Source organism: Theobroma cacao, chromosome 10, assembly GCF_053813885.1.
Source record: "Theobroma cacao isolate CCN51 chromosome 10, ASM5381388v1, whole genome shotgun sequence".
Lineage (NCBI taxonomy): Eukaryota > Viridiplantae > Streptophyta > Magnoliopsida > Malvales > Malvaceae > Theobroma > Theobroma cacao.
In genome coordinates this window covers 4,889,736-5,033,914 of record NC_142648.1, presented here as the reverse complement: position 1 = coordinate 5,033,914, position 144,179 = coordinate 4,889,736, and the positions used below count along the sequence as shown (strand labels likewise).

The window sequence follows — 144,179 nt, the reverse complement described above, 5'->3', positions numbered from 1 at the left end:
GCTACGCTCGGATTACAAAACAAAAAAGTTAAAAATGTGAGTACAATTACTTAGTGAGGGATAAAGAGAGGAACAAGCTATATCCAAGAATAAATTTTAAATCCATGCTCATTTACTTGAAACCATGCATGTTTTCCTATACAAATCCATGATGCATTGGGTCCCACCCATTAAAATGCACGTATTTAACCTTAAACTCACTTATTGGTGAGCTTCAGCATTTTGTTGAGCTTGTATCTTAAAAACTAATCCAAAACATATCACTTTGAGACACCAAAAGCGTAAATGAGCAAATTTCCTAAGAAGTCTCGAGGCCTACCTTACTTGTCTCGATACTTTAGTCTCATGTTTAGAGTTTTATGCACATTGTTGTTCAATTTTCTACCCATGCAAGTGCACGAATCGCAAAGATAACATAAAGATGAGTAGAGTGTCGATCTCACAAAGAATTTAATTAATCTTTATTTTTAACTACTAAAATTAACACATCTTAATTTTATCTAAACAATTAAAATTAAAAAGAAAGATTTGAAACTAATAAACTAATAATTAAAACTAATATATCAACAAAATTACTTTTGGTGATTACCAGACCTAATATTATGATATCCCTCGATACTTCATCTGAATATTATCTCTTTCTCTCTCTCTTAACTCAGTTTAATGGATATAATTGCTAACCTAGAGTCCTAAATTATTTACAAGTCTCTGTCGAGTTTCTTATAAAAATACCTCTCTCAATTAATTTACTATATGTCTATGCAAATTAAATTGAAGAAAGATTCATTAAGTTTGTGCTCTAATTTTAGCTACGTATGGCTTATAGGTGTATGTTTACCCTATATGCAAATTAAATCACCTAATCAACTTAGTGTATTTGATCATACACTATTCTATTCAAGGTCTACCTAAATCTCCTTCGTCAAGGTTTAACCAAGGTTCCAATTCAATCTAATTAGTAATCGGGCAATTAGAAGCATTACGAACAGAATAAAATAAACGACTTAAATTCGTAAAACATAAGCAAAAGAGAGATAAATAAATCAGACTACATATTGAGTTTAATTATAATATTACATTAACAATTTAATTCCTTATCAAGTCACACATTATCATCAAAATAAGTTTTAACATTAAAACTTAAACCAAGAAAAACAAAATTAAAGGAACTCCAAGAGTGAAACTCTTGATCTCCAAATCTTCTTGAATCCTTCAGTTTTTTTTAGCTTCAATGAGACTTTTTTTTCAACGATTTTGTGGCGTGAATCTTAGCTGTTAATCTGGTGTCTCCTTCTCTTTTTTTTTTTAAATCCTCCGAAAAGTTATTTTTATAGAGTTTTGAAGTTAGACCAAGTTGGGTGAAGGAAAAAGTCAATTTCAGCTGGGATTTCCTTTTTAGACTATGTGGGTCGCAACTTTGCCCAATTAATTAACAAAAATCATAATTGCTCTAGGACTATTACAGTATGTCAACTTCGATAAGATTTTTGACCATTTTTCATGTTTAACTGGGCAAACTAAGAAACAAAAAGGTTGTATCTTTTTCTCTTATCTTTCTAATGGTTTAAAAATCGCTTCATTTGGAGCTCTGTAGAAAAAGTTATGGTTAAAATATCGAAACATGTGCATTAGAGGTCTGCACCTTGAAATTACTTTTCTTCTTTTACTAAAATTCTTCTTTCATCAAATATCTACAAAAGCAAAACTAAATCAATAACAACCTATCTTAACCATATTAACACCAAATTAAGCATAAAATTAACTATGATTAGATTGACTCACCTAAATTAACTAATTTAAAATAATTAAATAAAACCTACTAATTTCTATGCATTACTACAAAAATTAAGCTAAATTACTATTAAAATTAAGCTCAAATAACTCTATATCATAGAGTTATCACACATCTTATCATTTCAGGGTTGTCCAAACCTTTCCTATACTTGTTTTCTGCATATGTTGTTAGGATAAGCCCTTTAGCCAATTGGGATTAGTTAATGCTTGAATGCAATCATGCAATAATATCATTCATGTTGAATGATTAGAGGTTTTCTTCATCAATAAGGCATTAATTATAATGGATTATAAGTCGAATTGGATGAAGTCTATAAGATTAATAAGCTTTGTAAAGGAATTATAATGAGTTTCAGTTATGAGATTCCTGTGCATCAAAGTATAATCTCTAAATGTTCTTGGCCAATGTATCATTAAGACTATACATCAATGATGCCTAGAGATTGGTACATTCTATATTTCTTACTTGAGAAGTAAGCAACCGATCTCATAGGTTGAAGTATAGAGATGCTTGAAATTATAATGTAGGTGCTTGCCTAAGAGAGCAAGTTCATTGAACATAACCTACCATGAAAGTGCACTTGGTATTTCATAGAAGTGTCTATGCAATACTTCTTATGTGTCATTTGTGTAAATACTTCTTAGACTTGAGACACTAAATTGTTTTATGTGTGAAGTGTTATGCTTTGATTTCATCCCTACAGGTGTACCTATCAAAATTAGCCTGGCCCATTGGGCCGGTCCATTTTTTATCAAAAATGAGATGGGTGGCTAAAAATTTAGGCCCATATTTGAACCGGGCCTAAATGGGCCAGCCCATCAAATCAGTGGGTTGGGGCGAGCCAGCCTTGTCGGCCAAAAAATAAATAATTTTAATAAATTTATATATTTAATTATATAAGATTAATAATTTAATTACCAATAATATTGTTTATTTTATATATTTTAATGTGTTTAACCTATACTTATCAAATTAATAATTTTAATTTATAAATTAAATCATAAAATAATTTTATTATAAAATTATAAAAATAATTTTTTAAAAAAAAAATAAAAAATGGGCTGACCCAACCCAGCCCATGGGAGCAAAGGGTGAGCTGGGTTGAGGTTTTCATGGCCCATATAAAAAATGGGCTAGCCCTGCCCGACCGATATTTTCTTAGCCCACAAGGGCTTGGGCTGGGCTGGGTCGGGCCATCCCATATTTACAACTCGACCTACAGGTGCCTAACCAATGATGCCAAAACAGGATGATGTTGGGTATAGTATGAAAGATGTGAAGGCAAATGAGTGGTATAGATAAGAATCATTACCCCAAGTGATTTAAAAGGACATATCTTATTAGTTCTTGGTTGACATTATCTTATTGAAGTCCTTGACCAAGATGACTTGAAGATTATGATAAGAGTTTCATAAGTCTTTATAAAGCTAATGATCTAACTATAGGAACGAATATGGAGGTTAATAAAAGTAGACATTGTATCCTGCCCTTATCATCTTCGGGATACATGATGAGAGAATGAATTACACTGATAGACTGTACAATGAAAGGTTGTCAAAGAATCTTTTGATTCTCCTAACAATTAGTTGACCATGATGCATTGCTAGATGTCAATCTTCGTCTATGGAATTGAATTAATCGATTAATATTACAATTTAATTCCATTACCAACTTGTTAAGAACCTAATGGGTCACACACAAAAGTTTTATTATGAATTAAATTGTGAGTGCGATGAATTAAATTGGACTTAAATCATACTTTAGGTTTAAACTTCTAAGGACTTAATTAAAATAGTTTAATTAAGTGTAAGGTTAATATTACAAATAGTTATAATATTAGAACCTTAATTGCAAACATGACAAAAGGAAATTAATTTAATTTAAATTTTCAATGGCAAAATTAAAAAGGTTTAATTAAGTGTTGGGCCAATATTATAATGGGTTATAATATTGGGCTCTTGGTTGCAATTATGGGAGTTGTTTAACCTAGGTATAAATATCATCTTTAATTACTTCTCACATACGACTATGAAAACCTAGTTGTCAAAACTAAAAATCTCGAGCTGCCTTTTGTTTTTGAGAAAAATTCTTATGATGAATTTCTCTAGAGTGGTGCGGCTTGTAGTGTGTGTGAAGAAAAGGAAAATTGTTGTCCACTCTACTAGCACATAGAGTACTTAAAAGGTCCTACCTTGTTGAAGGTTAAAATGCAATTGTATGGATATCGTTAGAGACCAAACGCTTGGGTGACTTGGGTTCTTCATCCTTTTGTAGTGTACATCAGCTTGAGTAGAAACAAGAGTAGTATTGTATTTTCTCTCAATCAAGAGGACTTGCCATTGTGATTACAACATCACTAGGCTAGGTAATATTTTTTGATTACTCCTTTTAAATCTTATTTGTATTTAAACAACTAAAGTGATCCATAGGTGGTGGCATTGCATAGTACGTTTAAATTTTTATTTTCTGCTGCATATGATAATTATTATATTTGATTTTAATGCCATTCCAATGGTGGTATCAAAGCCTCCCTTGGGTCGTTTTAATATAAACGATGTCTCATTATATATTGTTGTTGATTCAATGTTTTTGATATTTAAGCTGGTAAGGATTTAAAATTTTTAAAATCTGTTTTGGAGTTGTTTTAATTTTTTGGACAGATTTAATTAGGGAATTTTAAATCTTAATTTTAGATATACTAATATGAGTTTTAGTGTCTTGATTTGGCTAGATTAAGAAGTGCATAAGATGCATAAATTAAATTCACAAAATCATATTCAAGTTTATGATGTTTTGGTGCAATTTAGGGGGCAAAATTCGATTCTGTCAAGCAGTTGTTGTGGTTTGGTTTTCAGTATTAAGAAGGCATCTAATGACTTTGAAAAATTTTGAAAAAATCATGGAAGCAATGTACTTTGAAATCGTTCCAAGAGGGATTGCCGACCAAAGGTGAATGGTGGTGCAATAGCCACAAATCATGGCTGAAACCATTGCTGTTAGCAGTTGTTTCAAGTCATGATTTTGACAAATTTTGGCAACTTAAAATAAGCCTAAATTTGAGCAATTAGTTGCACTTATTTGATGAAATTTTAAATTTTGAAAGAGTTCAAATATTACCAAATTTGAAGTTCAAAAATCAAGGGATTTGATACCTAGGATTTTGAAATTGCCAATACCACCTAAGCAGTTGAAAACATGACTGTGTCAAGTAGACCTAGGTCATGGTTTTTGAATTTTTTGGGTAGTTTATTTGCATCCAAAAATTATGAAAAATTAATATGCAAGGCTCTGTATGTTAGCTAACCATAAAAAAAAATTAACGATTATATTCCCTGATTTGGAGTCATTTTAAAGCATAGAACTATAACTACACCATTACTGCTAGCAGCAGCAAAAAGTCACGGTTTTGGGGTGATTTGACTAATCAATTTGCATCCAAAAATCATGCAAATTTGATATGGAATAGTTCCATATGTTGGCTAACTAGAAAAAGATTTTGCAATTAATATTCCTAAATTTAAGGCCTCATAGATTTTGAATACTTGCCTAAATTGCATCCTTAATTAGTGCAATTTAAATTACAAATTCGCTATTAGAATACTTATGGCAAGGTTCCATAAAAGATGACTTGGACATATTTAAATTAAGGACTTTGATTTCTTAATATAGGATGTCAGGATTTAATTTATGATGCCCATAAATCATGAAATTTGATTCTTGAAGTTATGGGAGTTAATAATATTCAAACACGGATTTGATAATTATGAAAATAGTTTCATAAAGATAGTAAATTCAAATGTTATGAAGTAAGGAATTTGATTCTTTAAATTAAGGATATCTGAAATTATTTGTTGACACTAAAAAATTAAGGAATTTGATTCCTAGAATTATGAAAGTAAAAAATAAATGAAGGCATGAATAAATTTCCTTTAATTAAGGAAGGAAGTTTGAATAAGATACTAAGATTAAATTAAAGATTTTCTTGTCTTAGATTTGATCTAAATTACCCAATAAAGATTAGGTAATAAAAGACATGTGATCTTTAATTAAATTGAATTAGTAAAAGAGTTACCTAAAGTGTTTAGGACAATAAATTAAAAAATCTTAATTTGTAATAAAATTTAATTCTAATCCTAATAAGATTAGGAATGGATAAATTACTAATTTTGATTAGTAATACTTACCATATATGAAAGAAATTTTCATATATAGAATTAAATGGTTACCTGAAAATTTGAAATTGGCGAAGTTAAATGTTGAAAATTGTTGATCTCAAATACCTCAAATAATTATCAATTTGAATGAGACACGTTTTAAATTATATATATTTATATTAATGGATGTATGCGGATAATTATGGACTTAGGCTCAATATGATTGTATTATAGTTGAATGTATATTCTTGGTATTTTTTAAATAGGCCTTGAGTGTCTTACCTTATTTCTTTATCTCAGTTTGTAAAATTCTTTTTTATCTTACTCTCCTCAAATGTAACTCAAGGTTTCTACATTTAAATGTAATTAGAATTAGGATAGATTAGGAATTGAATTTTGAAGAAAATTGACAATGGAGATCCGAGGCGTCAAAGAGAATAAGGAGATTACATGCAGATTTTGAAGATTTTTATATGCAATCCCTTAAGTTTGACTAAGCTAGTTTCCTTTGATAGCTCAAGAAAATTAATATAGTTAAAATCCATAATCATCCAAAGTAGTTTGTATGTGACAGATTTATTTTATGCAATTAATAAATGTTATACACGCCAGGATGAGACCTTAATAAAAACAAATAAAGAAATCCTTCAATAAATATTGAGTCACATGCCGCATATGATTAAGTTGCCTTCCATCATATAGCGAGATAACCTGACCGCTCTTTCAATTAGAGATTTGTTGAGCACACTAAAGGTTACACTTTTACACGAGTATGCTTGAGCTATTGTTGGGTCTTACTCAACTAGTTTTATAAAATCCAGATGCTTAGAAACTTGATTATTATGGAAACTAAAAGCAAAGGTTAGGCAAAACATATATGATATGTTTAGGTAATGTGTTGTCACCTAGTTGATTTAGGAGTTGTATAGAGATACAATAAGTAAGCTTAGCTACCTACCTAATCTACCTATGATGATTTGTTAAGCACACTCAAGGCCATGACTAGATGGATGAGATCTTAACCCACTAAGAGAATCCTAGTAATCTCTCAATGTGATATAAAGGGTTATCATCTTGTTGAAAATAGTGGGAGAACTATTTAAAATTTTAAAACCTTATTTTAAATAATTTATGTATGTTATTTATCAGTTGCTTTTTATATTCAAATATGTTTATATATATTACAAATGACTAAAAATCTGTCACTATGGCATTTGGTCAATGGGCTTGCCAGTGAAGGAAATGTTAGTAGATATAATGTTAGTTTAGCCCCAGCGTATCAGCTTATGCTATTTGGTCAGAATGGTAAGCTATCTCAAGGAAATTGAGTGGTTTTGTCATCTTTGAATAGAAAGCAACTAGTTCTTCACAATAAATCCTTTTTTGTTTTCTCTTTGAAATTTTTCAATAATCTACTTCATCTTGCAATCTTATGGCTGATTTCTTTGTTCAATTTGTATTATAGTACTTTAGGAGTTACTCTATGCATTATTATTATTATGCTTTTATAGTTTGTTGTTTGTTCTCAGAAGCAGCAGATTCCATGTTCTTTGAACAGATTAATTTTGTTCAGATTACCTGAGACTATAATGCTGTTAAGTGCTTTATCTATTGGAAGGAAAGATAGTAGTACTTAATTTGTTTCTGGATGAAATGGTTAGCACATTAGAGGTTCATTTTTGTCGGGTTAAGTTCTAGCTGTTCATGTTTAAATTTAGTTACTATATTGCATTCTGCAGATTGCGAAGTCACTGCCACGGATCTGTTGTTTCTCTGTTCTTAGTGGGGAAGAGATGATGATGTTCATTGACGCTTTTCCAGAAACAGGCATCTAAAACTTCTTTAGCTTAAAGTTGCAGTTGAAACAACTTGACCTCTAATTGGAATCAACCATTCTAAAATTTTCAAATAAACTTATCAAAAGTTATAAATTGTTAGAATCCATTTTGGAAAAAGAACATGTGCATTTTCAAGCTGCTGAAGTTGAGGCAATGTTCTCCCTCCATCCGGTTTTCGATTTGCCGCTCTCCTTTTCCTAACACCGTAAAGTATAGGGACTTTCTTGTTGGTTGAATGATTGTGGTGCTAGCTCTAATAGTTATCCTTTCTGCGACGGACATGAAAGGCATTATTCACTTGGATATATGCTGGATTAGAGCCAGCTGTATTTGCTGCTCTTGTTCCCAATAGTGCTGATAAACCAGTAGCTGAATTGATAGATGAGATTATGGGAGACCATGAGATGCTGGTGAGTTGGTGTTTCCTTGCTGTCTGTAAACCTTTTATAAAGTTTTTATACAATCATACATCGAGCACTGTTACCTTGTTTTTGAGTTTCTTGCAGACTGCACAACAGTCAGGCTCAATAACATGTACAGTACAGCTTAATGGTGGTTGGATGCCATGAAGAAGGGTGGTTCTTAGGGGTTCTTTTTCCATGTGATGCCATGTCACATTTTGCTACTTAATTTAGAACTCAATTGCTCATCTTCACCCCCGATGCAAGTCTCAGTTACAGAAACCACATAGACTTTGCCATCCCTGTTTAATTTTACCCTTAAAGCACGAGCAGGCAAAAATATCCAAGCCATACCACCAAAATTCTTCTAATAAAAGGCAAAATTGCCATCCAGCCGAAGTTTGTATGTCTTCAGCAATTCCAAGTTATGAAGCTTTTATCCTTCTTTGCAACCCTGTTATTTGTTTTATTACTTACAGCCGGTGAAGGTTTCATTCTGTAATTTTATTTTATATGTATAAACTTTTAACAGCTTATAAAGGATAATAAATTAATAGATTTGGTTATGGAGGATATGAAGAGGACAATTGATATTGAAGCTGAGTAGAACCCCAAGGAAACAAGCTTTCATAAATTATAAGTACCATTCAGTCTTAAGTGTTAATTTAACGGTATCATAAAGGCTTAAAGAGAATAAAGGAAAGGGCCTATTGAACTAGCTTTCCCCTCATTGCCTACATTTTACACCAGGCACATGAACAAGAAAAAGCAACCAGCAGGTGCCTTTGTGCTTAACAAGCATGAATAAACTGGAAGGCAAAACCTAAACATACACGAATCAACTTATCAGGCTATTGTACATCATTTCTTAGACTGAAATACTAAAAGCTAAACTCAGGATTGTTAATGAAGATGCTGGTATATGGCTTGTTAATGAAGATGCTGGTACACTACTCGGTCCGTTTGTGAAAGCTCTCCTGAGTGTTGGACCATTGAAGTGACATCATTTTCAGTGTAAATCCTGACTCTATAAAAAGGAACTGGTGAGCAAAACAGATAAATGAATTAGTTTTACAAATCCCAAACCACATTTCCAACATTTAAACAAAATGTCAGCTGAAGTAAAAGAATAAGGCACACCATGTAAACACAAAAATGCATACCAAGCTCATACATTAAAAGAATAAACTCCATAGACATCCACATCATAGTCTCAAGAGCAAAATTAACTTTTTATAGTACCACACTATTGAAGGATACACCAAATGGTGCATGGTGCAGAAAGGAAAAGCACCATGGTAGTTTTCAAGTTGCAGGCCAAAAACAGAAATGCACCTTGCTTTAAACATGAATCACCCATTCCCATTGATAGGAATGCATTTGGTTCATACATGCATTCTGGTTAAATTGCTCTAAAGTCCTCCTTGAGATCATCATCAGAGAGGAGAATTTATCACTCATGCTCAAATGATAAAGCAAAAATAGAGTGCACATAACAACTTCTATCTCTAGTTCTTGATATCCCATCTAAATATCAGTATAAATGTTTAATTCCAACCAACAGAGCTTCAACCTCAAGCTAGTTCTACATGAGCTACCAACATAATTAAAGAACCAAAACTGTTAATAAATAAAATAAAGTTCAAACAAACACGACCCTTACCAAACAAAGCTGAGATAACCATACCATCAATTAGTAACTAGACACGAATCAAAACCACTTCTACTTTCAACATCTTTCAAGCATAAACAGACATAAATAAGACTAACCCCAAAAAACAAAATAAATAAAGAAGACTAAGAAGGATGCCACAAAATCAACCATTTTCTCCTAGTTCATAACCAATTTGTTATCTATGCATCAAATATCACAATAGAGATACAACAATGCACAAATCACCACCATTATTACCATCAGATTCAAGCTCAAATCATACTTCTAAGCAATAATTCGATTGCATATCTTAAACTAGAATTATCTCACATCAGACCTACAAAGCAACTTCATTTCCCTCAGTAAATCACCATTCCCCATCATTCATCACAAAATAACTTACACATAGAAATATCCCACCAGAGATACAATAATGCATATGTGCAATTATTATTACCATCAAATTCAAGATCAAAATCTTCACATATAAAAACAGAACCAACAAAAATATAATATACCTCAAATTCAAATGATTCCAGATTAAATTTGACCCTCAAAAAGCAGCGCCGATTCTCCATTGCTACCATAAAATCACTCTTCCTCATCACTCTCATCACTAAAATAACTAGCTTTTCTTGCCACCTTCTTCTTCTTTTCTTCCACCATCTCCGCTTTCCTCAACCTCTCCTCCGCCGACCCATCCACTACCGACGCCCAATTCTCCTCCTCAAACCCGACTCCACCATCCAATTCCTCATCGGACCAATCCCCATTATCCTCCCTCCTCTCTCCACCGCCACAACCTCTCCGCCCCTTCTTTGACACCGGCCTCTCTCTTGGCCCCAGCTGATTCTTCGGACATTCATATGACAAATGCCCACCAACCCCACATTCATAACATCTCGACTTATCCTTATAAACCCTCTTCCTAATAAACTCCGGGGCTCGTCCGTTATCGACGGCGATGGAAGTGCTTAGGGTTCTGCCATTGAGCACTTTTCCGTGCATGACACGCTCCGCCGATAGCGCATCGTCGCGGGAAACAAACTGGATGAAGGCGACTCCCTTGGAAATTCGGGTGACGCGGTCTTTGAGGACGGTGACGCGGGCGATTTTCCCGAAGGTGGAGAAGAGTGTATGGAGGTCGGAGTTTGTAAGGGAGTAGTCGGTGTTGGAGACGTAAAGGGTTGATTTTGATGGGGCTAGACCGCTGGATCCGCCACCGCCGCCGGTACATTTGGAGATAGTTTGGTTGGGGTTTGAGGGTTTTGAGGAAGATGAGGACGGTGGACCCGCGGCGGAGGAGTAACGGAAATAAAAGGTTTCGTCTTCTTCGCTATCGCTGTTGCTGGTGGATTTTCTTTTCAAAGTCATTTTCTTTAATTTGGAAATTCTAAATTGCAAAGCCGTTTAAGTAGAGAATGCAAAACTGCACTCGCAGCACTTACTTTTGCTAAAAGATCATTTACATCTTAAACTTTCAAAATTGTTTCAATTGTATCCTAAATTTTAAGGTAAAATTGCTTCGTCTTTTAAGTTTTAATCGAAATTTTAACCAAATCTATTAGTTTTCAAATTATACACTTTATTAAAAAAAAATCTTTCGAACACATAAACTTAAGCGTTAGTCAACTATTAATAGTTCTATTAATTTGATGATGTGATGATGTTAAAATAATAATTTTACCTTTTATTAATTTTAAAAATTACTATTATATAATTTTTATTAAATTTTTAATTAAAAAAAAAGGAGCATCGATCAGTGTTCCCCTCGCCAGTGCTCCCCTCTCTTGGGGAGCACTAGTCGATACTCCCCTTCCTTGGGGAGCACTAGTTAGTGCTCTTTTTTTTATTGTTTTTAAAAAATATAATAAATAATTTTTTAAATTAATAAAAAAAAATTTTAATCTTTTCATAACATTTGTTAACGATGTTTATACTTTTGGGGTGGAGTGTTTATTTTTAAAACTAATGAACCCTATTTAGAATTTCTATTAAAACTTAGGGGTTTAAGGCTAGTTTATCCTAAATTTATTATCTTGTTCCATTTTAATCCTTCCATCTAGGGATGTCAATTGGTACCTTGTTACAGGATGTCACGGATATTCAATCTAATTATATAGGGTTACAATATCTTATAATCTGGTTTAAGACAAGTTTGGGTAATAATTTTACTGCCAGTATTAAGTTCGGGTAGGATTCAAATACTAGCCCTTGAGTACTTACTACCCAAACTCGATTATGTTAATACCTAGGTTTACAGGTACTTGTCCCAAACCCTATACCCATTTATATAGTATTTTATTAATATTTATATAATATATAATAGATAATTAAATTAAATATGTAAAATTTTGACGGTGTTTGGATTTTAACTTGTGTAAGGATGAGAAATACCCCATATTTTTACCAATTTATGAATAATTCATTTTGATAGAAATTGATAGATATGTTTTTCAAAAAAAATTGATAGATATATTAATGATATATGATTGTTTGTCAAATTATTAATGTGATGTCCTTAATATATTTAAATTAAAAAATTATTAGATTATTAGTTATGTTTAAATAATATGAATATCTTATTATATTACGAGAAATATAATTACTATAATATATATTCTTAAGATAAACATATTTACTTTCTATTTTGTATTTTATAAAAATTATAACTTATAAAATTATTACTTATAATATATATACATTTCTTACGTAAACTTATCATATATATATATATATATATATGTAAAAGATATTGTGAAATTAAAATAGTTTTACAACTTATTTTTTTTAATTTCATACAATTAAGGATAAATTTATAGAGTTAATTAAATTAATTCATGAAAGTATGATTTTTGATTAACTTATAGTGTCTTTTAATATATATACTTCATATATTGTGTTAATTTATAAGAAATATAATTATTATTATATATATTTTTAATATAAACATATTTACTTTCTATTTTGTGTTAACGTTGCAGATATTATAATTTATAAAATTATTAATTATACATATATATATCTTTATTTACATAAACTTATAATATATATATATATTTAACGAGAGGTTGTGATATTAGAATATAATTATTGTTTGTTTGCTTTTATAAATTTAATTATTAGTGAATGATATTGAATATGGATGTGAATTATAAAATATAATTTAATTATATATTGATATGGGTTTGGATTCGGGTTGGGGTAATGGGTACCCATGAAGAGTTAAATAAAATTTTTTTCGAGTTTTTAAATGGATTCGAGTAATTATTGGGTAGTGGTATGTATTAGGGTTCGAGTTAGGGTAGTAAATTTAAAAAATATCCAGATAGTTATCGGGTTCGAGTACTCTACAACTTAATCGGGTTTGGGTTCAAGTATCTCAAAATTAGCAGATACTTTACCTGTTGACATCCCTATTCCATCAAATTAAAAAAAAAATGAGAAATGCCACATAAGTTGGTATCAATTTCATTAATTTTAAATAAGAAAATTAATTAAAAAGATTGCAATAAAACTATATAATAATGAGAAAATTGACTAAAAAGATTGAAATAAAATTATATTGAGATAAAATTGATATAATTTGAAGATTAGGATCAAAATGATAATATTTTATTTAAAAAATAGTGACCATGATTGCATTTCTCTTAAAAAAGTAAACAAAATACAAAAAAAAATATCATAAAATAAATATATGACTAGTAAGTACTATCAATTTTTTAAACGATTGTTTAAAAAGATATGAATAAAATGGAGATATTAGTGATAAGAGTTTGATGTGGTTTAGGAGTTTTTAAATGGAGATTGATAACTCTATTATATAGAGTTATCTTACTATATTTTGAGTGATAAAATGACCACGTCTTTGAGTTTAGGCAAAGTTTTAAATAGTTTTCTTAGTTTTTTTTCTAATTAGTTAACTCATTATTGAGCTAGTTTACTTCAAGTTACTTTAGTTCATTTGTATGGTAAAAATGCCTATTTTTACCTATGACTGATTTAGCTCATATGTTTTTAAGGTCATTAAAAAAGAAAAGGTCAAGTGACAAGAAATTGCATAAGTTGGCCAAGTACAAACTTCACTGAATATGCAGTGGTATTTTAAACATAACTCAAGCTACAGAAGCCCAATCAACGTGATTTTTAGACATTAGAAAGCTAAAAGGAAGAGCTATAACTTTCATGTTTATCATTTCACCAAGTTCTAATCCAAGCATGGTCAAAATCGCGTTAAAAATAGCCTGACCGCAGCAGCTCTACACTAGGCAGCTTGAAGGAACAAAGCATGAAAACGGCAAGCCCAGCGCTACAACGTTGTCCCAGTCAACTAGAACCCCTCACCAAACAGAACCTCTAACGTTGCAACACCAAGATCTCAGCACTACAAGGTTGTCTAGCCAAGCAACATTGCCTTAGGCAGTGAGCTTGGCACTGTAGCACCAAGCTAAGCAATGTGGACGCTCTGATCAGAAGGTGACTTTTAAAGGTTATAAAAGAAACTTTTTTTTTAGGGAAAGAAGAGGGGGAAGATTTGGAGTAGCTTTTGAGGAAAGAAAGAAAAAGTTAGGGATTTGGTTTACACAAAAAAGGAAAAAAAAGAAGAAAAATGAAGGATTTTCTTCGAAGCTCATCCACATCAACTTACCTTTCTCACACAAGTTCCATCTCTCTCTCTCTCTCTCTCTCTCTTACTTATTGTAGAAAAGAACAATTTTTTGGAAATATTAGGTTTTGTATTAAATATGTTGAACTAAATTTCTATTCCTAGGATTGTGGTTAATCTCTACTTGTAGTTTGGATACTTTAATTTCTTTTTACTCAATATTAATGGGTATTGTGTTGTTTATTTCAAATCAATGTTTATTGCTTTCAATTGTTTGATCAACAATTAGATTGAGTTGGGTTTATAAATGCAATTTGACAAAGGAAATTTAGAATAAATCAAGGATTTGAATAGCATGTAGGGCTGTGCAATCGGTTAATTCGGTTATTGGATATCTAATAACCGAACTAATCAAACTCTTATATAAAACTAACCGAAATCAAACCGAAGTAAATAAATAACTGAACTAACCGAAACCGAACTAATTCGGTTAGTTCGGTTCGGTTACCGAAAACCAAATTTAATAATTTTTTTTGTTTGTATACAAAAACCGAACGTAATAAATAATTTGATGTACAATTGCAAAGGATCCATAACTTAATAAACCGAACTTAAAAAATGACAGGGGCTCCAATTCAGCAGAGATATCCTTCACCAAGAGTCCTGTTACTACAAAATCCATACACAAAATGTATATTAACAATTATCTTTCACATGCATAGAAGCAATGGCAGGAAACATCATGGCATAAAACAACCCAACTGTTTCAAAAATTTCTATGCTCAAAGATGTCTATGCTCTGCATTGACAAACATATCAATGCTAAATGCCAAGAAAATAACATGCTAAGTTTTAAAAATATCTAAGCATCTAACTCAAGCATATAAAACCATAGATAAAAACAGGATGCCTAGAGAGCAACAATTACTATTAGACACTAGATTTAGAAACATCACAATTCACAACTGGCACAAAACACCCATATATGACAAGCAAGTGCCAGCATCGTATATTAACTTCTAATACAAAAATAAAAAAAAATCTATATATTAACTTCTAAGGAATAAAACACAAACAGAAATGAAAAGGTTGGCATTCCTAGAAGCTACAGGAAACTGAATACAGAAATGAAAAGGTTCCCATGTTTCTTTTAGTTCTTCTGAAACTTTTCCACATATGCCTGCAACAAAATAAGTAATGTAAAGGTGTTAGCAAACTATGCATAAAATGAAGTAGCCTAGATTAAATTAATAATAACATTACAAAAGAAATTGTCTATCAACTTCAACCATTGAGATGACACAAGACATTACTAACAAAAATACATAGTAGCAAAAATAGACATTACTAACATTAGCACCAGAAGCACTCATTTCAGAAGTAAGAACCAATATATGCTCCAGCAGCACCCCCATCGTTTCTTATGAATGTCACAAAAATTTTAAATAAATGAATGTCACAACCTTATCCAATTAAAAAAAGTATACGAAAAAAAGAAATCTAAGTGATAGAGCTAAAGTGATTAATTATTATTATTTAGAGTACGTACTAATTATTAATGCACTGTAATTTTTTTTAGTCTGTAATTTTTTAGTGATTAATTATTAATTTTTTTTTCCAATACAAGTGGCCTTTAAAACCGGAAGTAGAAGATAATCGAGGCCTATAGCTAGCTTAAATTAAATGAATAGTATTTGTAGAAACCCAAAAAAACTTACCGATAACTTGATGTGGGAAGGCTCGAAAAGGTGAAGCAAGAATGGCAATGAGTCAGTGACCGGCAATGACATAAGTAGAAACCAGAAAGGGTGAGATCGTGAGAGTGGAGATGGCAATGACCGGCAATCGACAAAAGTAGAAACCAGAAAAGGTGAGACCGTGAGACGATGAGAGTGGAGATGGAAGACTGGAAGTTAAGGGATGACAGTGATAGATCGATAGTCGGTAGAAGCAGAAATAAAAAAAGGTGAGACCGTGTGACGATGAGAGTGGAGATGGAAGATTGAAAGTTAGGGGATAATAGTGATCGGTAATCGGTAGAGGCAGAAATCAAAAAGGGTGAGACCGTGAGAGTGGAGATGGAAGTTAGGGGATGGGCGAACGGCAGTGACCGACAGTCGATAGAAGCAGAAACAAGAAAGGGTGAGACTGTGAGAGACTGAGAATGGAGATGGAAAGGCAGGGGATGGCAGTGACCGACAGTAGGCAGAAACCAAGGGCCAAAAGAATTGGGTATTTAGGTTTAGGAATTTTTTAGAAAAAATTTCCAAAATACCCTTTTTGGGTTCTGTTAATTCGGTTAGTTCTGTTAGCAATTTCTTTAACCAAAACGGAACTTAAATACTTTTATTAACTGAATTAACAAAACCAAATTAACCAAAAAACTGAACTAACCGAACTCAATTCAATTCGATTGGGTTACTCGGTTCGATTCGATTTTGCTCACCCCTAATAGCATGTTTTCACTTCACTTAAAAGCATAGGTGATTTGATTAGTATTTAGGATAGAAATATACCTAAATACCATGTGCAACCAAGATTAGGGTATAAGCTTAGTGAACCTATCTTAATTAATCTACATAGACATATGAAAAATTAGTTAAGATAGGTATTTTTACAATATCTTGATAGAGAATTGTAGAAAAATTTGAACTCTAGGCTAACAACCAACCTATTGATATAAGTATAAGGAATGAAATTAAATCCAAATAAAAAGTAGAGTACTTCCACAGTCCTAGACTCTATTTTACTAAACTTCTAGAAATTCCTTAGCATTAATTCATTAGTTTAGCTTGTTACTTTAATATCAGTTTTAATTAATTTTTAAAATTAGATTTACTTGGATAAGATTAGGGTGTTAAATTTTAGTAATTAGTAAAAGTTTAGATACAATTTCCTATGGAGATGATGCTTACTTACTATTATACTACTTGTGTGACACGTACGCTTGGGTGTGTGTAGAACCAGCAACAAAGATGGAATTCGAATTGAAATAAGGGTGTAACTAAAGGAGTTTAGGAAGTTGAACGGTAGATTTAGAAGTTCATTTAAATTAAAGAATAGAGTTTTATTCTATCTTTACAGCATGCTTGGTTCATTGGAAGGAATAGAATGGAAATAGAATGACCATTCTAAGGGAATAAAATAAGGGAAGAATAACTATTATGTAGATTGGTTCATCGAAATGGAATAAAATAGAATTGTTATTATTACTTATTCCATTGTTTGGTTGGCAGGAATAATTTTAAGAATAGTTAAGGAATAATGGGTAAATGATAAAAATACTCTTTATTAAAATTTAAAGATTTTTTAATTAAAAAACAAAAATACTATGGTGAGAAAAAAATACTCTTTATTAAAATTAAAGAATTTATTTTGTTACAAGATAAAAATTCTAAGTAATAAAATTAAAATAACTTTTACTATAATTAAATAATATTTTCACCAAAACACAAACATATTTTTATTATAATTTAATAATATTTTGTATTAGGAGATAATTGAACCTTTTATTATAATTAAATAATATTTAATATTAAGAGACAAAATATATTCTTCATTAAATTTAAATAATACTAAATAATATTCTTTATTACATTTATTATATTCAAATAATAATATTAAAGAATATTCTTTATAATATTTATTATAGTTAAAAAATATTAATATATTAAATAATATTTAAATATTTTCATTTCCTTTTTTTTATAATGAAATAAAAAATTTTGTGTCTTTTGTGCTTTAAAGAGAGGAGTGAGGAACAGAGAGAGAAAAATAGGCTTAGGATTTTTTTATAAGATAATTTTTTAAATTATAAAAAGGTATATTTATTTAATCAACTTCTTTTCTTATTCTTAATAATTTGGAATAGCCATTACCAAGGAAGACCTTGGTAATGACTATTCAAGCTTCTCTTGGAATAGCTATTCCGAAGAATAACCATTCCCTTGAGCCAAATACAACTTTATCTCAAGAATGAGAATAGGAGAGAAATGACTATTCCATTACCTGCAACCAAGTATTTTAATTTCTGATAACTAGAGTAAAAGTGTCGTGTAGGGAGTTTAGCTCATGACATGTTTGGTTCACGGAATAGAACGGAATGGAATAGAATAGGTATTTTGTGAAAATAGAATAGGATATGAATAGAATAAAAATATTATTATATAGTTTGGTTTACAGAATAAAATAAGATAGAGATTGTTATTATGATTTATTGTAATGTATGGTTGGTAAAAATAATTTTGAAATAATAAGAGTATAATTTATGATTATTTATTTTATTTTATTTTAAATATTAATAATTTATAATTAATTTAAAACATTAATAATTGATCATTTAAATGTTAATATTTTATTTATAATTTAATCTTTAATATTTCAAAATATTAATATTTTATTTATAATTTTAATTTATTATGATTAAAATATTAATAATTTTAATTAATTTTTAAATTTCAAATATTATTTTAAAATATATAATTAAAACGTTATTTTTATTTTATTTTATTTCTTACATATTAATAATTTATAATTAATTTAAAATATTAATAATTGAAAATTTAAATATTAATATTTTATTTATAATTTAAATGTTATTATGATTAAAATATTAATCATTGTAATTAATTTTTAAAATTTAAAATATTATATTTTATATTATATAATTAAAATTATATTATATTATATTTTTAAAATATTAATAATTTTAATTCATTTTTAAAATTTAAAATATTTTTTATGATATATAATCAAAATTTTATTTTTATTTTATTTTAAGTGTTAATAATTTATTCTTAATTTAAAATATTAATAATTGATTATTTATATATTAATATTTTATTTATAATTTAATCATTAACTTTTTAAAATATTAATATTTTATTTATAATTTGAATGTTATTTTGATTAAAATATTAATAATTTTAATTAATTTTTAAATTTAAAATATTATTTTTTTATAATATATAATTAAAAATTAGAGAGAAGGAGAAAGTTAGGGAATGAATGGAGAATGGGAGGAGAGAGAAAAAAGAATATTTTTATATAAATAGGGTTGTAATTTTCCAAACTTGTAATGGGCAGTTTAGTCTTTATCATTTTTTTAAGGCTATTCCTCAACCATGAAATAGCTAACACCATTGGGACATTGGTATTAATTATTCTTTAATTTTAGTTGATTTTGGGGAATAGCCATTCTAGAGAAATGGTATTCCTTAGAGCATTTGACAACCAACAAAAGAATAAATGTTCCTTAGGCCATTCCCCCAACCAAATATGAGGTAAAGGGGATACGATTGAGATGATTAGTTGAGGAGGTTAGGAGAGATGTTGCCAATTGCATTTTCGGATATTGTAGATTCTGACAATGCTACATTTTTGCGAAGCGATTAATCTCAAAGACAACTTGTTATGACAATCAATTGTTCTAGACATCAATGGGACAGATTAAAGGTGGGAATAAAGATAATTCGGACTAGGCTTGACGGTTCAGATAGGCTCATGGCTTATTTAATTCTCTTGTTCGTTTATGGGATAATTTAATGCGACCGACTAAGTGATTTGGGTATAGCATACGTAATCCATATATCCCTAAATCGGGTTTGATTGCACCTAGGGGTTATTAGACCATTTTACTTTATTTGTATAAGTAAAGTACAAAGATTTTAAACTTAATTTTGATGGGAGTGCAAAAAGCCAACTGGGAATGGCGTAGCAGGTGGTTTGATCATGGATGAGAATGGCAATTGGATTGTGGGGTTTACATACACGATCGACATCTCTTTTTCTCTAACAACTGAACTTTGGACTATCTACTAAAGTTTAAGTTTGTGTTGGAATAGAAGTTACAGGAAGATACAGGTTGACTATGATTCTTTGCTAGCTATATAAAAAATTTCCAGCCAAAGTACTACAATGGACCCGAATGCTCATCTTCTTAGAGATATTAAGAAATTACTTTTATTGGATTGGAATTGTTCAATCTCTCACGATCATCGTGGAGCCAATCATCCATTGAATGGCTACACATAATGAAAACCTATCTTTGTGGTTACACATCTTCAAACTTCTACAAGTAGTATTTCAGTTGTTTATTTGCAAACACTTTAGATGTATCATGGATTAGAATGGTGTAGTTAGTTTTGTTTTGTTCTTTCCCCTATTACAAAAAAAAAAATTAACTTTGACAATCAGTAATAAAATTACGTACTTTAAAAAAAAGTACTATCAATTTTTCTCAATAATATTTCCAAATTTGCTCTCATAAAGCTAGGCATGGAGGATTTTTTTAATTTATTACGAGGTGTAATTCAAATGTGAATATATTATTTTAATTAAAATACTAATTTACAAACTATTTTACTAAAATAATTATTCTATTAATTGTGAACTCTATTAATTATTTTTCACATGGAATCTTTTAATTAATTATATTTGGCATAATGTTTTAGGGCTATTTGAATATATTATTTTAATAAAAATACTAATTTACAAATTATTTTACTAAAATAATTATTCTATTAATTGTGAACTTTATTAATTATTTTTCACATGGAATCTTTTAATTAATTACATTTAGATATTATAATTTTTCTAAATAAACTTGTAATTATTATTTTCCCTAAACCTATTATAATAAAAAAAATCTAAAAGTTAACCTCATTAAAAACCTATCTACGAGATTGAAGCCTTCATGGGAATAATTAAGAAGGTGCAGTTAAAATTATAGAATACTCATGCATCATCAAATTAACAAGTTTAATTTGGTAAAAGAAACAAATATCATCAGGACTAATAAGCATTCTTGTATGGAGAAATCTAATTTTAAATGTTACAACTTTCAAAATCCTTGGTTTAAGCAATGATAACATCATCAAATCAATCCAGAAGCAAGGCATATAGTTTTGGCCTTTAATTAGTGCACAAAACTTGAATGTGTATAGAGATTTTGAAGATAAACAAAAGTTGAAGTAGCAACAAATTCAAATGTCCCTTAATTCATGTCTGGCTCTTTCGACTTGACGTACAAGGCCTTGTCCTCAATTTTGACTATCATATTTTTTAGCGGAATCTTTAGCCACTCCTTGTCGACTGCAAGCATTTTGATTTTCATCTTTACACAACCTCTTCCCATTCCTAAGATCAAAGATCACTCACTGCGTTCTTTACACAACCTCTCCAGCTTGACTTTCATCAATCATTATAGCATGTCAGATCAAAGAGATAGAATAACCTTTATTATAGTCATTAGCATTCGAATTTTGAGTAATTTACTTGATGTGTACTATTCTTTTTCATGAAGATTCTACATCTCGATATTAGTCTCTTCCATAAATTTTTGGACACAAAAAAGTTAGATCAAAGAGATAAAATAACTTTTATGCTACAGTAATTAATTATAAATTTTGTATATAAGTTTAAAATCGTAGAAGATAGAATTAATTATAAATTAAACTAAAAGTTGTTTCTGTTACTTTAAACTATCTCAGTATTTGTTTGCTAAGTGCAATGTTTGTTTTTAATCACTTGCGAAGTTAATTAACAGAGATAATCAATTTCTAAAGCAAGAAATTCAGCTCTATTAACTTGATTTGCATGAATTTCACGGCATGAAAGATAACAGAAAGAATATTTTTTATTTTTTAAAGCTTGATTAAAGTAATTTTTTTTTTCACTTTCCTTTTACTATTTGTTTTGTGGTTTCAAAGCAGGGGAAAGAAATAACCAAAACAAGGAAAAAAACTCTAAAGGGAGAGGAAGCAACGAAAGAAGAAAAAAACTCTAAAAAGAGAGGAAATAAAAAAGTGAAGGAAAGAAGGGATGGAAGGGCACAAAAATATGAGATTTTGTTTAAAGGAAATGGTGGTTATTTTAAAGGGAAGTTTGGGGAGTCGGGTGAAAAGAAAAGGAAAAATAAAAAACCATTTCATTAGAATTGAAAAAATATCTCAATCATGTGTGAGGAGTGACTATGAGACACGTACAAGAGTGATATGTTGTTAAAAAGTATAACAGTAAAATACCAAAAAGCAAACAAACACATGTTTTCCATTTAATAGATAGCAAAATACCAAAAAACACCTATTAAAAGATATAAAATGACTATAATATACTCTTTAGGTGAGAATCATATAGTTTAGATTGAAAAAATATCCAAACTATGCGTGAGGAAAGATTGTGAGATACACATAACGTGATATGTTGTTGAAAAGTATAGCAGAAAAATACCAAAAAACAGATAGACATATGTTTTTCATTTAATAGATAGCATAATAGCAAGAAACACGTATTAAAAAATATAAAATGACTATAATAACCGCTGTAGGTGAAAATCATTATAGTTTAGATAACAATAAAGTTAAGAACAAATTGAAATAATTTGAAGATTAGGATCAAATGGTAGTATTGTATTAAAAAAATTAGTGACATTTTAGTTAAGAAAGTACCAAAAAAATCATAAAATAAATATACAACTAGTAAGTATTATCAATTTTTTTCAATAATATTTCCAAATTTTAAAATTTGCTTTTATAATTATAATGCTAGGCATCGATGATTTTTTTTTTTAATTTATTACCTTTTATTTGAGGTGTAATTCACATGTGAATATATTATTTTAATAAAAATACTATTTTTTACGAATTATTTTACTAAAATAATTATTCTATTAATTGTGAACTCTATTAATTATTTTTCCCATGGACTATTTTAATTAATTATATTTGGCATGATATTTTAAAAAATCTTTGAACTATTTAAAAAATTCAAATAATTCTATGTTTTTTTTATTGCATTTAATCAAATTCCTATATTTTTATTTCAGATCAAATAGGTCATTATGATTAATAATTGCCTACTTTTAGAAAAAATGATAAATGTTTGACTAATTATTATTAGTCAAAATATCACTTGCCATTTCTATATCTGACATTAACATGGAAATTAAAAATACTAGGTGAAGGGTGAAAATACTGAGTGACATGTCAATGTACCACATCAACACTATGTGACATCTTTAACTAGGGTTGTCAACAGGTAATGTACCGGTTAATTTTGAGGAACCTAAACTCGAACTTGATTAATAAATGGTGTACCTGAACCCTATAATTACCCAAATATTTTTTAAATTAACTACCCTAACTCGAACCCTAATACATACCAATTATCTGATAATTATTCAAACCCGTTTAAAATCTCGATTATGTAAAAAAATTATTAAAATGCTCTTCATGAGTATCCAATTATCTGAATCCAAATCCGTACCCATATCTATATACAATAATATTTTCATCCATATTCCATATAATTCACTAATAATTGAATTTATAAAAGCATACAAACAATAAAATTTAAATTTAAATAATCAAAAATAAATATTTCAAATATCAACTTAAATAACTAAAAACAAATATCCAAACAACTTAAACAATATTATAAGTTTAATTAACTATATGAGTTTGTCCTTAATTACATAAAATTTAAAAAAATAGTTTTTTTTTTAATAATTGGGGGAGAGAGGATTTGAACCCTGCTCTTTAGGTAAGAGGACTATGTACCAACTAATAAGCCAAATGTTCAGGTGCAAAAAAAAAAATTTTAGGTTCCATAACTATTCTAATCTCACAACTTCTCTTTAGGTATATAGTTTATAAGTTTATATAAACAAAGGTATATATATTATAATTAATAATTTTATAAGTAAATATATTTATATTTAAAGTATATATACTAAAAATATATATAATATTAATTATATTCTTCATAAATTAACACAATATATAAAGTGTATGTATTAAAAGATATTACAAGTTAATTAATAATCATAGTTTCATAAATTAATTTAATTAACATATATGTTTGTCTTTAATTACATAAAAATTAAAAAAAAAACATAATTGGATTCGAGTATCGGGTATCCAAGGGTGGTACCTCAACCTTATCCAAACTCAGTACGGATAGTGAAATTACTACCTAAACTCAATTATAAAATACCCTAACTCTATATAACCAGGTCGGGTACCTACAGATACTTTGTAACAGAGTACCCATTGTCATCCCTCTCTTTAGCTAATAATAATTAGTCATAATAATTTAGACTTGGCAATTTTGGATACGACATGAGAAGGCACGAGTTAAACAGGTTATGAGTTTACCCTTAACGTGTTTCGTGTCTGACACGTTAAGACACAAAAATTTTCGTATCTTAACGTGTCAAACACGACAAACACGTTTATTTAATTGTGTTAGCGTATTTAAACGTGTACACGTAACACATTTATTAACCTGTTAAACATTAATAGTTAAAGACTATTTTAGCCTTATATAAATAATTTTAAATAATTATTTTAAATTTTTTTTTTATTTTATAAAGGATATTAATGTTATTATACATACTCAAGTAACTCAACCCTAATTTTTCACCTTTGGTTATTATTTTGGATGAGGCAACGGCTAATGCACGGCGCACCACGGCACCACCAGTCCACCAAACACCAGTCACCAGATCTTTCTTCTTCACCATATCTTTCTTCTCTTCTTCAATTTCTTTTTCCCTTTTCACTTCAGCAGCTTTAGATTGGGAGTGTTGAGCGGGTTTCTTCAGCAGCTTTAGATTGGGAGTCTTTAGAAAAATGTCGTTTAGTAGTTTTTTAGTTCCTGGGAGTTGCCCCTTGTATATGAATTTTGTTGGTTTTCTGGGTGGACTTTCTTGGAGAGTCAGGGGAGGGATATCATAGGGTGAGGTTGGGGTGGGACGTAAGGTGGACATTCTGGAAGGAGGACCGGGCTATGATGCTGAGTGCAGCTGCGGCTCTCTATCAGGAGCTGCGACTTTTGGTTGTTGAATGGTTTTGGGCATTTGAAATATTGAGATTACATTTACTTTTGGAATGGGCGAGTTTGTTTATGGGATCTGTACAGGGAATGCTTGTTCTTATGCATGCAACGGTCTATTCTATTTTGTTAAAATATTGATGCTTTAGCCATTTTCGGAGTACCCATTTGATGCATTTGAAGTAAATCTTTTTGCTTCTTGTTTTGATCAAGCTTTTGTTTTCAGTTTATTCTTCATCAGTTCATATTTTATTATGTTTAATTTAAATTTAAATAATAAAATTCTATTTAATTGTAAATATTTTTGTTTGATCGTGTTAAACATATTATTAATCGTGTCATGTTGTATATTAACACGTTTAATAAACGTGTTAATCGTGTCATGTTACACTTGTGTTAAACGTATATATATACGTGTTTTAAATTTAAGACATGAATATTAAACATGTCGTGTTCGTGTTTAGCCTTAACGTGTTTCGTGTCTAAACGTATTTGACACGTTAACACGAATTTTTAAGTCTATAACAACCTATTTGATCCAAAATAAAAGTACAAAGGCTTGATTAAAGGTAATAAAAACATAAGAATTTATTTGATTTTTTTTTAAAAGTTTAGAGAGCTTTTTCAGGGTCAAATTATACAATTAGTTTCTGTACTCTATCAAAGTAGTGGATTTAGTCTTTTTATAATAATTTTAAAAATTGAGTCCCTATACGTTTAAAATTGATAATGTCAGTTCAATGTGTTAAAAATTTTCTACTATCTATGTTCATATGGCATTTGATTATGTTGACATGACATTTTTGTACTAATGTGACATTGAATTTAATAATGTGGCATTTTCACAAATGATGCAATAACAGTGCTAACATGACGTGATCAAGCACTGACATAGATATTATAAGTGTGGCTGGAATGATCCAATTTGAGCTAGTGGTTTTAAATGGGATTGGGAAGGAAATGAATAAAACATATGAATAGATTTATGAGATTTAGGGAAAGAGTGCTTTGAGATAGAGAAAAATTGAATTTCTGTACGTAATAATTTAAAGTAATGAAAAGAGTTTTGCGAAATAGATAAAAAAATTTCACATCATCATTAAAACATTATCATAGTCAATGTCAAATTAGCAAAAAAAAAAAAATCATGTCAAAATAAATAACAAAAAATTTTAACACAGTTAACAATTGGACTGACATTGTTAATTTTAAAAATATGGGAACTTAATTTTATATATTATAGTACAAAGACTAATCCATCAATTTACCAGAGTAAAAGGATTAATTGCATAATTGAATTTTTTTTAGATATTATGTCATTTTTTGGTTGAAGTTTGATCAAAAGTAATAAAAAAAATACAACCCTCACTAAAATTGTACCAAAAGAAAGAAAATAATTCTCACAAAAATTTATATTGATTTTAATTCTAATCAAGACTACATGCATGAACAATATATGTAATACCCCTGACAAAAAAAATATTAATAATAGAAAATAAATAAATAAATAACTTTTTGAAAATAGAGTAGATATTTTAGTTGGTGTCAGATTACGTTATCACATTTAAAAGAAAATCCATCAGCCTTACCTTATCATATATATATATATATATATATATATATATATATATATAAACAATCAGTTAATCTTATTATATTTTAAAATAAACGTAATCAATTTTATCTTAATACGTTTAAAAAGAAAAGACTGAAAACTCACGTCAGTTTATTTATCAGACTTAGACGATAGGCAGTCAGAAGAGCTTAGCACTAGGGAAGAAGAAAGATAGAGGAAAGGGAAAAGTATTCAAACGATTGCTGATTAAGGTATGTTAGGGTTGTATTTTCATAGTTTGGACACAAAAGTCCTAAATAATTTACACTTTTTCTTACCTTTTTATTTAAATCCGGTACTTTTTCAATGACTTTCCGGTGGCATGATGGGTACCAATGGAAAGGTCTTGAAAAGATCTTTTCAATGGCTTTTGTAGCATCTCGTTTGGCCTTGTGGTTAGGAAGGTATAAATTTTTGAAGTTAATTAGAAATCTGGTTTTCAACAGTTTTGACAGCCGGACCTTGGGTCACCGGAACTCCATATTCCGGCAATGTTTTTGGTCGTTTCTTTGAGGGCTTTTGTAGTATGAAATTAGGTGTTTAATTTGGCATCAATGGCTCAGTTAGAAGCTTCATGTGTTAAGAGAATTGAAGCCTCAAATTAAGCTCGTTGATACTGAAAATCCAAAAATCTAGGTATTTTTGTGACGATTTTGAGAATTTTGGCTTTCTAAACTTAGGAATTTTGTGTTCTTTTTAATCGAAACAAATTTTGGTGTTGTAGTATGATATGAATACTTCATAATGGTATTGATTTCATCACTGAAAAATTTTCAAGTTAAAAGTTACAAGTGCTCAAAGTAGACCAAATGGCCATCTAGATTCTAAAAATTCCAGAAAATAGAAAATTCTTTTTAATTCTTTTAAAAATTCGATTTTAATTAATATATGATAAATTCTGTTGTAAACTTCATAACTATTGAATATGTGATTTCTACTGTATTTTTTATATCTAAAAGTATATATATTTATATTTTATAAATTTATTTCTTAAATTAGTAAATTTTACTAAAACATCAAAAATTTATGAAAAATTTTAAATATGATTTTTGTGATTGAAATTAGTGTTATCTTATATCAGAAATTAAAATCTTTACTAATTCTATGATTTAAATTTAATTTTTAAATTTTATTTGATCTTTATAAATTTAAATAATAATAATAATAATAATAATAATAATAATAATAATATGTTACTTATTTAATTGAAAATGTTTTTAAATTGCAATAGAGGTTGCTATACACCCTAAGTGTTTAGGATGGTCAATGGAAAGTCACCTTGTAGGATTTGTTTACAAATTCAGTTTTGATTTTTGTATGTATTTCTTGAAATATTAGGCTACTAGGAGGATTTTCTGATTTACTACTTAAAAGTGGAATTGACAAAATCAGGTAAGTGATTGATATCCCTTTGGTGTTTTCACACCCTAAAAATTAGCCTCAATGTGAAATTAAATTTCATATATTATGTATAATATGTTTTATCCTATGATTTGTAAAAATCGGGTTGAGCATGCAAAATATATATATATGATTCTCGTATATTGGATTTTAGAATGTGAATTTTTGCGAAATACGATTTCTGATTTTGAAATATAAATATGATTTTATCTAACATATGCATATATGATTATCTTCGTGATTATATATATATATATATATATATATATATATATATATATATATATAAGTACTTAGTTTGAAATAAATATGCTTTTGATGTGCATGATATGAGTTTTGTGAAAGTGACTATTATCGTTTTGTGAACTTGGGTAATCAGAAAATATATTTTATTTTGTCTCCCTAGTATGACTATGTTATGATCCTGCCAATGGGGGTTAAACGTTGGCCATGTCGACATGTATTATGTGATATGAGACTGATCTCTCAACCGCACCACCAGTTACAGACTAGTGGTACTTGTGATATCTGTTCAGAGCAGCCAATGGTTGCTTCTGACATACTTATGACCCATGCCACTAAGGTTAATTGTGGTTTTTTATAACACATGCCACTGGGGTTAATTGTGATTTCTGTTATGATTATGACCTATGCTATAAGGGTTAAATATGGCCATAGTAAGTTACAGGAGACCATTAAAATCTATAATAATTGTGAAATCATATTTATCCATTATTTTAAAATTTTGGAATTAAGATAGTTTTGTTATTTGAATTAGATTATCCAAAATTCAGTTTTTGATATTTATATGAGAATAAAAGCTTTTAGCCTAAATATTTTATGCATGCTTAATCCGGCTGAAGGGATGTTAGTCACTTGCTGAGCTATTGGACTCACCCTTTCTTTCATTTTTTTCAGGTTGTGATTTGGCCAAACACGTGAGAAACTTCGGGGAGTGATGTTTCATAGGCTAGCATATGGTGTTAGTTTGTTTCAGGATTGTTTAAATATTATGAACCTTTTGCTACCTTAAATTATTTATTCAGGATTTTATCTCAATACCATAAATTTGAGAATTATTATATTTCATAAATATATTTGACCCATTTTAATTAGTTGGGTAAGATATAGGTTTTGAGCCTTGCATGCCTGTAGGGTTTATCTTGCAGGTGTGCAGCGTCTATTATCCCTCGAGTCTAGGGCGTGACAATATATGACAAGATTCTTTATCCCTTACTTATTCTCCATAAACCAAATTTAAGCAAAATCAAATACTTTATGAAATCATCGTTTCCAGTTGGTCCAATGTAGTTTGCCATTCTCACAAATTATAGCCAAATGATGATCAATTTTCAGACATAGAAGTACCCTCTAGTTGCTTCAACATGTATCTCCTTTTTCAACTTTTGAGGAAAAGAAAGGAAAAAGGAATCAATCTTTGACTGGTTTCGGCAGACAAAGCTATGCCCGTTTCCTTGCAATGAAATCAGCAATCATCTTGAAGTCTTCCCTACTCCTTTCGATTGCACTGCTTATACTTCTAAGCTCAGCCACCAAATTCTCCATCACCACTTCACTTCTCTCTCCTTTTCTGCCACCATTGCCCCCTCTCTTTTTGCTAGTAGTTGCAGCAGGGAAACCGATTACCAAAGATATTTTCTTACGGTTACTTTTTAATTGCCACACATTAGATTTGATATTAAGATATTGTAAAAACATATTTCTCCATTACTGATATATGTTTAAATAAACTCAATATGCAACTAATAAGTTGTTATATGTTGTGATTCAATGTAAAGCACGTGAATTTATCATTTTATGTATCATTGATAGAGTTTTTGAATTTCATAAATAAGTTTATAAGATCATTACGTGTCCATTTAGGAATTATAAATTTCTTTAATTATACTCTAATTGAAATATATTATTCTAGAAGGAGATTAGACTTGGGTGATGAAAATATTACAGTTCCATTTTGAGGATTCGTCTCCCATTGGTGCCATGGTTGAAAAGGTTCAGGAAAGGATGATGGTCTTTTCTTGTTTTTGGAAGATTCAACTCTTGAGCCTATCCCGTTCATCAAGTTACCAATTAATTCTAATCCAGATACACCAACCCATTCATCAAAATACCAACTAATTACACAAAAGAAATTATGACCCTAGCATACTGTATTAACTTAAAGCATCTAGTATTGGCTCAAAAAAAAAAAAAAAAACTTGTGGTTGACGTCTCTTGGCCTGAGTATATCAATTTAGGAATTATTTCCTATTCCAAAAGCCTTGGTAGCATTCTTGCATGCATTTTCTAGCAGCCTGGTTCAATGCCTGGAAACTTCTCCAAGCAAAACATCATCTCCCACGGCAGCACACATGCATCATTGAATTCATTTTAGTGGCTTATTGCGTGCTTATATATGAGCTAGCAGCAATGAAGTTCCTCACACTCTTCTTTCTTCTCCATTTTTTGCTACATAGCAAAAACCGTGAAGTACCTAACCATTGTTTTATCGTGCACCATTTTTACCTTCTTCTGACTACTACCTTGTTTCCCTTTATTCATCCCTTTTTTGCTCCCTTTTTGGCTGTTTGATAGGTCCTTTACAATTACTGGGGAAAATTTTCTAGTCCTGAATTTCTTTCTTTTGCTCCTTCGATATTTGCTCTTACTCCATTTTTCTTCCACAGCTAAGTTGAATTCTTCATTTTTTATCTTCCTCAACTTCTGAAGCCGTAAACGCATCTCCCCTTTCTCTACCGTCCTTAGTTAAATCCTTCTCTTTCTCCATCGAATTCTCCTTCGAACCACCTTCATTCACAATCAGTTCTTTCATTTGTTGGTTGTCCAGATCTTTTATTGATCTTGCCGACAGCTTCTCATTACCGTTCCTCAGGTCTTCCTCCAACTCCAAATTCTTCTCTCCCGATGTCCTTTCCATCACTAGTTCACAACCTATGGTCTTCTCTGAGAAGAACAAACTTCTACCTTCCGACGCGCTAACCCACTTACAGAATCTTTCTTGGATCTCATATTGGGCTCAGGAATTAAATCCACCAAGCCTTCCTTCAACAATCCATTGCTCAACCCTCCACCTGATTCATTACCCGAGCCCATTATTCATTACTTTTACCCTAAGCCCAATAGCCTCCTGCACTATTCATTCTTTGGTCCTCAGATCGGCCCACATTGCTTTTGACCCCATCGGTTTTGAGCCCAATACCTTTCACTTCCCGCATTGCATTGTTGTTTCACATGTTAAACGAGATGAAATTGTCGTTGGCAATGTTCCAGCAAAACAAAATCTTTCCATTTATTAATCCGATCATTTAAAATTGAATCTTTTTAGATTTAAATGTTTTCGGATTTTGAATAATTAACTCTTGTAATCAAATCAATAAGATGGGATCGAATAATTAACTTTTCGTATTCAAGTAGATTTAATCACATTTGATTGTCAGCACGGTAAGATCAATGAAGTTTGTGGCTCTCCCTTGCCCATGAAATTATTGAGGACGTAGGAATTCTCTAACAATTATGTCAACAAAACAAACATAAGAGGAGATTGATACAAGGCCCCATTCCAAGCGTTTATCCTTATATATATATATATATACCCATAAACACACAGGAATTAGAGCTACCCCATTAAAAATGAGAGTACCTGAATTATGAGAAAATATATCTTCGAAAGATGTAAAAAAGATAATTGAACAAAATAATTATACAAATTTAAACTTACACACTATATCACAACAATTAGATCAAATAGAACTCTTAGTGGAAAATCACCCCAAAATCACTCAAAATTTACCAACAAAAGAAAACAAAATTGTAACTGAAACTTCAAAATCTTCAAAACCAATATTTACTCCATTTGAAGTACCTAGAAAATATCATCAAGAACAACAAAATCAATTTTTACAAGAAATACAAGATAGATTTGATGCCTTAAAAAGCCAAAATTCAGGAACAATAATTCCAAAAACTCCAACGCAACAATCTCGCACAATTCATGCAATAGAAGAACGAAGCTATTCTGATGAATCAGATAATCAGCAAATTAACAAAATGGTTTGGAAGGAACCTCAAAAATATTATTATCCTAAAATTACAGCTCCATATTTAAATATTGAAGAAAAACCAACATTTCAAAATAAATACAATGCAAATACAATTTATGAATTGAATATAGATGGAATGTCTGAATACAATATTCTTAACACACTCCAACAAATGACAATGGTCTCAAATGTTTACAAAATTCAAAACCAGATTGGTCAAATTTCAGATCATGCTATAGCACATCTCTTGGTTGCTGGATTTACAGACAACTAAAGGGATGGTGGGACAATTATCTTTCAACAAATCAACAACAAGAAATTCTAAAAGCTACTAAAAAGGATAATGATGGCAATTTTATTTTAGATAATCAAGGAAGAGAAATACAAGATGCCGTTGCAACTCTCATCTTTTCAATATCTAAACATTTCATAGGAGATTCTTCTCACCTGAGAGATAAAAATTCAGAATTATTGTCAAATTTAAAATGCAAAAAATTAATTGATTTCAAATGGTATAAATATATGTTTATGACAAGAGTTATGCAAAGATCAGATAATAACCAACTTTTCTGGAAAGAAAAATTCTTAGCTGGACTTTCTACATTATTAGGAGAAAAAGTTAGGAACCAAATAAGAGAAACCTACAAAAGAATAATATCTTATGAAAACCTTACTTATGGTGAACTTATAAGCTTCACTCAAAAAGAAGAATTAAAAATCTGACAAGATTTAAAACTCCAAAGACAATTAAAGAAAGAAAGAAAATTGTGTGCAAAAGAATTAGGATCATTTTGTCAACAATTTGATATCAAAAATAAATTCTCTTCTTCAAAACCTTGTTGCTCTACAAAACCAATAAAACAAAAGAGACACAAAAAGAATCTTCAAGAATATTATCAGAAGCCAAAATATAAAAAATACAAGAAACAAAAACAGAAACAAAACAAGTCTACAAATATAGACAAAACAATAAAACGTTTTACATGTGGAAAAACAGATCATATTTCAAAATATTGTAAAATAAGAAAGAAAATCAACCAACTCCAATTAGGAGAAGAAACTGAAAAAAAAATTAATGAAATACTCTTAGAAACATCAACATCTGAAACTGAAGAAATAATCAATAGCGAATCCTCAGAAGATTTACAAATAGATGGAATCTATACTACATCCCAATCCTCAACAGAAAGTGAAAATCTAATTAATGTCCTAACAAAAGACCAAGAATTCATTATTGAAATCATAGATAAAATACAAGATCCAATATTAAAGAAAGAATATCTTCAAAAATTAAAAGATTCAATAAAAGAAAAATATGATAAAACTGTTTTATGTGAGGAACCCATATATAATATTAAAAATATCATTTTTGACAAATATGAAAAAAAAAAACCAAGAAAAATAACGAAAGAAGAATTAAATTCAGACATAAAAAACATAAAAACAGAAATTTCCAGACTAAGAAAAGAACAACAACAAATTAGACAACAAATTGAATTATTAAAAACTACAGAAAATCAAGATAATCAGACTCTTACAGATTCAGAAACAGAAAATCAAAATACATAAGAATATATGATGGTTCTTACATATATATACACACACACACACACTAACATGGTGCCCATAGCGTAAGTCATAGGAAATATAGATTATATTGTATTGAATTTCAATTTAGTATCTTCAAAAGAGTTTATAGAAAAAGTTATATTGTATTAGTCAACTGTATGAATATATAGTTTTTGTTAATAGAGGAAAAGATAAAACTGGTATTAATTGCAGATAGTGATTTGGTTTCAATCATTAGAAAGCTGGTCCCAGATATATGGTTTTAAAACAATACTTATATAAAAAAGATAGTAATCTTGTTAAACATGCAAAAATATAACCTAAATATATGATTATAAAACAGTACTTATCCAAAAATAATAATAATCCTATCAAATATCTAGTAATTTTTTTTCATTAAATTATGTTGTTCAAACAAAATAATTAATTTTTGTCATTTGCAAGTTTTCATTGTTTGTAAGTTACCTGTAAGATATGTTTTGACTTACAAACTTCAAGTAAAATCATATTTCTTGATTATACTTACATGGAGAAAGAAACAATCAGATTTATGTTAATAGCATATATAACAACAATAGTTTCTTAAGTAAAAGAGACAATAAAATAATTGAAATGGAATTCACAAATAATAAACTACGAAATTGCCTGACTTATTACATGAACAAAATTTGTAGCTCATTTCCTGACTGAGTTTTATTACATGAACAAAACGTGTGTAAACAAAATTGCCTAAAATTTATATCACAAAAATTCACAAATAATAAACTACAAAATCATTGTTATTGTGTAAACAAAATTTTGCAAAAAAATGACATGCAACGAAAACTACAAATCAATTACAATAATACAAAGTATAATTGGCATAGAACTAATATTGTATGCAACTAGTATTGTCAAAAATATATAATAGCTTCTTTTTTATGGAAACAATATTACTGACACTTGGAAAAATGAACAAAAATTATGATAAAACGATTTGTATGAAAATAACAAAGTCAAACCTGTTGTCTTCAAATGGCAGCAGTCTCTTGATGTCCATTGTCAAAAGCTTTCCTCGGTTTATCTTCCTAACCTACTTCTCTAAGAAAAGGATGGGCTTCAATTTGAACTGTAACATCTCATCCTTCTTTGTCTGAATCAAAAAAATGAAGATGAAATTTCCACATAAAGGTTGCAAATAAATGCCCTTGAGCATGGTACTTGCATAACAATCACATATTTCTACTGAAGAAAGGACGAAGGATAGACATGGCACAACGTTGTTGGGGGAGCTTAAAACTGTAAAGAACTTTCACTCAATCCTCAAAACCGGGAGGTTTCCACCATATAATTCAACCCCTAATTCATTCCAATTTGAGTGAAATGAAAGCAACATTGAGCAAAATCAGAAATACAAAGCAACTTATTAATATAAGTTTCATTCTTAAGATACAAGAATAGTTGCAAGAACATAATTTCATTCATTATGAATTTTATACAAGAACAGGAAGTACAATAATCCTCCATCCCACCAACACCAAATTGAAACTTTAGGAAAATATTGAATGAGAAAGAAAAAAGAAGATGATAGAGAAGACAACCTTTTGAACAGAATAAATATTCTAAGTTAGACCCTTTATGATACAAAAATAGCTGCAAGAACATAATTTCAACCATTATGAATTTAATAGAAGAACAGGAGCACAATAACCTTCCATCCCACCAACACCAAATTAAAATTTCAAGAAAAGTTTGAATCTAAAAGAAAAAAACAAGTAAGAAAGAGATGAACACCTTGAGAATAAATTAAATATTCTAAGCTGGAGAATAGGTATAGCCCACATAAAGCTATTATGTCAGTCATTAAAATGTATTTTTAGGATGAAATTACATTTGGGAATGAGAAAAACGATGTATGCTCAAAAACTATCAGTCTCTCACGCCTAATTTGATTTAGATAGAAATTAACAGAAACATAAACTTTTCTTCACAAACTTTATCCCATAAATTATCATATAAGTAAATAGCATTTTCAGCTAATCCAAATTCTTGGTTTGATATGAATAAAGAAACATGATTTCAAAGCAATCGAACAATTCTTCACCATAAATGTAGTTAAACATATCCATAAGAAAAGTCCAAATATTGATTTCACTATCTTTTTTTATTTTCTTAATCAATTTCAATTTAGTGGTGAATTGATACTAATAATTATTTTATACGCAATAAAACAAAGGAGTTAGAAATAAGAAGAAAGTATAATAATATACCAATTTTCTTTGGTGCCAAACACAGTAACCATGACCCTCAATTTCAGGGCTGACCCTTGGGTGAAGCCACCAAAGCAAGGGCTTTAGGCCCCCAATTTGGGGAGGTCTTAATTTTAGAAAAAATTTATAATTTTATAATAATTATAATATAATTAATTATATTAAAAATATATATAAATTAAAAAAATATAAAAGTAAAATATAATTAATAAAATTATTTATTCTTTCACTTTTTTAATTATGTGCCTAATAAATCTCAATTTTTTATTACTTTTTTATTTTTAGAATGCTATTAATTCTCAACTATATTCTCTCATTTTCAATAAACTAACAGTCATATGTATTTAATCATCTCCAACAGCTATTTTTTTCTCATTTATTTCTTTTATTTTCAATTAACTCATTTAATGATTTTCAACAGTTATTTTGTTTCCTATATATAAAACTAATTATTTTTTTTCAATATATAATATTTACTTTTGAAATTTTCCTTTCTCATTTGCTCTTTCTTCATTTAATTTCAATTTTTCTCCAAATAATACACAACAAGTTTGTTCTTTTATTACCTTCATAAAACTGTAAGCCTCATTTGAAAGAATATTGCTTTAATCTTGAATGTTCCTTAAAATATAACAACTATTCTGACATTGATGGTTTCGATTTATTTTCAGAGTTAAAAATTTTAAAAGAAATTATACAAGAAGAAAACAGTCCAATTGACATACTTAATCATATAAGAAGACTCGATTTTTTTTCAAATGCATATATTGTTTTTAGAATAATGTTAATAATTCTAGTAAGTGTTGTTTCAGGAGAAAAAAATTTTTCAGAACTAAAATTAATAAAATCTTATTTAAGATCAACAATGTCTTAAGAAGATTAAATGGATTAGTTATATTATCAATTGAAAAAGAAATATTAGAAAATTTTGATTATAAAAGTTTAATTAAAAATTTTACTTCTCAAAAAGCTAGAAAAATAAAATTTTAATAATTTTTTTAATTTCAATTAAAAAAAACCTCATTTGAATATTTCACTTTACGCTTTTAAATTTATTGGGCCGTCCTTGCTCACTTTAAAACCGAGAAACAACCTGTAAATAGAACTCATTTATCACAAAATTAAAAATAATTACAAGAAATTAAGTAGTAAAAATAAAATGAATTTCAAAATATAAACTTGAACTTGAATTGGGGTTGAGACCTACTCTCACTTGCGTCAAACGAAGAATATACAATACTTATTATGACCTTAGATGAGATTAAAACATGATGTAAATACTTAGTATGGTGCTCGATTTTTAATTTTTCAGCTATAGCCGTTTGTTTTCGATGGAAGATCATATTAATGGCTCAACAAAAAATACACAAAAACGAAAAAAAAATCAAAGAAGAGAATCCAATAGATAATTTTTATGACATTAACAGGAGAAAAAAAAAAGGAAGAAATACAATTCAGATAAAGAAATCATACATGCAAACCCATTTGACCATTTATGAAGTAAAATACAACTCTATAAGAATGGGTACGCACATGCAAATTACAAAAAACAAGCAATTAAACAAATAAAAATACATGTAAAATTATCAAATTCTACAGTAGAAAGTCCCACTCTTTATACCGCCAACATTTCTTAATCCATTAATTTACTGGAGTAAGATAATTACATCCGAGGCTCAGTTTATGTCCATAACTTCAAAATGTTTTGTAAATAAAATTTTTTATTTAAGTTTTTAATTGTTTGTCAAGCAAAAATATTAATAAATTGAATAGAGTAAATATATAATTATTTCCAGATATAAATTTGCAAAAAATGAAAAGGAAAAAGAAGGAAAAGGTATTTGGAAGGCTTAAACCTACAAAGTCGAAGCTAGTGAAACGTTTCTGATAAATGGATCACAGTAAAACCATCTATACTCTATGGGCCTGAAAAAGACAAAACTAAAAGAAAAAAATTGATTAAGAAGTAATAGCTAAATTTTAGGGAAAAATTAAAGAGAAAAACGAATATAATTCTATCATGGCCTCTGTCACTTTTGTGTACCCATCGAACGCAACTTTTTTGGAAGTTTTACAGCAATTTCAACAATGAAACATAATATTTAAGTAAATACTATTAAATCACTGTCGTAACGTGCTTCCGAGAATCCGATCGCCAAACGCGAGTGAAAACTTTAAAAAATTAAGAATCGCCATCAATCTTTTTTTACTAGGTGCGATTGACCACTTATTGACTCGATTCTAATCGACGAAGCCTTAAATTAATTTTAAGTCCGTCGAAGAAAACCTTACACTGGTCTATAATTTTTTAGATCTAGGCTCGGGAGTACGGTTACGCTCGGAGAAGGATTAGTACCCTCGGGACGCCCGTTCCATGAACGGTACCATTTTTAGATTATCCTATTAGGCTTTAATTTTTAATTTCACTATATTTCTTTAGTTATTATTCTCTTATTTTATCTCCTATTTAATCTAAAATAGAATACAAATGGGAGGCAAGATGGGATGCATGGCGTGAGATAAATATGTCGGACGAATAACCTTTTATTGAGGACGTTCTCCCAAATTCGCCCATCATACTGGTGAGATCCGGGATGTTCTCTCACCTAAAGAATTATTCGAGAAATTCGTCTTCTTATATTTGACGAATAAATCCTGTCATCGGGGTCATCGTACGTTTTTTTTAAAAACAATAATTTCATGAATAATGAACCTAATTCGAGTGAAAGCCTTTTATTAAAGATGTTTCCCGAGCCCTCCCATCATACTAGTGGGATCCGGAGAAACTTTTTTACCTAGGAAACTTTTCGAAAAATACCCGCTTCACAAGATCCTCGAGAGATCCCATCATCGAGGTTTAAACTCGAAAACAGAAATATTTATATGCAATGATATGCAACATATATATATACTATGCTAATGCAATTATCTATTTTTTTGTCATTTTTTATTATTTAATTATTATTTTCATTTTATCTCATATTATCATATTTTTTATTTTTTATTCTCCTATATTTTTTTTATATATTCTAAGTTTCTCCTATATATTCCTTGATATTTCTTATCTTATCATTTTTACATAATATTTATTAATCTATACCTTATACCATTAGATATTTAATACTTGATTTTAAATCATTTAGTGTTTTGGGTTTTCCTCATTAATAGTTTTTATTATTTGTCTATTTATTTATTATTATTATTTTTTCATACTTTACATTTTTTATTCTAAGTTACTCTTATATTTTCCTTTTATAATTAGATAAATTGTTTATGATTCCATTTAATGCTTAATTTTAAATTAGTTATTATCTTAGATTTTTTTTATTACTTATTTATTTTTTTCTATTTATTTAATGTCATGTATATTGTATTTTCACAAATTAGTTATTTACTATCTATTCGAATTATTATTATTATTTTTATCATCATTTTTTAATCTATTATTATTTATTTATTATTTTTATCGAGTAATTTTTTATAGTCAAATTCTTTATTCATTAAAAATTTTGGGATCTTGAAATCGAGGCCCTCCCATCGTACTGATGGAGTTTTGATTCGGATTCCGAACTTAAGGAATATAGGCCCGGGATTGCGACTTCTCGCGTTCCAACCGATCATCCCATCATCGATATGTTATACTTGTAGTTAATGTTATGAAATATTATTTTTTTTTATTTTTTTATTATTTGTTTTTATATTTGTAGTAAATATTTTCCTAAGCTTAAGTTTTTTGTAATCCGCACCCTGCCCATCGTACCTCTTTTTTTTTCTTTATTTTTATTTATTAAAATCTTCACGCACATTAAATAATTATTCAAAATGTGTTTTTTTTTTAAATTTTATCAATAATTAACCTAAATAAGAGAAATAGTAGAATCTAACAGCCAGAAATTTCAAACCCAAAAAATTAACTAATAAATATTTGAACAACTTTATGACAACTCAATTTATGAGAACAGAACGTGTAAATAACAAATATTAAACAACAATTAATATTCAAATAAATAAGAGAAATAGTAGAATCTAACAGCCAGAAATTTCAAACCCAAAAAATTAACTAATAAATATTTGAACACCTTTATGACAACTCAATTTATGAGAACAGAACGTGTAAATAACAAATATTAAACAACAATTAATATTCAAATGTCATATCATAAAAACTTATAAATAAAATAATAATATTATATATACAATAGAATGAAACACTCGTAAAAAACTTACATTCATTGTTAAAAGTAAAGAAACAAAACATTTGATTATCATTTAAAAAACTATAACTGTAAAAGGAAAACCACTCCAATAATTTTAAGAATGTCTCTAGATTATAACCTCTAAACTTGAAAGTTGCAAAAAGAAAATCATAGCAAAACATGAAACAATATCTAACCACCAAACAACAAAATCAACTGTTGATAATGAAGAATATAAAACAACAATAAGAAAAAACAACCGGTCAAAAAAAAGACAAACACCACAAAAAAGACAAAGAAAAACCACTAAAGACTATTCCAGAAGCCAAACGTTTCAACTTTTTCTGCTTTATAGGAAAAAACAATATAACCAAGCAGATATGAGGGGAAACCATACAAGAGGAGTGCAAGCAACCGGATATATTGCCAGAAACGGAAATAACCAGACAATAGCCTTACCTGCATCGAAACACGAATCAGAAACAAAAGTCAACCGAATAGACAATCCAACCAATTTGAAATGTAGAAATATTTATTCAATCGTACTTTTTAAAGGTATAAACAAAAGTCATGAGAATATAACGTTATTCTTGCCTAATTTCTCATTTCAGCAAATCCAAACAAAAATATAAATATGAACTTCAAAATACAACTATGAAATAATTACCTAATCACCTCATTAGATCATTCAGTATAAACTAAAAATAATAATAATAATATCAAATTACATATTGAACAAAAAAAAGGACAACAACCGTACCTATATATCTCAAGTATAAAAAATAACAATAGCAAAAATCAAAATTCTGCAATAAAAGTAAAAAAATCAATCAATTTAAAAAAAGTCTACCGAATTCTAAAATTAAATAATTAATGCATTAACAAAATACCCACTAAGTGAAACAACAAAAATTTGATTTATTATGATTTAATTTTTTCTATCTAACTTCTGTTATATGTCAATCCAACCAATTTGAAATGTAAAAAATATTTATTCAATCCTACTTTTCTAAGCTAGAGAAAAGTCCTATCAACACAATTACTAAAAAATGATTTCGTTTATCGATCATTGAATTTTTTTAAGGTAATATCATATAAATTAAACCTAAGAAGTATCCCTCCATCAGAGGGACATTGCTTTTAACCCCTGAAATGGTAGAAAAACTTATAAATCAATCAACGATCATTGATCATTTTTTATGGACAACTATGGTTGATAATGGTAAAATGATTTATAAGCTTTATTACATAGTTGATTGTAATAATTCTTATTTCAATTGAATAGTAGTCTAAGGATGGGGCAAATGTAGGATTAATTGATTGGATATCCACAACCTTAATAAAGTAAGTTAATCATAAGGTAATCAAGGCCAAGTTAAGTCAAAAACCACAAATAAACACCAAAATAAAATAGTGATTTGGAAAGAATAGAATCGAGGGCTTTAATTACTATTTAGTAAAAACAAAAGTGCTTTAACTATTGTTTGTTAGACTTTAAAAACACTTTAATTGAGGTTTCTAACTGAAAGGCCTTTTTGGCAAAGGGCAAGACAATGTGCTTTTGCAGATAAACGATTTTATGATGAAAGCTTTGAAAATTTCAATTAAGCACAGCTGAATCTTTTGAAATAAACATAATCCTTGTATATATTTTCCTAAAAAAAGAGTAAAAATAATCCAAGTTAATTGGTACTCCCCATAGCAGAAAAAAACAAAACTTAACAAAAGACGACCAAGAAGAAAAAGAACTTCAAAATAGGAAACATGAATAGAAATACCTTGATAACCTTAGACTTTTTTCCAAGATTATTGAGAGTTCTTGTCAATGAAACCTTAACCCCCTCTATTTGTGTGCCCATCAATGGTTCGTATTCTATTGGCATAACCTAACATCGTATCTGAATATACATCTGAACACCTAGTAGAAGATGAACAAACCAAATCAAACCATATGTATTATTCAAGGAATGAGACATACCACAGTAATGCATCACACAAAATTATAGACACTACACATATCTTGAACCTGACATTCATAAAATGAACCAAGCACCATTAAAGACAATAAAGAGATAGATTTTATCAACTCTTTATTAAATGCATGGAAGATATGAACACAATCATGAAAAATGTAGCTAATTTTTCAAAGGTGAACAAACAGCAAAGGCAATCTGATGCTTAAAACAAATTTGCAGTGGAGATAATATTTCTTTATCATGGAAATTGAAATAATTGGACAAAGTCAATCTAAGCAAAATTACAACTTACCTATCATACTACTGAGGTGGCAAATTGGGAATGGCAAATAGAGATAAATACCAATGTTTGCATACTAATAAATTATGGGTATTTTGGTATTTGAAATTTAAATGCTAAGAAAGAAAGTTGAAACAAAAAAGGGAATTCCATAAAGAGTCCAATTGATTCACATAGAAACTTCTCAATTTTTCAAAACAGTAATATTAGTGCAATCCACCCAATCTCAAAAGGGCTCATCACAACTACAACCGTACAAAAAGTCAAATACAAAAGAAAGAATTTACATGTATAAAAACTTAAAAAGGGGTCTTGCTTCTTGATCTTCCAAACTCAAGAGAGAAACAAAGGAATGGTAGGATAGAATAGTATAAGTGTCTTTGTCAAAGTCAATAACTTTCTGTATCTTCCAGACACATGCCCATGTGAATGTGATCCCAAAGAAACACAAAAGAAAAAATTTATATAAATCTCTAACATCATTGTCATTCGGTCTTTTTAATCACTTAGAAGCAAAATCCCGAAAGACCTTTATCTCTAAAAACCTCTCATTCGGGTGAAGAGAACCCAAATTGGTTCTTTCGTAAAAAAAAGGTATTGCCCATTATTCTCTACCATACAAAGTGTGTTTCATGTTTTCTTTTTTTTATTGATTTCCTCAACTGTTCTTTTGGAGGAAAAAAAATCCATGTTCTCTTTCTCTGTTTCCAATTCCTATTGAGTTTTATGGGATATGTCACTTGAATTTTGGATAAATGACTTGTCTTCTTTTTTTTTTTTTGGAAAACTAGTACTTTTATTAACCAAGGATCATTGGTGGAAGACAAACTCCCAACATATTATACATTAAAAATTTTCTCAATCCAGGTGGAGGGTACTCAAAAGAAACATAAGAATTTGCTGAATCAAAACCATATTTGGCCATATAGTCCGAAACCATATTGCCCTCACGGTAGATGTGAACAAGATGGACCTCCCATTTGTTCTGCAAAATGCCTTTAATTGCACGTATTAAGTCCATATTCGCGCATGGTATTAATTTGTCCATCAAAACCGCTTGAACTACCATCTTATTGTCAACTTGGACTATCACTTTTTTGAATCTTGACTCCCAAGCCCGACGAAGTCCAAAAAGCATTCCCCACAGTTTAGCTCTATATGTTGAACATTTGCCTAGTTTCGCCACAAAACCAGTTTGCCAATCACCTACCGAATTGCGAATTACTCCCCCTACAGCAGCTTCATCAGTTGATTTCTTGTACGCTCCATCGGTATTTAAGCTTAACCAGCCAGCTTGCGGGGCCCTCCACCTGATCAAAATTTTTTCCTTCGTCCCTCTCTCAACCTGCACCCCATCAAAATCTGCTAGTGCTGTTGTTGTAGCAGTTGCCATACTTCTAACCAAGCTTAAACAGTTCCGTGTTGTAATGGAGATAGCATTAAACACCACACTATTGCGCCATTTCCATAGGTGCCAACATGCCAAACCAAAAACAACAGACCATGGATTCTCACCTAGTAGTGGTTGGTGTTTTTGGAGATTACATATCAGCCATTCCCGCAATGATAAAGTGAAAAACTTGTTATGCTCATGTTGAGGAATAATTCTCACCCATAAAGATGTCACCATCATACAATCCCGTAAAACATGTATCATGATTTGATCTAGGGATGTCAACGGGTACCCTACCCGGTTACACCGGGTTAGGGTACTCCATAAAAGGGTTCGGATAGTGATTTCACTACCCGAATAGGATTATGGTAGGGTTCGGGTACCACCCCTTGGGTACCCGTTACCTGAACCCGATTAATATTTATAAATATTTTTTTATTATTTTAATAATTAAATTAAAAATTTACAATTTCTATCAAATTTACAAGCAATTTTTTTTGGTTAAAAACTAACAAATATATGAAAAGTAAGGTTACTCTAATTATCAATATGATGACATTAATATATTTAAATTAAAAAATTATTAGATTGTTAATTATGTTTAAATAATTTGAATATTATATCATATTATAAAGGAATATAATTACTATTATATATGTACTTTTAATATACATATATTTACTTTTTATTTTGTAATGTTATTGATTATAACATTATGACTTATAAAATTATTAATTATAATATATATACCATTATTTATATAATCTTATAGTATATATACTTAAAGAAAGCTTTTGAGATTAGAATAGTTTTAGAACCTAAATGTTTTTTTTTAATTTCATGAAATTAAGAACAAATCCTTATAATTAATTAAATTAATTCATGAAACTATTATTATTAATTAACCTGTAATGTCTTTTAATATATATAGTTTATATATTGTGTTAATTTATAAGAAATATAATTACTATTTTATATATTAAAATATTTTTTATGTATGCGTGTGTGTATATATATATATATGTACTTTAAATATAAATATATTTACTTTTTATTTTGTATTAACATTGCAAAAATTATAACTCATAAAATTATTAATTACAGTATATATACCTTTGTTTATATAAACTTATAACATATAAATTTAAAAAGAAGTTATGAGATTAAAAAAGTTAATTGGGTAATTGGGTACCCATGAAGAAGATTTTAATAATTTTTTTATTTAATCGGGTATTTAAACGGGTTAGGGTAATTATAGGGTAGTACAAATGTATTAGGGTTAGGGTTAGGGTAGTTAATTTTTAATAAGGTTAGGGTTCGGGTACCTCGAAATTATAGGGTACCCGACTCGTTGACATCCCTAATTTCATCTTTTATTTTACACTGTGGACATAATGAATCTATTGTAAGCCTTCTACACAGCCGTTCTCTATTGGTTAGAAGTCTCCCATGTAAACACTAAAAAAGGAACGTTCTTACTCTTTGTGGACCTTGCCACTTCCAAGCACCTTGCCATACTCCGCTTGGCTTGACATTTATCAATGACGATAACTGTTTCAAGTAATCGTATGCTGATGCTATGGTAAACTGACCTGATGCAAATAATCCCCAGTATGGTTCATCTTGTGCAATAGCTAGCGTGGGAGGCATGAGTTGTAGCACTTGCATCACCATGTCATGCAGAAGACAATGGAATAGCTTGTCATGGTCCCAGTGTCCATTTGGACTCAAAAAGTCTCTCACCACCACTTTATCTAAAGTCGAATGTGCCACTATGTAGGTGATCTTAGCTAGTGTTTTGTCACCTAGCCATTTATTCTTCCAAAAATTCATTGACATGCATCTCTAATTACCCATCTGGTAACAGACATAAACATTGGCCATAATCAACTTACTGCAATCCAAAGGTTAGAAGCTCCATTTCTTTGAATACTTCCTGGTCTTCGAGCAATGTTAATGTTATACTTACCACTCAGAATTCTAGCCCACAATGCCTCATGTCTCTCTCTTAATTGCCACAATAATTTCAAGAGGAATGCCTCATTCATAAGTTTTAACCTTCTTATTCCCATTCTACCCTCATTTTTGGGTCGACACAATTGTTCCCATTTAATAAGGTGAACCTTTCAATGGTTTTCATCACTCCCCCACAGAAAGTTCCTGCACAAGCATTCAATTTTTTGACAAATGCTTAGAGGCATCGGCATTACTTGCATTGTGTAGTTTGGAATAGTCATCAAAACTGATTTTAACAATGTGAGACGTCCTGCAAATGAGAGAGTTGATGCCTTCCAAGAACTAAGTCTCATACAAACTTTGTCAACTAGATAGTTATAGGAGCTCACTCATCTGAGGCCAGACAATAACGGAACCCCAGGATATTTGCGAAGATCATCAGAATATTGAAATCCAAAACAACACATTAAATTATTGATGGTGCCCTTACCCACATTTCTTGAACAATAAAATAAGGACTTTTCCACATTCACCTTTTGTCTTGAGCATGCATAAAACTCTTCAAGGACTCCATTTATCACCTCCATCTGTTCGACTAAAGCCTCTGCAAAGAGTAACAAATCATTAGCAAAAAATAGATGAGTCAGTGGTGGGCATCTGGGGCTTAACATGACTAGTTTCAATGTACCATTTGTAACAGCTGCATTAATCCCATGAGCAAGTCTTTCAATACACAGTACAAACAAATAGGGAGATATCGGATCTCCTTGTCTAATACCTCTCGATTGTTGAAAGGTTGTCGAGTAGGCTCCATTCCATAGAATTCTTGTGTTATTGCATTGCCAACTTCGAGTCAAAATATTCATAATCTTATCTGGAATTCTGGCCTCCACTAACGTGTCATAGATAAAAGCCCAATCAAGCCTATCATATGCCTTTTCCAAATCTATTTTCACCATCATCCATCCTATACGTCCCTGTTTCTTCTCGAATGAATGCATCGCCTCTTGCGCTACAATTATATTATCTACAATTTGTCATCCTGGTATAAAGCTTGCCTATGGTTCTGCCACTAAAAAATTCATCACTAGTTTAAGTCTATTAGTAATAACTTTCATTAACACTTTAAACACAACAAGAAGTAAACTAATGGGGTGAAAATGAGAAATAGTTTCTGGAGTACGCACTTTGAGGATTAAAACTATAAGTGAGCTGCACATATTATCACTAATATCCCCACCCTCCATAACATGCGATACATATTTGACTAGACTCTAACCAACTGTTGCCCATTGAGATTGAAAAAATAAAGTATGTAGTCCATCTAACGTAAAGGCTTTTAAAGGCTTCATTTCAAATAGTGCATCGTACACCTTTTTACTTTCTACTGGTCTCATTAGCCTTAAATAGTCCTCATCACAAAGTGTAAGAAATGCACCTTTGATGGGGTAGGATGGTAGTGGCCCATTATCTTTCGAATACAGCTTCTAAAAAAATGCAATTACTTGTGATTGAAGTGCCGACTGATCATCACACCAATTCTCGTGCTCATCTTTTAGCCTTACAATCTTTAGTTTATTTTTCCATCGAGCCACCCGGACATGAAAATACTTGGTATTTGCATCCCTAGATTTGATCCAATCATTTTTTGCTTTATGCATCCAAAAAGCCACCTCCTGTTTAATAATTTTCATATATTCAATTCTTAGGTTATTTTTCAACTTTCGAAGGTGTGGAGATTGACGATGTCCCAATACTTTGTCAATGCCACCCAAACATATCAACAAGTTCCTTTTTTATTTATGAAAAATATTCCCAAAAACTCTCCTATTCCATTGGCGAGCCCTAGCAGTAAAGTTTGTTATATTTGCAGCTAGATTATCTGAATTGTCCCATGCCTATTGAACAAAACTGCCAAAGTCATCATGAGTTAGCCATGCAGACTGAAAGTGACCGACAAGTGATGGTTGACGATCATAATGGTCATCTAACACTACCAGTAGAGGTCGATGGTAGGATTGCACTTTAGGTAAATGATGAACTACCGCCTCCTGAAACAAAAGCCTCCATCCGACATTACAAATGGCCCTGTCAATCTTTTCTGCCACCAACCCTCTTTGCCTAGTGAATTTTAGTCCCTTGTAACCCAAATCCAATAATTCAAAATTATTAATAAATCGTTGAAATTGGGTACAAGGTTGACTTCCTGTCAGAGATCCTTCTGTCTTCTCGTGCCCAACAAGAAAAACATTAAAATCTTCTATTAGCATCCATGGTGTTTCGATTCCACTAGCAAAAGTAGATAATTCCTCCCATAAACCCCGTATGACTGCTTTGTTGGGACTGCCATATACTACTGAAAAAAGCTAAGTAAATCCCACGGGATATTCAATTGGCATATGAACACACTGACAATGATTGTAAATCACTGAAACTTGAATATCATCCTACCAAAGAATCCAAATCCCTCCAACAAAGCCAATTGCTTCCACCCTATGAGATTTGGCAAATCGTAGACAATTGATTATTCTATCAACCATTCCTCCACTCACTCGAGGTTCCACTAGCACTAAGATTGAAAATTTGTATTGTGTAATCCAATCTTTCATTACTGCAACAAAATCACTATTTCCTGCACCCTGACAATTCCACATAAAAATTTTAGGCTCATAATAATATTATAAAAACAATGACTGATGAGTTAAGAGTTCAAAGAACTCTCATTACTACCCTCCCCCATCTTTCCATTATTCACCGTTTGGATAACCAAGTCTCCCACCATTGACCCAAGGGCCTCTCTGCCACCAGTTTACTTAGCATGTTGTGGGAGTTGATGTTATCGTTCTCTTTGCTTTTGTTTTCTTTTTGAGTGAGATGATCTATGGTCAAACACTGCCCATCTTATCAGGTGGCTTCCCTTCCTTCTTCGCTACATGTATGCCTTTGACTCTCTCAACTACACTTTCTTTTTCAGTTGGTGGTTTACTAGCCTGGTACTAGTGCTACTTTCCATATCTCTCCCACTTAATACAACAACTGAATGTTTCAAAGGGTCAAGTACCCCCTCGTGGACCTCACGGTCTGCTTGTTTCTGTTCGCCACTTGTATCATTTGATATTGTTTGAGTTTTACGAGCCTCAACTACACTTTTATGAATGCTTTTTGCCTCCAGTGATACCCCCTTGGGCTATTCCATCATGGTGCCTGTCGTAGTCTTTTCGTGAACCCTCATGTCCGTTTTCCTAATGGTAATAGTTTCATTCACTGCATTATGCACTTTTCTATCTTTTTCAAGTACCACGTCAATCTCTTGGGTATCCACTTGCGTAGTTGTCTCATCATTGGGCTCATGCTGTAGTATCGTAAATCTAGAGCCATCCTTGACATGGTTGTTTGCCGTTGTTACTGTTGGCATTTTGTTCCTCCCATCATAACCTCTCGGCTTTTTCCTACTAACTAACATCCAAGGGCCATAAGGTGAAGCCTCTTACTACTGTTCATCTGTTTGTCCTCATTCATTTGCACTAGCAAATCGAGAAGTTTCTTTATGCTGGCACTCTTCTTTGACATGCCCATACAGCCCACATGTATAACAAATCCTAAGCAAACCCTTGTATTCAACCTTCTGCATTCTTCCTTTCACGTAGACCAGTGATACTAGTGGCTTTGTTAAATCCAGCTCCACTGCAATTCTTGCAAACTTTCCTCTCTTTTCCGAGCATGAGTTATCAATTTTCAACAGGCGGCCTAAAAGAGATGCCAGTCATCTCAGCACTGATTTGTGGCACAGGTGGAGCGGCATCCCTGGGAATCTGACCCAAGCCACCACAGCAGTAGATCATTTGCACCCTTTACATAATTTGGTGTCCATGGTTGTACAAGCAGGTAGCTACCTTGTATCACCCAAGGACCGTCTAAAAAAGCCTTCAGATAGTCCTCTTCCTTTGAGAATTTCACCAAAAAACAATCATCGTCCAGATCAACCACTGAATATTTACCTTTGAGGTTCCACAATGAGACGATCTTGTCACACAACAATCTGTAGGATATTGATCGCCCCAGCATTTTAACGATAACTGCTTTGCTCCATTGTTTAACAAGCTCCTCATATTTCTTGTCCGAGATTTCAAACACAGGAAACCCGTCAACTATATCTTCCCAAAAAACTCCCATGTTGTCCTCTAGATCATCCTCATTCTCTCCCTCGTTTCTAGAAATATCAGTCTATTCAAGCGCCATATCCTCATCAAAGAACAAGTCGCCCTTTAATAGCAGAGTGTCGCTTTCCAAGTTCATTAATGCATCCCTAAAAGAGGGATTATTGGGCATGATTATCTTTGGCATCTTCCCTAGATCCGTCGCATCCTCCTCCCTTAAACGCACCTTTTTACGAGATTGTCGTCTAGTATATAGAGCGTGGTGTTCTTTTTCAAAAAGTCCTTCGCTGCCATCATGGTCATTTTTTTTTTTTTTTGCTTCATGAATTGTCTTTTTAGTTCATAGTTAATTTTGGGATAATATTTTTTTTATCATGGAAAAAGACAAAATTCACAAAATGCATATGGATGCCAAACCAAGTGGTTAGTGGTTTACGAAGAGGTATCGGCGAAGGAGAGAAAGCCCGACGGGCAGAAGAGAGGCTAACAACAGTTGGGAGATTGATCGTCGAAAGCAAAGATGCCAAAAACAACAAAATGAGAAGAAGACAATAAAGACAGCAAACCAAGGCTAAGAGAGGAGCCGACCTAGTCTGGGAGATAGGGAAAGATAAAGAAAAAAGTCCTTCAAATGCTCAAAACAACACCGTTTTGACATAAAGATGTAAAAAAAATTAATCAATTGCAAATGACATGTGAAGCAATTGACCCAATCAATTATCTTGTTTATTTATATATATATATATATATATATATATATATATATATATATATATATATATAATCTACCTGTAAGTCTATATGTAATATGTAATCTTATAAAAATAAAAAAAAATCAATGGGCTTATTATTAAGTATACACTTGATAATCTGATTATCTACTTATAAAAATAAAATGATAAACTTGTTATTTATGTGTTTTTTGGACTGAAATTTGTTATTTATTATTTCTATATCATTTGTAAATAGATGAACTATCCTATAACTGTTAAAAGAAAATGATACTACCCTTTATAATAAAAAAAAATCTAAAAATTAACTTCCTTAGAAACCTATCTACAAGATTAAAATCAAGGAAGTACAAAAGATAAACCTAACTCCAAAATCAATTGAAGCCTTGATGCGGGAATAATTATGCCTTAGGGGTCATTCACTTGGGTCCTAATCTTATCAATCACAATCAAGGTGTAGTTAAAATAAACATGAAGTGATTATAAAATACAATATTAACGAGCATGCTTATACCAAGTTTAATTTGGTAAAAGAAATAAATGTCATTACAACTAATAAGAATCGTTGTGTAGAGAAATTTAAATATAAAAGTTATAACTTTTAAAATCCTTGTTTTAAGCAATGATAACATCACCAAATCAAGCCATAGTTTTAGCCTTTAATTAGTACACAAAACTTAAACTGAGTAAAGAGATTTTGAAGATAAACAAAAGTTGAAGTAACAACAAATTCAAATGTCTCCATTAATTCATGCCTGGCTTTTTAGAGTTGATGTACAAGGCATTGTCCTCAATTTTGACTACCATATTTTGAAGTGGAATCTTTACCCCCTCGTTGTGAGCTTTAAGCATACATTGAGCTGTAAGCATTTTGGGTTTTTGCTTCTAAAGATGAAGTATTCTCCTACAAATAAAGAGGAAAATAATAATTACAAAATTTTCATCTTGTATGCAATATGTAGACATTAGTTTACCAAGAAAAAAAAAAACTCTTTCCATTCCTACGATCACTCACCCATATTATCAAGATACAACTGTTTTGGACGAGAAGACTTTCCAAGGTTTTAATTGTTCTGCGTCGATACTCTTTCCCTTTGCATTCTTTATGTTTTTTTCGCAACCACCCCAACTCGACCTTCATCAATCATTATGGAATGTCAAATCAAAGAGATTAGATAATTTTTATACTTTAGCATCGAAATTTTGAGTATTTTATTTGAGGTATACTATTCTCTTTATGGAGATTCCGCATCTTTCCATGAATTTTTGGATACAAAAAGTTAGTTCAAAAAGATAAAATAATTTTAAAGCTATCTATAGCATTTGAATGTTGAAAATTTTACTTGATATGTATTAATTTCTTTGCGAGGCCTCTTCATCTCTTCCACTAAATTCTGCATAGAAAAAGTAATATCAAAGAGTTAAAATAACATTTATACTATAGTAATTATGCTATAGTAATTAGAATTGGAACTTTAAGAAATTCACTTTATGTGTCACCTCATGTTTGAGGAGACACACGGCACTCCCCACTTTTGCTCTAGAACAAATCGACGGGAATTACCACATCGGGTACCAAGCATAACTCAGTTGCATCCATAGTTTCGAATCTATCCACTCTTTCGACAGCACAAAGGCGCTCCTCCAACAAATCATTTTTTTTCTTAACATTGTCATTTTCTACTATCTCTAATGAATTTTTCTTCAACCTCTCTTGCTCTTTTAGATCATCTACGTCAGGGACTAGTATTGGTTTAGTAAGATTCATCCCTAAGTTTAATCCAAATTGCCCTTGGACTTGCTGAGGACCTAGTGAAGGTGAAAAGTTGTAGTAAGCATAAGGAAATCCTCCAACCAGTGGTGCCATTTGCGGGTAAACCCTTTGAGATGTCTGCGCATGGGATGGAGCATATCTTGGGAGACAAGGTTGATCGTTTCTCAAATTATCAATGCTTTGGTTGTCTGCTGGGGCTAAATCTCCAACTGCTCTTTTCCCTTTGTTGAAATTCATCATCAGCTCTATCATTTTTGCTAATTGATCTTTCATCTCCTCCTGAGCTTTTTCGATCCTGTCCAATTGACTCCGTTGTTCCTCTTCCATGTTTTTCATTAGTTGACGAGTGTAATGGACACGTTGATCAGTTGGTTCAGGTAGTCGAGCTATTTTTGAAACCTTTGTGTAATCATAAACATGAATTAGATACGTTGTCAGTGCATGAGTGAAATGAGATTAAATGAGCCCATTATCTTTAATAAGTTCATTTTTATCTTGATCTCAATATTCATCTCTTCCTTGAGTCTCTGGACACAAAAAGTTAGATCAAAGAGATGATTATGCTATAGTAATTAGCATTGGCATTAGAACTTTGAAAAATTTACTTTATGTGGATCATTTTCTTCACCGAGCCTCTTGATCTCGACCTTGTTCTCTTTTTTGAGCTTTTGGATAAAAAAAGTCATATTAAAGATATGAAATAACTATTATGCTATAGTAATTAGCGTTGAAACTATGAAAAATTTACTTTATGTCCATCATTTAGTTTGTGAAACCATGTTCTGTTCCTCTAATTTCTGAACATAGATCAAAGAGATGAAATAACTTTTATATTAAGTTAATTAGCATTGGAACTTCGAGAAACTTACTTTATATGTAGCATTTTCTTCAAGAAGCCTTTCGATTTCGACCTTGTTCTTTTCCTCAATTTTCTAAACACAAAAAATCATATTAATGAAATGAAATAACCTTTATGCTATAGTAATTAGCATTGAAACTTTGAGAAATTTACTTTATATGCATCAATTTCTTTACAAAGCTTCTCGATCTTGACCTTATTCTCTTCCTCGAGTTTCTGGATACAAAGAGTTAGATCAAAGAGATGAAATAACCTTTATGGTATAGTAATTAGCATTGGAACCTTGAGAAATTTACTTTATAGGCATCATTTTCTTTACGGAGCCTTTCAATCTCGACGTTTTTCTCTTCCTCGAATTTCTGGACATAAGGAGTCGTATCAAAGATATGAAATAACCACTATGTTATAGTAATTAGCATTGAAACTCTGAGAAATTTACTTTATGCCCATCATTTAATTTGCGAAGCCTATCGATCTCAACTTTGTTCGTTTCCTCTAGTTTCTAGACAAAAAAAGTCAGATCAAAGAGGTAAAATAACTTTTATAATATAGTAATTCGCATTGAAACTTTGAGAAATTTACTTTATGTGCATCATTATCTTTACGAAGCCTTTCGATTTCGATCTTATTTTTTTCCTCAAGTTTCTAGACACAAAAAATTGGATCAAAGAAATGAAATAACCTTTATGTTATAGTAATTAGTATTGAAACTTTGAGAAATTTACTTTATGTGCATCAATTTCTTTACAAAGCCTTTCGATCTTAACCTTATTCTCTTCCTCGAGTTTCTGGATACAAAAAGTTAGATCAAAGAGATGAAATAACCTTTATGCTATAGTAATTAGCATTGGAATTTTGAGAAATTTACGCTATGTGCATTATTTTCTTGATAAAACCTTTCCATCGCCATCTTGATCATTTCCTCGAGCTTTTGGACACAAAAATTCAGATCAACTAGATGAAATAACCTTTATTCTAAGATAATTAGCATTGCAACTTTGAAAAAGTTACTTTCATTGCACTACAAGTGTGGATATATCTTAGGTTCTAAGGGAAAAGGCATGTGGTTGACTTAAAGATTTTATATTCATGCAAATGTAAAGTAAAGTGGGATCATACTTTGGTTTGAGGTTTTGATTGCCTTTTTCAAATTAGTTACTTATAACTACTACTAACATAATAATCTGTACATTCTATGAAAATAAGCTACAAGGTAAGAGCCACATGATCATAATACCCAAATATATTATATAAAAATGGATTATAAGATTAGCAATGGTAACACTTGATGTATACCCAAGCACATTATATGAAAATGGACTATAAGATGAAAAGGGGTTACACCTAACTAATACTTAGGTGGAATGTTTTTGAATTTTATAGGATTTTTAAGACATTTAGCTTAAAATTGGTATTTTTTTGTTTTTTGTTTTCAAATTAAGAGGGGAGGAGAGAGGAATGGACAGTTGAGGGTTAAGGAAAAGGGTGGTTCTGACAAGGGAAAGGAGGATGAAGAGAGAAAATGAAATGGAAAGAAAAGAGAGAGGGAAAGGAGATCTGACCGACGATGCTAATCTAGTTTACCCCTCTCACCAACCTTCAAAAGGGCAATATTTGGCTCTTTATCGACGATTTGGTTCCTAATTAGTGGGTACAATGAGCCATGATAGAAAAATAAAAGGGAAAGAAAAAAAAACTAAAAATAGACAAAGAAAAAAAAAGGTAAAAAATTGAATAATCTGTGATAAAAATAATATACATGATTAAATACAATAAAAAAATATTAACCAAAAAATAAAAAGTAGTTAAATAATACATTTGAAATGCTTAATTATGGTATAATTCGTAGAATCTATATAAATTTTTAAATAAAAAACACATCAATCAATTTAAGATTATTATTAATCCTATAAATTTGTGATTCATATCAATAGTTATGTAATTAAATTGATTTTAAACTTTTATTTTGCTAAAGAAACATAGTAATTTATTTTATTTTTATATTACAAATAAAACATGCATATATGTTTATTTAGAAAGATTATATTTTTATTTAAACGCAATATTTTCTTTGATTGAATGGCTATTCCTTTTTATAATTTAAAAAAATAAGAGAAAAAAGAAAGAAAATAAATGGAATAATGTGTTATACAAAAGTAACATACATGATTAAATAATTATAAAATAAGTTAAATATTTTCCAAAGAAATAAGTTGAATAATGAAATGCTTATTGTGTAATATACTTATCTTTTAAAAATAAAATTAAAGATATCATATAAAAAACATGCTCATTCCTTGTATTAAAAAGGAGAATCAAATACTACAGGCACCCCAACAGATTAAAGAGAGGATTGCAGAATACTTTTACATGATTTACAAGGAAGACCTAAATTTCTTTAAGAAGTAATGGGGAGTGATAAAGGAGAAACTAATGAGCTTTATAGCCAAATTTTTCGAGACAAGCAGTATTGATGGTTACGTCAATGCCACCTTTCTTACCTTAATTCCTAAATGCAACTCCCCAAAAAGCATCAGGGATTACCGTCCAATAAGTCTACTAGGTAGCATTTATAAGATCATAGCTAAAGTTCTTGCTTATAGGCTTAAGTTGGTCATAGGGGAGGTGATTGAAAGGGAGGTAGCTTGTTGACTGTGCACTAATAACAAATGAAGTAATTGATGTTATGAGGAGATATAGGAATGTGGGTTGTTTTGTAAAGTTGATTTTGAAAAGCTTATGAAACAATTAGTTGGGATTTCCAGGATTTTATGTTAGGAAAAACAGGTTTTAGGGGGAAATGGAGGAATTGGGTTAGGTAGTGTATCTCAAAGGCTAGGATTTCAATTCTTGTTAATGGGTTCCTCAATAGACAATTTAAGATTAAAGGGCTTAGACAAGGTTTCCCTCTTTCTCCTTTTCTTGTTTAATTATATCGTGGAGGCCTTTAGTGTTCTAATGAGTGAGGCAGTTAGGTCAGGAATGTGGAAAGGAATTGAAATGAGCAATAGGGTGCTTATAGTTTCTCATTTACAATTTGCCGACAACACAGTCATAATGTGCAAACTTGGATGGGAGTCCATTAGGAATATAAAGAGAATTTTAAGGACTTTTCAGCTGATCTCAAGCCTATGCATTAATTTCCAAAAAAGTTGATTATTTGGGGGTTGAGTCTCGATAAAGGTAGTGTGATGGAATGGGCAAGTAGAATTGGGTGCAAAGTGGGGAAACTTCCTTTTAGGTACTTAAAGTTGCCACTTAGGGCGAAGAAGAATTCTAAGAAAATGTGGAGACCAATAGTGAAGTTTGAGAGTAGATTAGTTGGGTGGAAAATGAGGTTATTGTCTATAGGAGGCCAAGTTACTTTTATTAAATCTGTATTGGCTAGCTTACTAATATTTTACCTATCTATATTTAGAATGCTAGTAAAGATAAGTCAAGAGCTGGAAAAAATTCAATGAAGGTCTTGTAGAGTGGATTTATGGAAGAGAGAAAAATCCATTATGTGGACTTGTGCTCAATTTTCACGTATAAGGAGTTAGGTGGTTTAATGTGGGTTGATCTTCAAACTAAAAACTTAACTTTGCTCAATAAATGGATATGGAGATTTGAGAATGAGAAGGGAAGCCTTTGGAGGAGAACTTTGGTAGATAATGAAAAGGGGGACCACCGAACCTTGCTACTAGATTTAGCCAAAGTTAACATTCTTTCATCTGGAAAAATATTGTCAAAGCCATTAATGTTGAAAGAGAAAGAAGTTCGGTAATTCGAAAGAGGATAGGTCTCATTTTAAGTAAGGAGGATTGGTTGCATTTCTAGAGCGATGAATGGGTTAAGGGTTTCATTCTTAAAAATACCTTTCATAGAATTTATTCTTTTGCAATCAATAAGGTAGGCGAGGAGAAAGGATACAGACAGTGGGTTGGTAATGAGTAGCAATGGAGTGTGGAGTTGAGGCAAAATTTGTTTGGGTAGGAAGAAGAGCAGTGGGGGTAATTGATGTAAGTTACTAATCAGCACCCAGTGGTGGAAAAGTATGAGGATGAGGTGATCTAGAAATGGAGCTCGAGTAAGGAAAAGTTAATTAGCTCATACTGCAGATCCATGGCCTTGAGGAATAGGGCTCTATACGGCTATTTGAAAAGGGTGTGACAAAAAGTAGCTCCAATGAAAGTGGAGATCTTCTATTAGAGAGTCTTGAGAAGCAGAGTAGTAATAAAAGTTGAATTGGTAAAGAGAAACTTATTAAGGTCTGACTCGACAATATGAGTCATATGCAAGGAAATATAAGAGTTGCTAGACCATCTATTCTTCGAATGCATGGAGAGTTGGTGGACTTGAGCCGGTTGGGTTAGTTAGTAAAGCCTTAGTTGGGCGACTCTGATTAATGCACTTCAATTCTTTTTTGATTGGAATGATCTTGTGCACACGGGGTATAGAGAGGTGTGGCGATTGGCTTTTTTCGCGATTGTATGGTTTATTTTGCATATGATAAATGAAATAATTTTTTAGGATAAGATTTAAGATGGTAATCAGTGCCTTGATTTAATTAGGGTAAGGGTTGCATGTTTGGCAATGGCAAAATGGCCAAATGAAGTTCCAAAAATTGAGGAGATGATTAGATGTTTAAAAATTGGTGGGCTTCTTATTTAAAGGGCTAAGGAGAGATGAAAGTCCATTTGGGATCCACCTGTAAAGGTTGGCTTAAGTTTAATGTGGATGAAGCAGCTAGGGAAGACCGAGCCAAGTCAATATTGATGGGGTTTTAAGCAACGAAGAAGGAGGAAGGAGCTGTTAAGGTAATGTTCTCAAAATCCATAAGGGTCTCTAAGGTTAATAAGGTAGAGGTGCTTACTATCAAAAAGGCTTTCAAGTTATTTGTAGCTTCTAAATGGGCAGAGAATCAAGAGTTGATTGTGGAGAGTGAATCAAGCAATACAATTAGCTAGATTATGGGGTCCAAAACCCCAAGGGCGCTCCATGGAGGTCGAGGAGGGAAGATTTCGTCCTGTTAGGGATTAAAAGGAAAGTGAGGGAATGGAAGGTCAAGAAAATTCTTAGGGAAGCTAATGGTGAAGAGTATAAATTTATTTTATAAAATAAGTATAGTTGATAGTTACTTTTGTCTTAATGTTATTGTTGTAAATATGTTACTTTAGTTTAGTCAATTTTACATTTTTGGCCTTTATGTTTTTGCTATATTACAAACTTACCAGCACTATAAATAACTAGTCTTCTCATTTTACTGATGAATGAATTTCCAGATTCTTCACAATCCCAAATCGTGTTCTTTAATTCCATGAATTTCTAGATCTTTCACATGGTATCAGAGCATCGACCTGGGTTTCTTGATCTAATTTTTTAATTTTCTTGCAGATCTAGTTTCTCAATCAATCGATTTTTTAATTTTTCTTGACCTTTATTAGGTTTTCTTGTCCAGATTTGTTTTTCTTGATTATTGTTGTAGATTTGCAAATTTCTTGACTTCATAGAAAAATTTACTTTTCAAGATTTCTTTTGGCATTTCCACCGTAACCAACTCAATGGATTTACTTTCCAATATTTCTATCATGGCCAACTCAGTTGGTTCAGCACATGTGATCTCACCTTTGGACGATCCACATTCTGTTTATTTCGTGCATCATTTAGATCATCATGGCTTAGTTTCTATCACTTTAAAGCTTACTTCAAACAATTATTCAGCATGGAGCAGGTCTTTTAACCTTACCCTGTCCATTCGCAATAAGCTAGGGTTTATTGATGGTACAATTACTCAACCTTTAGTTACTGATAAACTATATATGGCATGGATGCGATGCAATAACCTAATTGTTGCCTGGTTACTTGAGTCTTTAACTCCGTCAATCGTTTCTACTGTCTTTTATGTGAGCAATGCGGTTTAAATCTGAGAAACCCTAAAGCGGAGGTTTTCATTGCCAGATGATGTTAGGATTTGTAATTTGCAACACACGCTCAATGGTATTGCTTAAGGAAATAGATTAGTTGATCTGTATTTTACTGAACTGAATACTGTTTGGGAATAGATTCGTAATTTTCGTCCTTTACCTAAATGTACTGGTGAAGGTTTTTAGGTTATTGTTGATCAGATTTCTAAAGATAATGTGTTTCGATTTTTAAATGGTCTGAATGATTGCTTCTCTGCCTTAAGGTCACAGATCATTATGATGAAACATTTTCCATCTTTGGATGAGGCATATAATCTGGTTCTTAGAGAGGAGAATCAAAGGAATTTTCATATCATGACTCAACCATTGAGTGAGACTGCTACTATGTTTGTTGTTACTGGTGAAAAACCTAAGAGGAAGTCCGACCTTTTATGTTCACACTGTGGACAGAAGGGGCACTAAAATTGTGGACAGAAGGGGCACTTAAAGGAAAAATGTTATCGATCGATTAGTTTTCCTGCAGACTATAAGTTCACTAAGAACAGATCTAGTGCCAGTACTAGAAAAGGCCAATCTTCTTCTACCAATAATATGATTTCTTCGGTTCAAGCCAATGAAGTTGGAGATGAGGCTATCAATGGTCCAATGTCTCAAATTAGTCTCTCTAAGGATCAAATTCACAAACTCATGTCTCCCATCAATGAGCAACCATTAACAACTTATCATGATATTCCTACAACATCAAAATCAACTGAGTAAAACTGCTTTTGTGAATTCAACCATGGCAGGTAAGTTTTCTAATCTTTCTTATTGTCTTTCTAATGTTTCATATTCATATCCCTTTGTGAATAATACTGTTGTTCTAATATGTTCCTTTTATGATACCTGGATACTTAATACTAGTGCTACTGATCATATAGCCTGTAATCTAAAATATTTTATTGCCTATAGGAAAGTTCAAAATAAATTTGTACAATTGCCAAATAAAACCAGTGTTTTGATATATCATATAGGCATTGTAAAATTAGGAAATTTGTTTTTAGATAATGTTTTGTGTGTACCAAGTTTTAAGTTCAATTTGATTTCTGTTAACAAACTAGCAAAATGTCAAAAACAACATTTATTTTTTACAGATTCATACTGCATCATACAGGATCTAACTTCCTGGAAAGTGACTGGGGGTGCTAGAGTGAGGGATGGCTTATATCTCTTACAAAAGGAGTTGGATGCATAATTAATTGCATAATTTCAAAAGGACAGAAATGTTGTTTTTCATTCTATAAATACTTGTACTGGTTTGTCAACTGTTTTTGATTTGTGGCACTTTAGATTAGGGCACATTCCACCCAAGAATATAAAACAAATTCATCAAGATTTTCCTGATGTTTCATGTACAAAAAATTTTCTTTGTGACATATGTCCACTTGCAAAACAAAAAAGGCTTCCTTTTCCAACTCATGTACCTAATGTTACATATGCTTTTGAGCTAATAAATGTTGATATTTGGGGGCCATATGAATTGTCTGCAATTTCAAGACATAGATTTTTTCTTACTGTTGTTGATATATATACTAGGTTTACATGGATTTTTTTTAATGAAACATAAATCAGAAGTTTCCATGATTTTACCCGCATTTTATAATCTGATTTTGAATCAATTCAATGTATCTATTAAACAAATAAGGTCAGATAATGGTTCAGAGTTTAATCTCACTAATTTTTTTAGTTCTAAGGGAATTGTGCACCAACTTTCTTGTGTTGAGACCCCTCAACAAAATGGCATTGTTGAAAGAAAACATCAACATTTACTAGTAGTAGCTAAATCACTCTTATTTCAAGCTAATCTTCCTTTAAAATTTTGAGGTGATGTTGTTTTAGTTGCTGCTCATATCATAAATAGGGTACCCACTCCAATTTTACATAATCAAACACTTTTTGAAAAACTTTTTCATAAACCTCCTTCATATTCATATCTTAAAGTCTTTGGTTCCTTATGTTTTGCTTCAACTTTATCACACAATAGAAAAATATTTGAACTTAGGGCTAGAAAATGCATTTTTAAGGATATCCAGTGGGTATTAAAGGTTGTAAGCTTTATGATGTAGTTACACATAGTGTCTTTATTTCTAGGAATGTTATATTTCATGAATCAATCTTTCCTTTTCAACAACATCAATCTGTCTCGCATTCTGATTCTGAATTTTCTTCTACCCATGTCGATCATTCACCTATTCATCCTTTTGTTGTTCAAGACACATTTCTTGTTGATCACACTATTCCACATGTTTCTATTGATAATCCTGTTGCTCCCATTGATGATAATTCTTCTAATCCTGTTGTTGATAATTAGTCTGGTCCTATTATTGATAATTTTAGTTCTTTAGAAGACAATTCTATTTCTAGTACTAACCTGCCTGATTTGAGTATACCTACAGTTTTACCTGTTGATGAACCTCAATCTTCTAATTCTCCTTCCACCCTTAGAAAAAGCACTAGACAAAGACACCCACTAAAATACCTTGAAGCCTATCATTGTACTCTTCTTTCACAAGCCAATCTTGTTACCAAACATCACATTACTAAATTTTTGACCAGTAATCAACTTTCACCCGATCTTAAAGCTTTTATAGTAGCCTTATCTCATATACCTGAACCCACTTATTATCATCAAGCTGTAAAACATGCTCAATGGAGATAGGCCATGAAATGTGAGTTAGATGCTTTAGAGGCAAATGGGACATGGATAGTAATTCCTTTACCTCCTAACTGTCATGCCATTAGATGTAAATGGGTCTATAAAGCTAAGTTACATGCAAATGGTACTATTGAAAGATATAAAGCACGATTGGTAGCCAAGGGTTATAATCAAAGGGTAGGATTTGATTATCAAGAAACATTCAGTCTCGTGGTAAAACACACTATTGTGCGACTGTTTTTGGCATTGGCAGCCATAAAAGGTTGGTTTCTTACTCAACTTGATATTAATAATGCTTTCTTGAATGGGGATTTAAATGAGACTGTCTTTATGGAGCTGCCACAAGGGTATCATCTTTAGGAGGAGTGTTATACAAGTAGTAAGATGGTGTGTAAGTTGAATAAGTCATTGTATGGACTTAAACAAGAGTCATGGCAGTGGAATTTGAAATTTACTACTTGTTTACTAGCATATGGTTTCCAACAGTATGAAGCTGACTATTCTTTATTTACCAAGAACACTCAAGATGGGGAATTCATTACCTTGTTGGTATATGTAGATGACATTGTGATTGGTAGCACTTTAATGGCTCTCACTAATGAAGTTAAAGACTACTTGAGTTCTAACTTCAAACTTAAGGACTTAGGGAAACTCAAGTATTTTCTTGGATTGGAGGTAGCAAGATCAAGCAAAGGAATTTTTCTTTGTCAAAGAAAATATACTTTTGACCTTTTATTGGAATATGATTTATTGGGGTCTAAACCAGTAACTACGCCAATCGAATATCATCATAAGATGACCAAGGCTACGGATGATGAACAATTAAATGATGGTACTGTGTATACACAGTTGGTTGGAAGACTCTTGTATCTTACATTTACAAGACCAGATATTTCATATGTTGTTCACATACTTTCTCAATTTATGGATAAGCCAAGCGAAGCTCATTTACAAGCAACATTTAGAGTGTTACGATAACTCAAAACAGCACCTGGTCAAGGTATTATATTTTTCATTGATTCTAATACATGTTTACAAGCATATAGTGATAATGATTGGGCTGGTTGCCCAGATACTAAAAGATCAGGGTGTACTGCTTGGGAATTCCTTGATAAGTTGGAAGGCTAAAAAGCAAAGTGTGATAGCAAGGAGTTCAACTGAAGCTGAATATCGAGCAATGGCAGCGACTTGTTGTGAAGCGATTTGGTTGTTGTATTTACTTAAGGATTTCAATGTTGAACATTCATCTGTAGTAAAACTGTTTTGTGATAATCAATCGACACTTCATATGTGTCGGAATCTTATATTTCATGAACGCACGAAACACATCGAGATGGATTGTCATTTCATACGAGAAAAGGTAGCTGCTGGTCTGATTAATCCATCATATATTCTAACAAAATCTCAACTTGCAGATCTCTTCACCAAAGCACTACAAGCTGGTCCATTTCATTCACTATTACGCAAGATGAGTATTTTTAATATACATAATACTCATCCTGAGGGAGAATGAAGACTATAAATTTATTTTATAAAATAAGTATAGTTGATAGTTACTTTTGTCTTAATGTTATTGCTGTAAATATGTTACTTTAATTTAGTTATTTTTACATTTTTTGGCCTTTTATGTGTTTGCTGTATTACAAAGTTACCAGCACTATAAATAGCTGGTCTTCTTACTTTACTGATGAATGAATGTCCAAATTCTTCACAACCCCAAATCGTGTTCTTTAATTCCATGGATTTTCAGATCTTTCACAAATGGGGTAGCAGACGAACTTGATAAGTCAGAGATTCAGAGAAAGGATGATTTCCTCTTGATTTTAGAGTAAGTCTGTTGGTGAAATTCGCATGGTCTAGGTCATGGGACCGATTGGCGATTGGAATGTTTATTCTAATGCTTTTTCTTTTCTGATTGCTTGAGTTCCACTGATTTTTTCATTTTTCGGGGTGATGCCAGGCTTCTGTAAACTTTTCTTTTTTTCTATGCTATTCTTTCATGTTTAGTCTTTTTTTCTGGAATGAACTCTTTGTACAGGTTCGGGCTGATGGGTGGAGGTCGCTCAATGGTGATGTCCGTTCACTGAGAGTTATGGTAAGCAAGAAAAACAAAGAGAAAAAAAATAAGATAAAGAAAAGAAAAGACAAATATAATAATAAAAAATGAGGCAATTTTAGTTTGTGGTGGTAGCCATTTCTCTTCTTTTTCCTCTGTGCCTTTTGTGTGTTCTGTTCTGGATTCTTTATGGGAGGGGATTTTTCATTTTAACAGGGGATGAGTGTGGAGGGACTTTTGTTGGAGACTTCACTTTTGAGTGGATTTTGTTTGGCTGTTTGGGACACTTTTTGTTCTCTGGTCTTTTGTGTGTTTAGTCTTGATTACACCCCCTGATTTGTTATGGGTTCTCCTAAGGCTGCCTTTTTTGAGAGACAACCAAGAGTGAGTGGTTCTTGGTGGTTTTTCTAACCTCTGTCAATAGGAAAAGGGGAAGGGAGTTGTGCCTTGCTTTCACAGCTTGGATTTCTCCTTATGAACTTTCTTGGGGTAGGGTTGGTGAGTCCAAGGGTGTTTTTGTTAGCTAGAGTGATTGACAGGTTTGCGAAGTTGAAATGTACTAAGTGAAAGAAGGAAACGCATTCAGCAAAAAAAAAAAAAAAAGAGTTGCAATAAAAAAAAAAAAAAAGAAAAAAAGAGAGAAAGTAAAATGGAATAAGTAGTCATGTTTTAAGCTCATTTGCATGAACTGGTGGCTTTGACTCAGATGGGATGCCTGGGACACTTTTTGTTCTATGCCATGCTATAGTTTGTCTGTTTGAACCTATTGATTTTTTTGTCTCTGTGTGTATTGGTGGATGCTGACTTGGTGGGGAGAGGGAGGGGGGGGGAATTCTCCAGGGGTGGGGGTGGGGGTGCCTCTTTATGTTTGCTTATCTGAGTGAGGGGGTCGTCTTGTAAGGGTACGGCTGGAAAAGCTCTTGCGGGTAACCATGATGGGAGGTTGTCTTGCACTTGAGGGAGAGGCTTTGTGTGGTTTGGAATTGGAGAAGGTGGTAAAGGATGGGAAGAGTGAAGCCCTGAGATGTTTGTGATCTTTATGTGGGCTTTCTTGGATGTTTCTGCTGTATGGGTGATGGCTGGAGCACTGCTATTCTTTTCCAACAGGGCTGTGCAGCCCAGCTGCTACTGGTGCTTCTCGTATTTGAATCGCTGTTGCTCTGTTGCGTGTTTGGTTTGATCAGGGTGCCCTTGACGTAGGTTGATTTAGGGAGCTTGGAGGGTATGGTTATATTTGCTTGGAAAGGATGTTGCCTTTCTGACCAGTTTCTTGGAGTCGTTTTAGGGTAGCTGGTTTTTTCTGACGTGTTCTGGATGTTAGCATTAAATGCAGGATCATGTTGAACATCGGCTCTTGCTCATTTTTGATCTGTTGTTATTCATGTTTGGATTCTCCTAGGTCGTCTTCTTTGTTTGCATGTTTTTGTTTTGTGAAACTGTTCCATTTTGGTTCTCACTACAAAAAAGGGTTTTGCGTTTGAGATTTATTGATGTATTTCCTTGAGCTTTGTTTTTTTAGCTCGTGTTGGGTAGTGTGTAGAGAGCCTTTTTTTTTTTTTTTTTGTCTTCCGTGAACTAGGGAAGGAAATTGCTTTTAAACTATGTGAAATGATTTACTTGCCTAACTGTATATGCTCTTCTTTTGCATAAATCTAATGCCAATAGAAGTCTTAACAATTGACTTAAAGACTTTGGATGGCATGAAGTCTTAGAGCTAATAAAGTCACCTTTTAAAAAAAAATCATATCAAATCTCAAATAAGATATGAAAAATACTTTAAATATTTCTTTCATTGTTTTCATTTTATATAAACCAAAACAGCTAGAGCCTAGTGGATGCTATGGGGCATGTGAGAGATGGAGTGCCAACAAAATTAAAGAGCTGGAAAAGGAAAACGTTGTGGTATGGGGAAGAGAAGTCCTAATAAAAGTTGTTGCTTGTGCTGTCCTACATACACTATGGCTTGCTTCAAATTTGGAAAGAAGCTTTTTGAGGGAATGAATTCTGGTTGAAAAATTGGTTGAGTTTCTATGCGGCAAAGAGTAATGGAGGTCTGGGTATTAAGGTTTTTGTGCCGTTTAATAAGGCTATTTTGGAAAAGTATTGCTGGAGAATGTTCAGGACCCTGACGCTCTATGTGTAAAGATCCTGAAAGGTATCTGCTGTCCTCATTGTTCTCTATTGTAGGGGCCCAGAGCAGCTTGCTGGGAGGAAGGTATTTGCTGAAAGAAAATATTAATATTTGGCAAGTTTCTAAAGGAGAAGGGGATAGAGTATCAACATGGAATGATGGGCGGTTCCTGGAATTGAAGGGCAAAAACTTCAGCATCCTAGTTTGGCAGTTTCTCAGCTTCCTCAAAATTCTGCTGAGATGATTAGGAAGGACAGACCAAGGGATTTGGTCTCTCATAAATTAGAGCAGTTGATTCTAGACCAAGCAAAGAAGGCTAATGAAGATATTCAAATATGTCAATGGCCTCACAATGAGAAAGGAGCAGGAAATTAGCATCACCAAATCACCACCTTCATCTCATGTTATTGACAACAATGCTTAGGATGAAATTTGACCTCTGAAAGCTTCAACTAAAAATTAAGAATTCTTAACAGAGATTTTGTGATTCAATCTCAACTTGCCATGATATGTGGGAATAGGAAGCTGAAGGATAATCTTTTTTTTTTTTTTTTTTGTGCTGAAGATAAGGAAACAATGGAGCATATGATCCTTTCGTGTGAATGGGCAAGAGAAGTCTAGTTTGAAAGTTGTTTTGGAGTCAGGGTGGGTGGATAGAACAAAAATGTGAAGCTGATATTTAGTGCAAAGGGGAAGAACTAATGGAAGAGAGTTTAGAGAAAAAGTAAAGACTTCTAATATCATTGTTCTTGAAATTGTAAAATTTTATCAAATCTAATCTTAATGGAAGGAAAAGAAAGAGGAGAAGAAGATGATGGAGTTGGAGAGATATAAAAGAAAAAAAGGAAAACTAAACAAGAACAGTTGAGATGAAGTTGGAGAGAGAAAAAAAAGATTTTTTAAAAAATTATTAATATTTAATTTTAAATTCTTAATAAAATTTAATTTTACCGTATTAATGAAGTGTCACATTTTAATGGCTTGACAGTAAGTGTATCAAATATAAATTTATTTATTATTCAAAAAAATCAACTCTAATAAAAGATTATAAAATATTTATTTTGGTATGCAAACAATTTCTTTTTCACGTTTTGTTTTTGTAAATTAAATGCAAGTAACAGAAATTATATATAATCGCACAAAACCAAACTAATTTTAAGATTCTAGTAATTATTTAGCTTTACTAAATTTGGGTTTAAGAATATACTCCCTTAAGTATACTATATTACTAATGAATTATGTTATCGTTATCTAAAGAATCTTCTCAAGTAAGAGTATATACTCTTAAAAAGATAGCATATTAATTTCAAAAACTAATCAGAATCAGAAAGAAAAATACAAGGAGAAAGTTAGGTCATTCTTACCTGTTTCTTTGCCCGATACCCTCTAGATCTGATAGCACTTTTCGACTGTGACAAATCTGTTTTATCCGTGGTTTTCTTGTCAGACTGCTCTTCCATAATGTCTGCTCCAAGACTATTAGTCCCACCTGTAACGACTGAAATTGGCTCCATATTCGTGGCGTGTGCATGTCCTGACAAAATGGAAAACGTTATTATGTATTTATTTCACACTTTGATTGAAAAATGTTTTTCTTTTTAATGTTTAGCTAACCAAACACTAAAAATACTAGGGAAAATTATTTGTCGTGAATCAAATAGAATGAAATTTTAATCCCAAACTTGAAAGCCTGCTTAAAATTTTATGCAAGCCTTCCGTGAAGATTGGTACGGTACTTGGCTGCAAATTACTCTGCCACGTCCAATCCTGTCCTCCAGGATTCTGAATTATCGGCACTACAAGATAGTAAGTGCTAAAATTAGCCAAAATGTTTCACTCAATATATCCTAGTTGGATATAAAATAAGTGATAATAACGTATAGAGCTGGACCAATCAAAAAGTGCTAAACCAAAACATTTCATTAAATCTTAGTTTGATTCAAAATGAAAATACAATAATAAAATCTTGATTACCTTGCAGAGTATTTTGATATAGACTCGCACCTATAAAAGGTAAGAAATTTATTAGATATATGGAATAATTAAAAGAGAATTTTCTGTATTTTGAGCTTGATAATTGGTTTGATGGTAATCGATTAACATCTAAAAAAGAATTAAAATGATGAATTTAATAAGAGAAATACCCTTATTAGTTGGAGATAATTGATGTTCTACTCAAACACCAAGATGAAAGCCCCTCTTCAAGACTTTTAAATTACGCAAAATCCATTTTGTTTCAAAATGCAAATTTTCTCTCTTTGATTGTTTTTCACGAAATTATCCTCATCTCTTGCTTGGCCTTTTTTTTTCCTTTTTTTTTCCCTCTTTTGCATAACCCATTTGTTCTACGTCTTAAATTTTGAACCCAATTTCTTGAGCAGCTATACAATTCAACCCAAACAAATCTTGCTCCTTCCAAATCCTAAACCATCCTCCCAATAGAAAACCAATAATCATCACATCAAGTCTGCTGGCAGGAGACTTAACATTTCATCCACAATTATTGAGAAAAGAAATTCCAAGTTAAGGGTCTAATCTTCACATAAATCTTAAATCTAAATTGTAAGAGGAAAAAGGTGACACAAGGATTTTTCCATCAATCTCAGTATACTCTACCAAAAAAACCAGATGTACTACATTAACAAAGAAATAAGTTAAAATTAAAACAAAGAAGAAAAGGAAAAAAGAATGACCTTGACATTGTCAATGGGTATCAAGAGCCCTAATAAAATGGAAAATGTTATTATGTATTTATTTGACACTTTGATTGGAAAATATTTTCCTATTTAACGTTTAGCTAACCAAATACTAAAAACACTAGGGAAAATCATTTTTCGAGAATCAAAGTTCAAACAGAAGGAAATTTAAAACACAAACTTGAAAACCTGTTTAAAATTTTATGCCTTACCGCCTAATTGAGGGCCTTCTATGAAGATTGGAACAGCATTTGGCGGCAAATTACTCTGCCATGTCCAATCCTGTCCTCTAGGATTCTGAATTATCGGCACTGCAAGATAGTAAGTGTTAAAATTAGCCAAAATATTTCACTCAATATATCTTAATTGGATTCAAAATAAATGATAACAACGTATAGAGCTGGACCAAGCCAAAAGTGTTAAACCAAAACATCCCACTGAATCTTAGTTTGATTCAAAATGAAAATACTATAACAAAACCTTGATTAACTTGTAGAGTATTTTGATATTGACTTGCACCTACAAAAAGGTAAAAAATTTATTCGATATATGGATAATTAAAAGGAAATTTTCTGTATGGTTAGGTTTGATAATTGGTTTAATGGTTATCAATTAATACCTAAAAAAGAATTAAAATGATAAATTCATAAGAGAAATACTCTTATAAGTTGGCAATAACTGATATTCTGCTCAAACACCGAGAGGAAAGCCCCTCTTCGAGCCTTTTAAACTAGGTAAAATCCATTTCGTTTCAAAATGCAGACCAAATAAATTTTTGAAAAAAGATGGGGGAAAATCATCTCTCGTGAATCAAAAGGAGTCCAACCAAACGAAATTGATAACACAAGCTTGAAGCCTTGTTTAAAATTTCACGCCTTACCGCTTGGTTGAACGTCTCCCGTGAAGCTTGACCCATCTCTTTGCTGAAAATTACTCTGCATCATCAAATTCAGTCCTTCAAGATTCTGACCCATTTCTGCCCGGCAAGATAGATCGGAAATCGGCAAAGTCGAGCATTAACCACGGATGACCCAAATAAATACACATAATCATCTCAAGTCTCAAAGTCAACAAAAGTCTAGAAGAAAAATAAAAGATTAGTGTTGCGCAACAGCCGACTATCATTTTCGTCCCTCGTACGACCACGTTTCAACCACGCTCGAAGTAGTGCGAGCCCGTTGCGTACAAACTGGAGAGAGAAAAAAAAAATGAGACAAAAGAAAACATAGGTCGATTCTGCAGCAGAGGTTAACATAACCTCCTTATGTCATGTGGATATCGTAAATTAATCATCCAACTTTGAAAATGTTTGCGACACTGTAACCGTGCAAGTGCATGGTTGGTCACGAATCACGAATAGATTAAAGACCAAAAATCGTTTGTGTTCCGCCTTTTCCTTCTTTGATGCTGATCAATATGATGCTAACTTTAAGACATTAAATAAAAATTCTAACACATTAGAAGCATGCCCTTTAGACATCACAATTAAGCCCGAAGATATTAGAAATCACAAAATCCAAAGCCATTCCTTCTAACCATGTATTAGAAAAAAAGAATATTGAAGAACTAATTAAAAACATTATACAAAAATAATTTTACATAGATATGATTAAGTATCAATGGACAAATCTAACTTACAATTTTAACCGAAGCTCTTTCACAATTACACAAATTTTCAACTATCCCAGTTAGATTTTTCTGGCATTCTTTAAGTCACATTTAAAAACTTTCATATAATTATGTAAAATTTCAACACAATTATTTTGTTTTTAAGGTGATCAAAATCAGAAATCGTTTCTTTGTATAATAAAGTGGTATAAAGATAAATGTACTTATTTATTTAATTTAATAAAATTAAATTTTGTTACTTGATTTTTGGACACAAAATTAAAATAATGTGTACAACCCCTAATATCAGCTGGTATAAAGCAAAGTAGTGTGACACATGATAAAATATGTTCAACGCCGTCGACTTAGTTACATGCCAAAGTTTTCAATTGGCGTAGGGTCACAGCTGTGTCAAAAAACGACAATCAAACTTTAATTTCGCTCTGGTTGCGAACTCAAGTCCCAGCACGCTCGAAGGCTACGCGATTGTTGAGAACAAATCATAATGTCATACCTAAACGGGTGTGGTAATGTCACCTGTCTAGCGACAAGGAAGTCTTTATAGCAGTACTTTTGACATCTGTCCAAGTTTATATGATATGACAATTGGCTTGATTTAATTGGTTTGGGTATTGATTTGGTTAGTGGAAGAAGATTTTAAAACTGTTGGGTTTGGGGATGTTGATTGTAGTTTTTTGGGTTTGTACTTTACATGGGTTGGATAATCAGGCCTGACGAATAAATACTTGTATCTGAACATAAGATTGCTACGTTGTTCATTTTAGAGTAGCTTTTGATGATATATTTGCAAGTTGGATTTGGGTAATGTATTTTACCATGTTTAGACCTTTATGCTACAATAAAACTAAAATAAATTCAAAATAATTTCAATTCAAGCAAAACTACTACCTCACTTAAGAGCACTTTCTAATCAAATTCCGAAACAAACTCAAGCCCAATTCACAGTAAGCAACACTCTTCGCTTCCAAAATGAATAAAGGGCTTAAAAACTAATTCAATGTGGGAACAAAATTTTAAGAAATAGAAAAGGGAAAAAAATAGTTTTTAAAAGGGTTGCATTATTATTACATTCCATAAAGCAAAAGTTTTTACGAGGAAAAGGAATTCAATCAAATTCTTTTTAAACAACACATACACATACTTACCATCGAGTTAAATGTTTAAGGGCTCATAAAATAAAAAATTTAAATAATTTTGTTCACAGTTTTTAAGATCCGAAGCATGTTTACTACCCTAACTTTTTGTTACTATTATGTATGAGGCTTTTGGATTTTTGTTTCACTTGCTATATTGTTAGTACAAGAAACGAAGAAATTTTTGTATTCTTCCACATGTAAATAATAATTTTTAACTTTATTTTTGAAAACAAATAACTGAAAGGGAAATTTTTCTTAGAGTGTAATGGGAAAAAGAGAAAAAAAATAGTATAAAGTGTATTGAATAATGCAAAATTCAATTGCGAATGTAATAAATTCTGTTGTAAGTTTAGGGTGCTATACTTGTAATTTGATTTTGTTAATCCATTACACTCCACAATATTTTTTGCTTGATTACTTGGAAATATTCCCCACAACTGAAAATACTTAAATTTTATTGAATTTATCCCATTTCGACTAACTTGGGTTCCATTCGGTAAATGTTCTTGTTTTTCATTTTTTACTTTTTTAGTAAAAAAATGAATAAAAATAAATAAATAAAAGACAAATAACAAAAGTACCAACTAAACAAAACTTTAGGTAATGTTTGGTATAAGGATTTTGCTCCCACATTCCTTACAATATTAATCTGAAGAAATGATTGAGTGATTAGTCAACAAGTGTATGCAAGACTAGGCACGTGAAACTCACATGCTCAGTATATTTTGAGCATGCGTGCTTCAGTAACTTATGTAATTTTACTTTTACAGTTACAATTAGTTAGAGTTACTCTTCTCTTGTATAAATAAACTTCTGTAATTAGCTGGTATTGTAACGATTTTTCCAAAATAAAATCAGTTTTCCTTTCCACAGAGATTGTTCTTCATCTTTCTCTTCAGCTCTTCGAACATGGTATTAGAGCAGGTTTGAGAAAGGGATTCTTGATTGTTGGATACAATCAGGTTTTGATTCATTCTACTGGTATTTCTTCAGTCATTTAGAATATTTCATATTGATCCATTTTACTAGGATTTTTGTATCATTTTTTTTATTTGTTGAGAAGGAGGATTGAGGATTTGTTTGTGATCGATTCATTTTATTTCAAGGATCTTCATTTGTTAATTCTCATTCTTTGAGTTTCTTGAAATTGAGTTGTTAGCATTTTGATTAATGGCTAGAATTGAGGCAACAATGGTGAACAAATCTTGAAGCCCTAGAATTAGCGATTCACAATTAGAAGATGTTCAATCTCCCTACTGTCACAACCCAAATTTTCGGGCCATGATCGACGCATGGGCCCAATGGGCATAGCCCACTAAGCCCAAGCAAGCCTATTTATGTGACTTCATTCATCGATTTCATCACTCGTTCTTGCAACCGTATTTTATAATTCTTATCAACAAATATTTCAATACTTTTCCATCGAAACCATATGTTCACATTTATGATTCAAAATAATGTCATTCGTGCCATCTCGTAGTGGCAACATTAATCAACATAAACGTCTATTGCTTAAGATATATATATATATATATCTTAACAATTTACATCAAGGTACATATGTTCAACGAAAAGGACTCTAGACTTCCAGTGGAGTGACCATAGTGAAGGTGCAGCTATTGAGATGCCATAGTACCTACCAAGAAGACAAGCATATGTGTGCGACTCAAACTAGGTTCCAACTACCTCTAAATCTGAAAACATGAATTTTAAAAACATGAGTATAAAACTCAGTGAGTGAACATAAGAATGGAACAAGCAATCAATAAAAAGAATTTGGAAATGATGATGCACTTGTTTTGAAAACAATGCGATTTGGTTTAATTTCTTTCTTCAACCCCCTTGTTTTGGACATTGATCAGTGGACTCTTAGTATTGCAAAAACCCATGCTCAATCATGAGGATAAGGGAGTGAAGGAAATTATATCAGAACCTGAGCAAAGTAGCAACGTGACAGCACATTTCTCGCTGCAGTAAAAGGCATTCTCGGTTTGCATACAGTTCAGTTTTTCAAGCCTATCTTCCACTACATGGGTCCAATTGACATGCTTGTTGGGTCATTAGAAAGCTAAGAGGCAGGGCTACGACTTTAGTGTTTATCACTTTACCCAGTTCTGATCGAAAGATAGTCAAAATTACTATCAAAGTGACAGCACTACACCACCACCGAGAGTTTCTAGCGGCAGCGAGAATCCATTTCGCTATAGCCAAATTCCTTGTTGCAATGAACACCAATTTGACAATACTTAGCAACTTTCAAAGTTCAACATGCAAGATTCACATATGCAAAACCATATACCATACTCATGAACTTTGATTTCATAAACATAGATGTATATATATAAATGCATAGATAACACCAATATCAGCATAATCACACCCGGCTCATGTACATCCCCCCACATCGTGCACATGGCCGGCGTCATCATGTGCATCTCCCCACATCGTGCACAATCAGTGCCATCTTGTACATCCCCCCACATCGTGCACACGGGCACTATCATCATCCATCTCCCACACCACCATCATCACCGGCATGTGCATCCCCCCACATCGTGCACACACACGGTTATAGTCATCATACACAATATCAACTATCATGCACAACATATATATATACATATATATATATATATATCATCATAACGAAATGGTGCATGAATCAATAACAATCACATATTACAACATAAAACCATTTAGTAAAAGCTTGTTCCTAAGGCACTTGTTTTAAGATAAAGTTGTATAAAATCATTTAAATGCTTTGTACAAAACAGTCACATTCCCAAAATGATTTTGAAATGCAATTCACTCACTTGACAAAACTAGCACCAATAAGGTCTTAATCCAAGTAGTCCCGAAATACCATTAAAACCTATATTTATCAATAAACCATAACAACCTCAATTAAGTTGTAAATTAAATCTAATAATTCTAATGAATTTACAATAGGCAATCTAACCTCTAACCTAACATTTAACCTAAGTTTCTAGTCTAATTCACAAACCCATTTGGCCAACTACTCCAATTTAAATTTCGTTACCTGGATGAGCTTAGAGGCATGAAAATCAACCAAAAACCTAATCTTTCCAAGAAAAATAATTTGAAGAAATTAGAGAATAAATCTGAAAATATAACCATAAATTCAAAAATTCCAAAACTTGGAAATATATACCTTTCAACCTTGAAAATGAAGATTTGAAGCCAAAAATCCTATTGTTGTTGAAAGTGAAGTAGAAATAGAAAATATAAGAAACAAGGAGAGATTTTTCTCTCTCTCTCATAGGGTTTAGATGTGCTGAAAATTGGGGTTAGAAGCTGCAAATTCAGTGCCCAAGAAGTTAGGAGAAGGAAGGATTAGGAAAAGAAAAGAAATAAAAAGAAAACAAAGAAAAATCACATGAAAAATTGGATTTTCATGGAGGTGGAATGAAAAATGGCATTGGATGGGTGAGGAAGAAGAAAAAGTTGCTGGAAGCTTGAAGAATCTGCTGGAAATTTGAAGAAGTTGCTAGAAACTTGGATATTTATGCCTTATATTTATCCATTTTCTCACGTAATTATCAAAATACCCTTAATAAGGTTATTTTGTCTTCTTCCTATTTTTTGTGCAATCTTTTTACTTTTTGACAATGAGACAAAATCCATAATAGTCTATAAATACTCAGGTTCATGAATACGTAAAAATTTAGATCCGAGATGTAAAATGACCATTTTGCCCCTATCGTGAAAATTATCATTATTTTTAATTTACTTATTTATTTAGCATCATAAACATCATTTATTCATTCCTTAGGCCTATTTAGACCTTAATAGCATAAAAAAAAACCCACTCGTAGGAGCCTACTAAGAAAAATTACCAAATTACCCTTGGTCCGTATTATCGCGTTTACTTCTAGTTACGTGTTTATAAAGGTCGAGATTTCACAAGTTCACTTCTGAATTACCCTTTTAACTCAGTAATCAACCTTAATTGGCATCCATAAACTTTATTAGTCACCGTATCAAAATACAGGGTACTACACCTACTATATACATCATTCTGAAAATCATGCATCAATAGTGATTAACCCCAAACTAACCTCCAACAATTACAATGCATGGAGTAGATCTTTTCTTCTAGTCGTGTCCATAAGAAACAAGACTGGATTTCTTGATGGTACCATTCCTGAACCAAATGTGACTGATCCTTTGTATGGCTCATGGGTTAGATGCAATAATTTGATAGTTGCTTAGCTCTTGGACTCCATTTTCCCACCTATAGCATCAACAGTATTTTACATGGATAATGCTCTAGATATTTGGAAGACTCTCAAGCAGAATTTTTCAAGTCCTGATGATGCACGTGTTTGCAATTTACAATACACATTAAGAAATGTGAATCAAGGTACTAGGAATGTGGACTCCTACTTTGTTGAACTGAAAGGGATTTGGGAAGAACTTAGAAACTTTAGGCCACTGCCACATTGTGAATGTGGCAAATGCAATCCAGCATGCTTTGCTAAGTACTCAAACCAATACCAAAAAGATATGGTATTTAGGTTTCTAAATGGACTCAATGAGTCATTCTCTGCACTGAGGTCTCAAATCATATCAATGGAGCCATTTCCAAAGCTGGACAGAGCATATAGTATGGTTTTAAGGGAAGAATCATAGAGAAGGTTGTTAATTCAGTCCAATCTTGTAATTAAATCTTCAGCCATGATGACCACTACTGATAACAAAAAAAAAAGGAAAGGGAGATTTAGTTTGCAGTCACTGTAACAAAAAGGGTCATACAAACGACAAGTGCTATAGAATCATAGGATTCCCTGATGATTTCAAGTTTACAAAGAATAAAAGGAATTTCAGAAAATCAGTAAACAGTGTTACTACTGCAAGCCATGAAAAAGACCAAGATGAGGAAGTTGTTGGTTCAGATTCAATGTCGCAAACATCTCTCATCAAGCATCAAGTTCAAAAGCTAATGACTCTTCTCAGTGATAGTGGTATAAACAGTGAAGATTGTATTACAAGTTCATCAAATACTTAGCCAACAAAGCCTTCTTTGGTAAATTCAGCTTTTGCAGGTATCATTTCTGGCCTATCTTGTTTCAATACTTCAAATAACCTTCCACTCAATTATAAAAATGTAAATAGGTTCATGTTTAAACAAGATTCTTGGATAATAGACATTGGTGCTATTGATCACATATCATGCTCTTTGTCTAATTTTGTTTCTGCTGTACCAGTCAATGATTATTTTGTTAATCTGCCAAATAAGGCTAGAGCCATTGTTACTCACATAGGAACAGTTAAATTGAACCCTTTGTTGGCTCTTAACAATGTTTTGTGTGTACCATCATTCCACTTTAATTTAGTTTTAGTAACCAAGCTCACCTCTTGTCAAAAATCTTCAGTTTTGTTTACTGATAAGATTTGTGTTATTCAGGATCTCCACTCATGGAAGGTGATTGGAGTTGCTGAAGTATCTTTTGGGTTATACTTCTTACAAGATCATTAAGATGAACATTACCTTTCAAAATTCAGTTTTGACAAACTTGTACACTTTCCATTACAACATGTTGTAAATGCTTGTAAAACAATGCATAAAGAGTTTGATTTGTGGTATTTTAGGTTAGGCCACATACCTTTGAACAAAATAAATGTTCTTCATAAGCAATTTCCTGACATTAGTTGTTCACAAGACTTGATTTGTGATGTATGTCTTTCTGCAAAAATGAAAAAGTTACCTTTTTCTATTCATACTAAAAATACAACATTTCCTTTTAAACTTGTACATGCTGATTTGTGGGGACCTTATGTTGTTCCTACCATCAAAAAGCAACGATATTTCCTAACTTTGGTGGATGATTATTCACGTTTTACATGGATATTCTTGCTGAGAAACAAATCAAATGTGTTGTGCATAATGCCATCATTTTACAAATATGCTAAAAATCAGTTTTCCACTTCCATTAAGTGTTTTAGAACAAATCATGGAGGAGAATTTAATCTCACTGGTTTTTATGAAAAATATGGGATTGTTCATCAAATGTCTTGTGTAGAAGCCTCCTAGCAAAATGGAGTGGTTGAGAGGAAACACCAACATATCCTTGTAGTAGCTAGAGCCCTGATGTTTCAATCTTCATTACCTTTGTCTTTTTGGGGGGAAACAATTCTGACAGCTACTCACATTCTTAACAGAGTACTAACCAAAGTATTACTTGATAAATCACCCTATGAGTTGTTGTATTCCAAAATTCCTTCTTATCAACATCTTAGGGTATTCGGATCATTGTGTTTTGTGTCCACATTAATACAAAATAGGAAAAAGTTTGACAAAAGAGCAGTTAAGTGTGTATTTCTTGGATATCCCAATGGTATTAAAGGGTATAAAGTCTTTGATATTAGTGCCAGGAAGTTTATTTTATCCAGGAACATTGTTTTTCATGAACATATTTTTCCATTTAAGTCACTGCAGCAATCCATAGACCAGTATTCATTTTCACAAACACCTGTTATGCATGAGTTTCAGTTTGATATTTCAGCACTTGACATTGTTAATTGTCCACCAAATCTCATATCTACAGCTGAATTACCCTCTTCTACACCTGAACCGTCAATTAATGCTAATTTTTCACCTAACTCTACTAGTTAAAACACAACATAACCTGTTACTGTCCAAAATAATCTTCCTACCCAAAATGCCCCTACTGTCCCTTCACTTAGAAAAAGTAGCAGACCTAAACATGTACCAAAATATCTGGATGTCTATCAAACCAATTTGCCTTCTACTTCACAATCAGTTACCTCACATCCTATTGCCAATTTCTTGTCCTGCCATTAATTATCCTCTGCCCATAAGACATTTACTACCAGTCTATCACAAATTCATGAACCTAACACATATAATCAGGCTGTTAATTACTCTCACTGGAAAGAAGCTATGCAATGTGAACTAAAAGCTTTAGAGGATAATGCTACATGGAGTGTTATGCAAATGGGTGTTTAAGGTCAAAATGCATGCAGATGGAACTGTGGAAAGGTATAAAGCTAGATTAGTAGCCAAAGGGTATAATCAAGTGGAGGGCTTTGATTATCAAGAGACTTTTAGCCCGATTGCTAAACAAAGTACAGTGAGGGCATTTATAGCAATTGCAGCAGCAAAAGGATTATTTTTGTCACAACTAGACATGAGTAATGCTTTCTTAAATGGAGACTTGGAAGAAATTGTTTACATGGACCTGCTTTAAGGTTATTCAGTGCAGGAGGAGTATCCACCTGATTCCAAGTTGGTATGTAAGTTGCAAAAGTCCATCTATGGTCTCAAACAAGCTTTGAGACAATGGAACTCAAAATTTACACAGTCTTTTGCAGACTATTCTCTCTTCACTATGGTTACAACTAGCAAAGAATTTATTGCGCTGCTAGTTTATGTGGATGACATTGTCATAGCTAGCAATACAACTCAAGCAGCCGATCGAGTCAAGAGATATCTGAGTTCTCAATTTAAATTGAGAGATTTAGGAGCAGTGAAGTACTTTCTTGGACTAAAGATAGCAAGGAGTTCAGAAGGAATTTCGATTTGTCAGAGGAAGTATACATTGGACTTATTGGAGGAATATGGTATGCTTGGGGCAAAGCCTATAACTACCCCTATTGACTACAGTCACAAGTTAAGCAAGTATTCTGACAGCAAAGAAGTTGTTGATTCAACAAGTTACAGGCAATTAGTAGGTAAACTCTTATATTTAACATTCACTAGGCTTGATATCTCTTATGCTATTCAAGTGCTATCACAATTCATGGAAAAACCAAAGCATGATCACTTATCAGCAGCATACAGGGTATTAAAGTATCTTAAGTCAGCTCCTGGTCAGGGAATACTCATGAAATCATATTCAAACTTGGTTATATCTACCTATTCAGATAGTGATTGGGTAGGATGCATTGATACTCGAAGATCAATCATAGGATATTGTGTGTTTTTGGGAGATTCTTTAGTTAGCTGGAAGACCAAAAAGCAAACTGTGATAGCTCGAAGCTCCACAAAGGCTGAGTACAAGTCAATGGCCTCTGTTTGCTGTGAGATCATGTGGTTGAATTACTTATTATCAGATTTTGGCATTAAACAATAATCAACAAAACTTCATTGTGACAACCTTTTTGCAATTCATATTTGTTTTAATCTTGTTTTTCATGAGAGAACAAAGCACATAGAGATGGATTGCCATTTTATTAGAGAAAAAGTGATTGAAAGACTGATTGAGCCAATTCATATATCTACAGAATTGCAGGTTGCTAACATATTGACTAAGGCACTACAACTTAGGCAGTATCATTGGTTGTTGAGCAAGATGAATATTCAAGACATTCATGCTCCACCATGAATATTCATCTTGAGGGGGAGTATTAATCTGAAGAAATGATTGAGTGATTAGTCAACAAGTGTATGCAAGACTAGGCACGTGAAACTCACATGCTTAGTATATTTTGAGCATGCGTGCTTCAGTAACTTATGTAATTTTATTTTTACAGTTACAATTAGTTAGAGTCATTCTTCTCTTATATAAATAGACCTCTGTAGTTAGCTAGTATTGTAATGATTTTCCAGAATAAAATCAATTTTCCTTTCCATAGAGATTGTTTTTCATCTTTCTCTTCAACTCTTCGAACATACAATGCACTCAATTAAAATATATTGTAATGTTTATTTTAAAATAAGTAAACACAATATAAAATTGTAATACAATCACATTACAATCAACGGCTATAATGTGATTTTACTGAAAAAAATCAATATAAAATCTTATATTGCAACTTCCTTTGCCATGTTATGAAATTTGATTTGACATTTTTATCTTTTTTTCATTTGAAAAAAAATACAAAAATCTCTTTTAACATAACTTACTCTTCTTGATTTGATATTTTAAATATTATCAAACAAATAAGGGAAGTCTTGTATGGTAAATTAAAACAATAATTTTTTGATAAATTTAAATATATTAATAATAAATATAATCAAGTATAACAATTACAATTCATATAAGAAAATAGACAAATCAATCAATATAATTCCAAAACTTAATTTTTATCACTTTAAAAATTTAAAAAAATTAGAAATAATTTATATATTTGAAAAAAATCTATAAAATTTCAAAAACATAAAAATAATTATTTCATTTTTAGAAATTCTAAAAAATTTTAAAAAACCCCCCAAAATAATTTTTAATTGTTTAAAAAAATTCTAGAACAATAAAAAATAGAAATAATTTTTCTTTTTAAGAAAATATAAAAGATTAGAAATCCATCAAATTAACAATATATGTAGAATTTTTGGAAAAATAAAAGTTATTCCACAATTTTTAAAGCTATAAAAATTATTTCCTCTCTGTAATTTTTTATAAACTTTTAAAAATAAAAAATATTTCTCTTGCACTTTCATTTTTTTTCAAAAAATCTCTTTTTGGTTTTTTAGTTTTTATTTTTTCAAAAAATAATAATAATAAATATATATTTTAAAATTTTCAAAATTGCTAACAAATAAAAAGTTATTTTCTAATTAATATTAACATGGATTTGCTCAATACTTGGTTATTTGTTGAAAAATTTATTTAAGAGATGATATGATATACAAATTTCAAATAAAAAAACATACAAGTATATTAAATTTGCTTTTTGATATATATGGATAATTTTAAAAATTACCTTTACATTTCTAATAAAGTATTTGTAAACCAAACGCTATAATGTTATCTTTTTCAACATTTTAATCACATTTTTTTTAATATATCAAACGCTATAATATTATTTTACTAACAATTACATTTCATGCAATTATATTTCCTATAATGTAATTGCATTATAAGGTACCAAACGACAAACGTAACCTTAGTGTTGATTGATGATTTACTTTAAAAGAATAACAAAAAAATTGTGGAATTTACATTGCTTTGTGAGCCTTTTTAATAGCTTTTAACATGGTTGACACATGTAATTCTTGAGGAAATATCTATCAATTGTGAAATTTTCACTAATCTCAAATTCAAATTAAAAATATATATGAAATCTATGAAATAAAGAATAATTTTTTAAATAACTTCAACCAATATATTTTTATATTTAAATTAAAAAAGAAATAGTCTAACAAATCACATTATCTTGTCATCTTGGCAAATTAAAGCAATGGTCGAAATCTATATTCAATGACCTAATTATTAGAAATTAACTATGAAATAGGAACTATCCTTAGTATAATTAGTGACAAATTTTTTTACGTGTATTTATGGGAGAAAAACTACAAAGAAATTGTTTGGTAATCATAAAATGATTTGTTGAAGGAAAATTTTTGCTATGTAAAATATTTTAATGAAAAATATAATATTTTATGTTGTATGGATAAATTGTTGAAAATATTTTCTATTATTTGAATTATCTTGTAAAAATTTTTTTTCATCATAACCTATCTTCAATAATTTTCTAACATAACACGATAACAGTATTAACATTCATCAATTATACAATACATCCAAAATATTTTTTTGACCTTAAAAATATTATATGCAAATAATATTTAACCTTTTTTATTTAATTTGTTAAAACAATAAATCATAAATTAAAAATTAAAAAAAGAAAAGGTTTTCACGAGTGAAATACTTATTTCTTATTTTATATAAATTTTTTCTAATTGACCTTAATCGCTTTGCATTATATTAAAGATTATAGTACCTTATCAAAAATAAATATATTATTATGATCCCTAAAAAAATATTGAATAAAAATAATTAATAACACTTAGTTGAAGAAAATAATAATATTTTACTATTTTATTACTTTGTGGAATCAATCTCACAAAATGAAAAGTAATATTTTCTGATAATTTGTAAAATATTTTACATTTTGTAAAATTTTTTCTCTTCCAGATGGAGAAAAAGTTGAACGAAATTGGCCGGAAGAAGGGTAGATTTGCATAATTTAATATAAAGGCATAAAGCCACAAAACTCATTTGCCTTTTGTCTTTATTCGGAACAAGAGAAGAAATCGAAGGGTGTACAAACGTAGCTGCTGGACATCCAAGACACCCAATTATTTAATATTAAGAATAAAACATACAAAATTACTTAAAAATCCTTACCCATAAATTCTTTAGTATATAATTGCTATATTTTACCGAGATTCTTTACCAACAAAATGACATACGCATAAAAAATAGAAAAAAAAATGGCAGAGCTTCATAGATGAGACTTAAGAGAAAGAGAGAACATAAAAAGTAAAAAAGGGAAATCGTAGGAAAAAGAAAACCAAGGGGCGTCTTGACTCTCCAAGTTTGAAGCTTGAATCTTTCTTCTTTTGATAGAGAACCTGAAGATTGTTTTTCTTTTTGGGCATATGTAACTGTTCTTCTAGCGGTTTTTTGGTAAGTGACTTCCCTCTGTTTTTCAAATTATTTGATTACATAGCTCCCTTTAATTGCATAAATCGAAGTCAAAAACAAATTTTGATATCTGGGTTTTTGTTATGATGTAATGTTTTAATGTGGGTACTGATTTAAATGCCTGATCTTTTTTGTTTTGGTTTAATGGGTTGTTTTTGTTTCTTGCTTAATTGAAGAGGCATATGATTTTGAAGAATTTATGCTTGATTTTTTTTTAATTTTTTTTAGGGGTGAAACTGTTTAGGCTAAGCTCAATTTGTGAAGAGGAAAAATTGTTGCTTAAATAAACAAATGGTAAACTATGATATTAAACCCTACAATTCAATCTTTCTAATTTTTATTTTTCTTTTCCAGTTTTTGGACTATCCAGGAAACATTGTGTGGGAATGATTTGGTATAACTTGAAGGTTTACTTGACCGTAGAGAGAGCCGACAGGAACTTAGACCCTTTAGAAAAGGATTTGGCGCTTTCTTGTCAAAATTGAGTTTGCATATTCAGGCATCCAACAATTAGGTCGTAAGTGTTTGTATTCCAAACTCCAACTCAAACAGATGTGTTCAAATCCCTTTCCCAAATTAAAAAAAGAAATTTGCATATTTGGGTTCTAAAGCTTTTAATGGGGTATAGTTTGAATTTTGCCTGTAGAACAGTTCATAGTTCAAAACTTAGAACCACTAGCAGCTATGAATGAGGTGTGTGATGAGTCTTGTTCAAACTTGGGATCGATGTTATTTTAATTGTTTCTGTTTACATCAAGATAGAGGGAGTTAGGAAAATGCAAATTTGGGATGGTATGAGTAAAATTTGGCATTTCCGTTTATAATTGCAAACAATGACAAGTTTGTTAAATTCAAGACTCAGATCAGTTATTTTCTGTTACTTTTTTTTTCCAGATGAAATATATAACTACTGGGATAGATATATGCATTGATAGTTTGTCCTTCAAATGAAAAATGATTTTCCCAGTATTCTGGATTTTCTTTTCTGTTTCTTTTTTTTTTTAAAAAAAAAAAAGGCTCCCCTTTGATATGCATTGCCATTTGTGATTTTTGACAAACCAGTGATGAATTGTCATTCACCTTCAACAAGATGAATGGATTCTCCACTGTGGATGGCTTTGTGGAGATAACTGAATCCCTGGCAGAGATGATCAAGTACGTGGCGAATGAACCCTCCGTGGGTCTTTTCTATGTTCAACAGCACACCCAAAATGCAGTTCCAAATGTAGTTAATCTCAATAATCATGTTGTAGAAAAGTCTCGTGAAGCAACTTTGCACACAGAGGACTTGGAAGATTCTATCACCATGGTGAGGTCGATGAAGGAATGTGGCTTTCCTATTGCTGATGAGATGATTAAGGACATTAGGAATTCTCTAACGATAATGTCAGCAAAACAACAGAAGAGAGGATTGATCCACAGTCCTGCTTCAAGCTTTCAGATGAGAAGAACTAGCTCTTGGGGACCAATGTCTTGGGGTCGTGGCTCTGAAAATGTCCAGCAGGATGGAAGTAATTATTTTTCAACTGTAATCAAGTCAGCAAGGCAAAAGGCAAGCAATTTTAAGTGGCCACAACTTGAGTCCAAGGAACAGATACAGAAGCAGCCCCAGAAGCCACTGTCACATCCTACTCCACCACTATCAGTTGCATCTGCCAGTACTGGTTCATCAATTCCTGATACAGAAGCTGATGAGCTACCCTTATCCTGTCAAATGGCAGATGAAGTCCATGAAGAAGAAGAGGAAGCAACTGAAGATGATGTCAAGCCGTCGCATCACAATTTATCGTTCATGTCCGAAAACTATGATGATTTCAAGGCTGATAAAGAAGCTAAATTAGAACAATGGTTGGAAGGGACTGAAGGCAAAATGGATAAAAGCAAGGGAGACACTGACACAGGTGGGCTTTAACTTGACAGCATTTAGATTGAAGAAGAAGAAGCTTGAGTTGTGTAAATACTGTTGCTTGTTGTAAAAGTATGTCCAGAGAATGGTTATATACATGGTTATATACAAATTAATTGATGGAGCAATTTATTCTTTAATATCAATGATTTGGTGGTATAAATAAAATTAAAATTGCAGTATTCAGTCTTATTGTTCTTTCCAGTTCTCTGAACGTTTTTGACAGTTCCGTCTTCAAACCCTTGAAAGAGCGGTTTAATTAGGCAAGCATCTCTAGTTTTGCTTGCTCTTAATGGCCTCCGACCGCAGGACATAGCAGTTCCCCTCTCTATCGTACTTGGAGACCATTTGGGTCATTCTGCAGTGACGGGGGCTTATGGCTTCGTGCCAAATAACCAGTCCATCAAACCAAGGAAGACACCCACACCCAGTGGCGCCAATGATTGTCCTACTTACTAGACTTGCCTGCATCATGCCTTGAAATGTCCAGCAAAATGGTCAAATCCCAGGGCCGAAGTGCTGTTCAAGGGTGTTTTCCTCCAAATAAGTAACATTAGTGTACCTTCATCTTAAGGAGGAAACACAATAAAACAACAAAAATAAATGGAAGGATAGAGAACACAAGTCAGCAAAAAAAAATTATAGTGATGTTGGAATTGAATGAAAATCTCCAGATGTATTCATCAATGTTCATTACTCCAAGCAAACATCGATAGGAGCTTCTCAAAATATATTTTCAAATCTTATAGACATAGTATTTGCCTCAACTTTCTATACAGCCTGATGTGCAGTTAGCTATTTAAGATAGTGCCTTCAAGGTTGGGGTGTAAGCTTAACCAATACTATTACCCCATCAGGCGGGATAAATAGTTGGCACAAGATGTTGAGATAGATATCAATTAACCCTTGCAAGTCATCTTTAACCAAAGATTTTAAAATGCAGCTAATCATTCTGCAGTCTTGAGGTCATAGAAAGCAGCATCCTCGGATATGGTTTAATGTCACTGACAGCATCGAGAACAGTCCCATCTTCTAGTTGCTAAAGACACTGCTCAGTTTCTCTGATGACGTGAGAATATAAAAGAATCAGTGCCTGTTCTGCTTCTTATGCGGAATCTTACTGAGAAAGCCTCAGTTATGGCAGAACATTTTCTCCATCACATCTGGTCACAACTGGCGTCATGACTATTGGACGGCTTTTGATAGCCAAACTTTGATCACAAGCTTCAGAATTGCTGATGTCAGAGAAGTGATTTCAAAGGCCAAGTTTGGTGCTGCAGCAAGTGGCAGGGATGTCTTCAACAGGGAATGATCAAGTAAAGCATCCCCAGACCGTTGCCACCATCTGGTTCTTGCTCAATATATAGCTAGCTATAGCATTTTAACCTTTCCGGATATAGGCCAAAGGCAAGGACGTCTCCACGGTGCTAGTGATTGAGCCAAAAGTTTAACCAAAATAATACAGTTCCCTACTGGTGGGGGTAGAACTTTTGGTTGCAACTTGTAAGCAACATTCTGAAGAACTCAGAGACAAGATCCATCCATTTAAGAAGGGAATCTGCAGAACATTCTGGCTTAGACAATGTCACTGCACTATAACCTCTCAAGATCTTCAGGATCCATAATGAATTCACCATCACATACCCAGCTCATTGCTTCAACGTCTCACCTAGATTTTGCCCTATTAAAATGGAAGTTTCAATATTCAGATTTTTAAAATATTAACTTATCAAAAAAGACAACTACAGCAACAGACCGACCAAATAAGTAAATTTGGACAGTTCAATAAAGCATAAATCGCATTTATTATCTTGGCTTTTCCATCACAAGTCACTTCAAATCAAGAAGAAACAAGTGGCAAAAACAGTAGTATCCCCATATTTTATACAGAGGAAAACACTCCTGTGAAGTACAGAAAGACAGAAGAAAAAAACAATTAAGACATTTGACACCACAATAGCAACCAACTGACACAAAAACAATTGATGTTACTTTAGAAGTAGGAAATAAAAGAACGAGAATACAACTCGAACAATCAACTGCATGACATGAAAATGAACCCAAAAAAATGAAGCTACGCAAGTAAACTAGAAACCTTCAGATACCTGAAGTAGAGATGTCAGGAGGAGCCTGCTTTATCACTTTTATTTCCTCTGACACGCTGCCATTTACCGCATTCAGAATTGGAGGAGGAATCAACCCTTTAGTGTTGCGCACTATTTTGGCCCTTCTGCGAAAATAAGGAAGAAAGAAGAAAAGAAGATCAGGTAATATTCCTTCATTAATTATAAGGAGATTGTCAACCTATACAAGAATAAAATTGAAACATTTGGCTCTTACCTGATGAATTTTTGCTTCAGGGTGCCTGTTTTCAGCTTTGACATCCCTTTACCAAACCACAGAAATGTTATTTCATGCGTTAAGACAAAAGTAATTTTCATATTTATGGATAAAGGAATCAATAAAAATCTAACAACTCTCACCTGATTTTAGAGCCAAAGGAGTTGAAGAGGGTTTTCGAACGCCCCTCTGTGCTTTTATAGAAGCAATGACGGAATCAGCAGTAGGTCCCAAACCCTTCCTTCCCACCAGCTTAACTCCCAGCTTCTCACACAGGTAGTTCAACCTCATCTCATCACCGCCTCTCACTTCTCTCAGCTCAAGTGCCTGTTGCCTTGATAACAATGTGTAAACATGCAGCTGTTGTTGCTGATTAAAATGTGATTGGAGCTGCTGAAAAAGCACCTTGTTAGAATGTTGCTGATCTGTCTTTGAACCTTCCTGATTCTTCTTTCGGGGCTCACTAAATGTCACCCTCAAAATAGCAGGTGACTTTGGATCAGCATTCCTCCGACCAAAAATAACAGAAAAACTCCCAAATTCTAAATCAGGTTCTCTGAACAAATCCATGAGTAGAGAAGCACAGGAATGGGCATTATTAGATGGACTCCTGTAAATCTTTTTCTTCCCAGTCCGAGTCTTGGCATATTGAGCCATATTTGCAGCTTCCCTTAGCCCAGTAAGAAAAGCTCCATGCATGGTGGCAGGATACCGCCTTGTAGTGGCCTCCCCTGCAAAGAAAAGCCTTCCATCTCCCACACTTTCTGCTAATATATCATAGTCATCCCCAGATGCTCCCACTGCAACATTAGAGTATGAACCTAGGCTGAAGGGATCACCACCCCATCTGGTACAGACAGTTTGGAGGGGCTCCGGGACAGTGATTCCTTGTGGTTCATATATACCTAAATGCAACCATACACAAAGCCTCAGAATAATTTCACATAACCAACAAAAACCTAAATCTTTGGACTTAAGAAATTAATTACTGCCAGTTAACATCATAAACAACAACCAAAACCAACAAAGTTAAAATGCACAAAAAATGTAGTATTAATTAACTTCACTTGATTCAAATACAAAGGACACTCTGCTCTTCCTTTATAGAATATGCACATAAAATCAATGAGAAACTGCCTAGAGTTATTTACTATTCAAGGAAGTTGCCAATAAATTGAGCCACACATGCAACTAATACATAAAATAGATAAAAAAATGCATCATATGTAAACCCTTTCTTCAAAAAATATGCACATAAAACCAAAGAGTTATCTACTATTCAAGGAAGTTGCAATTAAATTGAGCCACGCTTAGAAACAATACATAGAAAAAATTAAAATGCATCATATGTTAAATATATATTTTGTATCTAATGAATGTATTTTGGTATTTCAGACTACAAGATAGATTTCAACTTAGAGAAAGAAAGAAGCAGCAATAAATAAAGCATGTCAACACATGAAATTAAATTTATTACCCTTGAGAATTTGGAGAACCTGGGTTACTGCATCTGTAGGAGGCATAGTCTCAAACCGGTGGGCAGCTTCTCCTGCCACTAAAGCAAGCAAGAGTGGACCGCCAGCAACTGTTGCATAGCTGTAAAATAGAAAAAACTCCCCTCGACGGTTTGGATCTTCAGTAAGATGCCCGAAGGTATCAAGATCTGTACCCCAAAATACGTAAGGAAAAAGCATTCCAACCTTATTCAACAACCCAAATCCCAACCTCTTTATGCCATCAAGCTTCCTCTGAGGCAACTCAGGAATAAACTTGATTGACCCACTCTTCAAAACTCCAAGAGGCACTGTACATAATGCCATATCGCCTTCATACACCTGACTCCCGGCCATAACCTGCACTCCATCACTACCATACCTAATAGTATGCACAGTTTTCTCATACAAAATTGGCACATTTTCTGCCAGAGCCTGAACCAACCTTCCATTCCCTCCAGGCAAGAAACAATGATCCCCTCCCATGTCATATGGATCATCTTGGTCCCAAAATGCAAGCGAAAGCTTTGACACCAATCCAGCATTTGCATATTCCAAATTTGCAAGATGCCAATTAAACAAATTCATCTCCTCTTCAGTCACCGCATCCCTATAAACCTGTCTAAACGTCTCCAACGCTGCCCCAAGTGAAACATCCATTGCGACATCCCCCATTAACTGCCTAAGCCTACTAGCCTTATCCAAAAGCCGATTAAAAGCAGTCTCCACCTTCATATCCATATCCGGATCCACCGGCCTCCCATCCATCCGATAAAGTGGGCATTTATCCCTCACCTTAAAAAGTGAAGCACCCAATTGTTTTGCCACAATCCCTAACGGATTCCCCAACGTACCTGTCAACACACTCCCACCTAAATCTGCAGCTGCACTCACCCTATTCCCTCCTTCCATCTTCTTTGTATAAACCCTCCCACCTGCTCTCTTCCTCCCTTCCAAAACTGTCACCTTAAATCCAAACCTCATTAACTGTCTAGCGGCAGCCAGCCCCGCCAACCCGGCACCAATTATAACCACATTACTTTTACTAGGTTCCGCTGGAATTTTCTCCTTAATTGCTGGGGCAACCCCAAAATTTATATATCCATGTGTAACTAAATAATTATAAGCAGAATCTAAAAGCGGACTACAATGTTTCGGTATAGAATCAACAAACATTTCTTTAGTCACCCAATTGGATATATTTTCGCGCCATTTCGCAATAATGTGATTTCGAATAAGAATATAATTTACCTGCTCGATGCCACCAACGGAGGAAACGACGCCGAAGTCAATTTCTTCCTCGGTGAGAGAATCAGCAGGGAATCCAGCAGACAGAGCGGTAAGAGCCTCTGTCGTTGATTCCTTATTGATCACGATGATCTCGTCGGCGATTTTGGGTGGTGTAACCTGTGTCGTCGCCGTCGATGATGACGGAATCGAATTAAGGTTAGGGTTAGAGTTTGGCAGGTTGGGGTTGAAAGAGCCGTTAGGGAAAGAAAGGACGTGAAATGATGACGTTGAGGCACTACGTTGAGGCCTCCCGCGTCGTCGTTTTTTGGGGACTGGGAAGGAGAGGAGGTGATCAGTGAGATGAGGAGTGGCATTAGGGTTAGAGTTAGGGATTGGGATTGGTGTTGGAGTTGGGATTGGATGGAAATTACGGTTAGGGGTAGGGTTTGGTAAAGGTGGAAGGAGAGTAAAATGGGGAAGAGGGAATTGGGAGAATTGATCAGGGGTTTGATTGGGCGGGTTCATCGAATTTTCGTTCACGGTAATTACTGAGAGAGAGAGAGGTTGGGAAAGGGGTGGTGATGGCGGAGGAAAAGGTAGTGTTTGTTTCCCACGAAAATATTACTAAAACAGTTCGGATAGTTGAGCCACAATTCAAAGAAAATCAAATGTTACAATTAAACAAATAATATTCTTCCTTTCTTTTTCTTTTCTTTTTTCTTCGATACTCATGTAATTTTGTTTAGCTCATATTTCTATGACGTTTGATAAATCGAAAACTTTTAGCATGAAAAATAAGTATCAATTATAATTTTGAAAAAAGTTAAGATATTATTGTAAAAATTGTTTTGATATTTTCCTCAAAATTAAATATTAAACAGTTCTATTTTTTATTTGCTTAAAATATTTCTCATTAATAAAAGTTAAAAATGAATAATAAATAGTCAAAAATGAAAAATGATAAGACTAATGTGATTAACTTTCAAATTTTCCCTTGATAAGATTCATTGAATACATTAATTAGTTTTATTTAATAAAAATTTAAATAAATTTTTATTTTTTTATTATGTTCATTAAAACATTTTATATTTTTATTTTAAATTAATAAATTTTTTTTAATTATGATATATCAAGATGTTACGTTATCATTAATTATGATATTTTAATATATCATGTGATATAAACTATTAAGTGTCATTTTGATTAAGTTTAACTTTTATTAATTTTATTCAAAATGAAAATATAATAATTTATTTGGTTCAAAATAAAATTAAATGAGTATAATAAAAAGTAATAAAAGAATAAGGGATTTTTTTAATTTTTATGAATAGTTGAGAAGCTTTTTTAAGTATCATCCCTCCTAATTTTAAGCTTTTTGAATTTTTTTTATTTATGAATTATATTAAGAAAAATATAATAGATAATTTTTTCTTTATTTATGAAAGTTTTGTTATATTGGAACTTTAAATCACACAAAATAAATAACTCACACAACTCTCTCTCTCTCTCTCTCTTTTATCAAAAAAATTTGAATGCAAAAGGTTTAAAATTTCTTTTTACAAGTCTATTAGAAAAAGGTTAAAACATTAAAAACCAAGTTATTAAGTATGAAATTGAATTTTAAATGTTATGAATGTTTGCTAATCCATCCCAAAATTTCAAAATTCAAAATTTATTGCAAAAAAGTATTTGCAATGAAAAGCCATGACGTAACTTGAATAGTGTGATGTAAATGAGTTAAATGCCCTTGTGAGTTAATTGATTTTGAATAGATTGAGCTCCTCTGACTTATTATTGAGGCACTTGATTATTAAGTCAAAAAATTTTAAAAAAATTTAATATTTAATTCAAGTGACTCATGAATACTAACAAATATCTTAAATGTTTTAATATTATATATAAATAAAATTTATTGAAGTTTTAAATTTAAGTTAAAGTTCAAGTTATATTTTGAACTCAATATTGTAATTGATAATAATTACATCTAATGGTGCATTATTTGAGTAGCTTATTTTTTTTATCAAATTTATAACTATTTTTTGAAATTAAAATGTAAGACACGATTGGCTAAATACTTGGCTCAACTAATGTCTAATACATGAATTTTTTATTTTATTTTATATTTCAACACGAAGGTACCATTTCTCCTTTTTTTATTTAATATTTTTTGGTATATATACCAAATGAGGACAGAGGAGGGTCAAGAGATAGGAGAGAGGGAAAAGAGAAAAAAAATAAAGAAAATGAGAAAAATTAAATAAGAAAAAATAAAAGATATGAAAACTATAGATATAAGAATTAGATAAAAGGCGAAAAGTGAAAAAAAGTGAAAAAAAATATGATTTATTTTAATTATATTTCTTATTCATTATTATTTTTTTAATTATTTAAAAAATTGTAGACACCATATTAATCTATTTAGTTATTTATTTATTTGTATTTTATTTTTTGATCTAATTTTTAATTTTATTTTGATTTGATTCTGAGATTAATGGGTTTATAATCCAAATGGGTTCATAACCTAAATGGGTTCATAACCTAAATGGGTTAAAATCCGATGAGGTAATACTGTTGGGTTGACAAGTCCATGAATTAAACAATAAAAATAGGGTAAAGAAATACAAATAAAGATAATAAAAAAATATAAAAAAGGAAAGCAAATCAAAATAAGAAAATTTGAAAAAAAAAAACAAAAAAGGAAAGGAATAATGAAAGGAAAATGATCAATAAGAAAAGGAAAAAGATCCATAGAATCCTAAAATCTTTCATAAATCTGAAGGTTTTTATACCCAAAAAAAGGAGATAAATAAAATAAAAATAAATCAAATCAAAGACTTACAATTAAATCAAAATTTTAAGAAAATATTTATAAAAACCCAAAAAACGCAATAATAGATAAAAAAAGAAAATTGAGAAACTAACAAAAAGGATGTTCTTGGATTTTTGGGTTTTGAAACTTTTGGATTTAGATTTAGAAATTTCGGTATAGTTTAAAAAAAAACGAGTCTAATTAAAAGAAATATCAGCTTAAAGGGGTTTTGGGATGAATTTTGGTGAGATCCTGACAACATGGAATGGTGGGCGGTGGGGGATGGTGTGGCAGTTGGTGAAACGGAAGGAGATTTTTATAGAGAGGGAGGGAGAGCATCAACACTAGAGAGAAAAAATTGAAAAGAAAGTGGCTTAGGTTTTTCTAAGATAAGATTTTATACCCAAGTTGAAACGACGTAGTTTTGATAACCAGTGAAATGGATCATTTAGGCTTTGGGTTAGTTGTCCTAGGCCACTTAGCCGGCATGCTTCTTGGATTATTGGATTGGTTGGTTGTCCAAACCCATTTTGTTAGGATTCTTGAATTACTTGATTGCAAATTGCATTCTAGGTCCACACTCATTTAATTGTTGGTCTATCTATCAAGTATGAGCTTGAGTCTTCATATTAGTCATTTTATGTATTTATGTTTATGTTTATTTATTTTTTATTATGCTTTTGGTATTAATGAAAAATAAAATATAATAAAAATAAAGTTTTATTTTAGGTCATAATTTAGTTAAGATGAAATTCTTACAACTATAATTAGTAGAATAAAGTTATAAAATAAAAAATAATAAAGGTTTGTAATTATTTAAAAATAATTTTTTTAAAAGTTGCAAGGGGTAATTCTTCTTAAATTTTTCAGAGTAAAAATCATTATGGGATCATAACGGTTTGGGGTAATCCCATAAATATTTTTATCAAAAAATTTTATTTATAAATAATTAATAAGAATATAGACAAATAAAGAATTTAGATTTTGTAAATATAATAATGAATGTTTAATATAAAATAAATAGAAGTCTTTGGATGATGGAATTTCAAGAATGTTATAAGGGATAACTTTCTTGAAAAATTTTAGATGAAACAATTTTTTAAAATTTTACCAAAAGAGTGGGGAATTTAGGAAGAGTTTTCAATATTAAAGGACATTTTATTTGTTTTAAAATGATAATAAATAAGAGAAATAGTTAAGGGAAATAAATTAGGATATCGAAATAAAATTCATTTATTAAGACTAAAAAGAAGACACATAGTTCATTAGGTATTACGAGCATTGGGAGGGTGTTAATCCCTTCTTCACACGTAATTGTACTTTCAAATCTAATTTGTTGTGAAGATCAAAATTATTTTTTTAATGAACCTAATCAAGTTTAGAATCTCATTAAAAAAAATAGATTTAACTAAGTGATCAATTACATCTAAACAAAAAAAATTAATAGTAATTTTATTTATATTAAATGACTGAGTTTCAAGACTCATATGTTATGACAATTTTGATTTGAAATAAATTGAATAAAAAGTCAAAAAATTGATTTATTCAATCAAAATTGTATTTTTTTACTTGCCTTCTTAAAATTTATGACTTCTACCCATAATAAACAAAAAAAATATTTATCTTTTTTTAATTTAAAAGAGTTAGAACTATTGCAAAGCATAAACCCTTTATTAATAATAATAAAAAATCTCATCTGTGTTTAAGTCCGGACTTAAAGTGTGACACCATCAAGTAGACGCCGTATACAACTTGCGCCCTAAGGAAATCCCTCCCTAATTTGTTTTTATCGCAAGTGAAAAGTAAAATAAATAGTAGAGAAAAAAGAACATAATTAATTATCAATTATCAATGAAAATGACGGCTAAAGTTGGCTTTTGGCTAGTTTGCAACCATGAATAGAGCCATCTTGTTAAAAGGTACTAGTATTTTTAGTGTTTACTTGATCTGATTTTTTTAATTTATTTATTTTTTAAAAATAAAAATCAGGTCAAATATAATTTTTAAAAAATAATTTTTTAATAATAAATTTTGAAAAAAAAAGCTTAAAGAAAAACTTTTATGAGGAGCTTTTTCTTCTCTTATTTTAAAAATATAAGAGAATTTTTATTTTTATTTTAAAAATATCATCAACTGTTAAAAATAATTGTAATATTACCTTCTTAAAAAAAATACATTCTATATAATTTTAACAAAAATTATAACTTATAAAAAAAACTTATAAAAAAATTTACCACATAATTTTAATTTAATTTTTAAAGCTATTATTTTTCATAAGAACTTCATAATAGCTTTTAAGCTAGAAAAAAATCAGGCCAAACAGGCTCTTAATGTATATTTTGTTAGCTATTTTGTAATTTTGTTTTTCATTTTCTTCCTTCTTTAATAATAGAAAACCGTATTTTATTATTAAAAATTAAGTTTGCATCATTTTTTTTTCAAATTGTATAAAATCAAAATTTATTTGAAAAGAAATAACTATTAGATACTTGGATACGGATGTACATTTGATTAAATTTAAAAGAAATGGAGTTTGGGAAGTAAAAATGATATGTAAAAGTTATTGGAAAAATCAACCGGATATTAATATTTATGAGGTGACATCTTGCTCTATAATTTTATATCATATGTGTCTCAAAATAATAAATTACCATTTTTCATTCCCAAAAAAAAAAATTAAATTACCATTTTCGATTGTGTTACGGTGAAGTTCAAAATTTACAAAAAGGTTTATATGTTTCTTTTGTTGGTTTAAAAGAGAATTTATTTATAGTTGTTTGTTTAAATAAATTAGGAAATGTTTAACTGTTAGTATAATGTTTAGAAAAGTCTCTAAATTATTTAAAAAAATTTAAATAAAATTTTTATTTTTTATTATATTTAATTAAATTTTTATATTTTTATTTTGAATCAAACATATTGAATTGATTAATTGTTATTAGTTAAAATATTTTTTTATTAAAATAGAATGGTAAATAATATTTTAATTAAAAACAGTTAATCAATTATTGGATATAATAAAATAATTAAAAATTATTTAAAATTTTTTGAATCGTTTAATTTTTTTATGTTTTAATACTATATTTTTTAACTTGCTTTATTACTTTAGAGATTAAAGGTGTAATTTTCTATTAATGAAAAATGTGTTTGGATCTAAATACAAATTACATATTTTAAGAAAAAAAATTATCCTTTTATGTTTAGTAAAATACATAAATTTTATTTTATACAGAATATTTATATATATTCTAAGAAGTTATATTTTAATTTTTTGGCTTACTTTTTATCAAATATAGTTTCAATTTTTACTATTTAGAATGTTCGTTTTCTTTTGAGACAAAGCAATTAAACTTTTTTTAATTGAAAGTACAAGTCAACATTTTAAAGATTGTACTTTTTTTTCCTTTGAAATGTCTAAACTGGATTCTTTTAAAATTAATATTCACAAAATTATATTGGAGAATGATTTAATCTTAAACACTAATTGCATATATTATCATTACTTAATAACTTGGGCTAGATGTCATATTCATAATGAGGACTTAAAAAATAAGATTTTTAATTTCTAAGCCCGTTCTTTTCATAAAATAATAAATAAATAATTCAACTGGACAAGCATTGAAAAATTAATTAAATCTAATAAACAATACATAATCCCATTTGGCACTTAAGATTAACAGTTGTATCCTTCTCATTTTCTAACCTTTTAACACCGTGTGATTCCGTTTTAAAATAAAAATAAAAATCAATATTGGGCAGCTCGGAATATCGCTCTGCTTCGTGTTTCTTCTTCCTCTTTTTTCTTCTATTCCAAGATTTTGACATTTCCTCTTTTTCTTCTTCTGCCATTGAAGAGATCTGAGTTTCACGCGAGCTCGGCGTCTCAAAAGCGCCACACGCTTTTCAGCAGCGTTTTACAATAGGTATCTGAAAGGACGAATGAAGCTCACTTTATCTATTTTTTTGTTCTTCACCGATTCACGGTTCCAATTCACTTCTTGTTCTTGTTCGTTTTGATTAGAGACGATGTCATTTTGGCGTTACAGGATTTTATTTAATTCTGAAAATGCTATGATCTGTTTTTAATCCTTTGAATCGCAAAATTTTCCGTGTTGAACATTTCACTATCTTCTAACATTTATTTTTTTGAATATTTTAATTAAATTTTTGCATTGCTTGATATTCGTCTATTTTAGTGCTTAACGTGCTGGATCTGAAGGTGTTTCTCTCGATTTTTAGCTTTTTGTGTTTCATTGCTTGTTGTTTGGTTACTGAGAAAACAATGGAAAATTGAAGGGAAAAGAAATTATTAATTTTATACTTTTTTTGTGTTATTCGTTTTTGTTATTGGTATAAGACATTCAGCTCAACTTTGCTAGTTTCTAGTACTGAGCTCTAACTTAGCTAGTAATATAAAAAATATTTATTTTTCGTATCTGCTTTTTTCAGGTGGGTTTAAACGCTTTGTTGTGATGAGGTGAGTTTGTACTGTTTTTCGAATTATATAGCGTCGGAGAAGTGAAAGAGTCTTCGAGATGGGGATTTTGGATGGATTTCCCATTCCTCCAGATAAAGAGGTAAGTTCAATTCACTCTTCTTCTGGTCCTAAGATTTTAGGCTCTGCATGTTTGTTGCTTTCGCTACTATGTTTTTGCTATTTGCTTTTTGCTTCATCAAAAATTACTAAAAAGCAAACAAAATGGTAAAATGCAATACTGTAATTGATTAATAATGATTTATATCACTAAAATGTAGCACCGATTTTGACAGTTATTTTTATATGAAAGAAAAAATCATTTGTTTTGTTTTTTGGGAAAGATTTAATGTAATTTTTAATTATTCAAAAAATTTATTTTTTTCTATCCATTATCCAAACACTTGTCTATTTATTTATTTTTGCTTCTAGAAGTGAAAAGCAAGTAGTAAAAGTAACAACCAAATGATGTTGTAATTTATTGAAAGTTTTGGCAATCATCTCAAGACTGGTGAAGTTGGAACAGTATTTTGATTATTACTCTGTTTTAGAATAGGATACTTGACTTGGATGGTGTTATTCTATTGATTTCTGGGCACCTTGGTTTGCTGTTATGAAGCACCCATTGATGGTGAACAATTTGATACTTAAATTGTGGGAAGAAAAAACTCTGCATTCTTAGGTGAACTTACTTGTTTAGGATTTTTCTCATGTTTCTTCTTCTCTTTGCTTACGATTAAATGCAGTATTTAAGGGATGAGCTTTCAAGAATAGATGAGAGTTGGGCGGCTGCACGTTTTGATTCACTACCTCATGTTGTCCGTATCCTGACATCAAAAGATCGTGATGGTGAGGTCCAGATTTTAAAGGACCAAAGTGATGTTGTTGAGGATGTTGTAGATGAAGTTGTGCATGCTTATCACAGTGGCTTCAACAAAGCAATTCAAAATTATTCTCAGGTTCTATAATAGCTTCTTCCAAGCTAAATTTTGGTATACTGTGCTTCTCAAGTTTCTGTTTTCTTTGTGTTTTAGTATGAAGGTGATAATAAATTGCTTGTTTTTGTGTTTGTTTCGGTTAAATTGCAAATTAATTTGTTTCAAAAGTGATTTTTGGTGGTTACTTTGTTATGCATATGTATCCTGTGCTCATATTTTTTTCCATAATTTCTGGTAATGTTGCATCCTCACTTGGATAGCGAATATGGAATGTTGTTTTCTGTAGCTTCAGATAAAAAAATCATGTGATTTTGATTCTAAATTGTGTTTTAAATTACATATAAGTGAAAAAACTTGTCATTAATTACCAAAATTATATGTTAAAATTGCCACTATCACTAATTCATCATTTTTTGGTAAATCATGATTTCTTTTAAGGATAAATATTAAGCTTCATCAGGAAGAGGACTTTGTCCCATTGTAATGCTTCCGATCATTTATGAATAAGTGGATGTGGTGATGCTGCAAATATTGGCAAGCCAGCCTCGTAGAAGACTGAGTGACCCTTCTACTGTTATTTACCATCAGAAAGTTTCCATTTGAGAATTATTGTTATGTTTCTTCTTTTGCTAAGAAGGAAGTTTGAATAAAGATTACCCTTGGAAGGGGTTCCCACAAGCATGCTCTCTCAAAAAGTTTTGGGATGCATTTTATATGTAATGGTGTCTAATATTGTGATGTGAGGAGAGTTTGTTTTTGATGCAATATGTGTTGTAGCGTGCAGAATTCATCTTTCTGGACTTATTCTCCATGGATTTCTGGATACAAAAATTAGGTTGATTATTGCCTTTTGTTCTTGGGTTGCTATCTTAGGATTTTAAGCAGGTCACATGATGCACAATTGGTAGGTGCATTTATTTGTTGCTATATGGTCAAAAAGCTTGGGGTGTTAGTGATGGGTTTTGACTGGAGAGTAATGATGGCAATCATTTGAGGTCATGTCTTTGCACTGTTGGCTGTGACTGCTGGTCAAGTTTCTTTGGATTGTTCAATGGAATATGTATTTGCCTCCCAAGTGCTTTTCTTTAACATTGGAATTTGCTTAACATACTTATACTGGAAAATGTTGTCGTGAAAGCCTATAATTCTTGATTTCTTAATTGGTGCTGTAAGCATAACGGCCTTGCATGAGATGATCGACCTTTTAGTCTACTTTCAGGTTCATGGAGAATATTAGTGTTTGATTTTCAACTAGATTGATAAGTACAGTAGCTGTGATATTGACATGGTTGTGGGTTCAAGGTTGGTACTCTACAAACAGATCTTTCATTGTGTCATGATTTCTGGTTCAAGAGGAATGGTTGCTGAGTTATTAAGGGATAGGCTCAAGCATATGACTCAGAGATTCTTGTATTAGTTAAAATTATCTTGTCTTGTTTTTCAAATATTGATGGAATTTTGTGTCTTTTACTGATATTAGCCTTTAGTTAATTGCATGTGAACCATATTATCTTATCGTAATTGTTTTAATGAAAACAATACTATTTACAATTTATTCTAATGCTATAAAATTTTATTAAAATCATTAACTCTAAATTTCATTATTTAAATTTGTCACTTCTACTAATGTTGTTTTTAGTCTAACAGGATAAGAACTCTATTATACATAAAACTATTTTAATAGTACTAAGAAAATAGCTTATTTGACAATTAAAAGTAATAGGGTAACACGGTCTTTACAAAAGTTTTACACCCCTCAATCCAGAGTTATATATAGTAGAGATAGATATGTTTCAAGTGCGATTAAACTAAGAGAGATATTTCTTTTGTGGTTTCTCTTTGTAGTTCCTTGTACTTGAGTCCTGTGATTCTGCTGATACTCAAAAGAGAAATGTTACAATTCTTCATTCTCCCTCTTGGAGTATTTTTAAGGGGGCAATTAATATGCCCCCTTAAAAGGTAGGAAGTTCAAAGATGTGCTAAATATATGAGGAGTGCTATTCTATTTTGGATTTGAAATTAAGATGACGTGGAGAAGTAAAATTATATTTGACTTTTAAATCAAGACACTCATTTTGGACATCTGATATAGAAATATAAACTATGCTCCATTGATTTGAGTATTTCAATCTCTAATTATGTTTTTGATCATCAATCCTGTTTTTGTGAGCCCTCTATCAATCTGATGTCCACTGGACACTCATCGTAATGAATCACATTACATGATGAATAATTGACTGATAAGAGTTTGAGGGTATGAATAATTGATACTATTTATATGTCTAAACAAATAGATCATGCAAAATAAATAAATAAATTTGCAATCAAAACCAATTATTTCTGGTATTGTAACTTCATAAGGTGCCATCTGTTTATGTCCTTTTCTCTTTTTCATTTCCTTCTTTTTTGGTGAAATGAGAAGAGAAGAGTGAGCTTTTACATTTCTTGTTACTAACTGTTCATTCCTCTTCAGATCTTGCGGTTATTCAGTGAATCTACTGAAAGTATTGGTGTCTTAAAGGTCGATTTGGCTGAGGCAAAGAAACGTCTTGGTGCTCGCAATAAACAATTGCATCAGTTGTGGTATCGATCCGTTACACTGCGTCACATAATCTCCTTGTTAGATCAGATTGAGGGCATAGCTAAGGTTTGTCCATCATTATTTTTAATATTCAAATGATATTTTATTAGTATTTACATGCTTCTTCTTCATTAGGATTTGGCATTTCACTCCCATCCATGCCTTTGTATGTTCCTACAATAAACCCAGTAAATCTGATGAATCACCTAGTTTGTTTGTGATGTGTATCAGGTTCCTGCTCGTATTGAGAAGCTCATTTCTGAAAAACAATTTTATGCTGCAGCTCAATTGCATGTTCAGTCATCATTGATGCTTGAGCGAGAAGGCCTCCAAATGGTAATATATAAAATGTTGCTAGCAGTGTATCCTTTTTTATTCTTTGCTTTATTTAGTTGAAACTTTAGTTCAACTTATGTTGCTGCCAATTCTTGGATTAGATGCACACTGGCTTAAAATGTTATCACAATTGTTGAACTTGTTGTTTCAACTTCTCTCACATTTTTTTCTTTTAGATTAACTTGTTGCTTGACATAAATAGATCAGGTGTCCATCTTAAAGTTGTTAGGCCTTACATATTAAATGGCCAAGTTTATCTCAGAATTATGGCTAAGGCCTAGTGTAAGGCTTTGTTAAATATCTGGCAAAAATGCACAAAAGAACCTTATTATTTTGACCTAGTTTCAAATTGAATCCTATGGTTTAGAGAGTGAAGACATAACCTCTAAATTAAATCTGTTAAACAGTTTTAACCTTCGGTTAACTAGACGGTTAATTGGCAATTGGACTGCAAATGCTGCTCGAACGAGATGCTATCATGATGTTCTCTCTTTGCTCTTTCTTATCATTGTCAACCCTCTTCTTTTGTTTCTTTATTTGTGGCATAACATTGATAGACTATACACAATGATTACAACAAAACCAAATCTGACCATTCAAATGTCTAAAACTATGTTCAACATGCAAAATAATCAACAGGTACATAAATAAGTTAAAAAGAGAGGTCAGGTCAATTAAAAGCTCCAAGCCTAGTCTATGTTTGTAATTGCAATTTTATTAATCCAAATGGAATTGGAACAAGTGTTGTCTTCATATGTTCTTATAACAGAGGTTTTACAATAGCATATAGTCTATCTAGCTGCAAAAAGAAAAACTTAAGCATGAAAGCCGGAAATGGAAAATCTATTCAAACACAGCAGTGTATTGCTTTTAAGTACAGTGATTTATTGACACTATGCTTATAACCTGTGAGTGGAGCACTTAGATGTATAGCTTGTGATTGTTTGATTTTCATTTGGGTTACTGCATTTGAGATTCAAATTTGGCTACAGCCAGATTTTGGGTTCTATATTATGTGCTAAACATGGTGTTTTGGGAAGAGAGGCAGAGTGATGGGGAGATAAAGAGTAAACAAAGGGAAAGGAAAAGAGGCCATAAAAGGAGGAAAGAAATAGGACAGATTTGGGATAGCATGTACTCTTTGTGCATGCTAACTGATATAGTTATTAGAAACTTAAATCATTGTTTAACTGACCTAATTTTGACGTTAACATTGCAACTCTGTTAACTAGAAGTTTTAATTTGAAATTGGTTCCAAGCTGAGGTATTTCCATGTGCTTTTACTTGAATGGAGTCGTGATGCCATTCTTTGTCGACCTAAGTTTTTGTGTAAATTAATTGTCTAGGTGTTTTCTTCAGAATTGAAGAGGCATCCAGTAAATATTTGGAACTATTCTCTTTCAGCTTGACGCTTTTAGACTAATTGGTTGGTTAATAAATACATTTATATTGAACTTAAACAAGTGCCATTTAACCTTTTCTACCATTTTCATCACAGTTATTAATGTTACTTCAAATTAGAAGCAAATAAATTGAAATGTGCAGAGAAAATGCTTCTCAAAACCCAACCAAGTGGCTACTATCTCAAGATTGCTGCAATTCTTCTTGATCTAACTATTTCATGTTGAACACCTTTTTGGTTGGAGCAAACCTCCATCTTCTACAGGTTTAAAGAAATCTTATGCTTACAAATAGTTCAGCTTTTCTACATCTGCTTCGCTTGGTGAAATTGAAACTATAGAGAGAGCTTTTAGATATTCTGCCTGCATTAAAGCATTTTAACTTATATAATCTAGGTTGGTGCTCTCCAAGATGTTCGATCTGAACTGACTAAGTTGCGAGGTGTTCTGTTCTATAAAGTTTTGGAGGATTTGCATGCACATCTTTATAATAAGGGTGAATACAGGTATTTTCCTATCTATTTAGGGCTTAACTTTCAATTCTGAGCTTTTAGGTCGCATTTTATTGATTTCTTTATGTTGCAATGCAGACCTGTTAGTGTCTGGAAGTACATCTCCTACAATTATTACACTACAATTAACCAATTACAATCATGAAATTGTGTAAGGTCCACCAAAATTATATGGAGTCCACACTTATAAGTGGTAGACCCTACATGATTCTTTGTTGTGATTGGATGATTGCAGGATTGTAGTAAAAAGAATTGCAAGTGAAATGCTCCCTAGTGTCTGACATACTATGCCATTTTCCATTTTTATTCTTTTTGTGAGTCATTGTCTCATCTACTTATATCGAATTGCAAAAGAAAGAGATTCTTATCTGATTCTATATGGTTTCCACATTTTATTTATGTCCATACAAAGCATTTTCTGGAAAGCTTTCCCCATTACAGAACTTTTGGTCATTAAGCTGATTAAATTTTGCAGCTCAGTTGCTTCAAGCATGAATGGAAAGGATGATGAAGTGCCAACAACCACAGCTGTTGCATTTACAGCAAATACTTCACAGCCTGTGTCTCGAAGAACCAGGTCAGTGAAAGGTGATAGTCAGTTTGGCAGTCAGGGGCTTGTAGATGGACCATACAGGCCAGGTTCCATTGATGGAGGGTAAGTCTAGATGGTTCATTTGTTTTTTTCATTCCTGGCTTTTACTTGTCTTACAATGTAAAGATCAAATTACTTTGTGATTGTTTGATTTGGTTGTCTGTTGCACATTCCGCTTGAAGCATTTTATGGTTTTGAACATCACATAATGTGTGCTTTAACAGTTATGATGGTATTATCTGCATTACTTTAAGCATGAATCAATCATTAATATACTGGAATTCTTCCCTTGGAATCATTTTTTCCTCTTTTCATGATATTAAAGCTGAATATTAATGGATTTCTTTTTTAAAGTATAGGACAAGAAGCCTTCATCACTGTTTTAGTTAGTTGAGTTTTTTGAGTCTCTACCATACATGGAGGAATGATTTGGGTGCCAAATTTTTTCTTGAATCATAAATTCATGCAATTTATGGCAATCTCAAATGTTGATTAAGCTTTTTCTTCTAGTTAGTGTTCATTTCTGAACCTGTAATCTATTTTAAAATCTCTTTCTGGATCCTGTCACTTACATTTGCTCCATCATTATCGGTATTTTCTTGTTGGTTTTCAAGTTTTCATTTTGCGCAAATCATCAGAAGCCTATACTGCTTGGTTTTATAGATACGCAGAAAGTCATTAGGATTCTTTTTTTTAGTTATTATTTTCTATTCTAAATAATATATTTTATACTTCGTTTGATTGTCTGAATTTGTATCTCACTTCTTTTTACCAGTTCATCATATGATGGCCATGATGAGGATGGTTCTTTGGAGCCACATGACGATAATACCTTGGATGGACATGCAGTACGGCTTAATGGTGGTGATGGGAAGGATGTCAAAGTCATATCCCGTCAAATCCCATTGTGGCTTTTGAATTCCACTCCTGATGAATTTGTTGTATGAATACTTTTTATCACATCTCACATCGACTTCATTAAGTTTTCTAACCTTTTGCACTAAAGCACTGTTTTTCATTCGGGTGATTTAGGAAACAATTAAAAAGAGTGATGCTCCACTTCATGTGAAGTATTTGCGGACTATGGTGGAGTGCCTCTGCTTACTTCACAAAGTGGCTGCAGCTGGTGCTGTAATAAGGTTGGTTGCCTTGCTCATATAGTAGCATGTTTAATAGAACTTATTTTCTTTCCTTGGTGGTTTTAGATAGATTCTGAAAATGGTTCTGTATAACTCTAATTTGCCTTAAAATTTTCTTTATCTTTTCATCTGCTGATGATTTTTGTAAGATGGTTTCTAATGAGATATGAACTTGAAATAAGTGTGGATTTAAATTATGTGATGAACATGGTGAAAAATAGTCTTGAGCTGTTTTTTTTTCCCTCCTTTAACGACTGCTAGTACTTAACAAACTAATGACATGATAACTTTAAATACTCATGTATTTTTTTTAAATCCTAATATTTTTACAAATTGTTACTTGCCAAAATCTATGTAACAGCCAGCGATTGCGACCCACAATTCATGAGATCATCACAACCAAGATTAAAGCCCATGCAGAATCCATTAATTCTTCAAGGTCTGGAATTGACAAGGCCACTCGAACTGGTACCACCAGTCTCCTCTTTATGAAGGGACAGTTAGAAAGGTACCAGTTACCGAAACAGAAGCGTCAGAATGGGATGTCATTGGCAGGGACTCTGTTGGCAGTGAGCCCTGTCTCGCCTGTGATGGCTCCTACAGGAAAAGCACAGGCTGCTACAAAAGAGCTTCTTGATTCAATTTTGGATGCCGTTGTTCGGATATTTGGTGAGACATCTACTTTTTTTCTTTTATTACTCTTAGTTCCTTTCTGTTTTATTACTCTTAAATTAAAACTTGAAACTAAATTTCTCATCTGTAATTGATCAGAGAATCATGTTGTTGTTGGAGAGCTTATTGAGTCGAAATCTTCCCTACAAGGTGACCTAAACACACCAAAGTCACTGTCAACAGATGTAAACCTCGATTCTGAAGCATCTCAAATTACTGGAGGCTACAGTATTGGGTTTTCCTTGACAGTTTTACAGGTCATCTCTGTTTACTAGTGCTTTTATACTTGATTCACTGAGTATCAAAATTCTTTCAATATTGACTCAGAGTTTTGTTTGGGCAAAGGTTTTGGCCCAATAACTTCTTCCCTACTTTTTCTTTCTTTAATTTAAAATTTTTTCTTGAATTATCTGCTGCAGAGTGAATGCCAACAACTCATATGTGAGATTCTTCGAGCAACTCCTGAGGCTGCATCGGCTGATGCTGCTGTACAAACTGCCAGGCTTGCAAGCAAGGTTCCTACAAATGAAAAGAGGCAAGTAATTGTACTCTCTTGTGATATTACTTGTAGGAAGAAAAAGTAAGGATTTTATAATAGCTTCCAGTGGTCTTTTCTAATTTGCTTAACATATATCTATGTTTGAGTTACCTTTTCTTTTTTTTTTTTGTTGGGGTTGCGGGAGGGGTGGGTAAGAGGGTTGCTTCCATATATATCTCTTATATTTAGGATGGGGTGGGAAAGAATGACTGCTTCAACAATATTTAGTAGATTACTGAAACTAAGGCCTATTTATAATCTTGGCATGATGTTGATTGTAAAGAGAAAGATTATGAAAGTTGATAATGTTCGTGGTTGAAGGAATTCAGAATTGTCATTAAGTTTTGGATTTTACACATTAGAGATTTGAGGTGACATAATGATGGCAGTGAAGTGTGGTAGCATAAAATATGGACATGGTTGTAAATGCGGATGTAGTGTTCGGCCACCTGAAGTGACAATTCTTTCCTCCCTTTTTATCGAGCCACTTGATATGATTTGTGGTTTTGCTTCTTCTCTTGAAAATTGTCTTCGTTTATCTTAAACCAAAATCCAACTGGAATTTAGTTTTCATTATCTTGGATTGATTATTTTAATAAATAATGAATCTCTTTAAATATAAAAAAAGTAATGGACCTCTTTACATCCCTCTTATGAGTTGGTAAGAATAGCCGTTTGATAGACATAAAATTTCCACAACACAATTCTCTTTGTTTATTTAATCATAATTAACTCATTGCTAATGTGCAATGAATTAGGAGGACATAAATTGTAATTTACTCCCCAAAGTTAGTGTTTACCTTTCAGTTTGTGTGTAAACTATTATTAATTATCAAAAGAAAAGGCATGTGATAGTATCCCACAACGTCAAAGTGTGTTGTGTATGTGTAAATTGTTGAGTAATAATCAGAATATAAAAATGAAGTTAATACTATTCCATATCAGCTGTGATGATTTAAGAGAGTATGTACGTAGCTATTTACTCCTCAACGTATTGCTTATGGTGTAAGTATGCTTTGCATTATCTCTGCTTTCTTCCCCTTCCCCGTGTCTGAATTATTGATTGACAATAAAAAAAAAAAAAAACTATTCACCAACAGGGAGTCATCACTTCCAAAATAAAAGATAAAGCGGCTGAAAAGCTGGCATCTTCATGTAGCTTGGGTGCCGTCCTTTTATTGTTACTGACCTACCATTTTTAGGATTCATAGTTCAGCCTATGACCTTTGGTTGTTGTAATCATTTGTCCTTGTTGTGAGTGGTGGATCAACAGAATTGCAATGATAGCTATTCTGAAATACTATTTTCACCAGAATTGCAGGAATGAATAAATAAGAAAATTGAAAATGGTTTGCATCTCTTCTATTTTTTGTTTTATATAGGCTACAGATATGGTATTATTTCATTAAGTGTTTTATCCCACGTCAGTTAGGTTTTAAGTTGCTGTGCTTTACATTCAAGTTGGGTCTCTCCACCTATAGCCAATAGGTTTTAGGTTGGATGCTCAACATAATATTAGAGCCTAAGTTTGTTATGGTTTTCATTGTTGTCATTGTCTGATCCCCCTTATGTTTTTTGTCCATGTGCTGTTTGTTAGTATTGGTTTACACATGAGGGGGAGGATTAACTGGTCTTGAGTTTGCTGTTGCTGTATATTCAAGTTGCCTTCTCCCCTATCTGATGCTTAACATTATGTACTTTGCCAGCACTTTTTTGGTTTTGTCATTATAACTGATAATTTGCCTATTAAATTCTCTTTGCATGAAATTTGTTGGACAAGCATGAAAGTTATAGTGTTGGTTATAGGGATGCGTCAGAAGATGGCCTCACTTTTGCGTTCCGTTTCACAGATGCTACCGTATCGGTTCCTAACCAGGGTATGCTAAAGTTGAATTATTGCTAACTTATTGAATGTTATTAGTTGTTTTTGCCATGATTTATCTAAAGTTATTAAGTGATTTGATATATATATATATATATATATATATATATATGCATTATGTGCTCTCCTCAGTGAAAGAATTTTAGTTTGATAGTTTGGTGGAGTTCCCTTATTGTGATTATTAGTATGAATCAACCAAGGAGGGCTTGATGTTTGTCCAATTAAGTAAAATCAATGCTGATGAGCTTGACTCTTTGAGTTTAAATCCTTAGAGTAACACTTGTAGCAAATATGTGGTATTATAGGATGATGGTTCACCTCCTCTTGGGCATTTCCTTAAAGGAAAATACAAATGGTAAAAGAAACATAAATGAATGAACTATAAATCTCATATCCAAAAGATATGAGGTAGAAGCTTGCTGTTCTTCACTGTAAACATTGTAGAATTATAGTCTTGCTTATATTCAGCTGACGGTATGTATGGTGGTGAAACTTCTTAATTTGAAGTATTGTTTGTTGAGCTAGCAGGGGAAGCATGATGAGATTTCAATTAGCTTTTAAACGTAAAAATGCACAGTTTTGACTCATTCAAGGGATGTCATTTATAAAACCGAATGGCTTGATTCAGCAGGCAGTCGGAGTAGGTGACTTTTTGTTGTGCTGATTTAAGAGATGTTCTCTCTTTCTCTCCCTTTTTTCTTTGCATCAGCCATTCATGATTTCTTTTCTAATTTTGTGGTGATTGGAAACTTGTCTTGACTTGTTGAGCTGCAATCTTTATAGGTATAACTTTTTCACATGTTCAATTTGTTGATCATCTCCTCATCGACATTTATTGTTGTATATCTCATCTTCTATATAGGGGTTGATCTCATTCGCCAAGGATGGAGTAGGAGGGGTCCCAATGTCTTGCAAGAAGGTTATGGCTCTGCAGCTGTCTTGCCTGAGCAAGGCATTTATCTAGCAGCATCTGTATACCGACCTGTTCTTGAGGTTTGAGACCATGAGAATCAGTAACCATGTTTTCAAACATATTTCTTGTTACATGTTCGTAGATCGTTCAGTAAATGGCCTTTTTTAATCTGATGTTTTTTGCAGTTTACAGATAGAGTTGCTTCAATGCTGCCGAGAAAGTATTCCCAGCTTGGGTAGGTCTCCTTTCCAAGCTTGTATGCGGTACAAAGAAGTCTTGTGTGAATCATATGCTAAGTATTTAGGGATAGCATTAGGCAAAGCACACAAGTAGTTCTCACTTCTCGCCCTGTGCTCTTCTTTTTGTCAATCTCACCTGGCTACATTGAAATGTTTGGGCTTGAAGTGAGACGTGAAATGGGAAAATGTTTACAACCCTTAACTTTCTAGCTGTATTATCACACTGATTTGATTATTAAGTTTCCATGAGTTTCCAAATGCTTTCAACCATGTTCCTTGTTCTGGCATCTTCAAACATTTTTGATGTTAATGCTTTTAATAGGAGTTTTTTAATCCCTCATACAGATGAGGGTTTTCCAAATTTTTCTTTCTAGGAGTTATTTATTGCATTTTTCATTATTTCTTGTTTGATGGAGGTGAACTTGCTGGAAGAATTTGCTCTCTTAGTGGTTATATTTCATTTTATGGTATTTATTTCTTTTTTGAAGGTGACTATCATTCATGGTGATCTTGATCTGTGTGCTTTGCTAATCATAAATGTGGACAATTTAGTTAGTATCTTTCTTGTTTTAAGAATATTTGAAGCTGTGGATAAGATGGAATTTTTGTTCATGTCATCAAATGTAGGTGAAATTTGCAAAAATATGTGGTCAAACTCGTTTTGCAAGTGGGCTGTATCTTTGACATCAATGTTCTTTTGTTTCCTTAATTTCTATAATTGCAGGAATGATGGATTGCTAGCCTTTGTGGAGAATTTTGTGAAGGACCACCTTTTGCCAACCATGTTTGTTGACTACCGGAAAGGCGTACAACAAGCTATATCAAGCAAGTTTTACAACCACGAGTCCCACAATTCGTTATTCATCATTTTTTCCATGGCTCACATTAATAGTTTTTAACTGTCAACTTGTTAGATTCAAAACTATGTCTATAAAATAATTCATCTCACCTTTATATTAATCATATACTATTGGTATTTTCATTTATTCAACATCTTAAGATGGTATCACAAGAAAGACAAAGAGGGGTCTGATCTCGTTTGAGGGATTTTAAGCTAGGTTTGTTTCACCAGTGTTGGTGACTTAGTACATTAAATAGGTGGTAGGCACAATATTAATGAGAAAACAAAATTTATTCAAATAAACATGCATGAGATGCTTGTTTAAATAAAGTAGCAATGTAAACAATGGAGTCCTCATTACTAATTTACATGGAGTGGATGAAAGATAATTTACATGTCTATCTTTCTGAATGATGTAAATGTAGGAATTTCATTTTAGAAAGCAGAGAACAATGGAAGAAATTTCTATGAGAACCCTGCTGCAAGAAACTGGGGGTGGGTTTGTCTTGGGATAAGCAGAGTTCAAAAATGGTCAAACCTCAGTTACATATATATATGTATATATATGATGGTCCAGCTTTTGATTTCATCTTTATTTCTCCTTTAAAACTCTTAACCTGAAAATGTTTTCATGCAGGTCCTGCTGCATTTCGGCCACGGGCACATACTAGTGTTTCATATGCTTTATCAATTGAGAAGGGTCGACCTATCTTGCAGGGGCTTCTGGCTATTGATTTCTTAGCAAAAGAGGCAAGTTGATCTTATTGTTCTTATTTCCTCAAGAAACTACTTTTTTCCGTTCCTTGTCAATCTCATATATTTTCCCGTACAAGTTTCTGAGCCATCTACCCTCAATCTCGTAATGTTATGTTCATTATTTTGCAATAATAGATCTATTAGCTTTTTCTCTTTTTTTAATTCAGTAAAAAATTATTTAGCATTTTCCTTTGTTTGTCTTGAACATTTTCCATTAAAGTTTCTAAACCATCTACTTCACAGCTGTTTTTTTTCCTAATAATAAATTTTAATTTAACTCCAGCTGCTCGGTTGGGCTCAAGCAATGCCTAAATTTTCTGCTGACCTTGTGAAGTATGTTCAAACTTTCCTCGAGCGAACCTATGAAAGATGTCGAACTTCATACATGGAGGTATGGATTCTTCGGTGTACATGTTCTTCCTTATGAAAAGCAAACTATTGTTTGCATTTACAAGATTTTTATTTGTTGTTGGTTTTGCTTATGCTGACCAAGTTCTAATTGGTTTAGTCGTTTCTAATTTTTTCAGTTTTTTGCCATTTTGGTAACATGTGAAATTAGGAAGAAAGAAAATTTTATATAAGGATGTTTACACATCTTCACCTGACTAATTAGTGTTCTAGATATTGTTGATAGATAGGTTGTTTGTAATTGTACAAGGACATTAGCCTTGGGTGGAGGCAAGGGGGAAATTTCTGCTTTTTGCTTCATTCTATTTGTTGGTTAAGATGGACCCAAATTATTGGATAATATATTTTTCAGTGCCTAGGTGGAATTTCATTTATTTGGCATATATAATTGTCAAACAAGGGTTAAGATTTATAAATTTGGCTGTCTTCTGTAGGGGCAATGAAAACAAAGATGTGATGTGAATATAACAGCTCATAGTCGTACCAGATCTTTTAGTGTGTAAGTAAGAATGGAAATAGGCTAACAGTGTAGAAACAAAAGCAAAAAATTGGCCTAATTTTTGATAGTGATAATGTTTGCAATTGTGATAAAAGTTTCCAGAAGGATAATTACCAAAAAATGCCCCTAAAGATCTGAAAAGATCAAACTAAAAGGAGACTGTAAAGAATGTCTGTTCTTGTCAAAATTGATAAAACTGGGAAGCATTGTGTGCATGTTTTTTTAATAGAATTATTTGATGTGAGAAAATTTAAATTAGTTCTTGATCTGCCATCAATGTTACTGAGAATATAATTGAGAAGTGGTCTCTAATCTAGTCAGTTTCTTATGTACCTGCTACTATGTGTATGGTAATCATTGTTTTCCATTCATCAACATTTTGCTAATATTTCAGGCAGTTCTTGAGAAGCAGAGTTATATGCTCATCGGAAGGCATGATATTGAGAAATTGATGCAACTTGATCCAGCTAGTGCGTGTTTACCAAATGCACTTGGTCAGTCAAATGTGAGAAATATTGCTTCTGATGCGGAAAGTATTGAGGTTGAATCAGAACTAAGTGAACTTCTCTTAAATTTGCGTCCTATTAAGCAGGTACTTATATGCCTGGTCATGACTTCTGCCACACTGTCTTAAAATTATTTTTAGTAAAATTTTAGCTGTCGGCTATTTACTGTACCAGAAAATTGAATTTATTATGCTTTTGAGCTTGACTTGCTAGTGAAACTTAGGTTCCATCTTTCATATCAATTGATGTTTTCTAGTGAAAATATCAGTTGAAGGTATTCTTTGCTTCTCTTACCACATCTCTTCCGCAGGAGAATCTAATTCGTGATGACAATAAACTTGTTTTGCTGGCATCCCTGAGTGATTCATTGGAATATCTTGCAGACTCAATTGAAAGGCAAGTTCTTCATTTGGCTTGAGTTGGTACTTGGATATAATGTGGAATGTTTTTGAAGCCACAATGCTCTTTAAAGAGTAGTTTAAGAGGACATAGTGTTATTAGTATACATGAGGTGTGAGATCTATTCCCATTTCCCTGTATTCTAGAACATGCATCTCAATGTTTATCTACATGTACCAATGAGTTACAATACCTTATAAGTTACGCAAATAGCATGTGTTATTCTCTTATATGTGATTCAATTACATATTTTTGGATCCAGGTAAAAATTGGTGATTAAAGGAGTCATGATATGGCATTAACATTTGTAACCTAAAATTGTATATGCAACTAAATGGGGCTTTGCATCTAAGAAAAATAAATGTTATTGCTTTGATATATCTATATTTTTTTTCTCTTCTTTCCTTCTTTTTCTCTTTTCCTGCCATGCATAGAATGAAGAATGGTATATAATTTTTCCCGTTTATGTTCTTAATGGAGCATATCCTTTGCAAGTATGATGTCATGATAGACAATTGATGCTTTTGAGAACTTCCTATTCATAAAAATTTCTGCTGTTTCTTAAATTTTACGCATATCTAATGCAACATGTAGACTTGTACAAGCAACCCCACAAACATCAAATCATGTGGAGAGTGGCAAGCCTAGCCATACACGAACAAGCAGTTCACCTGCTAGGGATCTGGCATCGTTTGCAGATGAGTACCGAAAACTAGCAATTGATTGCTTAAAAGTTTTACGTGTGGAGATGCAGTTGGAGACAATTTTCCACATGCAGGTTTGTCAGAGTACCATTTGTTTTTTGAAAAATGTCAAAATAGCAATATTCAGAAACATTTGAAGAAGGACTGTGGTCAAAGCACCTGTAACTAACCTAGAATTGTGCCTCAAACAGGAAATGACAAATAGGGAATACCTGGAAAACCAAGATGCAGAAGAGCCTGATGACTTTGTTATTTCACTTACTGCACAGGTCACTTTCTGCAACTCTTGTTAATATCTCATTTGTGGTATTTTTTGCCCTGCTTTAAGGATAACTATTTCAGTTTTAAACTTCCAATGGATATGTCCATCATCCATGCTCCTTTAAGTTAGAATTAAGTTCTAATTTACTTGATGGGCAATAACCTGCATGGGAAAAAGGTAGAGTTTGGCCACCGGCTTAATATGAAGGGTTCTTAATGTTATTGGCTGTTTTATGTTTGGATTATATTTGGCCATCTTGGGTTTGTCAATGTCTTCACTTTTGCATTTTCCTATTTCAATTTTCTGGTAGTGAAGAAAATAGATAATGAAAACATTTTGGGCATTATTTTGCTGTTACTTTTTTTAATATATAAAATATTGATCAGATTGCTTGGAAAATTTTGATGCCATATTAATTCTTCTAATTAGTATTCCCAATTTCAGAGGGCCAGCTGCTTGATTTTCCTTTGATGAATATTATAATGCTACCATCATTTAAATTTTCATTTTTGTTTTTTGTATGCATAGATAACACGCAGGGATGAGGAAATGGCACCTTTTGTTGCGGGAGTGAAGCGGAATTACATATTTGGTGGAATATGTAGTATTGCTACAAATGCATCCATTAAGGTTGGAGTTCATTTAATGTTAACATAGATTCTGTTTGCTCATTATTCAGTTTAGTTTCAATTTAGCATAGAGTAGTACCTACTTTATTCCTCTTACTGATGGGAGAATACATCTGATTAGGCTTTGGCTGACATGGAATCAATCAACCTGTTTGGAGTTCAGCAGATATGTCGGAATTCAATTGCTCTAGAACAGGTTAGTATGTCTTTTTATTTTGAGATGGGGTGGGGTGGTGGAATGGCAGTTTTATTTTTATCTCTGAAGGTGGTCAAAATAAAGCGACAATATTCCCATTTTTTCTCTAGGAACTAGGAATATTATTTGCCATTTTATGCAGTTCGATGATGTCTGTTGTGTCAATTGATTGCTTTTATGTAGAGGAGGATTGTCTTTTGTTTTTTGAGTCAACTCTCAAGTTTTCTTTGTATGAAGATTACAAACTTTTGAGTATTGCCCTTATATTCAAACTCAGTCTTGTTAAGTTAATGGTGAAACCTATGGCTTAGGAGTGAGTCAGACATGGGTATTTGTGAGACACAAGTTTGGTCAATTTGTTTTTAAGTTTTTCCTTATATTTGGAAGCTTGGACCCCATACCATGTCCACTTTGAGGTGTAGGATATGTCTCTGACATGAGTACTTTTGGAAAAATGAAGAGCCAGAGCAACACAGGGTGAAACAATATCTCTGTAGCCAGCGTCAATTGATTGGAATCAATCTTTAATAACTGCAAAGAGGCAATTTTTATTGCTTGAAATAATAGTTCAAAATGTTTTCTATATTTTGAGATTTGTCTTGCTGTTTGATGATCTATTTCCTTCTAAAGTATAATAGAAATCATAGTGGTGCTCTTACGTGGTTGGATGTCTGAGGCAATCACATCTCCCTATGCCAAGAGTTGCATGCTCGGACTTTCACTTCTTTACTCTCTCTCCCCTGTTTTTTCTTGTTTTTTACCTTTAGTTTTCTCATCACACAAGGGTGATCGGTTCTTATGAAAAAGGATATAGGTCATGCTAGGGTCAATTGTGCAATGCTATCCTTGCCTATAATTAGCCTTGCTTGGATTTGGCTTTGTTGTTACCATTTTTGGCCAAGAGTTGATCAAAAAATGAAGTTCAAGCTTTTATTCCATTCCAAGTTGTCCAAATGGTTCGAGTGTATCCTGCTGATTTCAGTTTTGCATGCACAAAACAATCCTGATTTACAATCTCTATTGGCATTACAGGCCCTTGCAGCTATCCCATCAATTGACAGTGAAGCTGTACGGCAGAGATTAGATCATGTCCGAACCTATTATGAACTGTTGAATATGCCATTTGAGGCAAGCTATCTGAACTCATAGTCCCTTTTCGTGATTTACAGATAAACTTTTTTGTTGTGACAATTGATTTGTACTTTTCTTTATTTCAGGCCTTGCTTGCCTTCATTACAGAGCATGAGCACTTGTTTACAGCTGCAGAGTTAGTAGCATTGACTAATTTCTCCTAATTGGACCAAAATATTTTCATATTACTTTAGTGACGAATTATGCTGTTGTTTTGACAGGTATGCTAATCTTCTAAAAGTCCAGGTGCCTGGAAGGGAGATACCTCCTGATGCACAAGATCGAGTATCAGAGATTTTATCCCTTTAGCACTCCAAAGTGACTCGATTTGGTTAGCGGCCAAAATCATATGATTTGTGCTTTCACAGATAATTACTCATCTCCTAGTTGTTAGAGCATGGTGCGTAAGCCTTTTCCATGGAAGTTATTGTTCAACATGTGCCTAGTAGTGGTAAATTTTTGTCAAATATCAGAGATTAGAGGTTTGTTCTATTGCATTTGTAATTATAGTTTATCCTATGTAGTATCAATTTTGTGAGTTGTGTTTCTTTGTGGGCCCTTTTAGGAGTTTTTGCTTAGTGTTGGTAATGGCAGATTAAAAGTACAAATATAATGTTTCTTATGCCAAGTACATGCTGGTTATTTTGGACATCGGACGTTGTATCTATCAACCTCCATAGCAAGTCCGAGTTCAATAAGAAACTTAAATGTTAATGAGAAGTAGGAATATCTGATGAGAACTGATGATTAACTCAAAGTGTTTCTTTATCCGTTAGGCTGTTTTTGGTTCTTATTAATTCTGACTGTTATGACTTATGATTAACTAGGATTAATTCTAATCACTAGAATCTTTGAACTAATGTGTTGAATTTTTTAAACTAGAAATGTTTAGTTCCTATAACTTCATTGCAAATCGATGTGTTATTTCTCTAGCAAGATGATAATTAGTGTATGATTCTGAACTTGCTCGGCCCTTACCGGGCTGAACTCTTAGCTTCACAATTAACTTAAGCGCACATTATATTCATATACTAGAAGTAAACCCGTACGTTGCACACGGCTCGTCCAACTTATCCCCCAAGATGCGGCTCATTCATCAAAGACATCGCAACTCTCTCCTTGAGGGTCCACTTGGCCAAATTTGAGTCTTATTGGAAGCCTCGTTCAAGCTTCAAAACCACTTCCTAAAGCCTCCACATGGATAAGTTTGGAAGTTCCATTGAAGCTTCCTTCTATATAGTATAGATAGTTGGAGTATATTACACTGCTTGACTCAATTGCTAGACAAAATTTTTAAACTTATATATGTTGTCACTTCAATAAATTATCGGAATTATATAGTTTTGAAACAAATGTTAAAAATAACTGAAAATAAAAATTGAATAAGATAACTGATAAAAATATTTTTAATTACCGGTTGAAAATATTTTGCACCAAATATATATATATATATATATATATATATATATGTATGTATGTACATGTATATATTATCTCGTGACCAATATATAAGGTCTAAGTTCGGCTATCCCATACGTTCTTTTTCCACATTGCTTCTTCTAATTTTGATTTATTTTAATTTGTTCTAATGATCCAAGCATGAGTTAGAACTTAGAGAAGTCTCAGGTACATCTAAAGATAACTAATATTCGTGGTAAACCACAATTCAAAGTGAAGATACGTTGAAAGATGAAAATTGGTGAAAAAAAGATTGAAAGACAGGCGAGGAGAGTGAGGGAGAGAGTTAAATTTAAAATATTTTTATGTATATTTTTAATATAAATTAAATTAATACATTAAAATTAATTCATAAAAAAAAAACTTAAAATTAAAATCATGTTTAGAACAATTAATAAATATCAGTAAGTATTACAATAATTATAAAAAGTTTTTTAAAAAATAATTATAAAATTAAAATTTATTATTTATAATTGAATTTGAATAATAAGTAGTTTAAAATCACTACTTGAAACTCATTTGAATCTTTAATAGAAGTATTTTATTATCTAAATCTTACCTGAATTTGCTTATAAGATCTCTTAATTTTATTTAATCGAATTAAATAATATAAAATACTCAATTACAAATGTCATTGGCACCCCTAGTTTTATAACCAAAGATGTCTTCTTTAGTAATAAATTTTAGTCTTTCACTTGAAAGTTGAGAGTTTCGAGTCCAAGTATCAAGTTTTAATTATTGGATTTAGGTGTCGATTTTTTTTTTAATGCTGTTTTTAAAGTTTTAAAACATGAGTCCTTCTATATTCACCATAAATTGCGAGATAGCTTTGCTTGATTCGGGGGTAAGAAAATAAGAACCTGGGTTTTAAACTTAACCAAAAAGAGTAAAAGGCATTCCATCATTCCCACAAGAAAAAGCTTCGAATCAAGCCAGAAAGAAGTCAAATCCGCTTCACTATAAAGCTTCAGCGAGACCCCTTGTGGTCTTGTCCCTCAATATGAGGCCAAATAAAAAAAAAAAAAAAAAAAAAGGCAGCAGAATGCCTAGATCTTTGTCGTTGCTCAGTCAACTCCTAGGCCAGAAAATTTCCAGTTGTAATACTGAATATGAAATTGAAATCAACATATAACAGTCTAATACAGTCAACATTACACCAAAGTTATTTGACCCTTATCTCCCATTATTATGTGCCACTTCCATAGGTCAAATTGTCCACATTTTCCATCCACTAGTCATTACTTACACACTTATTAGGGGCAGTAAGATATACTAAGAAATGTAATTTTATAGTTATACAGTTACTTGTTTTGAAAGAAAATAAAAACTATACCAACTAGCCAGCTCTTTTCGATAATTTTGCGTTCTTTTAAAATGAATGAATTCGAATACGATGTTTATAAAATATGATATATTTTATTTTAACTTATTAAATTAAAATCATGTTTTAAATTTAATGTTATATTTTTTTCAATGTTGCAGTGAATCAATTGACATTAGGCAGGTGTGGGAATCAAGCTGGATCCAATGTCACAAGAAAAAGTTTACTTTATGAATTTTGAACCAAGTAGAAGTAATAAAAGGTTTTTTTTGTAGGTGTTCCTTTTGAGGGATAACCTTTTGTTTTTTTACACAGAGCTCAAGCTTTATTTAATTATTCCTCTCTTCAATTAAATACTAGGAACAAACGTGAATCATAGTGGTTTATTGAATTTAATATTTGGGTAAAGAGATAACACCATTGCTTTGGGCTAATTTAATACGATTTTCAAAGCATGCTACCACGTTCTTCTTTCCTCATTCTAAAGTATTTGAAATCCACCTGTCCAACTCCTACTAGCATACATACTTCCAAAACCCCAAAGTAAGTGAATGCAATTAAATTTAGAAAACCCTAGCCTTTCATAACAAAGTGTGCCAAAAACCACCTAATAAATTTTTAGGTTTACAGCCTAGATTACTAGGTAGGTAATGTCTACTTGTATTTATTTAATACAATACCTAACTCTGTTTATGTTTCAATATAGCCATTAGATTAAAAAAAAAAAAGAACTATGCATTTCCTGATTTTGTATATATCAATCAAAGTAAAGCATCTATGTCATAATGTATTATATTTTATCTATATTATATATAAATGTGACTTAATGGATGGAAAACTATTATGAAGATTATATCACCTTTTTGGTTTTCTTTTGGTCAAATTTCATTTATATCATTATTGTTATTATTATTAACTAATTGTTAGTCCTTGTTCATAAACTAATTTTTTAATGAAGTCGTAAATATAAAAAAATTGGTAGAAAATTTGGATATAAAATAATTAGGTTAACAAAGTAAAAAACCAAAAAAACAAGTAATTAGTATATGAGCATATGGTTTGCTAGTTAATGTATGATTCTCCTACTTAAAGAATAAGATTTGAATATCTTTTCTTTCAATTAAAAAGCAAAATAAATAATTAATTAAAAAATTTTATTTAAAAGAGTTATAGAGTTCATCCTTGATACATAGATTACTTATTTTGCGAAATTCACTTGTAAAAGATATACTTTTCATTAATGTAAATACAATAAAGTAAAATAATTCATGTGCAAATTGTGCACCTAGAAACCAATAAAGTAAAACGCTAGATATTACATACTACATAGGATTATCATTAAAATTTTTAAAGGTCCAAGCATTACTTTGTTGACTAAATTATGCTTTTGAAGTAAAATTATAATTTAAATATAATTGTTGACATAATGTTTTAAAAAGTTCATCAATTATTTTAAAAAATTTTTATTTATTATTGTGTTCAAATAAATTTTTATATTTTCATCTTAAGTCAAATAAATTTTTATAACTAACAGTTGATTAACTATCATTAATCAAAATATTATTTGTCATTTTATATCTACATGACGTTGATTTAAAATTTGAAAATATTACGCGATTATGTTATTATGTCACATTAGCATCTATCATGACACATCAACATTACATAACATAAAATGATAAATGGAGTTTTTTTTTTTGAAAAGACGATAAATGGAGTTTTGACTAACAATAGTTAATCAATTATTAATCATAAGAATCTATTTAATTTAAAATAAAAATATAAAATTTAATTAAATTAAATAAAAAATTTATTTAAAATTTTTAAATAATTCAGATATTTTTGTTAGATTGCAACCCTGACATGCATCCAATTTTGATAAGATTGAAAATTTTCCACACAAACAAATTTTCCACATTATATTGTAGTTGGTTGGGCATGCTGCTCAAAAGTAGACAAATGACATGAATATCTGGACTTGATAGATCAAACTGATGATGCTCACAATTTTTAATTTTCATGCCCCACTTTCCACAACATATTCACAATCAACATTCCAATTTGTTGTGCCACAAACCCAAAAATTAATAAAATAATACATCATTTTTATTATCTAAAACAGCAAAAAGTTGTAAATACTTTATTTTATGCTTTATATGCTTCTACTCTTAACCTTCCTGCCTCCTGGAAATCACTAAACCTCAAACTTCAAAGACACCCCAATAAACTCTTTAAAAAAATTATCTTCCCTGTTTTGCCCTTTTACATGGAAAAAGAGAAAAGAAATTTTGTTTTCTTCTCTCTTTTTTTCTATTTCAGTGACATGTTGGAATCCCAGCCGTTGATAGATTGCAAAGAAATCAGAGCCTTTCATTAGTTTGGTCTCACATGGAAGCATGTGCTAGCAAGTACTACCAAAGGAGTGTTTTGGACTTACGTTGAAACAGCCAATGCAAAACCCTCATTGAAAGTCAACTACACAGTCCTTTGGTAGATAGGGATATATTATTATTATTTCATTATCATTTTGCACCAATGATTTGCTTGTAGAGAAACAATTCAGTGTATCCATTTTCATCACAAAAGCATAGGTATTTTTCACTATCCAAATATTTCGCTTTTCTTTTTGCCAAAAAATTTAAAATTAGATAGCTTGCTTAATATCAATATTAAACTAAGGTCCCTGATATTTTATATAAATTATAAATTTAAATTAATAGCAACAAAAAATCATTAATAACAAATCGATTATAATTGATATATATATATATATATATTCATTGCATTTAGTGAAGCAATGATACATATTAGCCTTGAACATAACTAAAAGAGGACCCGGCAAAATGGAAAGAAATGAATTAAAAAAAAAAAAAAACAAAGGTCCAAGTCAAATACATTTGGACACCAAATCCATCTTGATGAATTTTTTTTTTCTGGCTAGATTTTAAGTATACTTAAGACTGGTGGTCAGAGGATACAATCTTAACCATTAAAACCAAAAGATTTTGTTTTCTTTTGACTCAAAATAAAGAATATGGCCCCCCTTTTATTCTCAAAAAAAAAAAAAAAAAAAACAGCATTGCCTGACCAAAGGCAAATGCCCTGGCCCCTGGTGCTTTGGGAAGCTGTTATAAAGTGCAATGGCAAAACGGGGGACAAAGACAAAGGGAGAAGTAAGAAAACTACTCCCTGCCTGCTTGCTAACAGTTAGTTACACTTGCAATCAAATCATTGGGTAAAAGTTTTCTTTTATCACAAAAGAAGAAAAAGGGCACTGTTTTGTGTAACTATGTGCTTCGTATTTATTAAGGGACAGTAACTTTTTTAATTATTGGCCAAAGTTTTTTTCATTATTGCAGAGTCAAGAGGTGTGCCTCTGTTAAATTCTCAGTACCATCCCCTTTTGTTTTTTCTCATCTCTGCCATGTGATGCCATTACTTTTGCTCGTATCACTCTTCTCTTTTTTTTTTTTTTTTTTTTTCTACTTCCAAAGTCCGACCTTTTTCTTTAATGGAGTTAGAGTGAGGGTGAGGCTCATGCATTGCCATTCATAAAACTCATCTTAAGGGATGGAAAATAAAAGGAAATGATTCATCATTGAATGAGAAATAATCAATGTAATAAATGGCAATTATAATACAAGTGTTGTTTGCTTATATGCAATCGTGGTGAAAACCGGAGTAGGTTAGTTTTTACTAACCTTAAAGAGAAGAAGAGGCAGGAAGCCAACACCACCAGTGACCACCCACAGGAACAGTGACAAAAACAAAAACCCATGTTCAAATGTGAATCCAAATGCCGAAAACACAGTGGATTTTGTTTTGTCAGCCAAGAAAGAAAAAAGAAGACCTTTTTTCTTTTTCACAGCTATAAAAGGGCAAGAGGCAGTGCCACAGTGGAGCCTACCAACCCATACCTCGTCAGATCCGTCCTTTTGGGTCCCTCTCTTTTTCCTCTTCTTCAACGGTGCTTCTGCTTCTGTTAGACAAAAAGAAGAAAAAACTATAGACATAGACATAGAAAGAGAAAATCTTTTTTATGGACTTTGTGCTTTCAAAAGAGAAGGGAGACAGAACAAGGGTTGAGTTTTAGTTGGACAAAGAAAGCAAAGAAGGGGCGGGGGCACTTTTTGTGTGAAGCCATACTTTGTTAATCTGAAGCTGCCTGGTTAGTGCCTCAAAGATTTGAAATCTAGTTTTTTTTTTCTTTTCAGTTTTGCTTTGGATATGTATGCAATGGTTTTCTTCAATTGTTGTTTAGTAGGGTGGCATTGATGTTTTCTTGACTAAAACAGCACTGTTATGGATATAGCAGTTAGTTTTGATAAATTTATAGAAACATGTCTTTCTATGGTATTACCCTGTTTTGTTAATGTTTGATTTCATTGGTTTGGTCTCAGAGTGGCTTCTCATACCTTGATTCCATTTATGGGATTTGATAGCTACCGGAGAGGGTAAGCATTGTAAATATGGATCTCAGAGAAGATAGCGGCAGGTTGGGGTCGCTACCAGCGACAACCTCTAGAAATATGTCATCATCGTCGTCAGCATTCTTTTCTGCGAATCAATCACCGTTCTTCTCTCCAAGATCATCAACGTGTCAATTGTCTGAATCGACAAGGTCTGATGCTCAATGTGACAGTATTAATTGTAGCGCTGATCCTCCTAGTTCCAGTTCTGGAATTCGGGATCCCGAATGCCTTGAAGATGTCAGATTTGGCCTGCCAGACATGTCATTAACACCGGCTGCTTGTATTTCAAGTGACTTCCAGAAATTTGACCACGTTTTATCCACAACTCTTGTCTCTAATGGAACCATATCTAGTTATGGCCATGTGGGTGACAGTGTTTATTCTGCCCTTGTAGAGAAGCACAGAAAGCATGTGAGAAGCCAGGATATGTCATTTTCCCCTGTTCCGATGTCATTATCTTCTAACAGACACAGAAGCTATGACGTTTTCATAGGTTTGCATGGTCGTAAACCTTCTTTACTGAGGTTTGCAAATTGGCTCCGTGCTGAGTTGGAAGTTCAGGGAATGAGTTGCTTTGTATCTGATAGAGCTCGATTTAGGAACACTCGTAAGCATGGACTTATTGAGAGGGCAATGGATGTTTCTTCCTTTGGTGTTGTAATTCTAACAAGGAAGTCTTTCAGGAATCCATATACTATTGAGGAGCTTAGATTTTTTTCGAGCAAGAAAAATTTGGTCCCAATCTACTTTGATTTGAATCCTGCTGATTGTCTTGTCCGGGATATAGTTGAGAAGAGAGGAGAGCTTTGGGAAAAACATGGGGGTGAATTATGGGTTTTGTATGGAGGGTTGGAAAAGGAGTGGAAGGAAGCTGTTAATGGCCTCTTTCGAGTGGATGAATGGAAACTGGAAGCTCAGGATGGTAGTTGGAGAGACTGCATATTAAGGGCTGTTACCCTTTTGGCAATGAAATTAGGAAGACGAAGTGTTGTAGAACGATTGGCCAAGTGGAGAGAAAAGGTAGACAAAGAGGAATTCCCATTTCCTCGAAATGAGAATTTTATTGGCAGGAAGAAAGAATTGTCAGAGCTAGAATTTATACTTTTTGGTGACATTAGTGGAGAATCAGAAAGAGATTATTTTGAGCTCAAAGCTAGATCAAAGAGAAAGAATTTAACAATTGGCTGGAGTAAGGGCAGTTCAGTGGAGGAAAGGTGCAGGGAAAGACAGTGGGAGAGTGGCAGCCGGAAGGGTAAAGAACCCGTCATTTGGAAGGAGTCAGAAAAGGAGATTGAGATGCAAAGCACTGAAAGGCAGCACTATCAAAGACCAAGAGGTGGTGGACGGAATTCACGGAGAAAGAGATCAGCAAAAATTGTATATGGGAAGGGCATTGCCTGCATAACAGGGGACTCAGGAATTGGGAAGACAGAGCTTCTTCTGGAGTTTGCCTACAGATATCACCAGAGGTATAAGATGGTTCTATGGATAGGAGGAGAAAGCAGGTATATTAGGCAGAATTATCTAAACCTCTGGTCATTTTTAGAGGTAGATGTAGGGGTTGAAAATTGCATAGAAAAATGTAGGATGAAAAGCTTTGAAGAGCAGGAAGAGGCTGCCATTGCTAGAGTCCGGAAAGAGCTTATGAGAAACATACCTTTTCTGGTGGTGATTGATAATTTAGAGAGTGAAAAGGATTGGTGGGATCGCAAGCTTGTAATGGATCTTCTTCCCCGTTTTGGCGGAGAGACCCACATTCTGATATCTACTCGCCTGCCACGTATGATGAATTTAGAGCCTTTAAAACTCTCATACTTGTCTGGAGTAGAGGCAATGTCATTAATGCAGGGAAGTGTCAAAGACTACCCTATTGCAGAGATTGATGTGCTCAGGGTAATTGAGGAGAAAGTTGGAAGGCTAACTGTGGGCCTTGCAATTGTAGGCGCAATCCTATCTGAGCTACCCATAAATCCAAGCAGGCTATTGGATACCATCAACAGGATGCCCTTGAGAGACTTTTCATGGAGTGGTAGGGAAGCTCATTCGTTGAGGAAAAACAGTTTCCTCCTGCAACTCTTTGAGGTATGTTTTTCAATTTTTGATCATGCAGACGGACCAAGGAGCTTAGCAACAAGAATGGTGCAGGTGTGTGGTTGGTTTGCACCTGCTGCCGTTCCAGTTTCCCTGTTAGCCTTAGCTGCTCACAAGGTACCTGAGAAACATAAAGGAGCCCACTTCTGGAGAAAATTATTACGTTCCTTGACTTGTGGGTTTTCTTCATCATACTCCAAGAGATCTGAAGCAGAAGCATCCTCCATGTTGTTGAGATTTAACATTGCAAGAAGTAGTACCAAGCAAGGTTATGTCCATTTCAATGAGCTCATCAAGGTTTACTCTCGGAAGAGAGGAGTTACCGGAGTTGCACATACCATGGTTCAGGCTGTCATTAGTCGTGGGTCACTATTCGATCACCCAGAACATATATGGGCAGCATGTTTCTTGTTATTTGGATTTGGCAATGATCCTACAGTTGTTGAGCTCAAGGTGTCAGAACTGTTATACCTTGTCAAAGAAGTGGTTTTGCCTCTTGCAATTCGGACATTCATTACATTCTCTAGGTGCAGTGCTGCTCTTGAACTCCTCCGCCTATGCACCAATGCTTTGGAGGCAGCAGACCAAGCATTTGTTACCCCAGTTGAGAAGTGGTTGGACAAATCACTTTGTTGGAGGCCCATCCAAACTAATGCTCAGTTGAATCCATGTCTTTGGCAGGAGTTGGCATTATCAAGAGCCACTGTGCTAGAAACCAGGTCCAAGTTAATGCTAAGAGGGGGGCAATTTGACATAGGAGATGACCTAATTAGGAAAGCTATTTTTATTAGAACTTCAATTTTTGGTGAGGATCATCCAGATACCATATCTGCTCGTGAAACTCTAAGCAAACTCACCCGTCTTCTTGCAAATGTTCAAACTCATACTTCACCATAGATTCTATATTTCTTGTTAGAAAATTTTGCATTAGATTATACAAAGTTTACAAATAAAACTCCTGTAAACAATTCAGAGAAATTTTTTATACCAGTTTAACTTTGAATGGGATGCCCTACAGTTCTGAACTTACTCTTTTCTCCTTTCGCTCGAAATGAAATCCTCTTGACTGACTTTAATGCATCGCACACTTTCCTAACTGCATGTATCAGTTTGACTCATTGGTTCCTAAACTTCATTCCAAAATTTATCAGGTTGAAGAGAATAGCTTAACTGGCAGCTATCTGATATTTAGTCTTTATCTGTTTGTGGTTCTTTATACAATTTGAAATAGTCACTATTGCAATATAATTTCTCGTTTCTTTTTCCAACTATTCAACATTGAGAACCTCAGGACCAAGATGAGGGCTTCTCACCTCAAAAGGTTTATCCTTGTCTTTATGAGTTTGCTCTAATATTTTATAAGGATGTCTTGCAGAATGCCTTTTTTTACTCTCTTCTCTCCAGGCTCAAAGTTCTACAACTTAATTGCATCACCTAAGTTGAGAAAGTTTGCTTGTTAAATCTCAGGGAGCATTTTTGTCTAGCATGGTGTATAATATTATAAGGTAGCAGGCTACCAACATGATCTGCCTGTTCATTTGGTTTTATTCTCTTCTTAAATTACTCACCAAGTGTTGGGATTGACCTATTTAATTGTCATTGTAAATTTTCTGACAGAAGGAATGATCTGTCAAATTACATCTTTCATGCAGGTTTCTATGTTTTGTTCTGAAATCTACAGGTACAACTTTGACAATCGATCCACTCTGGAGCAAGGATGTGGGCTGCATTATTGAGCAGGCTCAAAAAAACATATGAAAAAAAATGCAGGAACACTATGGGAATACTCATGGTAGTAATTCCTAGCCAGGTTCAGTTTTTGTAATCTTGGTTCTGAAATAATATCTTTAAGTTCTGTCCTCGATTTCTTTCCCAAGTTCTCATTATACTCTTCTTCTTGTTATGCCTCTTGTCCAGAAGTCTCTATCACTTATTTTGCATGAAAGTTTCAATAGATTTATTTGGTAAGTCATTCATGTCGTGATTTTTGTTTTAAACCTGTTACAAGTTATATGCACATAAATCATATCTTTTTTCCTTTTTGAAAGTATCCTAGAATTTTGTAAAAGAGGAATGCCAGGCAACAGTCTTTGAATGACTACATTTGTTTATTATGTCTTAAATTAAGCTTAGCAAGGTCAATTGTCTTCGAGTGAAATTGCATGAAGATATTTGTAGGCTATGAAATATGCTGGCTTGTCTAGTCACTCTGTAAGTTGAAAGTACTCACGAGTTTACAATACAATATGAGGTTAAGACTGTTTTCGAGGAGAAATATGAACATGAATAATGAATAGCACATAGGATGTCGACTGTCAAATTTTAGATTCACTCTCTTCTTGCTGTTTGTAGTTATTTCTTTCTTTGAAACAAGCATGGAGACAGGATAGAGAATTTGAGGGGTGGATGGGTTACAAAGAGAAAATACAAGCATGAATAATTCAAAGTGCATAAGATGTCTGTTGTCTAAGTTTTCCATTTATTCTTACCTTGCTGTTTTACCTTTTAGTTATGTCCTTCAAAGCAAGTATGGAGATGGGATAAAGAAATTATGCTCAGGTTTCATCATTGATTTGCCTCCCAAGTGCTTTTCTCTAACATTAGAATTTCCTTAACGTACTTATGCTGGAAAATCTTGTTGTTTAACTTTTGATTACTTAATTGGTTCTGTATGCAAAAGGGCATTGCATGAGATGATCAATCTTTTACCATACTCTGAGGTTCATGGAGAATATTAGTGTTTTATTTTTACACAGAGTGGTCATTACTGGGTTATCAGAGTGCACTCACTGTGATGTTGACATAGCTGTGAATTCAGTGATGGTGCTCTTAAAAAATAGTGCATTGTGAATTATTCATGATTTCTGGTTCAACAGGGATGGTTGCTGAGGCCTAATTGGGTAAACTCAAGCATATGGTTTCGAAGATTTTCTTAATAGCTAAATTTATATTGTCTTGTTTCTCAAATTAAAATGTTTAAATACTGATGGAATTCTGTACCCTCTATTGATATGATCTGAATGTTACTATTAAACTATGAGAGACTTTTCCTTTTGTGGTTTCTCATTTATTTTCCTAGTAATCGAATCCTGTGATTCTTCCGATACCAGGAAGAGAAAAGCTGGAATATTTAATTATCCTTCCAGATGATGATGTTATGTGTTTTTCTTTCCTTCCAAATTCTGGCTCTGTTGTTTTGCCCATTTGAAGTGGAGAGTTTATCAGGGGATACAGTAATAGTTTCCTTTGGTGCTCATCTCTTGGCTTAACATCTTGTCCTGTTTGAGACACCTTTTTTGTTGCTGGCCTGAGTTTTGCTTGTGCAGTGTAGTTTGCTGCCTACTATGTTATTCAGACTCGGATCCGAGTCCTAGATTAATGAATTCGTTCGACACGAGTGCATTCCATCCTTTTTTTGCTTCTTTTTTTAAAGTTTTTCCTTATATTTGAAGGATCGAACATCCATGTAGATATCGATGAGATAGGTTTACGTACTTCATGGCGAATGGAGAGTCGGAAACGCAAGGGTATTACTAGAAAAAAAAGGTATGGTTTTGTGACAAGATTTTAATTAACCATTATTGCCATGGCAGCATCAGTCATGTAACTTAATGGCAAGGTTTCATTATTGTTCAAAAAAATCATTTTGTTGTGGTGATCAGTATTTTCTACCAGACCATTTATTCATTGAGTTTGTTGCATACGTAGCTACCCATATATTATGCTTATATTCAAGCAATTAATTCTTTACATTCGTTGCATTCCATTTCTTTATGTTCAAACTATTTATAACTTCTAGCACTATGATTCATTATAAGCTATAACCAAAGTACTAACCCTCATGAATCTAGTTAATGAAGAGATAATTGGTTTTTTACTGATATTTTATTTCAATGAACCCTTAATCTCTAGACCCCATGAATTTTCCAAAGATACAATGAACCATAAACTCACTTATTTGTTACAATGGGTTCACTTGAGCTCGTATTGGAGAATGATACAGGGATTGAACATTTTCGATATAATATTTAAAAGATTTTATGAATTATTTTTTGTGTTTAATTAAGTTATTGCATTTTTATTTTGAATTAAATGAGTATGTATAATATACGGTTGAATAATTGACAGTTAATTATTATTATTAATTAAAACGTCATTTATCATTTAATGTTCATATTGCGTTGTTGATATGATCATATTACATCACATATCACGTTATTATTCATTATGACGTATTAAACATGTCACATCAAAATAATGTGTCATTTTAATTAATCGGAAGTAATATATCTTTAATTATAAGAATTTATTTGATTCATAATATCAAAACTTGATTAAATATAATTAAAAAAAGTTGATTTAAAAATTTTTAAATAATTTTTTTAATATATATTAGGAAAAAAATTATTATTTTATCAATTTTTCTTCCCTAGTCAATAAATAACACGTATTACTACTATATTTTTCTATATTTTTTTTTCAAATTTTTGGTCTCTTATGATGCGATCTATAGAATTATTTGACCTTTAGGCCTGTTTGTTTGGGCCATATTCTAGTTGTTTTTCATTTATAATGAACAAGATCCAGATCCATAAAGCGTCAGGAAGCCTATCCAGTGGCAAAACCACAATTTGGTGAACAACTTGGCAGTAGAAAGCTAAACCAGCCCCAAAAGGAAATTCTTGAATACCAAGGAAACTAGGTCTACCTAAGTAGGCTCGGGAAGGTTCGGGTGACACGTGCTAGCTGTCCCATGTGACGAAGCATCAGAAGCCCAACTAAACATCTGCCACGTCATTCACTACGTAAAATATCGGAGCAGAAATATTTAAATATGCGTTCCAAACTTTCCTCCCGCAGAAATCATATTGCTCTTCTCTAGCCATTGGAAAGCTCAAAACAGACTGCTGTCACAGAAAAACCCAACGTGAAAGTTTCACAGTTTCTTTTATTTTGCTTCGGTTTTTTGAGAAAAATAAGGAAAACCCTATTTGGAACAAGTGATAAATAACGGTGAAGAAGGAAGTTCCTTGATTCCTCTGGTTCGTTTGACAGGTTAGTTTTCAGTTCATTCTTTCCTTTCCTTTTGTCTTTTTTTTTTCTTTTTGGGGTTGGGGGTGGATTTTGGGATTTTCATTTTCTTACTTTACTAAATTTCTTTGGGGCATTTTGAGTTTCACTTTTCGAAGTAATTTCCGATTTTTATTTTCTCTGTTACTTGATATTCAAGAAACAGTTGGAGGGAAAAAAGGGTTTAGTGGGTGGGATTTTTTCGTTGTTGCTGTCTATTAACGCTGTATTTGAGTTGATATTTACATTTTTCCCTTAATTGAACTGCAGATTCTTGGGGTTTGAAGTCGTCTAAATTACTCTGTTCTCAACGGCTAGTTTTTAATTCAAGAGGGTTTCGAGAAACCCTTGCTTCCAGAGGCTTTTTTACTGCATTGAGACTGAAATTCTGCGCTGTTGATATAAATTCGGAGAAATTACAAGATGGTTTTTGTTGGTGATCAAAATCCTAAGGTGGGTTCAACTCTGTCAATGGATTCTTCTAGAAAAAGGAAGAGACGTAATGGGTTATCAGTTGCTGACACCCTCAAGCTCTGGAGTCAAAACGAGGAGGCCAAGCACCCGCGTAAAGCTCCTGCCAAGGGTTCGAAAAAGGGGTGTATGAGAGGGAAAGGAGGGCCTCAGAATCAAAGCTGTAACTACAGAGGTGTTAGGCAGAGGACTTGGGGAAAATGGGTGGCTGAAATCCGAGCTCCCAATCGAGGGAAGAGGCTCTGGCTCGGTACCTTTCCCACTGCTTATGAAGCTGCTTTAGCATACGACGAAGCTGCCAGGATGATGTACGGTGAAAACGCAATCCTCAATATGCCTTACGTTTCAGATTCCGACTCAGTTGCAACCACTTCAAACGCGTTTTCTGAGGCTGACTTCATGACTGTGTGGCCTAAGTCTGAAATCTGTGGATATCATGCGTTTGGTGAAGGTGAAAGGATGAATGTTGAGTTTCCTGTGGATTCTGAAGCTCCCTCCACAAGCGGAGTAATTAATACGACAGATGAATTTCAACCTGCAAAACCAGAAGAGGAGTGTATGAAGGAGACAGATTACAGTTGGCTTAATGGATTGGATTTCAGTGAAGATATTCCAATAATTGGAGCGCCTGGTGTCTGGGATGTTGGATCCTACTTTAGTGAGGATGAAGTTTTCAATATAGATGAGATTCTAGGTTGAGTGGAAAGTTTGGGAAGGTATGGAAAAAATGGAGTGTTTTATCTCTCTTCCATTGACATTTAACGCGCAGTAAAAATCTTTTCTTTTCTTTCTTTTTTTTTTTTTTTGATAGCATACTGTAATTATTACAAGATCGAGAAAGTTCTAATTTTGTCTCCATTGAAATTTAGTCACTGTTGTTTTATTTTTTTTTAATTTTTATTAGTATTATTATTACCTAATAATTCATTGTTTAAGAAAATTTACTTCTTTTCCAAAAAAAAAAATATTCATTAACTGTCAAAGTTCTGGCTATTGTAAGAACAATGTTTACATGTAAGATTAAATCACCATATCTTCAGTGCATTATTGGCGTAATATGATTGATTAAAATAAGAATTTAAGGCTCTAAATTAATCAAGCTTTTCAAATAAGTTTGTATTTTTCAAAATCTAAATAAGCTTTATATTTTATGAATTTCACCTAGATAATCTTTACGTTGAAGAAAAATGCACAAGATAAAGATGACTTGATTTTTTTATGTACCGGAAGCGATTGATTGAAATGATCACATCTCAAGTGAAAAGTTTTTTCACTTGACTAATTTTATAAGTTAAAAATGCCACACAAACATTCACGTAAACACACTTAGTCAATAACCTAGCAATTTTTTATGTTCGCATCTTAGATATATTTTTGTTAACATAGGGATTTATTTAAATAAATATAATATAATAGGGGTTTATATAATAGAAAAACAAGGTTTATTTTGATACAACAAAAAAATAGATGTTTATTTAAGAAAAGTGAAAGCGTTTAGGGACTCATTTAGTGTTTTAACTTATTACATTCAATTATTTTTTAAAAAATATAATAAAAAGTTAAATAACATAACTAACTTGATTTCTACTTGTGTACCTTCTTTACATCTAATACCTGTTTATGATATTTTATCAATTGAAAAAGATATTTTTGACTTTTTATTTTTTTTCCCTTTTAAGTTCTTGAGGACCTTATTGGGTTTTCTAGATGGTTCGGTGGATGAGACTTTCAGTCATTCTAGGCACCAAAATTGATAGCAAACTCAAAGCTCTTCTCGACATTTCCAAAGCTACCCTCCCTACTGTTTGAAACCAAAAAACCTATATTGATTTCTCCCTACATTCCTTCTTTATATCTAAAACTTGTTCATGATATTTTATCAATTTAAAAAGGTATTTTCAACTTTTCATTTCTTTTCTCTTTTAAGTTCTTGAAGGACATTATTGGGTTTTCTGGATGGCTGGGTGGATGAGATTTTCAGTCATTCCGGGCACCAAAACTGACAACAAACCCAAAGCTTTTCTCGACATTTCCAAAGCTCCCCCTCCCAACTGTTCAAAACCAAAAATTGATTTCTCCTTACATACCTTTTTTTTTACATTGAACACTTGTTCATGGTATTTTATCAATTTAAAAGGGTAGTTTCAGTTTTTCATTTTTTTTCTCTTTTAAGTTCTTGGACATTATTGGGTTTTTTTTTGGATGGCTAGGTGGATGAGATTTTCAGTCATTTCGAGCGCCAAAACTGATAACAAACTCAAAGCTCTCCTCGATATTTCTAAAGCTCCCCTTCCTAACTGTTTGAAACCAAAAATTGATTTCTACTTAGACACATTCTCTACATCTAACACCTATTCATGGTATTTTATCAATTTAAAAAGGTCTTTTCAGTTTTTCATTTCTTTTCTTTTTTAAGTTCTTGAGAGACATTATTAGGTTTTCTGGATGGTTGGGTGGATGAAATTTTCGGTCATTCTGGGTGCCAAAACCAACAACAAACTCAAAGCTCTTCTCGACATTTCTAAAGCTCCCCTCCTGTTCAAAACCAAAAAACTTATATTGATTTCTACCTACGTATTTTTTCTACATCTAACACCTGTTCATGGTATATTATCAATTTAAAAAGGTATTTTTGATTTTTTATTTCTTTTCTCTTTTAAGTTCTTAAAGGACATTATTGGGCTTTCTAGATGGCTGGATGGATGAGATTTTCAATCATTTTAGGCGCCAAAATTGATAACAAACTCTAATTTCTCCTCGACATTTCCAAAGCTCCCCTTCCAACTATTTGAAACCAAAAAACTTATATTGATTTCTACCTATATACCTTCTCTACATCTAACACTTGTTCATGGTATTTTATCAATTTAAAATGGTATCTTTGATTTTTTATTTCTTTTCTCTTTTAAGTTCTTGAGGGATATTATTGAGTTTTCTGGATAGTTGGGTGGATGAGATTTTCAGTCATTTCGAGCGCTAATACCGATTGTAAACTCAAAACTCTCCTCGACATTTCCAAATCTCCCCCTTCCAACTGTTCAAAACCAAAACTTCATCTTCGATTTCATCAAAACCCCAAACAACAAACACAAACCACATTTCTTCTCTCTTTCTATTTCTCTCTGTAAATTTCTCCATTGAAATTTAGTCACTGTTGTTTTATTTTTTAAAATTTTTATTAGTATTATTATTACCTAACTAATTCATTGTTTAAGAAAATTTACTTTTTTGCCAAAAAAAATATTCATTAACTGTCAAAGTTTTGGATATTGTAAGAACAATGTTTGCATGTAAGATTAAATCACCATATCTTTAGTGCATTATTAGCATAATATGATTGATTAAAGTAAGAATTAAGGCTCTAAATTAATCAAGCTTTTCAAATAAGTTTGTATTTCTTAAAATCTAAATAAGCCTCATATTTTATGAATTTCACCTAGATAATCTTTGCTTTGAAGTAAAATGCACATGACAAAGATGACTTGTTTTTTTTTATGTACCAGAAGTATTGATTGAAATGATCACATCTCGAGTGAAAAGTTTTTTCACTCAACTAATTTTATCAAGTTAAAAATGCCACACAAACATTCTCATAAACACAATTAGTCAATAACCTAACAATTTTTAATGTGTGCATCTTAGACATATTTTTGTTAACATAGGGATTTATTTAAATAAAAATAATATTGTAACGATCCCTCCTCGGTCGATACCGGCGCCCCAGACCTCCGAAAAAGACCCCGCCAAGTCCCGAACAAGCCTTACTCAAAATGCCCGTTAGTTCACTATATACAATCCGATTCCATATTGATACTAAATACAATATACTCTCATACCATGATTTAAATCATAAACATAATAATCGATTCAAGGTTTAAACCATTTAATCACAAGTATATACATCGAAATTCACATTCTTCAATTATTTACTTATAACAAAATCAATATCCGTTTACAACTTATTAAATAAAGTGCTACGACTCGACCTTTAACAGCGGAGCGACTCAGGATAAAATGCTATGAGATGCTTTTACCTATTTACGGTAGACCATATACGTCGATGATTACACATTAGGCCTATCCCTATTTGCAAAAGGGAAAAAAAATGTGAGTCTCACAGACTCAGTGATCATCGGCTCCGTGAGCAGAGGATAGATGGGAAACAAGCAATAAGGTTGAGATTTTGAATAATAAAACTTGCAAAAGTAGATAAAAATATTTAATTCAAACGGAGATTTGTGCCTTATATATATATATATATCGAGAATCTCTTGTAAGTCATAATCAACCATAATGTATATCAAATCAAGTAAGTAAACTTTTATGTAGTGAAAAGGTTAATAAACATTTTCAAACCAAATCAGTAAAATATCATTTTAAACCTCGTGTTCGTAAAAGATCTCTGTAGTCAAAATTATCTCATGTAATACTCAAATCAAATCAATAAAGTTGGGCAAGCTCTCGCGAAACCGAATAGTAACTAGGTTTATACACAGTTCGCAAATAGCCTTACACGCAAGGGTAAAATTCATATAACAGTAAAACTAGGGGAAGCTGCAGGAAACCGCATAATTTCGTTTTCACTATGCAGGGAATAAGAGTCTGAAAACCCAAAGAGATTTTTGTCTCAAGTAGGAAATCAAATAAAATCCTTGGTCCCGATACCACGTAATAACCTCTGAGAGCCTCGCTCCACCAGATCCCACATGTCATGGTAGTCTCACGATGTTGGCTGACATCGAAGAATCAAACGGTCGTAACCTCGTAATCATCTGATGGCCCAGCCACGCATACATATATCACATGCTGTGGCCCCAACCACGCCTAATCGCCCGTCGGTGACCCAATGGTTCTCTAGCTAGAGCTCATTCGTGCACGAGGGTCACACTTAACCGAAGTGACAGTCGGCCTACTCTCGAATCTCTCGGTTTATAAAACCATTTTAGAAATCACTTTATGTCCTTGACATTTCGTTTCAAATTTATTTCCAAAGCATTCAATATAGGGTATGATAAAATCCATCATTTTCTCAAAATATATTTATGCATGAATATCAAAACAATAATTCACATGGTGAATAAGCAATATAACCATGAATGCACACTGCACAAATATAAGGTATAGATTTTGAGGTAAAACAGTGTGAAGGGCTTGTTTTTCGATTTTCAAAACACTTTACATATAATTTATACATATATATATATATATATATATATATATATATTCGAGATGATTTCTAAACATAATTTGCAACCATAATTTCCTAATATTGTTACCAGCACATGCTATTCACAATTTTTATGTTTAAAATAAATCATACGTATAGGTATGTATTTACGAAAATTTTAAAATTGGCACCCTCTACTCACCTCAGAATAGCAAGACACTACATCGCTATTAATTCGAAAACGTATCAACTTATTCCTTCTTGCCTGTCGCTCGTTATTTCCTCCGACCTGCCACCACAATGTACCACCTTTACTTATTTCTCTTAAATATTGAAACCCACTTAATATATATATTTTTTATTTTATTATTATATATATATTTTCCTTTTATGCCCCCATTACCTTTCTTTCACTTGATCTCTTTCTCACCTTTTTTGCTGCAGCTTTCATCCTTCCTCCTTCTTCCTTCACTCCCAACGCTAGCAGCAAGCTCTCTACTTTCACTCTAAAAAATCGACAGCACAATGCCTCTCGTTCCTCTCTCAAAATTAGCTTTACAACCTCTCCTACCTCCCTCAAAACCGACAACACAAAGTCCCCTTTGTCCTTCACAATTCGGTGGCTTAAAGTCCCCTCTCTTCTTCCACCGTTGGTTAGCTCTAGATCAACCCAAAGAACTCTAATTTTTCTTTCTTTTTATTCAGCCATTTTGTCACCAAAACCAAGCTCTCTTTTTCCACCAGCCGCCACAACCCTGCTCTTTCTCTTTTCCCTCCTTCGTCTGGCCGAATTCCTTCCTTCTTTTTCTTTCCTTTCTTCTTCTCTCACTCGGGTCCCCAACTCTCCATACCACTCTCTTTCTTTCTCAAATGGCCGGCTGGTGTAAGCCAAATAAAAGCAAATGATACTATTATTTTTTTTTATGAGCTACATTGTTGGGGATAGCCGGACATGTCTTATCCCATCACTCATATCTTTTATTTATTTCATTTCTCCTTCATTTTTTGCATTGGCCGACCCCCCATTATTCTTTCTTCTCCTTCTTTTCTTTGTTCCATGTGGCCAACCCCCATCTTTCTTAATTCATCACTTAAAATATATTTTTAACTCATGTATTTGCCACATGGCCGACTGCCCACACCATTTTGTTCCAAATTTTTTTTTATTCCAATTGGCTTTGACTTTTCTTCATTCCCATCCACCACTTCCCAATTCTTTTATTTCCTTATTATTTTATTATTTATTTATTTTATTCTCTCCAATTAATGCAATTTACATGTAATTCCTCAACTTCATTTTATTTGGTATACAATTTTCCAATTTTTGTATTTTAAAATTTGATCCTTCCGACACGTTTAAAAATTCTAATTTCCTTTTATCTTTCTTCCTTTACACACATATCACCAAAATATTGAAATTGCACTTCAACGCGATGTCACCATAATATTTTAAATATTTACTTACCCGCGCTAACTTGATTTAATAAAATCACACAGGCACAATTATCATCATTTTTCTTCAAAATTCTTTCTTATTTCTTCTCCCCAACTTAGATTAGTCATATAATCTTTTTTTCATGACAAATTTCGATAACAGATAAAATATTAATATTTTAATATTATTTTTTTAATAAAATAATATTTTATTTCAAAATATTCTTCTTTTTCGTAACCACTTTTCGACCCTTAATTTATATCAAGTGACTTTTCGTTTTATCGATAGGCTCTTACTGATGGCTAAACAATGGTACGGGGTGTTACAAATATAATAAGGGTTTATATAATAAAAAACAAGGTTTATTTTGATACAACAAAAGAATAGATGTTTATTTAAGAAAAGTGAAAGAGTTTAGGGACTTATTTAGTGTTTTAACTTATTACATTCAATAATTTTGTAAAAAATATAATAAAAAGTTAAATAATATAATCTAACTTATATTGATTTCTACCTACATACCTTCTTTACACCTAACACTTGTTCATGGTATTTTATCAATTTAAAGGGTATTTTCAGTTTTTTATTACTTTTCTCTTTTAAGTTATAAAGCATGTTTGGCTTAGTTATTTTTAACTTAAAAGCTATTATAAAACTCTTATGAAAAATAATAGCTTTTAAAATTAAGTTAAAATTGTTTGGTAAATTTACTTTTTATAGGCTCTTTTTTATAGATAAGCTATTTGGCAAACTAATTTATATAAACTCTAATTTTGGTTAAAATGACCATAAAGGGTATTTAATAAATAACTTTCTATTAATCACAAATTTCTTTGTTCAAAATAGAAAAAAATTAACTTTATTTTTTATCTATTTAAAATAAATTTTTGAAAATATAAAAAGCATTTTGTATAACATAAAGTTTATAATTAATAATAAATCATAAAAAAAGAGTTTCACAAATAATTCATAGGCAACACATAATTCATAAATAACTCATAAATTAACGATTTATATTTTTCATCAATGCAATAGCTATTTGGTTGCAGACTCTACCTATGTAACTATCATCCAATGCTCTTCTAGAAGTATATGAACCCATTTCTTCATCATTACTTCTTTCCTCTTGACTTTCAGGAATATAATTGGGATTACGATCACATTTGTCAAACTCCTCATGCATAATGTAGTTATGAAGTGTAGTTATGAAGTGTCGTTGTTGCAACAATAATCTTTTCTTGTTTTATCAACAGAAATGGCTTCATATCACGTAGAATATGCCAACTATTCTTCTAAACTCCAATTGTTCGTTCAATGACATTTCTTAATGAATAATGTGCATGGTTGAATGTTTCTTCTACACCTTCTAGTTGACTGCAACATCTAAAATCAGAAATGTGATGTCTTTCACCTTTATAAGGTACTAGATACCCTTTCATATTAGGATAACCAGCATCCACTACATAATATTTACCTAAGAAAAAAGTTAAAGCTTTAAGTATTAGTTCATTATAAAAATTCAAGAGATAAATATATAGAATGTCAAACTTTATACAATAAAAATTATAAGTTGTACTTTCTTGAGGGTAAGGGAATATGTTTTTCATTTCTTCAAGCACAGTTGAAAAGATATGGGTGTCATGTGCAATGCTAGGCTAACCAACAACAACAAAAGTAAATAGCATGTCAAAATTACACACTAACATGACATTATGTGTAGGATATCCCTTTCGACCAATAAAACGAATTTGATCATTTGCAAGAGGAATAGCAGGAACATGTGATCCATCAAAAGCACCAATGCACCATTGAAAATAAGGCCAATATTTACGATCATTTTTAATTTTGGATGGAACTTCTACAAATTGAAAATCTGAAACCTTGACAATTTCTTTGGCCAGTAAACATAAACTTTCTTTGGCCAGTAAACATAAACTATCTAACACTTCACCGAACTTCTAACTTACAATCTCTCCCGATTTTCCAAATTTATTTTGGACATTACGATTTGTTTCACTATGTGCACAAGTCCAAAGAAACATAGCAACCGCCTCCAATGGTGTCACGTCTTTAGATGGATGTAACCATCCCTTATTTATCAATGTATCTATAGGTTGCAATACAGCATGTGATTCCATCCTAAATATTCTATAACTTTCACCTAGAGTTTGTAAAGTTTCACGTACCTAATTCCATCCATCAGAATAATTGAATATGTTTTCTTGTTTCATTAAGTATTTCATGTGATATACAATTGCAATAATAGCTCCTCCATACATGTTTTGATAAAACCTTGCACATTTTCTTCTCTTTACAACTTGTATTGATGCTTTGACTTCATTAAAAGACATTTGTTTAACAATATCAAAATACATAAGTAGAAATCCAAGTATATCAATTAAAAAAACAAATATTATTTGAAACAAATCAAATAGTACAAATAACAATTCAAATAAATATAACATGGATAGTGGCAAATTCTTTCAAACACCAATTTAATTAAACATAACAAGCAACACAAATACAAAAGAAAGTAGTTTAAAGTTCAACATTAACCTAAAATAAACAAATCAAATCCTAAACTAATCAACTAGTCCCACCACAAATTTTTGATAGATTATGCTCATATTGAATCCAGTTTAGCTTATCACTTAAATCTAACAAAGAGATAAAAATGAGTCTATTTTCTTTCTTTTTAATCAATTGTAGTGTAAAATTAAATTCATCTGCACTCAATCTCCCCTCATTTTATAGAGATTTCATTACTCGAACACACTCTAGAATACTATATTGTCCTGTGGCTTGTGATGACATTGAAATTTAGCACTTTCAGCTGCATTATGACTTTCTGCTACCTCGCACAATCGTTCTAACACTCTTTACAAGCTTGTTGCAGTCCTAGTTTTTGCCTTACCCTTTGCCACTTTTTTTCCCATTTTTTCTGGCACCATTTTTTTCCTCTTGATTTGAGTGTTTACTATATGGCCATCATCTTCATCACAATTGAATTCTTCAACATCAAATTCAACATTGTCTTGTAACAGAGTTAGGTTTGTAGATTTGACATTATCTTCAATTAGTATACCCATCGCTAGTGTCCATGCATTTTGACTAGTGTCTACTGTATCCCCAAATATAAATTCCAATTCATTAGCATGTTCCAACCCTTGATATCGAAATCTGGCATATTTTGGATTGACCTACACAAACATCAAAGAGAAAGAAACTTTTAAACGAGGTACATATGTAAAGTAATTTATAATAGATGAAACATATAAAATTTAAAATACTTACTTTTATTTTGGCTTTCCACCATGTGGTATCAACTTCAATGATTCCCGTCTCATGGTTCCAACCCAAACTTGTTTCTTTGCCCTTCAATTGTTTCCATAAAGCCCATTCATTCCTTAGACTATCCAGTCTATTTTTCAATTGCTTTTGGGTATAGTTTTTATTAGTACGAGTATTAAATTCTTGTATTATAACTTCTCATCTTTTAGTTCTAAATGAAATTCTTGGTTTTTCATACTTACAAATCTCATCCGTACAAACTTGAAATAAGATTTTAGTAGTGACCAAATCCCACTTTGCAATATGTTTTGGTTTATGTGAAATTTCAAAATTAAGTGGAGGCATTTCTTGACTAGCCATAAACTGCAACACGACATATAAAGAAATAAATATTGTGTCATCACTCAAACAATAAGACACATAAATTTATGATGCAATCAACAGAATTTAGAAAATGAATGCTGTTATTTTTAGATGACTGTTTTGATAAACTTAGAATAATAATGTCTAATTCATATTATATCATGGTTTGTAAAATTTTCCTATTCCTCAAAAACTGCCCTGAATTTGTGTGCTTCACTTGCAATTTAGCAAAGGTTAGGGTGTGTTAAGGGTTGGCTTGTTTAAAGATTGTGGCTTGAAAATTGAATGCAAGCTACTAAAGTGATGGTTGTTTTGGATGTGCTATCGAATCATTCACAAGATGAGGTGTACTTAGGAGAGAAAATGGAGCCATCGTGGGGGGAAGATCCAATTATAAAGGCAACATTTGAAAAACTTAATGGGAAATTGAAAGAGATTGAACGGATAATTGATGAAAGGAATGCAAATGGCAGTTGGAAAAACAGAAGTGGAGTTGTGATTGTACCATATGAGCTTTTGTAGCCATTTTCTAAGCCTAGTGTTATAGGAAAAGAAGTTTTGTATAGCATCTTAATATGAAGTATGAGATGCTTATTGAGCTTCTCTTAAGAGACCATAAAATAAATAAGAGATGTAATGAAATTTTCAAATGTATTGGCCATAATTGCCTAGTAACATTTTCATCTTAGTTATTTGGACACTTTTTTTATTTTTGATAATTGTGATTTCTCTTTTCCAAAATAAGCAGCAGGAAAGAAATGCTTCTAGCTAGTACAACAAAGCTGGCTTTGCCTGCAATGAAACAAGGCGAACTATCCAGCAAACTACAAAGTAGTTTGAACGAGTGTGAGGACTAATATTTCCTTGTTCAATCACCAATTCCGACATGGCACTTCATTAATTAATATGGTAGTCAACTTAGACAAGCTATCTAATATTCTTGCTTGAATATTAGCCACTTGAAATAAAAGTAAACAAAACAATCTTTATAAGAAATATGGTTTTAGAGCTTGTTCAGTGTGGAGCTGATTGTTGGAAGTTACAGATCTTATTACCTTATTTCAGCTTCTGTGCTCGTATATATGGTTAAGGTACTGCTTAGTATTTGCTCATTTTGTTTCTCTAACGTACACCAACAACGAGTTAGTGCTCTTAAATCAAAAACACTTTGAGCATAATGTAATTGCTTCAAAATATAGAGTACTCTTCACTAAGACCCATCTTTTGCTATTCCTTATACTACAATAAGTGCAAACAAGATATCAAATCTATAAGATATTAGCTTTTTTGTATAATAGTTTAGATTTTTTTTATTAAGCTTCGATTTTGAGTATGAAGGAAGAAGTCTTGATGTGTATTCTGTTGGCTTCAAAGGTGAAAAGGAACAACAAAATCAGAATAGAAGAAGAAATATCAATTTATTTATTTAACTTTAACTTTAACGTTATGTATATCAAGTATCATATATATGACTTATTTAACTTTAACTTCTCAATTTTCATCTAATTTATTTCAACAACTATTGACCTATTTGACTTATTTCAATCATAATCAATAAATATTATATACACAAAAAAAGTTAAGAATAAATAAATATCACATAATTGTCATTTCAAACAATAAATTGAGAAATATCAAACAATAAATAGAGTTTCCAAAACCCAAGGAAAAAGAATGATAAAAAATAAAATGAAAAATAAAACAAAAAAAAAAGAAAAAATAATACTTGAATGCAGTTTTGATTTTTTGGTTTTTGTTTCTCTTAATTTTTGTAAGAACAAAAAAACCCTGATTTGCAGAAAGGGAGAAAAGAGAGGGAGATCAATAGGGAGAGAGAGGAGAGGGAGATCAACAGGGAGAGAGAGGATCTTTTTGGGAAAAAATAGTTGTCAAGCCCGATCTTATAAAATACTTGTCATATCATTCATGTGATTGACAATATGTTTGTATACTTGAAAAGCCCCGAAAAATCGTCAAAAGACGGTAGTGTACTGAATGGTACAACTAAGTTGAATTAAGCCTCGAATTAGAACAAATAAAGATTTTAAGATGAAATTTAGATTTGTAAATTCCCAAAATGATTTAATATAGTGATTCGGAGTTCGACAATCAATTTGGAGTCAAAACGGAATTTTCATGACCTAGGGACAAAATGGTCATTTTACCACTCGAGGGCAAAATTGTAATTTTACACCACCCAACACTTGTCATACTCATAGATTTCATCCCTTAACATTTTATATGGTGAATAATTGAAATATTTTATGTGGTGGAGAAAGAAAGCTTAATTGTTAAGTGTAAAATGTGGACCGATGGTATGGTGACAAGTGGCAAGCTTATATTTGTTTATAATTTACATTAAAAACCAGCACATAAACCCTCTCAACTCATTTCTCTTGGTCGACCAAATGAAGAAAAGGGAAGAAAAGAAGAAGAACAAAAACCTAGCTAAGAAATTCAAGAGAAATTCACAAAATTTCAAAGAATCAAGTGACAAAAGGTAAGATTTTTCAATTCTACCTTGTGATCTACCTTTCCTATGCATTCTTTTTCATTTTCCATGGTTGAGAATCAAGTTTGCATGAGGATACCTTTGCTGGCCGGACATGGGGGGAGGAGTTTTGAACTTGGATTTGGTTAGATTTCAATATATTCTAGTGTTTTTAGTTAGTTAGTGATGTGTAGCATGAAGAGTAAACAAGAAAAATTCATTTTCTTCCATCACCCTCCATTGGCCGAATCTTCCCTATGGTGTGTTGATGGTGGACTTGATTTTATTTCAAGTGATTTGGTTAGGAATTAATTATTTATGGTGTAAAAAATCAAGTGGGAAAAACCATAGTATTCATGCACCCACCATGGCCGAAATTCCCAAGAAGAAATGTGAAGATGATCTTGCTAAATTTTATGTTACTTGACTTGAGTTTGATGATTTGGAGTATTGGGAGAGAAATAGAGTTATTTGGAGTTAAATTGGACATATTGACCAATTAATCGAGTGATAGATCGAATTAGGCCAATACCGTTTTATTTAGGTACACAATTGAATTATGTAGAACACCGTGTTTAGACGATGATCTGAACAATTCGCATTCCATTTCATGCATTCATATAGAGCCTAGATTAGTTTTATAACGGTTTAGCACCAATGTGGTAAAATGTTTGATTATGCATTATGTCTAGGTGGCGAATCCTCCGGTAAGGGCAAAGAAGTTGTACCCGAAGATCAATAATCGGAGTACTCCAAAAGAATTCAAACTCTCGATATTGTGAGTAACCTTATTATTGTCTTAATTATCTAAAGTATGTTTTTATCCGATTTTGTAATTTTATGAAAAATATGTTTAAATGAAATGATTTTATAAATTGTTTTGAAATTTAATGATGACTTGAAAATGGTGTAATTGGAGACTACTTGTTGTATTGTAAATTATGTTTTGAATTGAATGGCTTATGATAATGTGGGCATGAATGGGTGATGGGTATTTGTGTTGAAAATGTATAAACTGTTGTTTGCCTTGATAGGCTGGATAATGATAAAATTGTCATGTCAT

The 144,179-nt window shown here is 32.0% G+C and overlaps 6 protein-coding genes and 2 pseudogenes across 17 annotated transcripts; 4 read left to right on the top strand and 4 right to left on the bottom strand.

Annotated features, from left to right (window-relative positions):
- Positions 1–8,788: 8,788 nt before the first annotated feature.
- Positions 8,789–11,231, bottom strand: LOC18586496 (U11/U12 small nuclear ribonucleoprotein 31 kDa protein pseudogene; annotated as a pseudogene). Of its 2 annotated transcripts, none has more exons than XR_016028823.1 (2): positions 10,361–11,231; positions 8,789–9,228 (listed from the first exon to the last, which is right to left on the bottom strand). The product of XR_016028823.1 is annotated as a U11/U12 small nuclear ribonucleoprotein 31 kDa protein pseudogene, transcript variant X1 (transcript). The 2 variants fall into 2 exon arrangements; XR_016028824.1 differs by having other exon boundaries at positions 8,789–9,215.
- A 40,199-nt stretch (positions 11,232–51,430) lies between these two features.
- Positions 51,431–70,155, bottom strand: LOC18586490 (uncharacterized). 7 transcript variants are annotated; one of them, XM_088810569.1, is made up of 16 exons: positions 69,863–70,150; positions 69,463–69,501; positions 69,195–69,293; positions 68,261–68,290; positions 68,023–68,082; positions 67,651–67,820; positions 54,224–54,286; positions 54,081–54,143; positions 53,938–54,000; positions 53,795–53,857; positions 53,652–53,714; positions 53,509–53,571; positions 52,430–53,038; positions 52,209–52,259; positions 51,881–52,000; positions 51,431–51,769 (listed from the first exon to the last, which is right to left on the bottom strand). In XM_088810569.1, exons 1-16 carry the CDS (start codon positions 69,954–69,956, stop codon positions 51,710–51,712), a joined length of 1,710 nt encoding a protein of 569 aa, XP_088666695.1. In that variant the 5' UTR covers positions 69,957–70,150; the 3' UTR covers positions 51,431–51,709. The 7 variants fall into 7 exon arrangements, with proteins under 7 accessions (XP_088666695.1, XP_088666700.1, XP_088666696.1 ...); XM_088810574.1 differs by lacking the exon at positions 52,430–53,038 and having other exon boundaries at positions 69,863–70,155; XM_088810570.1 differs by lacking the exon at positions 68,261–68,290 and having other exon boundaries at positions 69,863–70,151.
- A 12,759-nt stretch (positions 70,156–82,914) lies between these two features.
- LOC18586489 (MEF2BNB-like protein) lies at positions 82,915–85,207 on the top strand. 3 transcript variants are annotated; one of them, XM_018128605.2, is made up of 3 exons: positions 82,915–83,143; positions 83,516–83,675; positions 84,224–85,207. In XM_018128605.2, the coding sequence occupies exon 3, from the start codon at positions 84,252–84,254 to the stop codon at positions 85,071–85,073; it is 822 nt and encodes a 273-aa protein (XP_017984094.2). In that variant the 5' UTR covers positions 82,915–83,143; positions 83,516–83,675; positions 84,224–84,251; the 3' UTR covers positions 85,074–85,207. The 3 variants fall into 3 exon arrangements, with proteins under 3 accessions (XP_017984094.2, XP_007009976.3, XP_007009977.3); XM_007009914.3 differs by having other exon boundaries at positions 83,516–83,678; XM_007009915.3 differs by lacking the exon at positions 83,516–83,675.
- A 490-nt stretch (positions 85,208–85,697) lies between these two features.
- FLD (protein FLOWERING locus D-like protein) lies at positions 85,698–90,846 on the bottom strand. The gene is made up of 5 exons (XM_018129510.2): positions 88,885–90,846; positions 87,551–88,312; positions 87,408–87,453; positions 87,173–87,297; positions 85,698–86,748 (listed from the first exon to the last, which is right to left on the bottom strand). The coding sequence occupies exons 1-5, from the start codon at positions 90,653–90,655 to the stop codon at positions 86,717–86,719; spliced, it is 2,736 nt and encodes a 911-aa protein (XP_017984999.2). The 5' UTR covers positions 90,656–90,846; the 3' UTR covers positions 85,698–86,716.
- A 5,838-nt stretch (positions 90,847–96,684) lies between these two features.
- Positions 96,685–116,117, top strand: SEC8 (subunit of exocyst complex 8). Of its 2 annotated transcripts, XM_007009911.3 has the most exons (27): positions 96,685–96,862; positions 97,389–97,516; positions 98,160–98,372; positions 100,825–100,998; positions 101,164–101,268; positions 103,065–103,174; positions 103,656–103,835; positions 104,548–104,713; positions 104,805–104,911; positions 105,273–105,580; positions 105,683–105,840; positions 106,003–106,118; positions 107,928–107,998; positions 108,866–108,996; positions 109,102–109,151; positions 109,880–109,980; positions 110,634–110,746; positions 111,036–111,143; positions 112,054–112,251; positions 112,476–112,561; positions 113,159–113,342; positions 113,460–113,537; positions 114,059–114,160; positions 114,281–114,355; positions 115,388–115,483; positions 115,573–115,622; positions 115,708–116,117. In XM_007009911.3, exons 2-27 carry the CDS (start codon positions 97,475–97,477, stop codon positions 115,793–115,795), a joined length of 3,210 nt encoding a protein of 1,069 aa, XP_007009973.3. In that variant the 5' UTR covers positions 96,685–96,862; positions 97,389–97,474; the 3' UTR covers positions 115,796–116,117. The 2 variants fall into 2 exon arrangements, with proteins under 2 accessions (XP_007009973.3, XP_007009974.3); XM_007009912.3 differs by lacking the exons at positions 96,685–96,862; positions 97,389–97,516; positions 98,160–98,372; positions 100,825–100,998; positions 101,164–101,268 and adding an exon at positions 102,793–102,934.
- Positions 116,118–121,904: 5,787 nt separating this feature from the next.
- On the top strand, positions 121,905–125,836 carry LOC18586485 (Disease resistance protein (TIR-NBS class)). Its single transcript, XM_018128672.2, has 2 exons — positions 121,905–122,433; positions 122,666–125,836. The coding sequence occupies exon 2, from the start codon at positions 122,735–122,737 to the stop codon at positions 125,723–125,725; it is 2,991 nt and encodes a 996-aa protein (XP_017984161.2). The 5' UTR covers positions 121,905–122,433; positions 122,666–122,734; the 3' UTR covers positions 125,726–125,836.
- A 3,856-nt stretch (positions 125,837–129,692) lies between these two features.
- LOC18586484 (dehydration-responsive element-binding protein 2A-like) lies at positions 129,693–131,237 on the top strand. The gene is made up of 2 exons (XM_007009908.3): positions 129,693–129,883; positions 130,169–131,237. Exon 2 carries the CDS (start codon positions 130,322–130,324, stop codon positions 131,066–131,068), a length of 747 nt encoding a protein of 248 aa, XP_007009970.3. The 5' UTR covers positions 129,693–129,883; positions 130,169–130,321; the 3' UTR covers positions 131,069–131,237.
- A 6,924-nt stretch (positions 131,238–138,161) lies between these two features.
- LOC148760300 (uncharacterized) lies at positions 138,162–140,060 on the bottom strand (annotated as a pseudogene).
- Positions 140,061–144,179: the final 4,119 nt, after the last annotated feature.

Excerpts from the sequence above, each read along its gene's own strand:
- LOC18586490 (XM_088810569.1), bottom strand. The coding sequence starts at position 69,956 with ATGGGTCAGAATCTTGAAGGACTGAATTTGATGATGCAGAGTAATTTT. Across the intron at positions 53,858-53,937 it reads AATTAAATGATGGGCATAAA|AAATTCGAGGAAGAGAAAAA; the intron begins GTAAATTTCTCA and ends CCTTATGTCCAG. Across the intron at positions 52,001-52,208 it reads AAGAAATTAATACATATCAA|GTCGAGTTGGGGTGGTTGCG; the intron begins GTAAAATTTTCA and ends TGATTGATGAAG.
- LOC18586489 (XM_007009915.3), top strand. The coding sequence starts at position 84,252 with ATGAATGGATTCTCCACTGTGGATGGCTTTGTGGAGATAACTGAATCC.
- FLD (XM_018129510.2), bottom strand. The coding sequence starts at position 90,655 with ATGAACCCGCCCAATCAAACCCCTGATCAATTCTCCCAATTCCCTCTT. Across the intron at positions 88,313-88,884 it reads GGTTCTCCAAATTCTCAAGG|GTATATATGAACCACAAGGA; the intron begins GTAATAAATTTA and ends GGTTGCATTTAG. Across the intron at positions 87,454-87,550 it reads TCCTTTGGCTCTAAAATCAG|GGATGTCAAAGCTGAAAACA; the intron begins GTGAGAGTTGTT and ends GGTTTGGTAAAG.
- SEC8 (XM_007009911.3), top strand. The coding sequence starts at position 97,475 with ATGGGGATTTTGGATGGATTTCCCATTCCTCCAGATAAAGAG. Across the intron at positions 105,841-106,002 it reads TTTCCTTGACAGTTTTACAG|AGTGAATGCCAACAACTCAT; the intron begins GTCATCTCTGTT and ends TATCTGCTGCAG. Across the intron at positions 109,981-110,633 it reads CGTACAACAAGCTATATCAA|GTCCTGCTGCATTTCGGCCA; the intron begins GCAAGTTTTACA and ends GTTTTCATGCAG.
- LOC18586485 (XM_018128672.2), top strand. The coding sequence starts at position 122,735 with ATGGATCTCAGAGAAGATAGCGGCAGGTTGGGGTCGCTACCAGCGACA.
- LOC18586484 (XM_007009908.3), top strand. The coding sequence starts at position 130,322 with ATGGTTTTTGTTGGTGATCAAAATCCTAAGGTGGGTTCAACTCTGTCA.